Genomic DNA, 141,529 nt, shown 5'->3' on the forward strand with positions numbered 1-141,529 from the left:
TGAAGATGCTTGAATCAAACAAAATGTAAAGCAAAACTCTGGGGGGAAGTTCAGTTTATTTTTATTTAGTCATTAAGATCTAGACATCCTCATAACTTGACAAATTCTGACAAACAACTAAAGACAATACATTACATAATGACAATATATTACATAACATAATACATCACATAAACTAACATGACAGTAAAACAAAGATTGACTTTCTGAATCCCTTCCTTTGTTCAAAATTATGTTTTAAAGTAATTTTATATTTAAAAAATACTTTAAAAAAAGAATTCTCAACCAGAGAGCTACTTTGATGCCTCTGACCAAACTCTGAAAGCTTGCAATATGCATTTTGTGCATTTTGGTTGGTCCAATAAAAGTATCACTGTATGAGCTGATACTTGAATGTGTTTTCTGATGGGGACCTAATCGTGGAAACACAACACTCCACCCCACCAAAGAAAATGAATGTGTGGATATTTGTGATTGTGAGTGAATGTGTTGACTGTGTTTTGGAGAAGGAGCAAGGAGGAGAAAATGGCCTGTGTCCCATGCCAGGTGCCTGCTACATCACACCACTCCCAAATCTGAATGCCTTCTCATCTCTTGCCCCATTTGGAGGGCTGATTAAGAAGAGGCTCTCCTGCTCTTCAGTCCTGGTATCTCTGTAAGAGATCTGTTGAACAGCAGAGCTAATGGCTCAGAGCTTCCTGTGTGCTTGTGATGCTTTGGATCAGTGCCAGAGCGCATAATATCAGTTCCCAGGAGCTGGAGTGGCATGCCTTTGCAAGCAAATCTACAGATGGGAGTGCAAACAGTGCAGCAGATTACCAATTAAGGTCCTTTGGGGATCAGAGATTGTGAAATCTGGGGGCAAATACTGTAGTTTGTGAAGGAAACATATTTTCTGGAGACCCTTGGGTTCTTCCGAAGACAGGTAGTTATTTGTTTTGCTTGCATGGCTGTGGGTGCATGAGAGGCAGGGGGAGAATTGGCACAATATCAGGGAAGAGAAAAACCAAATTAGTACAAGGAGGCCTTTTACAAAATATGCACTTGTGCAGGACAGACATAAAATAGGCTTTTTAAAAAGCAACGATGTGGGCGAGTCATTTTTTCTGAAGGCTGTACTAGAGGCACATTGCAAGGTGTAGAGGGAGATGCAATCTGCTCTCTCAGCCCCATCTTCTCAGATGGACCTTTGTTTATGTGGGTCTCTCCACTTGTTCTCAGGGTAGCATGGCTCCATTTAAAGGCATTGCCCCCTCCCATTACTCATATTTACACATCATGCAAATGGCAGATCTCCAGAGCAGCCAGCTGTTAATTATGAGGTGTGCAGATGTGGCATTGGAATAAAGCACACAGGCAGAAGCATTTATGTGCACCTAGTAGTTTTCCAGAAGTAGTCGTGACAGTCTCTTGCAGCATAAAAAGGAAGAATGGGGGGGGGGGGGTGACAGTACCTTTAAGACTAACTGGTTTCTATTTTAGCATGAGTTTTCATCAATATTAACCCACATCACTCTGTACTGCATCTGAAGTGGGTTTATATCCACAAAAGCTTATGGTAAAATAAAACCCATTAACTTTAAAGGTGCTGCCACATTTTCCCCTTTTTACATTTGCTTAGGTGTGGTTGGGAGGAATTACTGAGGCAATAGCAGTCACCATAAGTTTTTAGAATCACTGACATCATTAGGCTGTTTAAAAAACTATACTGAAAATATATTTAAGAGCTAGAAAGATGGGGAGTCTGGTGTGTAGAAACCTCATGCCTTGCCCACCCTAGGTTCACAATTTCTCAATTATCTGGAGGGCTTGGCCTCATGACAACTTTTACTCTGAGCCAGACTAGATGAGATGCTGGAGGTTGTTGTAAGTTTCTGATAGTGTCCCCATCTCCCAGAAAGCAACTGCTCAAAACTGGTGTAGGCTCCCAACTCATGCACAAGTCTTTTCCCAGAACCTTAGGTTTACAGTAGATCAAGTGCCAAACAGTATTCCTAGAGAAGCCCTTTTGTACTCAATCCTATATTATAATAGAATGATACTTCTCTTGCTTTTAAATATCTTGTTTTTTTACACAACCACCTCTATATTGCATTGTGTCTTTCTATTTTCAGTGAGTTAATAAACAGGATTTCTGTCTCGGATGTTACTGTGTGTGTGAGAGAGAGAGAGTCAGACACATGGGGGGAGGGAGAGAGGGAGAGAGAGAATTTGGGTATATAGTAAACTCTTTAAAAAAACTTTGTTTCAAAGTTGTACCAGGGCAACTGTACCAAAACTGATTTAAGATGAAGGGTAAATAATGCATGAGAGAAGTTTGCATGAATGCTTAAATTTTTGCATTTTATTGAGTACCAGACACAAGCACAAATGATGCTGTAATCTTTTATGATGCTCTGATGGAACCAATAGTTTCAAGACCTTCAGTGCTTACAGTTTAAACACAAATAAAAATTTTAACTATCAGCTTATCAGATCTTTCCATTATTATGATTATTTCCCTATGTAAAGAGAGAAAGTGTACTCCAAGGCAAAGAGAATCCTGACATAGTTTAGGGTCGCCATAAGTCAAAACGACTTGATGACACACAACAGCAACAACAACAACAACAACAACAACAACAACGCCAGTTGCCAATGCAGTGGCACTGTGGCCCACAGCCTGCATCCAGCCCTTTGACCATTTATGTGGGCCCCATCTAACTCCTTCATACTACCAAAGTCTCAACAGTTCTGGGGAATATGTCCTGTGGGGAGTGCACACCTTCCTTCCCAGAATAACCATATTTAGGCTATTGGAACCATGAGTCTGTTGGAAAACAGGGTGTCCTTTTCCTCCATACCATGCTTTCTTATAGGATCACTGAGATTTTGGTAGCAGCAGTGGGATGTTTCTAGCAGAAACAGCATAAGAATCTGCCAACAATTTTTAGAAGGGTTTTTAGAAGGTCAATATGACACCCATTTGCAGGATGTTGCCTACTTTTGGTCTGGTACTCCAGGAACAAGTCTTAGCAGACCTCAAGCTTGTATGTTCACTCCTCCATTCTGTTGCTCTGGCCTGGCAACAATATAGCAATATCAGTAGCAAATACATTTCTATACCACTTATCAGTGCACTTAAGCACTCTCTAAGTGGTTTACAATTTGTAAGCTAATTGCCTCCAATAAGCTGGGTACTCATTTTAGCGACCTCGGAAGTATGCCAGGCTGAGTCGACCCTGAGCTCCTGGCTGGTATTAAACTCACAACCTTGTGGTTTATGAATGAGTGGCTGCAGTACAGGCATTTAACAACTGCACCACCATGGCTCTTAGCTTCCTTTTTTATCTTGATGTGGTTAGTATGGGCCTGAACAGACAGGCCGAAATAAAGCTGTTTGTGGTCACTTTGAAGGTATGCTGTTTAAATGACACATGCATCTTAAGAGGCCAGAAGCTGCGCCAAAGCTGCACTCCAGTCCTCAGGACTGGAGCTTGGCTTTGGCACAGCTTCTGGCCTCTTAGGATGCATGCATCATTTAAACAGCATACCTCCAAAGTGACCCAAAGCAGCTTTATTTTGGCCTGTCTGTTCAGGCCTTAAGTCTGGAGTTAAGGTCAGTGTTTATTAAGGCTTAAGTAAATGAGTCAAGATAGTTAATGGTGGTTTGACATTGGATTTACCTCTCCCAAACTGTAGTTAACACTATCCATAGTTTGTCAGTTTATGGCATAATAAAGAACTGGCTAATTTGCAGGTTTCCTTAGAAAGTTTAAATGCTGAAATACTTAAATAGCTAAATATTTATCTAGGAAAATATTGAGTACAGGAATTCCAAAATCTGAAATACTCCAAAATCCAAAATTGTCCACATGGGTGGCTGAGATAGTGACATCTTTGCTTTCTTATAGTTCAGTGTACACAAACTTTGTTTCATGCTCAAAGGTATTTAAAATATTATGTATAAAAATACCTTCAGACTATGTGTATAAGGTGTGTACAAAACATATAGGAATTTCATGTTTAGATTTGGATCCCATCTCTAAGTTATCTTGGGCGGGTTATAGACCGCCGCTTTGAGGCGGTCTGCCGCCGCCGCTGTTTGCTCCATAAGGGAGCCGTCGCAGCCAAACCGCGCGGCTCCGTTACGGAGCAAAAAAGAAGCTCCAAAATGGAGCTTCTTCTTGCGGCGCCCTAATGACGTCACGAGGTGCCAGGGGCGCATTCGCGACGTCATTAGCGCCGCGACACGTTCGGACGCACAGCGTCCGATACGTAAAGATGGCGGCACCCGTATGAACAGGGCGCCGCCATCTTGTATGTATTCTATACGTACTAGGGTTAGGGGGGTGCAGAAGCACCGCCCCTTCCTAACCCTAGTACGTATAGAATACGTACTAAATGGCGGTCTGTAACCCGCCTTGGAGTCATTACGTGTTTGCAAATACTCCAAAATCCGGGGGGAAATCTGAAATCCAAAACAGTTCTGGTCCCAAGCATTTCCGGTAATGGAGACTTAGCCTGTATACAATGTTTTCAGTAGGAGTTCTCTAGAGGTAGATCAAGGAGGGTGGTGTCCATTAGATTCCCAATATCGCCAAACCATTAAAAATAATCACAGCCCAGTACTTGTTGGTGGAGCAACTGTTTTGAGAGTGACTTTCTGCTTCCTTTTCACAGATGCGCACAACCCGCAAAGTATCTGTATGGCCTGTGGGGCTGGTGGGCGGACGACGCTATGAGCGCCCAATTGTGGAAAAAGGCAAGGTGGTTGGCTGGTACACTGGTTGGCGGGCAGGCAGGCCTTTTGCCATTGATATGGCAGGTGAGTAGCTATAGAACTTCATCTATAGACTCTGTTATGTGCACAGCCATGTTTAACATGGCCCAAGCTGTTTGCACTCCTGGAGAAGCCAGTTCAGGATATTTAAGGATAACCTCCTGCTTCTCTTTTGCTCTGGAGCACATTTTTAAAAAGCTACTCTTTTAACTTCTCAGATGTTCTTATGACCCAGAAAATCTCAACCTTTTAAAAATGTACATATTTTAAAAATACAACTGTCTGGTGCTCAAGAGATTTTAACAGAATTTGAAGATATGACGAGTTTGTGTTTTCATAAGTTGTGTTTAAGTTGTTATCTATATTTGACCTCTCCTGACATCATCATCATCCCACTGAAGATGACTTACAAATTTAAAGCAATAACCATACTGCTAAAAACATATGAGAACTTAACATTAAAATGGAATTACACTATTCACAATATTAAAACAATTTAAACATACACTTAAAAAGACAAAAACCTTTTAAAACAGTTCAATGTAAAACAACATAGCAGAAAATAACACTTACTAAGTCCTCCTTCTCATAAACCAGCAGTTCTCAGCCTGTACGTGTCTAGATTCTTGCTGATTACCAGAAGTTGGGCTACCAGAATTTCATAGTATTGAGCACTGAGCCAATTAAAGCGATGCCAAACTGGATTATTTCTGGAATGCAAATTTGACCACCTCTACTTCTATGCAAAGCTTGTTGTTATTCGGGGGGGGGGGGGGGGGAGGGGATAGTTAAAAGCTGTCGACTGCTCAGTCTTGGGAACCCACACTGCTTTTTTCCTAGCACTGTACCTCTGGTATTGGGTGCATGTTAACACTTGGAGTATCCCATCCTTCACACTTGAAGGACTTCACCAAAGAAGTCAGTCAGCTTCTTAACAGTGGAAGCAGGCTTGTTTGCAGTACCTGAATGCTTACAAGTCTTACTAGGGAGTGAAGTGGGCTTGCTCCCATTACCAGCAAATGTATTATTGTCAACTGTGATCAAGTCAGCTTTGAGAAACTTCCAAGATCCCTTTGATTTCCATGACTCAATGCTATGGAATTATGGGAACTGTAGTTTGTTATGACACCAGAGCTCTTTTACAGAGAAGTCTAAATGCCTCATGAAACCACAATTCTCAGAATTCCATAGTGTGGGCCATGACAGTTAAAGTGCTGTCAGCCTGGATTATTTCTGCAGTGTGGATGTAGCCCAACACTCTATCATCAACAGCCCAGCTCAGGTCTTGAAGACTCAGGACCATAGCTTCCTTGATGGAGTCTATGCATCTGGAATGAAGTCTTTCTCTTTTCCTACTGCCTTCTACTTTGCCAAGTATTACTGCCTTTTCTAGTGAGTCATGTCCAAAGTACGAGAGCAAATAAGATTTTTCTTTTTATTTCTACCACTGTAAAACCTCAGTTTAGGCAAGCAGGTTAGATTAAATGTTCTTTATCGCCTTTTCCCAAGCAGGTGAAGCACTGTGATTGGTATATAATGCATAATTCTTAATGACATGATCAGAGCCAACTCTAGATTGTAGGTTTTGGCACTGAAAACTCAGGGCCCAGACTGGATCAAGTTGATTGTTCAAGTTCCTATCTCATCCCACGTTGCAAGCTCCTCTGAGTTATTGATGGCTGCTTCTGCAGTGGCCAGTTAGGAGCACCAAGTATTCTGCAGTAATTTATTATCCACGGAAATTTCTTTGCTTTTCTCCTCCATACATACCCAGAAAACAGAGATGGGTAGAGGGAGTGATCAGGTTGACTGAAGGTATCTGGACATATGCATGGACACAGAAACATTAAAGGGAAGCAGGGAGTGTGGAGAAATAAAGGCATATGAATTTGTATAGTAATCAAAGACTGCAAGGATCATGAGAATGAGGAATTTTATGATATGTCAGTGACACCTGGCAAACAAAATGCATTACAATTTAATCTTGCATTCTTGATTGCTTTTAAAAATATGTGCAACAATTTGCAGTTGACTGCACGGTTGAAAATGGGCAAAGATTGGAAGCAATAAAAATTTTTTGTACAAACGTGACTTATCTTCATCCCCTTTATATGTAGTGAAGCTCTAGTAATTTAATTTGGTTTTTAATAACAGCAAAACCGCTCTCATTTATTTGAATGTTTTATGGCATTTCTGTTAGAATACCTGACTGCATTTCTTCTCTGCACCTTGGTTAATTACCACAGGCAACTCACATCTTTCATTGCCCGAACACTACCCTGTGCATGGGAAAGCAAGCCCTGTAGGATAGGTCAAAGGTAACAAAAAATGCTGCTTCATCATGAAAACAATCATTTTGCACAAACCAGTGGAAAGCGAAGACTGTGATAGCTTATAGATAGATCCAATGTGAATCCCCATGTTTAAATGGGAAGCTGATAACAGCCAGTAAAGCAGAAAAACTTCAAAAATTAATATCATCAATCTTCCAGCTGTACAGTTACTGAGGGCACAGCTCAGTCTAGCTGTTTGTGTACATGCATGGTCAGCCTTTTGTGTAGGCTGGACACACCTCAAGTGGTGTCAGAATTGCTTCAGATACAGTAGCAGCTATGGTGCTGCTCAGCCATGAGAGTCTGTATTTCAGAGGATGATGTTCACTGGTGTGTGTTCATGTATGTGCTTTGGGTGTGGGGAGTTTATTTACAACATTTCTGTACTATCCAGCATCTGAAGCTTTGTGGCCACTTTCAAAAACAAAGCTAGATGGCTATATATTTCATATCTGGAAGTTAGGAATGTTACTTCTTTGGACTACAGTTCCCAGAATCTCCCAGCCAGCATGCTGGCCATGCTGGCTGGGGATTCTGGTAGGTGTACTCCAAAATGTAATTTCCCACAGTTTTTCTTATATCTATACTGTATTGCTTTTCTTCTTTTATGTTATTTATACACATTACTGATTAAATGTTTAATAATTTAACATTTTGTGTAAAGTATGTTTCAGTTTAAAATGTGACTAGAAAACTCTGTGTGTGTGTGATGTGTTATCTCACAAACACTAATAATAATTAATTTGTTTTATTTATATACCGCTATTCCAAAGATCATAGCGGTGAACAGCAAGTAAGCTAATTAGCAAGTAAGCTAATTTTCCCCCAACAGTCTGGGTACTCATTTTAGCGACCTCGGAAGGATGCAAGCCTGAGTCGAGCTTGGGCCCTTTTGCTGGTCTTGAACTCGCAACCTTGTGGTTTTGAGTGAATGGCTGCAGTACAGGCATTTAACCACTGCGCCACCAGGACTAATAGGTAGTAGATGTCTGGGCTTCTCAATGAAGGCAGGTGAAAGTGAAATGTAAGATTGCAAATACAAATCCACAAATCCCTAAGTGGAAGGTGACATTGGCAAGGTTCAACTCAACCAGAACAAGTGCCCTGTTTCAGTCTGTTTCCCTTTCTTCTAGAGTAAAGAATTTATTTATTTTTAAAAGTTATGAAGTCAGTTTGATTATAATTATTTATTTATTTTAGAGATTACAGTCAGACAATATTTATCAAATCCTAATTCAGGCGACCCCTGGCAGCTTCATTGAGTTAGGACTCAATAACCCAGTATGCTGAAAGTCAACTCATAATATACACCTTATAAATACAGTTGTAGGAACACAGTTTGAGATTGATTCTGTATAGGAAGTATTATGCAACCTGAAGAAATATAAACAGTTACAAGAAGCAATCCTGCTTAGAGATTTTTCATTCTGTATGCAATGATAAACTGTGATTGATTGTGGAACCCCAGCATATGCACATTAATACACATGTAGCAAAAGCTATGCATGCTAGATTTACTGCATGCTACCATTTCTTGCCCATCTGGTAATTCACACAAAAAGACCAGATGTGTTCCTAAGTGAAGTAATACACTTTGTAACCAAGAGGAATCTTTGTTTAAAGTGTACCTGTGTTGCATAGTACATGAGCTGGATGGCTTGTGTCTTCATAGCATCCTTTGCTATGTCTTTATGGACAGTTCTGAGCTGTGTATTTTCCAGCCCAAGTTGGTATTTCTAAGTTATGGGTAATATTATGATTCTGAGCCCAAGGGCAGCTTTGCATCTAAAAGATGGATTGCAGCATTTAGGTTCAGAGGTATTCGTTGATACAACCCTCTGAATTTGGTTTGCAGTAATTCATTGGCCACAGTCAAAGGCAGTCTAACAGCTGAGGACAAAAGATTTTTCTCTGATCACTTGCTCATCTTAAATTGATGTGAATTCATGCACCAGACTTTGGCTACTTATGTGCTGCATAAACTGACATTGGCCCAATTTCCACCTAATGTGTTTAAAGTTTAAAGAATGAAGAGCCCTGCAAATAACATTTTTCTTTTTATTTCTACTACTGTAAAACATTAAGTAGAAATCTCTATATGTCCCATCCCTGGTGCCTGTATGGAGACAAGAGTTCATATCCTTTTTTGCCTTCACTTGATCAACTAATACCAAAACCCATTTTGTGACTAGTTCTGGCCTTTTAAGGTCCCCTTCATTTTTGTCTCTGATATCCTGATGTGCATAACAGTGGATCTCTTTGGAATATTTAGTAGCAAACTGAAGATGGTAGAAACCCATTAAAGAGCCAAGAAAATGGGTATGTACGGTATATCTTTAGCAGGGCTTATCCTGCTCTTTGTTTGGTGTTTTAACATCAGAAAGGTACTCTGGGAGGAGTCTGTGCTGTGTGCTTTAGTCATGCTTTGGATAGAGCAAATAATTCTGGCCATCTTCCTGTTCCCCTCTGCCTTGAAAGGGGGATATAGGATGATGGACTGCAACATAGAATGAAGGACTCAGCAGACTGGATGTGCCCATTTAGGGTACCACATTGCATTAATGAAAAGTACTCTAGAGAAATGCCTTCTAAAAGCATGATTCATGCCCACACATGACATTAAGAGTATCCATGGTACAGACAACAACCCATAAACTACAATTGTTTTTCTGCTGAAGGAATAAAAAATCCTTCTATATTCATTCTGAATGCATGATGTCTCGTTTTGTAGCCCACCCACTGTCCTATTTTATTTTCATTGCAGTATAGCATTGGGAGAACTAGCTGTGCAGTTTGACTTGGATTTGGTGGGAAAATGGTAATCACATTATCTCCAGGAGGACTGTATAATTAGACTTGAATTTAGTGATTTTCCCCTCTGGAGAGCAAAGTAATTGGATTATGGTAGCATTCTAAACTTAAATGCAACCCCAACTGTATACATACTTATTTTGAGTACGACCCTCCCTCAGTTTTCTAGTAATGCTGTTCTAAACAATTACACTTATATAATTGCTTAATTACTTATATAATGCTTATGTAATTGAAAAATATGTGCTAGGATAGCTAAAACAGAGTAGTGTGGCAGTCTCCATTTGCCACAGTAAGAACTCTTGTAATTTTATGACCTTGAAAGTTTCATGGGCAGTTCTCTCCTCTTTCAGTCTTTTTGGGGACTCCAGAGCTTGTGCGTGTGATAACTATCCCTTGTTAGCTGTAGTGCACAGGGATGACAAAGACATGTACTAGAGAAGAACCTGATCCATAGCAGCTGCTGCACCACTGCTGAGGTTTGGACTTGGTGATATCAAGATCAGCCTTTGTTGTTGTTGTGTGCCTTCACTTAATTTCCAGTCCTAAGGTGAGCCTATTGCAGGGTTTTCTTGGCAAGATTTGTTCAAAGAAGGTTTGACATTGCCTTCTCTTGAGGCCGAGACAGTGTGACTTGCCCAATGGGTTTCATGCCTTAGCAGGGATTTGAACCGTAGTCTCCAGAGTCATTGTCCAACACTCAAACTGCTGTGCCATGCTGGCTTTCCAGAGCAACCCTCACTAATATGAACTTACCTCAGTTGCCCTCACTGGGTGCCTACATGCCCTGTTCTTGCTCTCACTAGCTCAGAAACACCTTGTCATTTAGCAATGTAGAATCAAACCCATACAGTTCAAATGGAGTGCTTATTTTCAGAACCCAAACCGCAGACAGACAGAATCAGATATGCAGCAATGTGTGCAGAGGAGCACCTGCTGTTTCTTGGGGGTTTTTTGCACCGAAACCAAAGGTAGCCTCATGAGATGCTGTGGAAACAATAGGTTGGCACAATAGTATTGGCTCCCTAGCAGAAAAGCTCTTGTGTTTCTGAAAGTATGTGAGCTGTGCTGGAGGAAGGTGGTGGGACTTTTTGCTGGTTCCTCTATCTGCTTTCATCAACTATCATACTACTCTGCATGATGCATAGAGACAGTTTGGGAGACTGTAGGGGGAAAGGGGAATTGGTGTTTATGAAGTCCCTCCTCCTAGTCAGTAGTCATCCACTAAAGGTGATCAACACATACTATGTTCTGGAAGGTTTTTGGTATAGAATTCAGACATTATATTTGATTTTTTAAAAATTGTTCTTATTTTACTGTCACCCTAAAAACAATCCACACATATTTTTGATTTGAAGCTAGATACATAAAGCAGATTTTTTTTAAAGTAGAGATTGCCTTTAGAATACCATTAAATTTGTCTTGCAAAAATTACTAGTTTTGTAAAGCTTTCTTAGGTTTGTGACTTCTCCATATCTTAAATGATTGACGTTTCATCCTCCAGTTTTCACACTTCCTTCCTCCAGGTCTGATTCCACTTGTTATATAATATATAGTGTATAAATTAAACAGAGAGGGTTATCAAATGCCCCATTTTCTAACCTCCTTGAAAAAAATTCTGTGTCTCCATATTCTGTTCTGACAGTGGTCTTTTGCCCAGACTATAAATTACACAAAAGGATAGCTAATGTTGCACCACTCCTGCTTCTTTTTGTGATCTTCCCAATCTAAGGTTTTCCTATAATCTATACATTTGTAAAATCTTGTGTATCACTTTGATTACATGGGAGATTAGTGCAGTGGTCCAATGGTTACTACAATCCCTGGTGTCCTTTTTTATTGGAGACTGTAATTTAGTCTATGGGCTGTTGTTTTGTTTCCTATATTTCTTGGCAGAGTTTTGTTAGACTTTAGGTCAATTATCTTGATATACAGTCAGCCCTCCATATCCATGGATTCTTTATCCACAGCTTGAAAATATTCAAAAATATATAAAGTCCAAAAAGCAAATTCTGTCATTTTATATAAGGGATAACATTTTACATGTATTTAATGAGACTTCTATTTTACTTGTACTTAATAGGATTTGAGCATCCAGAGATTTTGGTATTCACAGGGGGTCCTGGAACCAAACCCCAGTGGATACCAAGGGCCCACTGTACCTTGACACAGCTATCTTGGTATGCCACTGCTCCTGATGATTCATTTCGCCTATATGCTTTGAGAACAGGTTCCAGATTACTTTTCCGAATTGTAGGGTGTTTTTGTCAGAAGGTTCTGCTTTGAAGGGATCTGTAATTCTTTCATTTCTTTTGTACAGTGGGTCTTTGGTATTCCTTGGGATTTGGTTCCAGAACCCCTCGTGGATACCAAAATTGATGGATGCTCATATCCCATTAAATATGATGGCATAGTAAAATGGTATGACTTATATACAGTGGCAAAATCAAGATTTGCTTTTTGTAATGTATATTTTAAAAAAATATTTTCAAGCCATGGATGGTTGAATCCATGGGTAAAGAATCTGTGAACAGAGTGCTGACTGTATAATTCCTGTGTATTGTTTTCATTATCTTTTAATGATCATTCAGCATCCCTATTCTTGGTTTAAATTACCTTTTGATTTCTTGAATCTTTTGAAGAAGTTTCTTGTTTTGTTGTCTTCTTCTCTTTCTTTGCACTATTTATAATAATAGTTCTCTTTATACCCAGCTTCAAGTGATCGAAAAATTGTATTCAGTATTCTGGCATTAGGTCTGTCACCTTTTACTTTTGTATCTCATCTGCCTTTAACAGTTTGAAAAATTTCATCAATCATCCAGTGATGCTTTTCTTACTTTCTGGCTAGAGATAGGAAAGCTGGAGTGGCAAAATACATCCCCCCCCCAGATGTTGCTGAATTGAAGCTGCCAGGTACTCGCCCGTGGTAATAAATACTGGCTGATAGAGTCAGCAACATCTGGTGAGATCATACTTGGTCCATCAGTGATCATGTAAGTGTACTTCAGTACTCTTGTAACAGAGATAAAGTTCCTCTTGAACCACAATGGGAGCTTCTCTCCCGTGGCCCATTGCAGCTAAAAGATCTCATCTTGAGAGAGGATACGCAACTGTAACCCATTGCAGGAAATGCTTTGTAAGCAATGAACAGCATCCTTTTTCAGAGTGACAAGACCCTGACCTGCAACACCTTGAAGATTATCACATTAATCAGGTGGGTGCAACTTAGAAATATTGGCCCTTAGATTAGGTTCTTTTAAAAAAAATCTGTTCCACTTTTCTCTATGGCAACAAACAATTCTCTTTTCTCCTTATTTCCCCTTTCCTAGTCTGCCATAAACACATCTTTTATAGTTGTCAGTTGTCATGTATAATTTAATACCAGTATAAGAAAAAAAATGGTTACTATACATGGTAAAACACTGTTGGCTGCTTTTTGGATCTGCTTTGCTTAATTAAGACATCACATTTGCCCTTTTCTAGTATTACTGCAGGTTCTTAACTATCACATCAATTGATTGATTCTTACCAAGAGCAATTTAGATCCCATGGTTTACCATATTAATGCTGGACATTTTCATCATTTAGGAAAATGTATAGAAATAAGTAAGGGACAAATGTGGACATATTCTCAGTCTGAAGTAGCTTGCTTGATTTATCTTTGTGGCAGTATCTTACCGAGTATCTCTGCTCTGAACTAAGGTGATTTATTTTTCCTCTCCAAGATAAAAAAAGTGCAACACTCTGGAGTTTTAGACAGAACTGAGGTTTTACTTGAATTTCATGTTTGCCTCTCTCTTTTTTTAAGATTAGAAGAAATGTGCACCATAGCTTCATCAATTTTGGAAAAGTGAAATTACAATGGTATCCCAAAGCCTCCATTCTGAAGCCTGATTATCAGGCAACTGTTAATATGGTGTTTCATCATCATCATCATCATCATCATCCATCTTTATTTATATCCCACTTTCCCCCCACAATTGGAACACAAAGTAGCTTACAAGCTGCATTATAAGAAAGCACAGTATTAATATCCAACACTGTATAGCAAGCTATATTGGTCATGATGTAGATAATGATCACAACTGCCATTGCAATTTAATAAAAGACCAGCCAGATATATCCGACTAGCATCCTGGCTACTACTGAAGCCAAATGCAATTCAGAAGTAGGTCTGAATTCTGAACACTGGGCTTGAAACAGATAGATCTAGGGTGCGATTTTACTGATTGGCTTAGACAAAAATGAACACCCAGCAGTCCAGGCTCAGTACATAACTTTCCAACTTTATACGCTAAATATGTGTTTACAATATATATTGAATCTTCAATAAAAATGCAGTTCTGAAAAAACTTTACACACACACACACACACACACACCTCCTAGGAGACAGTGAAAGAAACACAGAAGATTTGTTGCAGCGCCTTGTGCTAGCAAGCATTTTGAGACCTCACAAAGGAGACTGTCTCATGCAGGACTCCTGCAGTGTGAAAATAAAAATTTTCCTGCCTTGGAACTTCTCTATCTAGTCTTAAAAATGGGAAATGGGAGTTGGGACTTACCATGGCGCATCTCTTTTCTGCAATGCAGTGAATGGAGGATGCCCTTGGATGGATTGCTCCTCCTATTTACATTGTTTTTGTTTGCCTTCAGTTTGATTCTGGGGTATGGTGGCCTTATCCTAGGGTTATCTTGTGAAGATTTTTTCTGAGGAGGCTTGCCACTTCCTTCCTCTGATGCTGAGAGAGTGTGACTTGCATGATCTATGCTGACATCTCTTGACCCAAATACACTGCATCGTTGATTATCTACTTTCTGAAGCTGGCTTTGACCAAGGGAAAGGTTTCCAAATTCATAGTAGCGCATGAAAGATGGCACAGATTTTTATTTGGCACTCCTGCAAATAACTTCTGGAGAGGCACTGCTGCTGAAGGGGACAGAGTGGCAGGGCCCCCTTGATCTGGCAGATAGCCCTGCAGGCATAGTCGAAGGAAAAGCTCTTTAACTCAGTGAGATGCAGACATTGATCACCAGGGCCATCTGGAAGACCCTCTAGGCTATGATGTGAAAAAGAAAAAGAAAGAAAGAAGAAAAGAAAAGAAAAGAAAAGAAGAAAGAAAGAGGAAGAGATAACTTGGTGTGCTTGTGGTAAATTCTGATGGCAGACCTAACATGTTTGTGTTATTCCTTCTCAGTAGGGAGATTATTGGACAGGAGGGATATTGGGGAAGGCATATTCCTGGGATAATTGCACGATTGCGCTAAAGATTTTCAGACAATGGCGCATTCCCAACGGGCCCTATTGGGCGCCGTCATTACGCACGAAGGGCGGCACTTCCTGACGCACCTTGCCCCTCGCAAAAAGGCGGTGCCCTATACAGATGGGCGCCGCCATTTTGACGTGACGGACACCTAGAGTCTGCATGTCTCGGCACCCTTGTGACGTTGCAAGGGCGCCATTGGCGCCTTGCGACGTCACAACGGCGCCGCAAAAAGAACCCACTTTTTGCGGGTTCTTCTTGCTGCGCGAGGGAACCGCGCGGTTTGTCCGCTGCGGTTCCCTCGCGCAGCAAACACAGGCGCTGGCAGACTGCCCTTTTGGGTGGTCTGTAAAGTACCAATGTCATGCTTATCCAGGACTTAACCCAGGAAGACTCAGGAATTCTCCAGCAACAAATCATTTCTGGGATTTCTCCATGAATGGTTTGTTGCTGGAGCATTCCTGGATCTTCATGGGAAAAGTCCTGGATAAGCACAATGTGTCTGAAAGTCTTCAGCGTGATTGTGTGACTTGGCTGGGAGTATGCCTTTTACTCCCGGCTTTTTCTCCAGGTCTGAAAATCTGAATGTCTGAATGAGAACAAAAAAGACTATATCAGCTATTGCACCCTATGAAGCACTTAGAAATATAGATTGGCATGATCTATGCAACAGTATTAACTCTGGTTTAAAAAGCACACCTCTGCGGTCAGTCATATTCCTGGTTTTGATACGTCCTATACTGAATGGAAGAAAGGCATTGAAAATTACTTTGCAGTAAAGGAACTGAGAAACATTTGGTGCAGTGTCTCAAAAGCAGACTGGTCAAGCCCCTTAGGATTGCTTACATTCCAAATTGAGGAACATGAACAGAAGGCGATTTAAAAAGCTCTCTCTCTCTCTCTCTCAAGAGGGGTCTGATGTTGCCGATAGCCATACAGTGCCTGAATTCCTTGTAGGGCATGTGGAGAGATCTTGTAGCACATTTCAGACTAACTGAGCTTTGGTAGACTTAAGTCTACGAAAGCTCATGCTGCCAGCTTCTTTCAGTGAGTTTCAAAGGTGCTACAAGATCTCTCTACATACTGATTCCACAGACTAACATGGCTATATCTTTGTAGGGTCAATAGGAAATCTTAGCTTTTTCTTCTCAGAGATTTAGGGCACATGGATCTTCCAGCACACCCTCAAGGAAGACAAGAACTATTTTAATCTCTGGCTGCTGTACATCCACCCTTTACTTTGTCATTTAGTGAAGGCTGTCCATTACATAACCAATTCTGTTAAAGGAAGATGGATGACATTACTTCCATAGAGTCTTAACTACAGCTTCACTGTTTAGTAATCAGCTATGGAGCTGAAACCAGTCTGGGCTTCACACCTCCTCCTCCCTGGATGAGAACCCCCTTGTGTTGGATGGTGCTTGGAGATCCCAGCATCAGGATTTCCTTGACCAGGCCACGACTGGTATGATTGTCCATTGAAACCTTGCAAAGCACTCTTCACCAAGGATGAAGAGCATACAAGGCATGAAAAAATCTTATGTTAATAGCATTTACTTCCATGGGTGTTTTTGAAATTTCCGGACCCTTTGTCATAAGCCTGAACACAGGCATCTGCTCATCTTGTTTGTTGTGACAAAATGACGATTATGAATAGCAACTGAAGAAAAGAATGAAAACAGCACAGAGCACAGACGCCTTGTGTTCATAGCAATTACTTCCATAGGTGTTTCTGAATTATCTGTGGAATTTCTGGTATAGGAGAGCAAAATATATGCAAAGTTCCAATACAGGAAACTTGAAGAAACTTTTCCTCCTCAGTATCTTGAACACTTGACCCAAGAAAGGTTTCTCTCCCCAAGGAATTTACAGAACTGCAGCTCCTCTATTGCCCTAGGAATACCCTTTGCCTTTAACTTTAGAATAATTTAGTAAATATCTGAGGATTTCTCTTGGGAATGTATTTGGTCAGAAAATTGAAATGCAGAGTGGAAGAGCTTTAAAGTGGTTTTGCCTTGAACTTATACTGTGAAAGAAAGCTTGCATATATTAAACTATAGTGAATTTTTAAGTGCCTCAAAAATCGTCTGTGAAAAGAAACCTGGTCAGCTACTTGAAACATTTAACCCCTTTTTCTTAACTGGCAGGCCACTGTCAGCTTTTAGAAAGCTGAGGACATCCTATATTTATTTTGGTCTTTCCTTTTCCTGAAGTCAGAATCAGAAGTTGCTAATAAAGAGGTTGGAAGGCACCTGGTCTTATTTTGGGAATAGCAGAAGCTTTCCCTAAATATTAAGAGTTTTTAAAAAGCCTCCAAGGAATATTGACTAAAGTTATAAATACAGCTATATTGTCTGAAACTCTCAGGGAAATAAGTACTGCTAAAGGGCAAGGACCAGATGTTTGGAAGACTAGAAATGACATTTAAAGGCAGAACAACCATGTTGTCATAAAGGCCAAGATTGGGCCACATTTTTTTCACTGCTTTAATCACAGTGTGAGGAACCAGTGTAACTATGGGGTTATTCACTAGGCAGCCCTGCAGTCCTTAGTCTCATGAAGCAATCCTTATTTATTTATTTATTTATTTATTTATTTTCAGATTGTAATAATCTAGCAGAGCTAACAGGTCTGTCTCTTGTTCCCAGTGAAAATACCCCCCTCCCGAGCCCCTATAGATCTGGAGAGGGAAGGTATATGTGTGTTGTGTGTCTTAAAGTTGTTTCCGATTTATGGCAACCCTAAGGTGAACTGAACCTATCATGGGATTTTCTTGGCAAGGTTTATTCATAGGAGGTTTGCTGTTGCCTTCCTCTGAAGTTGAGAGCATGCGACTTGCCCAAGGTCACTCAGTGGATTCAATGGCCAAGCTGGGAATTGAACCCTGGTCTCCAGAGTTGTAGTCCAATATTCAAAAATCACTGTGCCATACTCGCATCTCCCTAAAAATTACAAAGAACTCCTCCTTTTCTAGTGGCTACAGAGGAGGAAAAGTAAAGAAATCTCAGCTGGGAGGGAATGTCCTTGTTTCTGTCCAGAGAGTATTCATTGCTCCTTCTGTTTTTGGAGGAAGGGTGAATAAAACTCTGTGTGGGGGAAAAGGTTCTGGAAATTGTTAATTTCCTCATTAGAGACCTTTGTTTTCTGGGGAATGAAGAGGGTCTATCTCCATCAAAATAAAGTAGTGGCATCCTTTGGGTTCTTTACCAGAAACTTAATTCCATTGAATTTCTGCTGAAAATGGAGCCTGGCAAGTTAAAAAAATTGATCTATTTAGGAACAGCCACTTCAAGTTAAACCAAGCATGGATTGTTAGCCTGATAAATTCTGAAGAGATTTCATTATACAGTACCTCCCCAATTTTGTGGGAATATTGTGAACTGCTAAGCTCAGAATGAGAAGATGGTAAAAGGAAGCTTTTCTCCTATTAGATCTGGAACGTAGACTTCGTAATACTCTCTGTTAGTGGTGATATACTACTTGCTTTTTGGCACTCCAGGGATGCCAATGTCCTGTCCCAGCCCCTTCAAGTCTTATTTTTCATAATCTGATATCTAAAGCCTCCATGTGTTTTCCCCCATTGATAATGGAGAGTGACCCATTCCTCCAAAATCTCCACATTCATTTCTGCCAGCTCAGCTGCTTATGCTTTCAGTACCAAATGGGGTAGATGGGCACTTATCTATAATGACCACCCACTCAGGCTATATTGTGTTAGGCTAGGACATCTTTCCTGTGAATTGATGGTGAGATAGTATTATTCAAAGCACTGGGCACTTCATGAACATAGAATCTGTAGAGAAACACATAACCCTTCCAAGTGGACCGGGCTCCAGATATAAGCCCATCCTCCAAAAGGCTCTGCCTTATCAGAAGGGTAGGAAAAGGGGCATTGTGTCCTCCCAAGACTATTCTCCACTTGACTTGTTCCCAACATCCCTTCTTGAAGAGGACCTTTTCTTTCATTTGACTCAGGGTGAGGAGGCTAGTCATTACATCTTCAACTCAGGTGCTATCAAAAATGTACCTCTCTTGGTTTCTGTGCCCCACATGGGGTCAAAAGCCATGTCTCTCTGCCATTACTACTGTACATTGATTCTTAGGACCCTAGTAACCCTCTCCTATGGCCCAGATGTTAAGGGTCCTTTTTCATCTGCATCTAAAACCCAAACAGGGCCAGTTACCATCTCCTTGTAAGGCCAGCCCTACTTCATTCAGAGCTGTTGGCAAATCATCATTATCTCGATTTTTCTGCCCTGAAGGCCTTGGCTGACCCCTTTTCTATGCCCAAAGGCAGGGTGTCATACATGCAGAAGAAAGTGGGTGAAAGCTAGTCTAGTGAAGTGGGGAAAAGCCTTTCCAGAGGCTGCTACATGAGAAGAAATACCCCCACCCCAAAATTAAGAAGAGAGAATTCCTGAGGAAGAAATGGAAAGCATGTCCTGAGCAGAGAGGCAGAAGAAAAGTACTGTAGGTTGATCCTCCACTATGGCACATGATGTCTGTTATTTGCATGTTTCTATTCATGAGAGTAAATGTGAAAAGCAACCCATCCAAGGTACCCACCAATAACTACTGCAGGAGCCCTGGTGGCGCAGTGGTTAAATGCCTGTACTGCAGCCACTCACTCAAAACCATAAGGTTGTGAGTTCAATACCAGCAAAAGGGCTGAAGCTCAACTCAGGCTTGCATCCTTCCAAGGTTGCTAAAATGAGTACCCAGATTGTTGGGGGCAATTAGCTTACAGTTGTAAACCGCTTAGACACTGCTAGTTCGGTATGAAGTGGTATATAAATGAAGCTGTTGTTTGTTTGTTTCTTATGCTGTTGATGTGGGAGACTAACATTTTCCCCTTTTCTGCTAAGGACCAGCACTATATTCATGTCCATTGGCTACAACTGTTTTTTCTTCCATGCAAACTCTCCAGAAACTGTCAGTTCATGGTTCGTGGACCACCAACAGTAGTCCATGGACCACCTATAGTGCACTTGTTAAAAGCTTGTGCTTGTTCCACTTTGCTTAGGAACTTGTTTTTAATGTCATGAAAGGGTAGAGGCTTTGTTGGTGTGTTACTTGATTTTTATATTTGAAATGAAAAAAAACTAGTTGGCATATGAATTCATGATGTCAGGTTTATTCTTCCCTGTAGTTAACAATTACAGTCACTTCAAACTTGAATCTCCAATTAATTACAGAAGTGGTGGCTGGGAAAGGAAAGATGGTCTAGTCCATTTAACATTCACCTTTTCCCACCAGGCAGGCTGTTTATCATACAGAAGTTCCAACTACTTACTTAAATGTCACTGTTTATATTCTAATGAAATGTAGAATGAGGTAAACAAATAAGAACAATGGATAGTAACTTTTTACAATAAGACATAACTGGCTTGTAGTATAACAGACTGCATAAATTATGTGTGGCACCCACATAAATGAAGTTGTATGTGACTGCATGACAGTGTAAACTTTACCTTGGGGGGGGGGGGGCATGAATAGAAGCTTAAAGCAAAAAGGAAAAGAGGGAAAAGAGGAAAACTTCCAAAGTTAAATGACAGATGTATGAAATGTATGAAATTTTGATTTTAATTATGTAACATTTGATTTATAAAGGATTTGCTGTAAGCCTTCAGGTGATTTTGTCCAACCCTAAAGCCGTATTCAGACGCCATGGATCACAGCCTGGGATGCAAGAATCTGATTTTCTGAGACAGATTACCACAATGGAAGAACTAGAGCCAAAAGCCAACAATTGCACAAAGGTATTAATTCCACTAATATCTACAGGAACCGTTCTTTTTCCAAGTTAATGTAGAATTAATGGCTTTCTTCATTTTACCCCACAGGTTCTTGTATGGCACACTAGAACAGAAAAGGTCAATCTAGCTAATGAGCCCAAGTATCATATGGACAGTGTCAAAATTGAAGTATGATGCCTAAGCGTAAAATGGAACATACCAAAATTAACAGATGCAATCCCAGACAGTCAGCCATTCAGACTGTACAGTTTGCCACTCAGCAACATCTTTTACTGCTCTAAGGAGACTTCTATCAAATGGCTCAAGATGTATGTAGTTTTGTCTCCACTTGTTTTGCATGTGTTTATCCAATCTGTTTTAGTACTTTAACTGATTAGATCGTTTTTATATAAGGCATTCAAATGCATTTCAGTTAAATGCTGAAAATATGCTGATTTTTAAAAAAATGTAAAACTTAATTGATCATTTAGAATGGCGGCTTTCAGATAATGGATGTTCGGCGTTTATTTGTTCTTTAATTAAAGAGTTTTGTTTTTAAGAACAGTACTCAAAGCTCTTATAGATTCAGATAATCACAGAATATTTATGGATTTCTTTAATATAGGGAAGCAACAGCTCATCAGTACGAGGCACCATAAAATGTAAACACAATTACTGGCATAAACCTGGATACAGTTGGAAAGACAAAACTGAAATATTTATTTGAGCAACTTACCCTGCATGTATGCTTGTGCAGCATACTTTAGATTTTCCTTCTGTACACACTGTTGTAGCCAAATTGTGTATTTTGATACAGGAAACCAAATAATTAACTGCTAAGGTAAAAGAAACTGATAGCGCAGAAGTGATATCCAGGTTTATCTCGTGTTCACTAACCACTTACTTTCCCCTTTTCATCACATCATTATAATATCACAGTGAAGTGAATAAAGAAACAAAATCATTATTACACAAGGAAAAACATTCTTCAGTGATACATATACACTCTTATTTATATGATTAACATTTGTTCATACAGTACCTTCTACAGGATTACTGGGTAATTTGCAGGGTGGTGTTTACATATTAGAGATAGTACTATCATGATATCTATTTCCTTTATATGGAAACATTGGCTCTATAACTGATAAAATAATTTGAATATGTTGTTGGTCAAACAGCTCTTTTGAAAGATATGCTTCATGAAATCAAATGTACTGTGGAATGAAAAAGCTGCCAATGATAGGTGTTCTCAACCTGCTTTTCACTACATCAAAATTTTTAATGTCAATACAGACCACAACACGGTCAGTTAAGATTACTTCTTAATATGAACAAGGGAAAATGTGCATGGACAGACCAGGAAAACTAGATGCATTTGAGTATGGAATGTCAGGTCTTGATCTAGATGAAATCTCTACTGCAGTTTTCATTTCCAGAGTTGTGTGCTGAGAGTTTGGCCTGAGGAACTTCCAGTCCAACCTGCCACTGTATTTGGGGGCTGGACGAAGCCCATCACATTGCTGGAACTACTAAGATTCATCCCAGCCATCTGCTGATTCATCTGTGAAATGTAGATGATTTTAATTAGTGTACAGGTATTCAAATTCTGTACTAAAGTCAAGGTTAATGTAAAACATAACACTTCTTTCTCAGTACAACATTTCATTATAAGATCTAGCATGATAGGAACAGATATATTTCAACTGTTAATGACTTACATGTACATTCATCACTTTAGAAAACAGCAACCCATTGGGAGTATATCACATACCTCCATCTCTCTAGCTATAACTCCTGATGCTGGTCCCCACCACCTCACCTGTTTTCTTTTAGTGGGACATGCCATGACAGATACCTGTTTATATCCCCCCTCCCTCCACACACACACCCCAACAACATGGAAATGGCTATGGGGGAGCTGTGCTGCTTACAAAGTGGGTCGGGATTTTGGTCATTGTGTGCTCAGAATTCTGACCTATGCAACCACAAAAAATAAGCTGCGATAAATCTGACTTATGCAATTACAATTCACTAACAGGATGCTAGCCAACCTGACATCAGTACCTTTAGGTATACTGTGATTTCTCTTAAGATAATGCCCAGTTCTTGCAACACTGAGTTGGAGTTGGCTCCAACTGGAATAGACTTGTGATAACTAACAAGTCCATTCCATTTCAGAGTGTCTACTCTAGTAGAGGGGGTCTAAATACCCTAAACGCACCAGATCCTATCTGATCTAGGAAATTACGCAGGGTCAACACACATACACACACACACACTCCAGTAGAGAATAATGTTGGGTTTAACCCATTGTTGTTTGCAAATTGCATAACATTTCAGTACTTAGTCTCCACTTTAAACACCTTGAGGTGACTGTGGTACTGTCAAAACTAAATTTATGGATGGATCAGGATTACTAGCTTCCTAGAGTTCAACTCTACATTATAAAATATTTTTTTAAACATTTCAAGTCCTATTTTTTATTAAACAAATCTGTAAAAGACATACATCCACAACAACACAAATAAAGATTACATTACAAATAATAATAATAATAATAATAATAATAATAATAATAAGTTTTATTTGTTAACCGCTTTTCCAAATGATCAAAGTGGTGTACAACATGAATTGCAATAACAAGAAAACATGGGAATAAAAATTGCAATACAAATATGACATATATACATATACTATTGTGTTGAAAACTAATATAATAAAGTTATATTAGTTGATCAGTTCTGAGATAACCTTAAGTGACCTGATTACCTAATTTACCAAGGTTCCTTCAAAGTGTCCTTGATACTTAAACTTCTAACGTTCAAATAATAACTTTACTAGTTTCCACGGATATATCAAAAATTAAAGTTACAAAAACGCTCTAAGCAAAACCAATCCTCTTTAGTTTTTTCAATTGCTTTATCCTTCATCATTGCAGTTAAAATATTCATTCTCCTTGCCTCTCTAAGTTTAATTATCCAATCCTCTTTTTGGGGATTTGTATATTTTTCCTGTACTGGGCATACAATATTCTTGCCAGAGTAACCATATACAATATTAATCTGGAATTTTTTTTAACAATTTCCTTTTCTAGTTTACAAGTCATGTTAAGCAAAAATATCAAGGGATCTAAAGGTATGTCGACCTGCAAAATTTCAGACATAGTTATTTTTATTGGTCTCCAATATTCTTTGGCCTTTTCACAATTCCACCAAAGGTGGAAAAAGGTCTCTTCCTGTTTCAGGCATTTCCAACACTTCCTGTCCCTGGTATTACAGATTTTATTTAATTTTATAGGGGTCATATACCACCTATGTAGCATCTTCACATAGTTCTCTTTATAACTTTGACATACCATAAATTTCTTTGTTTCTCTCCAAAAATGTTCCCAATTCTCCAATTCTATCACATTTCCCATAAAGTCCTATTTTCCAGGTTTAGATAATGTCAATACTAGTTAACACCAAGATTAAAATATCTGCTCACCTGAGAAAGATTCCACTGAGTTTGTTGATTTTGCTGCATACCAAATTTCTGTGGTGGGGTTACCTGCCCTGCCATCGTTCCTTGGGGTCCTCCAACATTTTGTGGAAGTCTCAAAGCAGCAGTTTGTGTAGGAACGGAAAAGCCATTAGGCATTCCCATGCCCACCATCATGCCTGTATTCTGTCCTATGACAGGTACTGACTGTCCCATCATGTTTCCCATCATTGCAGGGGCTGCAGGTACAGGTACAGGTACAGGCACAGGCACTCCCATGGCTGGAAATCCCTGAAAATGTGCTGCTGGTTGTGCAGTAAAGGGCAAAGGCTGTGGTCCCATGAATACACCTGGACAAAAGGAGAGAGGAGAAGATTTAATTAAATCATCGAAGGCTGATATAAAGCTGCTCTACTTTTTCAAAGTTTAGTGCACAGAACCGCAACTGCTTCTGTCAAACACTTGCTGTCCAAGTAAAAGAGGACTGGTAAGGTAGAATGCCCCATCCTAAAATCCTGATGTGGTTCTGTGAAGTTAGAAAGGAAACTCTGATAATGCTTCAACACTTGTAAATTAGGTGTGGATAGACTTATTATAAAAAGAATGCAGATAGTAGCCACTGGTGCTTCAACATCAATCCTGGCATCTCTTGCTAGTGATCTTACATCTGTTGCTGAAGAAGAGAGGAAACCTCTTACTCCTTTGACTTTTCTTTGATCCTTTCATACTTTGAGTCAGAACAGCCTTGTTCGTGGCAGTCAAAGAACCTCTTTTGATAGCAGACCTCAGGTCTGATACGTTACTGTAAAGTAGGTCTGCTAATAATGTAGCAACATGAAATGGTTGTCAGCATATGCACTGTTCTTGGCTCACAATACTGAATGATCCTAACCAGTAGCCTCTTCTCATTGGAGAAGAGCTACAACATCAGAAACTATAATTTTATCCAGGTTTCCTGACATCTTTCAATTAAATTCTGTCTGGAAATAAGGGAGCAGTGAGCGGAAGGAAAGAGCACCAAGGAAAGTAAGATTGTTCCTGTCACTGGCTTACTCTGAACTTCATTCCCACCATTCCTCCTTCCAAATTGGCTCCTAACTTTTTCTGCCCCAGCACCAAAAATAAAAGGTATTATTCCAACACTTTATCTGAACATTTGCCATCTTTAAATGACATTTGTCAGTCTTAAATGCTTTTTCTTTAGACTTTCTGCTTGATATTCAAAAGTAAAAGGAAAGAAAAATCCAGTTTTACATGAATCCATAGATCAGGGTGAGGAGCAACCATGTTTTATTAGAACAACTCTCAAGTCACTTTGGAAATAGATTTGAAAAGCAATTACCCGGAGCACTTTGCGATGGCATAGTCCCGGTGCCATACAGTGATAAAATGGAATCCTTGGAGAGCAGTTTCTTTGCTGACTCTTCTGCTTTTGTTTGTTCAGTGAACAGATCAAGATCTCCTGATGCAGCAGATAAAGTGGAAGCTACAGGGTTGGTGGAAGTACTCTAGAAAATAAAAGTAAAAGGATTTTTCTTTCCTAGTGGATGGTTAGGAAAAAAAGTATGTATTTTCAAATCAAACAAAAAGTAATTTAATAGAAAAACTGAAACAATCATTTCAGTGCTTACATACATTTAGAACACAGTAGTATTTATTAAATGTTTCCTTTCCTGATTGACAGAGGTATTTTATATATCCTATGAGAAAAATAATATGTCATGTAATTGGAGTGTAGCCAAATGAATGCGCAATATGTATTTCTTTCACATGTCTTTTTCAAGACTGGGCCAAGGTCAACAAATACATACACACAGGTGTTTATTCAAGATGCTAGTACACACTACTGGTATATCTTATATATTACATGTTTGCTTCAAGACTACCACAGAACACATGGCAGATACTTTTTGTTGCATAAACTGGAGCTGGCTCAGAATATCAGAAGATCAGAAGATATCCTTTATAATACAGTCTTTTCCACCATCACTACATGTATGCAGAACACCCATTATTGCAAAATTTAATTATCTGTTTGCCTGTTCTTTTTTTGAAAACCACAATGAACTGCATAAAAGATTGATTCTTGCAAAATTTCATTGGAATGATGCATGCATACTATGCAACTGCAGACAACTGTACATCTTTTGTGGCTTTATGTTTACTGTATTCTTTAACAGTCTTGTAAATTTGCAAGTGCTCTCTTTAGAATATGTACTGCAGTGCAAAACTTTTCCTAGGAACAAAACCCCTCATCATTGGTTGAAATTAATATTTGATTAATTTATTTTTTCTCTCTCTAGTAAAAAAAACACAATTGGAAGAAGGAATCTCTTAGGATAAGAAATACTGTAAAACAACACACACCCTACTTTCACAAATTTGCAGTTTTCAATTAATGTATGGCAGTATTAAATGAATTGTGAACAGGATTATATGGCTATAATATTGTAAATGTTTACTGTGATTTTCAGGTTTAAGATTAAGAACAAAATTTATGAAAAGCATCTCCAGAGTTCTGTAAAGCTTGGAATTTTGTGTTCGGCTTCTCATTGGTTCCAAATCTGTTTTGAAAACATTTTACAAGGAACAAAGCTGCCCTTTCTTGTGGAAAAGGCAATGAGCCAAATGGTTCCATGTTTTTTTGTTAGAAAGAACTGTATCCTCAGACGCTAGAAAACCGTACCTTTTAAATAAACCTAACAGAGCTTGAAGGGAAACATTGTGAAATACCTACAAGAATGCTAACTTAGAAAAGAAAAGAAACTACACAAGGATTCGGCAGATTTACTTGTTAACATGTCAAAAGAAATGCGGGTTCAAATCCCCACTTGGCCACAAAATTTACTGGATGACTTTGAAACAGTTACTCTACTTAAAGGTAACTCACTTCACAGGGTTGTTATGAAGACAATGGGAGGGAGAAGGGAGATCACATTCCCAACTTTGTGCTCCAAAGAGGAAGGGGCAGGATAGAAATAAAGCCCTATTAACACTTACTTGAATATATGTAACAATCTCTCTCCTTATGTGTGTACTTTAATAATATCAAAATACAAGCTGCATTCTAATACTCTGCATGCATTTATAATTTATTTAATAGGGGATTGATATCTAAAATCAAGTGCAAAATTAAGTTTTAAGTCCTGATAATGAGACAAGATTGTATTCTCTTTTAATTTTATATGTCTCATTAAGTCCATATGTTGTGCTGAGTTACAAAGGGGTTTTGGTATAACTGCCGAAGCAAACCTCGTTTTGGCTCAGGTTTTCCCCACCCCAGCCTAACAAGCAGGCACTCAGTATATCAGGTAGTTATTGGAAATGGGATGTCTGTTACACCCATATTTCCATCTGCTTGGGTCAATGAATACAACTTTGGCACAAGTGCCAAGGGAATGGGTAAAAGAGAAAGAAATTGATGTTCTGTGCCCCAGGAGAATGCTGCTGCACTCACATGGGGAAAAAAACTGTAATTAAAAACTGGTGGAAGGCTTCCAACAGCCAATACATTGTTCTGGCCATGAGCCAAGGGAAATACAGCTCAGCATTTTTGGAAAGTACCAGGTGAGGTGGTTGCCTTAGCATCTTTGTATCAACAAGAGGGCAATGGTAAGAGAGAACATAACAGCATACAATAGGGGTTTATTGCTCCTTTCTACAAAGGGGCAACTGGTAATGGTTTCCTTTTCAATTATTTCAGATTGGGTCTGGTTTATAAATAAGCCCCCCCCCCCAAAAAAAAAAAAAAGAATTGAGGAAAACCATTTAAAAGGAGAACTGCAGCAGCAGAAAGTATCTCCCTCAAACATGTGCAAACACACAATTAGAACAAGCAGAAGAAAAGCAATCAAATAATAGGAGGACAAGTGAAGATCATGGTAAAAGATCTTAGGTTTTACATCAAGAAGCTTACATATTTATCAAACAGCATAATCTAATAGAACATAATTTAATAGAACAGTTAAATAAAATGAGCTAGAATCTGTTGAAGAGTTATAAATATGTAACCACCATAATTACATGGCTATGCAGTGAATCCCCAGCCCACTCCCCCATCCCTACTTACCAAGAAGCACCTGCTGAAATCAATTGGTATTTCTTTCCCTATTGCTCGGGAAGTAGCTGACTGACATTCTCATCCCTCCTGTGAGTGTTCTCCATTGTGACAGATAGAAGCAGAGTCCCTGTCACAATCCCCCCTCTCACCAGAGACTGCTTGCATGAAAAGTGGTGCTGGTGGTAACATCACTCATCTGCTTCTCAAGTAACAGGGGAACAGACCCATGTCAATTGTGATAACTGCTTCCCAGTAAGTGGAACTGGGGACTTTCATGGCCCCTACATGTCACCTAAACCAGGAAATATGTGGGTTCATAAATACCAAAGAGTTTTGAATACACTTAGGACTCTAGATTATGGCTCTAGGTACACATTCATAACTCCCAAACAAGTTTCCAGCCAGGATAATTAAATCTTGAAGGAATTTAAGTAACAAAGGGGCTGAGGGAATAACCCTTCTACCCAAGACAATTTCTCTCAGATCAAATTATGCAAGATATATACATTTAGAGTAATATCAAAGTGGTTGTAACATCTCAAAATATATACCAAATTGTAGTTTCTGATCCTGAATACTGGCCAGAACCTATGAAATTTTTAGAAACACTAGTAAATAAATATTCACCTAGGCTAGCTTGGCCTCTGCAGCTTGAACAACCTAATGGGTAATCATTTTATTTTGTCAAAATACACCATACTGGACCATTCTACTAATTTTTTTACAAGTAAGCCTCTGCATCAAGTGCTTTGGCTATTACTACATTGGAAACCACTAAGAAATAACAGCCTTGGCAATGTGTATGCATGAACTAGAGGCAAGGACATGGATGCATATGTGAACCCTGCCTCCAGTCATTGCCAGGCATCCAACAGTTTTCTAGACCCTCAAGGGTTGAGTGTAAAGGTCTGTATAAGATTCCACTACCATTTTCAGATGAATAGCCAACTCAGTGAAATTCCAGTATTCCATGTGGAATTTTGTACTCGTGTAAAGGCATGGGAAGCTGCTGGATGCACCAGGACTTTCAAGGGATGGACTCATGCACACCTGTGTCTCCATAAAGTCCTCCACACAAGCGAAGACTTGATGATGTGCAATGCCATTCAGAAGTATTCACTCCCTTTGACTTTGTTGTGCTAAAGCCTGGAGGCCTCATCCTTACTTCTCTGGTTTGATGTCCTTTTTGCCAGTCACTGTGTTTTGGTGGACAGTCTTCTCTAGGCAGAGTCATGATTAATTTTCCTTCCACTTTGTAAGAATGGATTTAACAGTGCTCCAGGGAATATTTATAGTTTGCAAGATTTCTTTTTTTAATAATTTACTCTGCTAGTTCTGCACTTCTTCATAGACTTGTTTTGATAGCACCTCGGGCTTCAAGATGCTGTTTCGATATGCTATTCTAGAAACTCTGGGCCCACCTGGATACAGGTGTCTTTCATCTGAAATCATGTGGCACTGAAATTACACAAAGGCGGATGTGTTTCAACTATTTATGCAGCTTCAGGAAGCAGTGGGATGCACCACAGCTTATATAGAGGTGTCACAGCAAAGGAAGTGAATAATTCATAACCAACAGCTGCTAACTCGTTCCTGGTTATATCATGTTTGTGCCATAATAAAAGTATTTTTGCAGCTTCACAGTGTTGAGTATCTTGTGTACATCAAATGGTAACAGTGCCAATTAAATCCACTCCAGTTCTGAGCTGTAACATGACAACATGTGGAAAGGTCAAGAGGAGTGAATAGTGGTGCAGTGATTAAATGCCAGTGCTGCAGTACTGCATTGTGAGTTCAGTCCTGCAGGGCTCCATGTTGACTCTGCCTTCCATCCTTTCATAGGTCGGTAAAATGAGTACCCACCTTGTTGGGAGCAATTGGATAACACATTGTAAACTGCTTAGAGCAGGGGTCAGCAACCTACGGCCCGCGGGCCGGATCCGGCCCGGCAAGGCCTTGGGACCGGCCCCAGCCCGGTCCTACCGCCGATTGCTGCCCCGCCGCAGTTTCCATGCCGCTCCGGGTGCCATTTTGAGTTCAGCCCCCCAGTTGTCTGAGGGACAGCAACCCGGCCCCTGGCTCAAAAAGGTTGCCTACCCCTGGCTTACAGAGTGCTTATATACAGCGTTATAGAAATGTAAGAGCTACTGCTACTGGTATTCTCCAAGACATTGTATTGTGCCATTAAGTAGATTCTTCAGCCCACTGGTCAACTAGATCCCCTTCAGGGAAGTTCATAAGCATGCTAAGATGGTTATATCTACAATATCTGTCTATTAATCATGCTGAAATTATTTAGTGTTCCAAATACCACAATGGTCGCATAACATTGGGCATGCATTTCACTTCTAGTGTAAACATTTTAATTTTGCAAAATGTGGTAGCATACTAAATTCATATTTCATGCTCACCTGGGAAGGAGGAACAGAGGTGGCTGGCAAAGGATTAGAAATCATTGGGCCAAATATATCCAGGTCATCATTCAGTACTGAAGCAGGTATGACAGTGCTTCCATTTGTGATAGAGGAATCAGCAGGACCATCTTCAGATAAAGTGTTTTAAAATGAAAAGTGTTAAACCAGATTTTTACATCTGCAAAGTATGTACATAGTAAGTCAATTAAACTATCTCTGTTTAAAGGCAATCTGGCAGAAGTCTCCCAGTATTCAAAACATTGCATCTAGGCTCCTTGTATTCTGCCAGTTCCCTGTAATTTAAAAGCTACAAAATGCCAATAAAATTAGAAAGATTTGAACACATTAAAATACAGCCTAAGGCCAGCCTAATGGCATCTAAGCTGATTTAACAGAATTATACATTTCTAGAAGATTTCAACTGCCTTGTCGAACAGTTATCAGGATTACAGCTTTTACAACAGAAATTCTCTCCACAGGTAGCCTAAACCTTTTTTTTTTTAAAGAAAGCCTTATATTTGTTATAATTTGAGGTTGGATGAGTAACTACTAGCTACATATGTTGTCTGAAGAAACAGACTGCAAACTCCACATTTTATTAAACAATTTTGCCTTTCCAGTATGACTCTCCCCCTTTTCAAGAACAGTTATGTAAAGTTGGGGGTATGTTTGTCAGCGCTTTAGCCTCAGATCAGATTCAGTATTGATCCTACAAATGCAGATACTTTCAACCATTTGCAACCTTTACATGGTTCCTGTGCGGGGAAAAACTCTTGGAAATCTGCACGAGTCAAGCTTGTAAAGCACTCTTTGTTTGTAAACCATTCTAATAATCTGCTGTTAAACTGTAACAGAGAATGGGCTCTGCAGCCCCCTTAGCTATTTTTCTTTCAGCAAAACAAAACAAAATTTTGTAACACCTCTTATTAAAGACCATCTCAAACAGACCTTTTTCCATCCAACATTCTTCTGTGAACTTCAACAGAAAGTCTACACTTAATTAAATGTGTATGTGCATGTGTGGAAGGGTAAATTCAATAAAATGGAACGATTCAATCTCTTATTCTTGTCTTCCAAATCATCATGCTACCAATCTTATAATTCCAATACAGAACTATTTCTCATGATAACAGTGATTTATGAGCTATCATTATTGCCCCCTTCCCATATTTGAACTGAAAACTACAGAGAACTATCATTCGTGGTATGCTCACTTAAATGCTAAATTTCTGCAGTTATAATTAATTATAGTCAAAGCAATAAAAACTCTGTTGTTTAATTATTATAATTTGCCTTCCCCGTTAAAAGGGAATCTCCAAGTAGGGATACTGACAAAGAAAACTGCAGTTTTAAACCATGAATTTCTGTTTGCTGAATCTCTTGGAGGGCATTCTTCCCTTCAGGATAGTTCCTTCTAGACCTAGAGTGAGTAGGCAGGGTCTATTTTCTGGAGGACAAAATCACTGAGCTAGACAACAAGAGCAATAAATGAAATAGAAAGTACTCTTAACTTTTTTTTCTAGTATATAAACCAACAAGAAACGTCTGCCTCCCAACCCTTCATGTTAACTAATTGTGATCACAATATGCTTCTCAGGCTGGCTTGATGCTTGGGACCAATAACTCTTTTTCCTAATGTGTCAGAACTGGTACCCAAATTTGTTCCATTGCCACAACGGCCTAAAGATATGAGGAGAGAAACAGCTGTGGATGGTCCAAGGCTAGGACACTCATCTCCTTGTGCTAATGCTAATAATAAAACCTGAACAGAGCCTTTTCCTCAGCTGTTTCAATATTATTATTATTATTATCATTATTATTAACCTTTATCTATAAAGCGCTGTAAATTTACACAGTGCTGTACATACAATCTTTTAGTCAGACGGTTCCCTGCCCTCAGGCTTACAATCTAAAAAGACACGACACAAAAGGAGAAAGGAGTGGTGGTGGGGAATAGGATCAGGTCCAGCAGATCTTCTCCACCTCCGAGGCCTGGACCAAGGCAGATGGACTGGAGGAAGGGCTTGGCTTCTTAATGGATGGTTAAAAAGGGGCTTCCTGGGTCAGAGAGGGGCTCGCCTCTGGGAACGCTTCTCTAAACAATATAGTTTTTAACTGTTTTGAAACTGGGCAGAGAAGTGATGAGGTGTGCATGTGGGGGAAGAAGGTTCCAGGAGTAAGGGGCAGTAAGCGAGAAGGGACGAATTCGGGAGGGGCAGTGGTAGTCCTACACTGTGACAGGAGACCTTGACTACCAGAGCGGAGGGTGCGAGTAGGAATGTAAGGAGAAAGAAGGTCAGATAAGTAAGGAGGGGCCAATCCATAGAGGGCTTTGAAAGTCAATAACAAAAGCTTGTACTGGATGCGGAAGGGGAGCCAATGAAGGGAGGATAAAAGAGGAGAAACATGGTCAAAGCGGCGAGCTGATGTGACAATACGGGCAGCTGAATACTGAACAGAGATTAAAGGATGGAGGTGTGAAAGAGGAAGCCCTGTTAGAAGGAGGTTACAATAATCTAGTCACGAAACCACTAGGGCATGGACCAGAGTCTTGGCAGTAGTGATTGAGAGGAATGGATGGATCTTGGCAATGTTGTGGAGAAAGAATCTACAGGCCTTGGCGGTGGCCTGGATCTGGGGAATAAATGACAGAGAAGAGTCAAAAATGAAGCCAAGACTGCGGGCTTGATGAACCGGTTGAATAGAAGTGTCGTCAACAGAAACAGAAAAGGAATAATGAAGGGTAGGTTTAGGTGGAAAGACGAGAAGCCCAGTCTTAGACATGTTGAGCTTCAAGTGCCGAAGCTGCATCCACTGAGAGATGGCAGTCAGACAAGAAGAAACTTGCTGTTCAGGCCCCATCGAAAGGTCAGGGGTGGAGAGATACAGCTGAGTGTCATCGGCGTACAGATGATAGGAGAAACCAAAAGAACTGATGAGTTTACCTAGGGACAGTGTGTATAGAGAGAACAGAAGGGGACCCAAGACAGAGCCCTGGGGAACTCCAACAGATAGGGGAACAGAGGACGAAGTCTGACCACCCGTGACCACTGCAAAAGATCTATCTGACAAGTAAGATTTAAACCAGTCGAGAGCAGTCGGAGAACCCAAGGTCAGAAAGTAAATCAACCAGGAGACAGTGATCAACAGTGTCAAAGGCGGCAGACAAATCAAGAATGATAATAGAGTAGAGGCCGTTTGCCTTGGCCCGCAAGAGATCGTTTGAGATCTTGGTGAGGGCTGTCTCTGTAGAGTGCCGTGGGCGGAAGCCAGACTGGAAAGGGTCCAGGATGGAGTTGGTTTCAAGAAACTTAATACTGTTTCATGTCACTGTTAAAGAGATCCCAGTAGTTTTTTGTGAGTTTTTTGGGCTATGTGACCATGTTCTAGAAGAGTTTGTTTCTGATGTTTTGCCAGCATCTGTGGCTGTCATCTTCAGAGAATGCTGGCATGGAAATGAGTAGGGTATATTATACATATTGTGTTACCCTGGGTTGGGAGAAACATCAGAAACAAACTCTTCTAGAACATGGCCACATAGCCCGAAAAATCCACAAAAAACTATGGATGACAGCCATGAAAGCCTTCACCTTCACATCAGAACCCTGTAGGACACTGCAAGCCAAAGGCCAAAATATTTAACACAACATTTAACAGCACTGCCTTGAAGACCATCTACAGCAGAGATGGTCTCTGTGACCATCTATATCTGAAATTCTTGAGGCCCTCCAGATATTACTAGACTGTAATTCCCAGCATTCTTTACCACTGCCTGTGACAGCAGTGAGAGTTGTAGTCTCACAACCTATGGAGGGCTCCATGATTCCTATCTCCTAATCTACATAAAGGACCAGAACTATTATGAAACAGTGCCCTCAAAGCCTGTCCCAGCCAAACAATCAAAATTGATACCTTAGTTGATGGCAGAAAAACAGAAAGCTGCAAGAGAACCAAAAGGACACATTTCCCACATGTAATCCCCACACCTCCCAGGCTGTCACAAAGCCTACTCTAAAGTTAGAAAAATCTAGATACCCCATCCAAGAATGTGCCCTGGTAATGTTTTGGTTTTCTTTATGCTTAAAATTTATGACATTAAACAATAATAGAAAATCAATATACAGTCAGTCCTTCACTTTCACAGGTTTAACATTCGTGGATTTTATTATTTGTGAGTTTGTCTGCACACACATGCTCCTCCTCCTCCTCCTCATTCCCAGGCTTTTCCCTTTGAGAAAAAAACCCCAGGAGGGAAGGAGCAGCTGGGAAAGGGACGCATGCCCTTCTCTCTGTGGTTTAGCGAACTTACCTGAGGAAGGCAGGAGGGGCATGCGCATGCACTCCCCCCTGCATGCTTTAGTCAGCTCAGGCAAGCTGGCTAAAGTACGGGGGGAAGGGCATACACATGCTCCTCTTCCCTCCCTCCTCTATTCAGTTTTTTCCACTTTTGCAGAGATCTTGTACCCTAACCCCCACTAATGTGGAAGGCAGACTGCAACCAGAAAAGAAGAAGAAAAAGGGAAAAGACAAGAGCAAGAACTACATATAACAAAGTAAACCAAACATTACCAACACTGAATCACTGATTCTAAATCTGACTATCTCAAAAGTGCCCTGGTAATGGTAGAATATTAAGCAAAGCAAGGGTAAATTTTAGGTTTGGAAACTGGTGCACCTTCAAGATTTTTTTTTATGATTGGCAGTTTTAATTTGTAGCTTCAGAATACTTGTAAAACAAGATTAGCATAAATTTTGGAATACTGACATCGGATTTGAACAGTTGTTTCTGAATTCCTCATATTGGAATGAAAAGATTTCTAGCAGTTTTCTTTTCTCTCAACTATTGGGCTCAGTTGCCGTACACATTATCACTCTATGATTGAAGCATTTTACCATGTACATAAAAAACTTAAATGAGATGCTTTCTCTCTATGAATAATAAGTCCTTCAGTGGCACATGAACTGCATATTCCGAAAGTCACATGGGTATTTGTTCACAGTTTTGCTTACTTCGGTCCCCTCTTCTTATGGAAGTAAATGCAAGAGCACTACTGCAACAATACACCAGGGATTCTATCCTGAATTCGGGTAATCAAAATTGTGGTTCCCATAGCAACTGTAAATGTGCTAAGATTTAAAAATGTATTAACCCATGAAGATTAACATCCCCCTATAAAAAGAATTTTTGGATGGTGTTGAGGGAAAGATGCATCACAGTGCTACAATCCCTAACCATTTTCTAACACTTGTGCTGTTGACATTTTAAGTATAACTACCACCACAGCAGCCATTCTTCTAAATAAAAGTACTACAAGCAATCTCTGCCCTCATTGTTCAGAGGAAAATAAAGCTGCGGAGTGGAGTTTTCGTAAGACCTTCCCACTGGCCTTTGTAGTATATGGCTTGGTTTCACAATGAACAGAGGAAGAACAAGTGGCTACAGCTGTTAACTATAAATAACACTGATGCTCGGGTATTACTAAGCCAAGCCTTTGCGTTTGTAATGCAAATCACACAAGTCCAGTCAGCTCTGGAATAATATTGAAATATATCCCTTTTGTTTCTCAATTCTTATTTTATGGACAGAATATTCAACTGTTTTGTATTCCTAACTGATGATTCCTAATGAGAAGAAATTCCCTTCTTCTCAGAATGCTTTCTATTTTAGAACTGCAATAGCTAAAGGTAAAGAAGATAAACAGGACATGCAAAGAATTCTTATATTGTCATCACAATACAGCAGTGGCCTCAGAGAAGATGGGCTTAAAAAAAACTACAAGAGCAAAATGGGAAAATGCAGGGCACAAACAATGGGAAACAAGACTCTCCTTGGACAATGACTTAACATATTGAAAAGCAGCAAAATTTAAATTCCAACAAAAAACCCATATAAAAAACAGGTCAACAACATCTGTGTCTAAACTAAAGGGGTGGGAAACCATAGTTATATCTTTGTGGGAGTCTACTACAGGCCCCCACCCCCACCCCCAAGACTAAAGATTTGGATGATACAGTAGTGATGGGAGACTTCAACCACCCTGACATTTGTTGGAAGTCAAACTCTGCTAAGAATGGAAGGTTCAGCAAATTCCTCACTTACTTTGTACACAATTTCATTGTCCAGAAGCTGGAGGAGGCAACAAGGGAATCAACTATTTTGGATCTGTTTCTAACCAACAGAGATGAACTGGTCAATGGGGTGGAAGTAGTGGGTCCAGGTTATTTGAAGGACAGTTGCTACTCCCAAGCTTTGGAACTCCCTCCCTAGAGGCCAGGATGGCTCCATCCCTGCTGTCCTTTTGGCAGCAGATAAAGACATTCTTATGCTGTCAGGCCTTTTCAAGCTGATAAGAGCTGGGACTTAAATGTGTATTTTAAACTTAAAGTTTGTATTTATGACATGTTACATTTTAATTCAGAACTGTATTAACTTTTAAAATTGTTTGTTTTTGGAAATTTTATATGTTTATATATTTTAATGTTGTACTGTTTTAAATTGTATTGTTTTTAAATTTGCTGTTAGCCGCTTTGAGTCCCTATGTTGGGAGAAAGGCGGACGATATGAAAATAACATCATCATCATCATCATCATCATCACCACCACCACCACCACCATCATCATCATCATCATCTTTTGGTGGGAGTGAGTACGTTCTCCTAAACTTTATTATATGGAGAAAGCAGAAATGAAATATAATGAGACATTCTGAACCTTAAGAAAATTTCAGTAGGCTTAGAAGGCCATCTGCACTGCAGAAATAATCCAGTTTGGCACCACTTTAACTGCCATGGCTCAGTGCCATGGAATTCTGAGGATCGGAGTCTGTTGGGCACCAGAGCTCTCAGATTGAGAAGGCTAAATGTGTCACAAAGCTGCACTTCCAAGAATTCCACAGCACTGAACCATGGCAGTTAAAGTGGAGTCAGACTGGATTATTTGTACAGTATGGATGCAGCCTAGGTACAATAATACCTATGGTCAGAAATGCTCAAAGGGAAGGGAATTTGTGCTTCCAGGGAAGAAGAAAAGTGGGAGGTATCTAAATAAATCAGAGTAGATGTACAAAGAACTTTCAGATTAGCTGAATTTTAAAACAGATATGTACAAAAAATGGAAAAAGAGGGAAGCCATGAAAGAGGAATACAAATGAATAGCCAGTACATGTAAGAAAAAGTCTGTAAATCTAAAATGAGCTCAGGCACGCTTGAGAGGTTAAAAATAATTTAAAGGAGGTTTTTTTTTGTTATCCTCAGAACGAGAAAAAGAACAAGGAAAATGTAGAGCCGCTACATGGAAATTATGGTGAAATGCTAACAGGAGTCAGAGAAGGCAGAACAACTCAACACTTTCTTTGCCTCAGTCTTCTTCCCAAATCAGTGCTCTGCCTGTGGTAATGCAACAGATGATGTACTAAGGGGGCTGCAGCCCAGAACAGGTAAAAAGCTAGTAAAGGAATACCTAGCTAATCTAAGTGAATTCAAATCTTTATGGCCAGATGATTTGAATCAAAAAGTACTAAAGGAATCACCTTTCAGAATTCTTGGAGAACAAGAGAAGTACCAGAAGAAGATGGGAGTGAGCTTGTTTTCGTTTGGTTGTTTTGTTTTGTTTTGACTGCTCCAGACACTAAAGTGGATTCAAATTATAAGAAAAGAGATTCCTCCTAAGTAACAGGAAGAATGTTTTAGACTGCAAGAGCTGTTCAACAGTGGAACAAACTGCCTCAGAAGGTGGTGGACTCTCCTTCTTTGAAGGTTTTCAAACAGAGGTTGGACAGCCATCTCTCAGGAGAGTTTTAGTTGTATATTTCGGCATAGCAGGGTGGTTGACTAAATGGCCCTTCTGGTCCCTTCCAACACTATGATTTTATGATTCTATAAAAATGCATACAGATGTAAATAAATCCATATAAATCCATAAATATAAACAGTTAAATATATAAAAATGTAAATACATTGCAATAATGTTCTATTTAATGGACTGGATACAAATTTAGAGCACAACATTTGTGCTCTAGTGGTGAAAAGGGATGCCTAAGTGAATGCTAGCTCAGCTATCCAAGATGGTGAGTACTGGAAATTATTTAGGATTATCTTTACCTGGATTAATTTTGTACCAGGTACATTCTTGGTCTGGAGCATTCATTCAAGTTTTGTTAAAGCCTAATTTAGTGTGGGGATGATGTACTCAAAATGTTGCTAGAATGACTCTCCCAGTAAATCCTACCCAAGCCTTGATGAGGCTTACAAATGTCATCCTGCCCTGAATTTCCCATACCTAACTTGATAGTGGGAACATGCCCAGAACAATGATACTACATTGTCAGGGAAAGGAATTAAAACACAGAATAGGCATAGTAGTGTCTATTCTAACAACAGCTTCAGAGTAGAATCCTTTCCTGCTCATCAAAATTATTTGCTTTCTTATTTTAAAATTTACTTGTGCATTATAAAGGTTAATTTACTTTTTAATTCATCACTACTGAATATTCAGAATTCCAAAGGAGGCTTTAAATTGCAACAAAAGATTTTAAGGTACAGAACTGTTTCTAGAGAAAAACTGGTCTAGTTAAGGTATTGTTTCTGAGAGGAAAAAGACGATACTAAACATGACAGGTGGGTTCTGAAATGCACGGACTAGCCTGTTTGATTAGCAACCACAGTCTACTTTCTATTGTACTGTTTACTGCTCTTCTTTTAATTAAAGGTTAATAAGATTAAATATTCAGCTTGTTTTCAATGAGTACCTTCTTTACCTTTCATCAGCCTTACAATAAAACTGAAGGGAAGAAGCATGGCAATTTACTTATACCTGAGTGGAAAGACTGGGATTATCCATTTTTAATGCTAATATACTATGATGCTTACTTTAACATATGCAACCAGCCACATGAATTATGTTTCGGTATGAAGCATCAAATGGAAAACAGGTTCTGTTGCTTCTTGGAGATTCAACTTTTCAGCCTGATGGAAAAGGCAATGTTTCAACATTATGTCGTGTTGCAAGGCATTCCATAAAATGAGGGGTGCTATTTTTACAATGTGTCAAAGGCATATCTGCAAAATCAAAAACCCAAGTCATTTAGTCTTTATGACTTTAGATACATATTGTCATCCATTTTATACACACATCCTAGTGAAATGACAAATATTTGTAGCTGTAATAAAAAGGGATGCTGAGTTAGGGGGAAAATGAAACACCATATACACAGTGGTACATGATTTAGCTGTTGGCAAAGCCTGAAATGCTTGGCAGATAACATTGAATTTCCTTTGGCAAAGCACCTTAATGGTGAAGATATGAAGATATACAGTGCACATTTTAAGAAAGAAAGAATAAAGGTGACTGGGATGCATCCAACTGTGCTTGCCTGCCAAGAGAATAGCCACCACTGGCAAAAGCCATTCCTCATCCCCTCTGCAGAGTCCTAAATAGGTTTTGTGGTGGTTGGGGTCCATCAAGAATAGATTTGGCCGGGGGGGGGGGGCGCGTGAGGAAGAGGAATACGATTCATGTCATGTCAGACATCTTCCAAGATCCATCAGCACCTTTAAGGAAAATGACTTAGCTATAACTTTAGCTCACTGCAATGTCTATTTAATACCTGTGTAATAAAATCAACTCTTCTTGAGTTTTTGACCCACTGGTGTTTTTTCTACTACATCTTTTAACTGAAATTTTAATACTCATCTCCTGAGCATAACAATCTGTATGTAGGTGTAGGGATGCATCTGGTGGCAAGTGCTGCAGGTGAATAATATTTTGAATGCACTGTTTTAACCAGGCTTGGGAAGGACAGGTTGCTCACCTGTAACTGTCTTTCTTCGAGTGGTCATCTGCGAATTCACACAAATGGGTTATTCTGCGCCTGCGCAGCAATGCTTGGAAACTTCTGGAATCTCTGGGCAGAATGCAAAGTAACTTTCTGCAACTTTTTGGCGGTAACTCCGCCCATCCCTATATAAGGCCCCTAGCGGCCCGCTTTCCCTCAGTTCCGAATGAGCCGCCACAGCTAGACGGCAACGTCAGCAATAATATGAGCGGGACACTGAGGGGATGGATGGGCGGGATTTGTGTGAATTCGCAGATGACCACTCGAAGAAACACAGTTACAGGTGAGCAACCTGTCCTTCTTCTTCGTGGTCTCTGCGAATCACACAAATGGGTTAGACTGGCAAGCTTAAGTCAAAGGAGGAGGGAGTGTCCAAGCATTGTAACAACCAATTTTATTAACACCAATAAACAGTATAACCATAAGGAGTTGTTGTGTATTCAGTGCAAACCAGAGATCAACACCGCCCTCCCAAAGGCTGCACCTTGTCTATCCCTGGAATCCAGCCTGTAATGTCTAATGAATGTTAAAGGCTGGGACCAAGTAGAAGCCTTGCAGACATCCTCTAGGGGAATCCCCAACAAGAAGGCAGAGGATGCAGCTACCGCTCGAGTTGCATGGGCTCGAACCCGTGCTGGAGCGGGGGCACCGGCAAGCTCATAACAGAGATGGATAGTGTTAGTGACCCACTTAGAAAACCTCTGTGAGGAGACGGGCATTCCCTTTTTAGTCTCTGAATAGCAGACGAAGAGCCTGTTGGAAAGCCTCAAGCCCGAGGTTCTGTCCAGATAGAAGACCAGAGCTCTTCTAACGTCTAAGGAATGAATGCGACGCTCCTCGTCTGTGGTCGGGTTCGGAGCCAAAGTCGGAAGTATAATGTCCTGGTTTAAATGAAAGGCTGACACCACCTTAGGTAAGAAGGTGATATCAGTCCGGAGGACAACTTTGTCTTTGTGGAAGAGGAGGTAGGGCTGGTCAGCCCGCAGGGCACATAGTTCTCCAGCCCGATGAGCAGATGTTATAGACACCAAGAAGGCCGTTTTCCATGTAAGCAGTCTGAGATCCGTGGTGGCCATGGGCTCGAAGGGTTTAGATGTGAGCTTAGAAAGCACCAAGTCCAATCTCCAAGCCGGGCTAGGGGACAAACAAGGTGGGTGTAAGTTATTGAATCCCCGCAGAAATTTTTTAACCAGGGGATTCCTAAACAGAGACGGCTTATCACCAAAACTATAGTGAGAGGAAATAGCAGACAAATAGCCCTTGATAGAGCTGAGGGCTAGTCCAGAGTTAGTCAAGAACATAAGAAGGTCAAGAATCATGGAGACCGACACTTGAGATGGTGTAATGTTCCTGTCATCGAGGAAGGCTAAAAACTTTGTCCATTTGTAGCTGTAAGCTCTGCGCGTGGATGGTTTTTGAGCTGCCAATATGACCGCTCGAATTTCAGATGGCAGAGAAGTCAAAACTGTATCCTCCTCGCTGCCAATGGGAGAGACTCCATGTCGGGATGGAGGATCAGCCCGTTGTGGAGAGAGAGGAGGTCGGGACGGTACTCGATCCGGAGATAGCGTCCCTTGGAGAAACGTAGAAGGGGGGCGAACCAAGGTTGTCTTGGCCACCATGGGGTGATCAGGATAATGTCTGCCTGGTCCGTCATGATTTTTGACAATACCCTCGTTAATAGAGGAAAGGGAGGGAAGGCGTAAAGCAATCCCTGACTCCAGCGGAATTGAAAGGCGTCTCCCTCGGAACCGGGCACTCGCACCCGAGAGCAAAACGCCGGGACTTGAGCATTTTGAAGGGATGCAAAAAGGTCCAGCATCGGTAGGCCCCATCGGAGAAACAACCCGGCCGTCACCTCTGGATGGAGTCTCCATTCGTGGCAAGTCTTGGGAGATCTGCTGAGCTGATCCGCCTGGTCGTTCTGGTCACCTGGCAGGTGGATGCATTGCAGGAGGATGCCGTGGGCAATACACCAATCCCAGATGCGGAGGGTGATGTCCAGGAGCGTCTTTGATTTTGTGCCTCCCTGTTTGTTGAGGTAGTACATTGTGGTGGTACTGTCTGTAAGCAACAGTACTACCTTGTTGGCGAGGAGGCAACAGAAGGCTTTGAGGGCCTTTTCTACTGCAAGCATTTCTAGGGCGTTTATGTGGAGTGAAGCCTCTGCCAGTGACCATTTGTCTTTGATGGAGAGATCCATGACATGAGCGCCCCAGCCGAGCAGAGACGCATCCGTTGTGAGGGTGACTTCTGGCTGTGGGGGTACGAAGGCCATGCCCACGCAGACGTTGTCGGGTTCGAGCCAGCAAAGCAAGGATCTCTGAACCTTCCTCGGGATGGTGAGCAGCTTCATTGGAGAGTCGTGTACGGGATCGAACACGGACAGGAACCACGACTGAAGAGGTCTGAAGTGCAGTCTGGCCCAAGGGGTGACGAAGGTTGTAGAAGCCAGGTGACCCATGGCCACTTGGACCACATGGGCCCGGACCCTTCTTCGGGAAAGGCAATCCCTTAACGAGGAGACCAAGGCGCTGTGTCTGGGAAGGGGAAGGAAGGCTTTCATCTCCCTGGAGTCCAGCGTCGTCCTGATAAAGTCCAGTCTCCTTGTGGGTTGGAGGTGAGACTTTTGAAGGTTGACTTGAAGTCCAAGTGCATCCAGCAGGGACAGTGCAAATCGAACATCCCGCAGCAGCGAGTCACGGGATGGAGCGGTGAACAGCCAGTCGTCCAGGTAGGGAAAGACGGTTATCCCTTTCTGATGTAGGTACGCCTCGACTGGGGCCATAAACTTTGTGAAGACCCTCGGGGCCGTGGAAAGGCTGAACGGCAAGACCTTGTACTGAAAAATGTCGGTCCCGATGGCAAAGGCGAGGAACCGGCGATGACTCTCTCTGATGGATATATGAAAGTAAGTGTCCTTTAAATCTAAAGTGGCAAACCAGGAGTCCTTCTGTAACAATGGTAAAATAGAAGCAAGAGTTACCATTCTGAAGCGTTTGTAAACAATGTAAGAATTCAACTGGCGCAAGTCCAGGATAGGTCTAAGTCCAGAGTCCCTCTTCGGGACAGTAAAATATCTGGAGAAGAAGCAGTATCGGGCCCGAGCCAGATCCACGGGTTCAATAGCGCCTTTGTCTAGGAGGGAGCGCACTTCGTCAAGAAGGGCATCCGAGGGTAGGATGGAATTAAAGGCTCCGGTGGGAGGGAGCTCTAAAAATCAAGGGCATAACCTCGTCGGACGATATCTAAAACCCAAGAGTTGGACATGATTGAAGCCCAGGTGTTAAGGAAGGGCTCCAATCTATCAGAAAAGGAAGGGGCGAAGTGGGCTGGAAGACTTCAAAACCTTCGCTTGCCTTTACCGTCTTTCTTCTTGTAGCCTTGCTGGTATCTAGGCTGAGATGACTGGCGCCAATCCAGCTGAGCTGACGGGGATTGCGACGGACGATTCTGAGGCGGCCTGTCCTGGGCATGGTATTGACGGTCGTGCTGCTGGAACCGTTGCTGGGACTGAGGGTACCAGTGGCGCTGACTGCCATACCTCATTCTGGGGGATTTGGCAGAAGAGGACATCCCATGTTTCCATGCCGCTGTTTTCATTCGATAATGGAAACTTAACTTCTCATCAGTGTCCTTATTAAAAAGGCCTGAGTTATCGAAGGGCATGTCCTCTATTGCAGACCTGGCCTGTGGGGTCAAGTCCGAAGAACGTAACCAGGCGTCTCAGGGCTATCGAGCCCGACAGGATCTTGGAGGCACAGTCCGTAGAATGCCTGGCCGAGATGATCTGCTGACCTCCGATCAAGTGGACCTCGTTACGCAGGGCTGTCATGGTCCGTTTCTTGTCGTCGGGGAGCTCACTTATGATGGGATCCATCTTTTCCATGAGGAGCTGTACATAAGCCCCCATGCAGGCCGCATAATTGGCGAACTTTATGTCCAAGGCGGCAGACGCATAAAATTTCTTTGCCAGGCCGTCAATCTTTTTCCCTTCCTTGTCTACAGGAGAAGATGCTTGGCGGGGAGTGAAAGATGTTTGCAACCCCTCCACGATAGCCGAATTGGGCTTGGGGTGATTAAAGAGCCATGAGGGTCCTGATGGAGTGACCCTATAAAGGTTCTCGATCTTCCTTGAAGTGGAAGAAATGGTAGCTGGAATATCCCAAGACCTTTTGGCAATCTTGTCCAGGGACGGGAGGAAGGTCAGGGATGGAGGAGCAGGAGCACAGCCATGGATCCGTCTCTCCACCGGGTCAAGGGCATCGTCCTCTGGATGGGAAACCTCCAGTTTCAGCGCATCCGCCATACAGATGACTCTATCTGAACAGGATCTAACGTCGTCAGAAGGGGACGGTGCGTCTGGCACCCCAAAGGCAAGAGACTGGTCATCCTTGGGAAACAGAGACGGCGAACGAGACAGTGAGCGGGAGCGAGACCGAGATCTCGAAGGCGATCTGCTTGGCTGCTGGGTAGGTGGGGAGGGTTCCCTCTCAGAGGATGGTCGTCTCACAAAGATGTCATCCAACCTGTGAGTGGTGTCTTGGCGCAGTGGGTAACGCAGCCTTGTCCTGGTTGGGCCCGGAAGCCGTCTACGCAGATGAGAGGCATCCACAGGCAGGAAGTACTGACCCGAATGGTGGTCATATACCAAATCTGGGTAGGTATCAAAGAGGTCTTTGTCGAGGGGGTCTCGATCATCAAGATCCCGATCCAGAGCTTCGTCTGCCTCTGTGCCCAGAGCAGCCCTATCTCTACGTGGTGGAGATTGGGATCGGCGTGGGGGAGATCGGGGTCGGCGAGAGGGCGAACGAGACGTCTGCCAAGACCTCAGTCTGTGGGGAGAGGCCGGAGGATCCAAGTCAGGGGTCTCACCCTCAGATTCAGAGCTTGGGTCCAGCGTGACTATCTGGAGACTCTCATCCGGGATGGAAAGGTGAGGCGCAACAAGGATCCTCGGCTCCAGCGGTGGCAGGACCGAAGTTGAAACGGGCCTCGGAGTCGGAGTGGCCATTGCCCTACGGTCCGGAGGGGGAACGGAGACTGTGCTCGGTGGTCCTTTGCGCCGGGTCTTCGGTGCTGGCGAAGCCGACCTAGTCCACCTGGACCCCTCATCCTCCTTGGAGGCTTTTTGCTTGTCAGCAAGCCTCCTGTCCCCATCCTCCCTGGAGGATTTTTGCTTGTCGCCATGCCTCCTCTTTAGGGTCTTGGCTTTGTCCGGCTTGTCCGCATGGGAGGTGGACGAAGAGGCCTGGGTAGCCGGTTCTCCCGAAGAGGTTTTCAGCTGGAAGGCCTTTTCGTAAAGGGAGGCCTTCAACTTTTGGTCCCGATTCTTTAGGGTCTGGGATGTCATGGCCTTGCAATGGGTGCAAGCGCCCGGAATATGTGCCTCCCCCAAGCAAAGGACGCACTTGTCGTGGCCGTCTGAGATGGGAATCTTGACCCCACACTTGGAGCACCTCTTGAAGGGTGCCATAGGGGACTGGAAGGTCTGAAGGGGAGAGCACAAGCGTAGTCGTTACCGGTCCGAGTCAATCCGTACAGTGTCGTCTAAACAGTAGGGAAGTCCGTTGGAGTGGTCAGTAAGAGAGCCGATGGTCAAGCGTCCAGAGATTCAATCCGTGAAGTACTAGCCAAAGCTGAGAAGTTCCTCGAGCTGCTTGCGCGGCGGAATGAAGGAACTGAGGGAGAGCAGGCCGCTAGGGGTCTTATATAGGGATGGGCGGAGTTACCGCCAAAAAGTTGCAGAAAGTTACTCTGCATTCTGCCCAGAGATTCCAGAAGTTTCCGAGCATTGCTGCGCAGGCGCAGAATAACCCATTTGTGTGATTCGCAGAGACCACGAAGAAGAAAGTAAGCTTCTGCTCCTCCAATAAGGATGTTTTATACAGCTAATTAAAAAGCTGAGTATTGCTTCCCCATGTTTACAAAGTGGCTTATTTGTCAGCTGCTTAAACTCCACAATGGTAATTCTGAATTATCATATACCTCTGTAAATGCTGGGCTGTCCTGTTACTTAATATGTTATATTAAGAAGGAGAATGGGATAACCAATTAATTGATCAACCAAAATTCATAACAATGTTATCAGTTTTCATCTGTTGCTGAAATGGTTAGGAAGGCCCCCACACTAGCCATTTTATCTGAAGTTAGTCCATATTTGACAGAGGGACATCTTGCTTAATGAAGTCTCTGACAAAGAAACTCCTTTTTAAAAAGTTTTTTTATACTCAGCCCCCACTTTCCCTTCTCATCCTCTGTCTAGCTGGAAGCTTTTTTAAGCTGCATTGGCATTCAGAGCACAATATGGAAGGATTTGAGAAACACTTTTGTTACTGGGTTGCACCAGCATGCCTGCAGTAAATAATCATGTCTAGAATAAAATTTGAGCTGGGAAATAATGGAATTGGGCCCTAGTCAATCCACTATAGCTGTGTGCTAATGTTATAACTGCCAGGGGAAACGCAGCCATCTTCTGGATATCCTAGTGAGCATGCATGAAAAGCAAAACACAGAGAAAGAGGGAAGGCAGATGAGCCTGCCTCACCAGCTACTACCATGTTAAAAAGTCACAGATCTATAAGTTTGGCCCCCAAAATGAAAATGCAAATTCATGCTTCTTAGTGATGCTCAAGATGGAGAAAATTTGAAAATTCCTCCTGGCCAGAAGACTGAAGTGTAGGACATGTCCTGGAAAAGGCGGGCATATGGTCACTCTAATCTGGAACAGAACTGCTTTACCTCTACTAATTTTATTCAACAAAACAAAGAGGTTGCATCCATATACATATGCCCAACTACAATGACTTAATAAACCCATACTATACAATTATTTTCAGATTCTTCAAAGCTGTCCAGACAAAACTGTGTCAGAACAATGACCAGAATTCAAAGAATCCTGCACATACATCAACAAAGTGTTTCCACTCAACAAAAACTCAACAAGATTACTAATATATTCACCTCACTGCAATTCTTTGTGCCACACAAAGCAGCATACTAGAACATTCCCTCAATTTCTGTAAAAAAAAATTATTATTAAACATCTGGTTCTCCCAACAAACTAATCTGTATTCAATTTCTGGTCTTGTATGTTCTTTCCTATCTGCCTCTCCTTTTGGTTTGAGGCAAACTATGATTTCCAGGGAGCCAGCATGGCCCTGCTCAGTCATGGAAACTCGCTCTGTGTCCTTGGATAGTGACACTCTCTCAGCCTCAGAAGGAAACTTCAAATGACATGCATGTCTAGCACCCAAACATGGCAGGCAAGTGTGCCTCTGACCCCCCCCCCCCGAGGGAAGGGGAGGAACTGGGCTTTCCATGCCCAATCAAACATTGTTTCACTGTCTGCAGTCAACTGAAGAAAGTTTATTAACATTTGCAAATGAATACATGTAAGAAGGTTAACATCACCTCACCTAAAACAAAGGAGATTATCACACTAGGGCCAATACCACAACAATTGTACTGTTTGAAGATAATGGAAGCATAACGCAATAGTGATCTATAGTTCTACAGTTGCGCAATCGCACTATAACAATGAAATAAAAGCAAAACAAAAACGCGGTCATGTTCCACATACAAAAGCCGACTGCACTGCTGCATTGTTAGTGCATCATGATTGGATGTTTTGTGCATGAGTCACTATTGCGCTACTACGCATGTCCAAAAAATCTGGTTCAGTTCGAAACAGAACTAAATAACATTTCTATAGTTAACAACATGATATATATCCAGTTCAAATAAAACAGTGTCCTACATCATAAGAAATCTACTCTGAAAACAATCCTAGCAATCAGAGCAAATTTCATGTGCTGAAGTGCAGTCTGGGAAAAGCTCCCTGACAGTACTCCCTGATAGCATGAATGTATCATCATTAGCTTCTACGCCTTTGCAATAGCGCAAATGAAGCACTGTTGGCAAACCATTTGTGGACGTTCATAAGAAGTTATGGGACGATACCAGGTTATTCATGGGAGAAGTATTGGATGAGTGTGACGTCATGTGAAAATCTTCATGCAATTGCGCTATAATGACAGGAGTATTCCCCTTTTCTCTCATTTTATAACCCTGTGTGATAATCTCCAAACATAACAAGGTTTGTGTCTTTCTCTCTGAGGCTTGACTCTTCCTCCCAAACCTTCCTAAGCACATTTTGGGGACTTCTCCATTGCTTCCCACTCATACTTTGCCCCTCAGTCCATGGCCTCGAACCCTAGCCCACTAGGGCAAGGAACTGAGATTGCATCCTGAAGGACTTAGGACTCCTGAGCCAAGCCAGCCTTCAAGGTTTCCCTGTCCTTCTTCCCTTCCTTGACCCCACCAGGTCCCTTGGTCTTTTTGTCCTTTGTTGTTCTGCTCACTCTCTCTTCCAGGTGCCTCTCATCACACCACTGGCCCAGCTCTTTCGCCATTAATCCTATCTGTCTCTCTGTAGCAAACTCAAATTCAGCCCACCTGAATCTCTGCCTTCACGTTTGCATCTGCCCTTAGCACCCAAACTACCACAGTTTCCTCCTCGCTCTGAGTTTCTGCCGTTCCACTTTTTATCCTCCCCTCCCTCAGTCTATTTCTGCCTCCATCTGGCTCTGCACCTCTCCACATCCTGGTGGCGTTTCCTCCCCCTAGTCTCTCCAGGCTCCTCCTTCTCCACTGCCATTAGCCACTTGCCACTTAGCTTGCGTGGGTCTGGCTCCAGACTTCCCCGGCTTTGTGTTGCTCCCTAGGCTCTCCAGGTAAGGGCTCTCTCTGGGTCTATCTTGGGACCTTGGTTTGTAGTTGCTGTGTCTCCGTTCTGACCCAGAGTGAGGGTCTGGCTCGCAGTGAGAACCCCCCTCGCCGACTGCAGTGCTACAGCAGGAGATAATTCTGTCCACTTAATATCTACGTTGGCTGCAGAGGTCCTAGGGAATAACATGGCCTCTTCCAAAGCCAGCACAGAGCTAGTGGAAGGACAGAGCACTCTGTTCCTCTGCTGTTAGCTGCGTGTATTTCCATGTTGGCTGGAAAAGAAAAGAAGCCTTCCCTTCTGCAGCCAGTAGAAAAACCAAGCAGGCTGCAGGAGGAGGATCCAGAATGCCATCTAACTCTCTGGCCACTGGAGATTCTGCTCTTCTTTATTGGACCAGTGCCTTTGCACTTGTGCATACAGGTACTGGACAGAGAAGTGGACAGAGCTGCTACACAGAGAGATGGTGATTTGGACAGGAAGATGGTGACCTTTGTGGGAGAAGACCATGGCAGCTGACACATATCAGCACTTCAGAGAGTTTTAGACAGAGAATAAAGGATCGTTTCATCTACCACTAGCTCCAACTTCATCCACTATCAACATGTACCTCTCCCCGCAGCAAATTACTCACAGGAGAATGGGATCCTTAAAGGAAAAAAAAAGGATTTTCATTCCTGCCTTAATCACTCAAGCTATGGCAAGTCAACTGAAGTAATTCAGACTGCTTAACTTGCACCATTTTATTCTAAGAATGACACTTTCCACAAATATTGGATTTGTTGGAGAATGCTAGTAAATGCGTACTATTTAAGTGGCAATGCTTAATTACAACCCTAGTGCAGTGAAAGAAACTGGTTTTAGGTAATGTATACTGTCATGAATTGGATGACATATTCTTAAATTTAAGCATTCCAGCAGAAATGTTTCTTTTTGGGTTACAGGTTGCAGAATGATACAGTTCTGATTAGTACTAGGTTTTTGAAAATGCTGGCACAACATGCTCAGAAATTGAATGACCTGTTGTGAATGAGCTAATTATAAAATATTCTCAATGTGCTAAGTTTAAGAAAGCCTTCAGCATTTCATTACAACCGACACTCCATGCAGATATCCAGCCTGACATCCTAGGAAGGACTAGTCAAAAATACTTTTAATAATTATATCTACATCTACATCTACATCATCATCCTTGAAGGCATTTCCAAGAGCATGATTCCACAAAAGGTTTTTGCTTTATTTTTCTTCTCTGGTAAAGAGATCACATCTCATCTCACAACTGCCTTTGTAAACCTCTCAATAACTGGGGTAGAGGCTTCTCTTTGAAAAATCCAGTTCAAATGACAAAACTAGCTGCATTGTTATTTAGAATGTGGACTTTTAATAGAAACTGTGCGCATGAGTATTAGGAAACTATCTGCTCTAAGAAGTCAAATACCATTTAAAAAAAATTAAAGACACTAAGTGTCAAAGTCCACAATTCTTTGAAGATCACATTCATAGCTTCAACTTCCCTAAGGAGCTCATTCCTTGTATTTTAGTAGAGAGCATTGCTACATTTGCTTCAGTCTTTTTCTCTAGGTAAATCACAATACAGCACCATTTTACAATTTAGTAAATAATATATGACTATATGGAGATAAACAATCCAATAGATTATTGTAATATAGTTCATGCCACAACTGTTTCTTTACAAGGCAGAGAGAGCTAACTACTTACCAAGTCCCAAAAGATCAACAGTGGATTCTGGTACTTTCTTAGGACTGGCTTTGAGCTCCAGTTGTTGATCCTCTTTCTTCAAAGGCTTTATTTAAAAACAAATAAAAGTTCATATAGAATCAATATACAACATAACACAATAAACATATACATCTTCACTCTGTATCTGAAAGCATCCCAGTTTCTGGTCTAAGAAGTCAAATAGCGTTTTTTACCATAACCTGGTAAAAAGTGCTGCAAAATATGCTGATTTATATACTGTATAAGCAGTATTTAAACAAGTTATTTTAAAATGCTAGCTGCTATGCAAACTGTATTAGCTTAGATAACTTTAGAGACAAGACAGAGTGATGATCTAATGAAATGAATTTTACCTTGCATGACACTCAAATTACCTATAGTTACAAAAATGGCTACCATACGGTTTAAGGTAACATGCCAGTATACTGTGCAAAAGCAAATGAAGCACTGTTGTGTAGCATTTTCAACTATAATCCTATTAAACAGGCAATAATTATTGATTCACACATGCACACACAATGTTCTAAATCCAAATGGTAGAATCCAAAGATATAGCCCGGTTAGTTTTAAGTCTACAAAAGATCATGCTGCCAATATCTTTCTTTCCATTAGTCCCAAAGGTGCTACAAGATCTCTCTACATGCTAAATCCAAATATTAGTCCCAATTACAGTAGTCAAGATGACTCAATCCATTTATGTAAGTATTAATTTACCAAGTTTTCATTGCTTCAATGGGCCTCTTTTAGCTTGGAAACAATTGGGTTTAGGCAACTGTGTACTGACAACCACCACAGGTTGATGAGCAGAGCTAAATTAAGAAATCATCCCATTCTACCTGGCTACCTCCTTTTATGGTGTTGCCTGGTGAGAACCTCACCTCTCTAGTGGGCATTTTTCAAAGTACCTTTGAAAAGCATTAACTGGAGCTGTACTACAATACTGTAGTACAGCTGTAGCTGTACTGCAATACAGGCTGAGCCTCCCTTATTAGAAAAGTTTGGGAAGTGTTTTGGATTTTGGATATTTTTAGATTTGGGAATTATTTGCCAGCGGCCTACTTCTGCTTCGCTAACTAATAACCAGTAACTAATGACCAGGAGTGCTGCCACCTTGAAGGTGGATGTGGGCAGCTAGAGGGCTGCTTGAAAATCTCCTGCAGCACAGAAATGGAGATCCTTAAATAAAATAAATTGGTGTATTTGTGGGCTGCAGAGACAGACATAGATGTGATGTTGCAGAGAGGCATAGATGAGATTTAAAAAACCTACTTTTTTTAAAAAAAATGCATGAAAAATAAAGTGAACTTTCTGATGACTGTGGTGGCGGTGGTAAGAAAAATGGGTTGCAGGATGGCAGGAAGCAAGCAGCACAAGAAGCTGGCAGGTGATAGGACCCAGGATGTGCAGCCTTGGCAGCAACAGCAGCTTACCGGCTAATGGCCAGCCCGAAATCCAAGTTGCTCTGTCCAACTGTGTCTCTCTGCAGCCTGCAAATACTACACCATTTTATTTTATATAAAGGATTACTGTATAGGAGATCTCTGTGGAGTCCTCCAGCCACTCTCTTCCACTTTTGGGTGGTGGTGGAAATGTGCTCCTGGTTGTTTGTTCACAAGGCAGCAGTGGGTGTGTAGCAAATATTCCATAAACAGGTCCCTCAGTCAACAGTGATAGAACATGGTTTACACAATTTAAAGACAAAATATGGATACCCATTTCCACATCTGAATTCACTTTAAGCATTCTGTCTGTAATACAAACTATATACTATCATGTGCCACTTAAAAAAATCCTTTATTGAAAATATTTATGGCATTCTGGTTTCATCAAATGTAGTTGGCAATTAACTTTCTTCCATAATTACTGAACAAACCCTTCTTTTACTCTCATTATGAACAAACCAAGTTTAAATATAAACTAATTGGAGTGTTTTTTCTGCTAACTGTCTTGATGGCAATGAACATTTAAAGTGATTCCTTAAATATATAAAAACTCCCTTACGGCACGAAAGTAATGTAAGCAATTTTCTAAAAGTCTGCACAGGACTTGTAGATATTTTTGTGTGACTGTTCAGATGCCCTTTTCATATACTTCACTAACTATACATTAAAAAGCTATTACTCCCACTGAAGATTTCTTGTCTGAAAAACCATCCATATTTTTCAGCCCTGTTTTGTAATCAAATGATATAAATTTATAGTAGTATTGTAACTTATGTGATGACAATATTAAAATTGTAATTACACTAGTTATTTCAAAGTAACCCTCACTGAACCCCATGGGATTCATGTCTTAGAAGATATGCATAAGAACATTATATGAATTGCTTTGTTTTCTTACATAATTTTCCACATTTCATTTCAGAATGTCAATTGCTCTAGAATTCTATTTTTATATAAATATATTCACCCTTTTTCAAAAAATGGAATAAATACTGCCACTGATAAATGCTCTGTTAGGCTTGCCACAAAATTTAATATGTTCTCTAAGTTTTGTTTTCAGTTTTGTTCTTATGATGCCTTCAAGTCATTTCTGACTTATGGCGATTCTAAGGTGAACCTATCCTGGGGTATTCTTGGAAAGGTTTCTTCAGAGGAGGTTTGCCATAGCCATCCTCTGAGGCTGAGAGCGTGTGACTGGCCCAAGCGCATCCAGTGGGTTTACACGGCCGAGCCGGGATTCAAACCCTGGTCTCCAGAGTCCAGGGTCATATTCCAATGTTCAAACCACTACACAACGTCGGCTCTTAAGCTAAGGATACCAAAAAAACTAGCTTTTGGATTTTTCTTTCATCTGGATTTCAAACTAGCAGTAATATCACAGCTTTACAATTGTCAATTAGCAAAATAATTTCTCACACAGTATAGATTTTACAAGGTGCTTCACTTTAGAAGTATTCTCATTCTCATTTTCAATCATCCATCAATGATAACCAGATTGAACTGTGTCAAGGAATTTAAACACGTTCACATTCATTTTACAGAAAACCCTTTCTGGAAGTCCCATATAGAAGCTACTAGAGCAGTGACCTTGAGTTTTATTGGAACTATCCTTAGATTGTTCAGCATTGCAAAGAGTTGCCTGGTTGTTCCAGCACTGAAAACATTTCAGGGCAAAATCACTGCCCAGATTTTATATGGTGCTGCTACCAGGAGATGGGATGATTCTCAGATGGCTAACATAGAGGCCCTTCAGAAAACATTTCTTAAGAAATATTTAATTCTTCCACCTGGAACTTCTGCAGCTTTAATTTGGGCAGAGGTTGATTTTCCTTCCACAAGATTTCACATTCATTTTATTTTACTTAATTATTGGAGAACTTTAAAAGATTCCTGAGTCAGGGTTTTTCCCAAATTCTGTTTTGAACAGTTATTGAACTGCAAAAGTTGGAGTTGAAGGTTTCCTCAATTGCATCTTATTTGACAAGAAGCTCAGTGAGTACATTTTTTGGCTATAGGGTTCACCTAGATAGACAAGCTATTAATACCGCATATACTTATATATAGGTCAACCTTATATAGGCGTTGAGGGCAGGTGTGGGGGCCAAAATTATAGATTTTGATATGACCCTGGATTAGCTGTGGATAAAACTTATGACATTTAACAAAGGATGTAAAGGATGGAGCAAAGGAAAATGATGCCAATTCCAGCAGGTTTGTGCTCATCCTAAAGGTTGGATGGATGAGGAGGGAATTACAGTAAATTGTGGCTGTATGATATTTGGGAGAGACAACCAGGTGCAGATGGGGCTAAGAAAAAGTGCACAAGTTAAAAAGGATGTGATGGTCGGAACTAACTCTTATCAAAGAAGACCATAGAAGAACATAAAAGAAGCACCAACCCAGCCCCCTGCACCTTCTCTCGATGCCCCTTTGAGGAGAAGTGCCAAAGAGCCACTGCTGCTGCCATTTTCCCACCCAGGCATTCAAAAGGGCCAGAAGTGGTGGAGAGAGTAGAGGGGGGTTGGTCCTCCTGGGATGGACTAAGCTCTCACCTTTTGCCACTTTACTTAGAGAAGGGGATAGGTCCTTTTTTGAATAGAGTTAAGTTACATATTATATTGACCCAGGGATGTCAACCCATGTTTTTGGGTCAATTTTTTGATTAAAATTTCTCAACTTATACATGAGTATATATAATAATTTTAATTCTTCAAAATGGCATAAACTCTACAAATTTGACCATAAAAAGGCTGTTTGCTGACTTAGTAAAGCTTACATTTTCAAAACTTGGCTAGTTTTTACATCCCTTCGCTTTCAAACCATGCCTATAGCTATAATTGATGGCAGATATTCTCACACCACTTTGGCCCTCCATTTGTGTATTTGTGGGGCTCCAGAAATTAAGGATTTACCTCATTATTTGTTCTTTTGTTCTTTATATGCAGAAACATGATCTGATTTTGGGGGATGGATTTATTTTGCTTACACTCTTAATACTATTTCAGAAAAGAGTTTCTATCTCCTGTCTGATACCGACTTTATGGTAACTCACAATAGTAGCAATGAAAATTTTGGCAAGGTTTATCACCAACATTTCAGTTGATTTTTCTCTGTATGTTCTTATCTAATCATAGCACTGTTGTTTATATCCAAGTATTTTAATCTTTTTGAATTTTTTAAAAGCATTCTTGACCTACATGCTATTTATTCCATGCTGTACTTTTTAGCCATATATACTTGTTTTGCATGTGAATGGTCCAAACATGAATAAACTTACTAACACTTTAAACATTTTAGACAAAATAGACGTTTATACAGAAGTCTGTAGATGAAAGAAACATATGTTTTACAATACAGCTGTTCAATCTTGTCAATGGCAGCTCAGTTCTTTTCAGAAGAACTGATTAAAATTATGGAAAATGCTATTTTATCCTCGCTCCCTATTGGTTTGCCCAAGCATTAATTAGCTATATTCCAAGTTCTAATTTGCCCTATATTATCATACAACATGTACCTTGCTTTGATTCAGAAAGTATGTATCCCCTCTGAACAGATTAAAACTGCATTAACAGTTAGAGAGCACTGCACATTAATGAAGGTTTGTGATGAGGATTAAAGAGCATACGCTAACCAGTATACGAACAACCCCACTGTCTGACCTATTTCTATCTGCAGCAGCATACAGATAAACATTTTAAGATACATTAGCCTTCACACATGTCTACCTACAAGGGAAACCTCCCTATATAGGACAAAACTAGCAGCCATTTGCCCTAATTAAAGCTGTTGCTTAGTGTGGAAAAATATTCAGTCCTGGCATGTGACCAAATGTACTGATGATGAAATATGTGCCTGTATCTCTTCAACTCCATTTGCACACAGCACTGGAGATTCCTCATTTTTTGGTTGACTCGCCTAATACACAATTTTTGTAAAATATTAATAAAGCAGCATCCAGCAGTATCCAAAGGTGCACACATCCACTCATGCTGGGGTACTTGATGAATAAGACATAATTGAAAGAGGTCATCATACAATATACTATATTAATGAATACAGTGAGACATAGCAGCCTATAAAGTGCTACAGCACTTTACCCCTTTTGCTGCTGCAAATCTAACTTAATATATTCATTACAATAATGTTTATGAAATATTATTTTATTTGCAGTATTTATACCCCGTCCTTCAGCAAAAAAATGTTCCCAGAGCAGGTTATATATTATTAATTTGGCAGTTCCCTGCCTTCAGTCTCATCATCTAAATAAGAAAGGACACGCAAGGAAAAGGGCATGTGTGTGAAGAGAATTATGTCCAGCACATGCTGGCTGCTCTTTTTTCTCTCAAAGGCTAGTAAGACCAAGGCACAATGGAGCTGTGCATGGCTCCCTCAGAGGACAGCAGAATGGCAACTGGAATCTAGAGAGAGGGACTCGATACCAGGCTCAATTTTTATTTATTCATTGATTAATATCATGCAGGTGCTTGATAGAAATTGAATTCATAGGTGTCATATTTTGTTTTGTTCTGTTCACAAAACAAGTAAAGCAGGGCTTTGCTATCTGTGGACTTGCCATCTACGGATTTCAGCATCCGCAAATGGCAAGCCCGCATTGTCCCCAGTGACGGTGCGTGCATGTGGCCGCGCTGCCATTAGGGGCAGCCCTTGCTGTCCCCACTAGCACTGTGTGCACATGGCCAAGCTGCCATTAGGGACAATGGGACTTCAGGTAAGCCTCCATCCTGTTGTTCCTAATGGAGGCGTGGCCCCATGCATGCACTACCATTGGGAACACTGAGCAGCCACAGATTTTGGTATCCACAGGGGATTCCAGAAAGGATCCCCCGCAGATACCAAGGTCCCACTGTACTGTTAACGGCTAACCATTCCCCTCCCTCATTCTTCAGATACTCTTTTAGTACTGTATATACTCGTGTGTAAGTCAACCTCATGTACAGTTGGCTCTTCTCTTCTGCAGGCTTGCCATCTGTAGATTGGAGCATTCACAGATGGTCCCACCCTGTCCTCCCCAATGGTGATATGTGCACAAAGCTGCGCCAACATGGTCGAGTGCACATCACACATCCATTGAGAAGAGCAGGACTTGAGGTCCCACAGAACTTGCTATCCGTGGGGGAGGGGGCCCGAAACAGAACCCTTGTGGATATTAAGAGACAACTGTATAGGTGGTGGGCGGATCTGGGGGGCAAAGTTGCTAAATTGGATAAATTGTGGATAAAATGTAAGGGCGTATAATACAGGATTTAAAGGATGAAGCAAGCAAAAATTATGCACAAGAACTTACAAATTCTTTTAATGCCCATGCCCACCCTAAAGTCTAGCTATATGAGGAGGGAATGATGGTAAATTGTGGCTGTGCAACGTGTGGGGAGACATCCAGTAATAGTAAGTAAGTACTTGTCCAATATGGACCTTATGAGGTACATAAACTTGGATGTCCCACAGATAGATACAAGCCCTCCTTTGTTTTGGTTTAGGACTCAGAATTGCTGACATTGTAAAAAAAAAAAAATTAACAATTTATAGCACAGAAAAGTTAAAAGTAATTCCAATAACAAAAAAATTAAAACCAATTTAAAACATAAACCATTAAAGAAAAGAAAAGAAAAGAAAAGAAAAGAAAAGAAAAGAAAGAAAAGAAAACCCAGCATATTATACCAGGCTCATTTCTTCCTAAGTAATCAATTCTCAAATGCCTCCTGGAACAAAAAAGTCTTCACTTGTCTGCAAAAAGATAGCAATGAATCATAGAATTGTAGAGTTGGAAGAGACCACAAGGGCCATCCAGTCCAACCCCCTGCCATGCAGGAAATCTAAATCAAAGCATTACCGACAGATGGCCATCCAGCCTCTGTTTAAAGACCTCTAAGAAAGAAGACTCTACTACATTGCAAGGGAGTGTGTTCCACTGTTGAACAGCCCTTACTGTCAGGAAGTTCCTCCTAATGCTGAAGTGGAATCTCTTTTCCTGTAGCTTGCATCTTTGCTCCGGGTCCTGTTCTCTGGAGCAGCAGAAAACAAGCTTGCTCCCTCCTCAATATGACATCCCTTCAAATATTTAAACAGGGCTATCATATCACCTCTTAACCTTCTCTTCTCCAGGCTAAACATCCCCAGCTCCCTAAGTCGTTCCTCATAGGGCATGGTTTCCAGACCCTTCACCATTTTAGTCGCCCTCCTTTGGACACGTTCCAGTTTCTCAACTTCCTTTTAAAATTGTGGTGCCCAGAACTGGACACAATATTCCAGGTGGGGCTTGACCAGAGCAGAATAGAGTGGCACTATTACTTGATCTAGATACTATTCTTCTATTGATGCAGCCTAAAACCACATTGGCCTCGTTAGCTGCCGCATTGCACTGTTGACTCATGTTCAACTTGTGGTGTACTTGGACTCGCAGATCCCTTTCATATGTAGTCTCATTCAGCCAGGTGTCACCCATCCTATATCTGTTCATTTCATTTTTCCACTCTAAGTGCAGTACCTTACATTTCTCCGTGTTGAAATTCATTTTGTTAGCTTTGGCCCAGCTTTCTAGCCTGTTCAGGTCATTTTGAATTTTGATCCTGTCCTCTGGAGTATTAGCTACTCCTCCTAATCTGGTGTCATCTGCAAATTTGATAAGTATACCCCCAATTCTGTCATCCAAGTCATTGATAAAGATGTTGAATAGCACTGGCCCAGGACAGAGCCCTGTGGGACCCCACTGGTCACTTCTCTCCAGGATGAAAAAGAGCCATTGTTAAGCACCCTTTGGGTTCGGCCGGTCAACCAGTTACAAATCCATGTAACAGTTACACTGTCTAGCTCACATTTCACTAACTTGTTTGCAAGAATGTCATGGGGAACCCTGTCAAAAGCCTTACTGAAATCAAGATCAAACTCACAACCTTGTGGCTTGCAGTACAGGCATTTAACCACTGTGACACCAGCGCACCCTAATTTAAAATCAGAAAAGCTGACAAATACACACAAATATCTTAGATAGGGGGACTGAAATGGATCTTTTTGTGACCCATGACTTTTCATGACTGTGTTTTCACAACTATGGTCTTTTCACCAATGCTTGCTGTATTTTGAATACCAGGCATAAAAGTCACTGGGTTTATATCCATATTACTAATGTTAGCTATATAGATGTCATTCTTTTGTTTCTGCTTTAAAAACAAATCTATTGCATGAAATGATTCTTTCATCTAACACTTTAAAAAGCTTCTGTTTGCTTTGTTTGCTGGTGAAGGCAAAATCCATAGCATTTCCATTAAGCCAATGATTTGAAGTGTGCAATGTCTTTGGTTGCTGCTTTTGTCCTTTTGCCATCTGTGCCAGATTATGTGTTCCTATCTGAATGCTAGACTGAGTCAGAATGTAGCCATTTCGTCTCTGTTCTGTGACCTAGGCATTCAGATTCTTTTCTGTTTCATCAGTAGATGCAGATTTACAATGCAGCACTTTCATTGACTTCAGCATTTTTTGTAGTGCAGCCTCTTTTTTTCCTCCAGTCTCTTAGAATAAGTTGAAATTCTCTCACAGCTACAGAATTACTGGATCCCTTTGGAAGTTCAATAACCTTTAGCTTGAATGACACAATTTACAACATTCTCAGGTTCTTCTCAGAATTCATTTTGATATGGGAAACACTAATTTTTCTATTTTAAAGTACTATATTAACAACAGGATGAATCACAAGCTTACACTTGGATTTATTGCAATATTAAGCATATAAAAGTGAAGGTCTTCCTTTCTTGGGAAGTTATAACATCCAATAATGGAAGTAACACATGCAAACAAAATGGCTACCACTACATTGTGACTTGCTGTAGCATTTGGATAAGAGAGCTTCAGATGGCAAAAGAGAGAAACCTTTCAGCAACCAAAGATATTCTCTTACCACTCTACTCACAGAAAAGGATGGCTCTTTCTTTGATAAAAGTTAAGGTACAATATTAACTCTTAATTTTTTAAAAAAGAAAAATCTTCTTCACTGAACAGAGTGACAAGAGGCAAGAGCTTACCCCCCCCCCTCCCGGAGAACCTAAAAGAAGCACGAATCTCCTGTATTCTCTCAGTGCTGCTCGGCAAGCGCCCAAGAGCCTCTGCTGCCTTTTCCTGCCCAGGCATTCAACAAGGCCAGAAGTAACGTCTTGGTGGAGAGAGTAGACATGGTCAGTGCTTCTTTTAGGTTAGCCTGGGACAAACTAAGCTCTCATCTTTCACCACTCTACTCAGAGAAGTCGGTGATTCCTTTGTTGTTAAGAGTTAAGGTACAGTACTTACATTAACTCATGGATAAGTTGCCCCAGGTTTTTTTGGCTCAATTTTTTGACTACAAGTTTTCAACCTATACACAAGTATATAAAGTAAGTGCAAACAAGAAAAATGAATTGTAAAAGGCTTTCAGCATCATTTCCTCTCAACCATATACTGGTCTGAGACCATCCTGTTACACCGGGGCAATTCTAAAATATTTGTCAGTTCTAAACCTGGAAAACATACAGGTTTTAACCCAACTGTTAATTTCAACTAGAACAGACCCATAGGGATTAATGGAACATATACAGGTTTGATTTATTAAGGCCCACCACATAATTGGCCTAATATAGTTTGGACTGACAAGTGAATTTAGCCCACAGCCAGTGTACTGACTAAAGCACCTTGGAGAGTTTTAATTACCTACGGTTCATAATTTTAGTATACTCACAGGCATGTGTAATCTTAAAATTTCAAGTTGCTTACCACGTTTGTGCAGACCGTAGCTGATGGAAAAATTCAGAGGACAAAAAACTGCTCTCTTTGAAGGATAGCATCTATTGATTAGCCAATCTACCCTTCACCTGATCTGTTTGCTTGGTGCATTTTTTAAAAAATTACTAAACTAACTCCAATTAATTGTGACCATTCTTTTGCTACAAAGGGGAGGCTGAGCAGGCTCTTAGTCATGGGGACATTTCAAATCCTGCGCAGCATAAACAGTAAAATTTTTATAAAGAAAAGCCTTGCCCAACTTCATTAGAGGCTTTAACTCTATGATGTTTTACTTATTTTTAAAGATAAACCTGTACTTTTGGAGGCAGTGATGTATATTTTCATTGGAACCGTGTGTGTGTGTGTGTGTGTGTGTGTGTGTGTGTGTTTCACCCAATCCGTGTGTCCTCAAATACTGACCAAAAGTATGGGAAACCTTCTAAAACATAGTTTGGGGCAGTGGGGAAGGGGGAGATCCAGTTGCACTACCTGAATTCTGCTGGCATGATGTCTGATTTTACCCACACAGTTTAAATTACTAAAGGCTTAACACTGCTCAGTCTATTTATGTTTTTCTCTCATTTAACACGCTCCAAGTCTGGTTGTTTTATCATTATTTCTTTCAGACATCATCTGGGAGGAGGGAAAAACAGAAGAATTCAATTTGCTTTATTTCTCATTTATTTCTTTGCAGGCTAGTAGAAAAACAGGCAGTTGATCAATATAAGATGTGCCAAGCAGGCTTGAATGGTTATTTGTTTTGCAGTTTCCAACATGGGAATTAATGATTTTTCAGAACACTTTGGATACCACAAGCCATTCTCAATTCACATATATTGAGGAGCTTAGCAATGTGGCTTATGAATTTCAAATCAAAACATTTTTTGAACTATACAGCATTTTGAGAGTTAGAATGGTATAGTCATTTGAGTGTTAGATTAAGACCATGGTTTGAATCCCCATGAGCCATAGAAATGCAGTGGGTGACCCTAGGCAAGTCACACTCTCCCAGCAATGACAAATCTCTAAATAAATCTTGTCATGAAAACCTGTAACAGGGACGCCATTACTGGAGTATCTAGAAGGCATATAACAGCAATACAAATTTTAAAATAATAACAAAAACAATAAGTTTACAGAGAACCAAAAAGACACACCAGAGGCAGGAAACTTTTTCTTATCAAACCAACTTTGTGAGCATTATTCAGATAAATCTATTGAGGCTGAAAATATGGCTATATTAAGAAATATTTTTAGTCTTTAGCAGGAAGTGGAAAGGAATATTTGAAACACATATATTCACTCGAGCTGGAAAAGTCTTAGATTATGGTGGAATAAAGGGTAGCCTATTTATCTAGAACTGAGATTCTCAGATTAAATGTATGGTCATTGTATCCCTTCTTTTACTTCCAAATTTGCTTTCTTTGGTTTTTCTGTCATGAAGTCTCTTCAAGATGCTGATGAACTTTAGTACACCACTTTATTATCAGAGAAAAGATGGCCAATATTTTATGACTAGGAGACCATTTAAGAAGGCTGCAAGTGACATTATTATTATTATTATTATTATTATTATTATTTACGTTAGTTATATCCTACCCTTCAGCCCTAAAGGCTGTCAGAACAGCTTACAATTATTATTTTAATAAGACGGTTCCCTGCCCTCAGCCTTACAATCTAAAAAGACAAGACACAAAAGGAGAAGGGAATGGTGGTGGGGAAGGGGATCAGGTCCAGCAGTTTTTCTCTACCTCTGAGGCCTGAACCAAGGCAGATAGACTGGAGGGAGGGCTCTTCTTCTTAATCGAGGCCGGGCCGAATGGCGTTGGGCCTGTCCTTTCACTCCCACCAGGCCAGAAGATGACAGCTGGCAAGATTACAGTTGGCCCTTCTTATACACAGATTTTTTAATACATGGATTCAAGCATCTGCCATTTGAAATTGTTCAAAAAAAAGTATAAATTTCAAATATCAAACCTTGATTTCCCATTTTTTATAAGGGATGCCATTTTGGTATGTCATTATATTTAATGGGACTTGAACACCCATGGATTTTGTTATACACGTGGGATCTTGGAACCAAACCCCAGTGTATAACAAGGGTCCACTGTATTATCTTATTGCAGTTAATATAGATCACACATCATTTTCATGAATTTCATGGATAAGCAAATTGAATTGGCAAGTTTCACCAATTCTATAGTATTTTATTCAGTTTCACTCAAATTGCAATTGTGCACTTTGTAAAAATACTGTACATACAAGATTGAAACTCCCCCCCCCCCCTCATAAAAACATATCTCAGGAATTATAAGGCCAGAAGCACCAAATCTACAATTTGTATAATGACAAAGACTGGTTTGAAACATGTTCTAGGAGACTTATTTATGTACCCTCTCCTAATATGTATGGGAATTCTTTTGTTTCATCTCCATTGTTTCTTAGTAAATAATAAATATGCAAAAATGCAAACTAAATACTATTTAAAGTACTTAATGTGCTTGGATAAATAGAAACTTTTAAATACCAAACTTTCAATTCCCCCCTTCCCCATGCACATGTGTGTGCATGTGTGTGCGTATCTCAGCAGACTGTTGTTCTCTTTTAAAATATGTAGTTATGATAATTACTGTGAATTACTTCTTACTACTAGAATGCAGATTACTTTGCAGATCATATTAACAAAAAGCCTGTAACTAGTTTTGACCCCCACTGCCAGAAGCCAATACATGATACTATAATTATTGGTCATGTAAATTAATTCCATTTGCCTTTCAGCAAACTGTCATTTAATCTTTTAACATTCATAATTGCTACATGAACAAGAACTGCCACTCAGTAAGAGATGCAGAACACAATAATGTTAAGATAATGAACATTTATCTGGCCCTCAAATTGCAGGGGGGGGGGGGGGCACTGAATATTCTCCAGAAGAACCTGAATATTTTAATATATTAATTTTAGATAAGTTGCTTAGATGTAACTGTAGTTCTTCAACTAATATATTCATTTGCAGATATGGTTCTGCTTCTGTGCAGAGTTCTGTCCAAAACACACTGGAGCTGACAAGTTTTTTTGCAGGTAGTCAAAACCTTCCCTTATTCTGCACACTCAAGGTGTGTGATAGTCACCCTTCCCATTTCTGGAATTTAGGACAGGCGTGATGTTAAAAAAAACAGGAAGAAAAAGTAGAAAACTTCCTGTGGAAGGGAATGGAAAGTGGGTTATATGAATGTTGATGACTGTTCAAAGAACTACAATTACAAGTAAGCATTTAGCTTATTTCTTCATGGTCTCTGTGCATCACACACATGGTAGATTATTAAGCAGATCAGAGTGAGCAGTTAATACAAAATACCACAAAAGAGAGCACTGTTCATCAATACACAGCTTCATCTTGGCACATAGTGAAAAGCTGCTATCAGTTCCAAAAGTAGTACAACTTGAAGAAAAGAATTAGGAGGAAGCAAAAATACTGGAATAATGCTCATATAACATGGAAAAATCTGTAACTGAGCAATCTCATAGTATAATGGAATCATCACGATTACTCACATAGAAAAACATTGTGCTGATACTGGGAAACACTGCTTCAATACATGCTGTATAATAGCCATCTTTAGGGTCAAAAGTCTGAGGCTGCAGTTGACCAATAGCACAACTAAAACATTGGGTCACTGAGAAGCACATATTGAAACCAGATGAGATAGCCAAGGGCTCAGTTGTTTTTTTTTAATGAATTGTTTGATGACAGAACAAAACAATAAAATACCAAAATGATACTGAAAGGAAAGCTGTTTACTGAAACTGCAACCAAATAAATACTTATGGAGCAGCTGGGTAGGACTCCAGAGTATAAAGAATACATTAAATAAACCTGCAGTGCATCCTTGCAACAGGGAAGAAACCAGTCAAATGGTGCAAACTATAAATAAATTTAATGTTGGTTAAAGGATCAAGGAGACAGTTTCCTCACTGCCTCTGGTAGGTGCCATATTTCTGTGGCAAGTGTGAATAGGGTAAATTTATGACACTATGGCGGATAACAGACCACCACTTACGAAGCGCTCTGTGCGTGCTAGGGTTAGGAAGGGCCGTGCTAGGGTTAGGAAGAGTAGCCCCTTCCTAACTGGCCCCAGCCCCAACACGCGCGGAGCGCGTTGTAAATGGCGGCGCCCATCCACATGGGCGCCACCATTTTGACGTCTTGGACACATAGTGTCCAGACGTGACGCGGCGGAAGTGATGCCGCGAGGGCACGCTTCGCCCCTCGCAGCGCCACTTCTGCGTTTTGAAAAGGAGCGCCATTTTGGCGCTCCTTTTTCGCTGCAACCGGAAGCCTCGCGGTCTGGCCACTGGGGCTTCCCTCCACAGCGAATGGCGGCGGCGGGAGACCGGCCGCTTGAGGGCGGTCTGTAACCCGCCTAAGAGGCAAAGCAACTGTCCATATGGATAATACACTTGCCCCATTTCTTAGTACATCAGATCATAAGAGATGCATCACCCAAGCCATCGTTTAAGCCATAAAAAAACACAATGGAATGTGGCTGTGTGTCAGCAAAATAAATCTGCACTTTATCATTCTCATTTTGGCTATTTGTCTTGTCCACAGACAGGCTAGAGAAAAGGCACAAACATGATGCCCAGTTCAGGCACACAAGACTGAATGCCCAAACTGATGTCACTCCAACTCCACTGCAGAATTGGGCTGATGATTCCATCATGTATCAAAGAGCTTCAATCAGCAGTGGATAAGATTAAAGGATGGTGTGAAGTTGCAGCTGTCTGCAGAATTGTCTTGACACTTGATGAAATTCCAGAGCTGAAGTTTGGGGTGGGTGGTGAACAGTTAATAGAAAGTTAAAGTGACAGAAAAGAACTCTCCAAGCCCTGGGATGAAGGTATGTAGGTACCTGAAAACTAGGAAATGGAATGCCTGCAAGCCTGAAAATTCTCTGTTCAAAAAATAAGTTCTCCTGGCCTGTGTATTTAACCATTTGAGGAAATCCCACTAATCTAAGCCAGTCATGTTACCAAAAGGATACAAAGATTTGTCTGTTGCTTCATAAGGCAACAATCTTCATTATGAACAATCTTAGTCAACTTATCTTCTGTAAAATCACTGGAGAAAGTGGTCATCTTTCATAGAATAGCTGGTATCTCAACATGCACATTTAATAGCTTTCATGCAAGACAGGGTTTCTGTAGAATTGAATTGAAGGGAATTATATAAACATTTTGTCTAGACTTATTCTGCACTCCCTTCAGCAGTAATACAGTACTGGGCTGGAAAGTTAAACAAATGAAAAAAAAACACTCATCTCTTGAATCTGAATTGTGTGGATGTTCAAAGGACAGATGATGATCCCATGACTCCTTAGCTGCTTATAACCAGAAGCATAGGAACAACTAGTGCCACAGACCTATCAGAGAGTACCACCTGAAATCACTTTGCCAAGGCTGCCAAATCTGAAGTCAGATACTTGCTCATGACAACCAGGATATGGACTTCTATACTCTGATGGAACAGCAGGATCCTGATAGAATTAGGAAGATGAGAGGATAAGGACACCACCATGTTGCACAGTGATGCTGAACTGGACTCAGGATACTTCAGATTTGAAGGTGAATTTCCTTTTGTAGGCTCAATAATAAGCACGGTAGGTATATCTGATGTTGTTGAATATCTGATGTTGTTGAATACCAAAGTTGCACAGAATGCCTGTACCACTGGTACCAAAGCTAGATATGGTTGAAAAGAGATGTGTGTTGGTACCAAAGAGAATGTGGCTTACACCAATGCCTCACTTCGTGTAGAAACTGAAGTAGTTACTGAAGGTATGACAGTCAGTAGTAAAGATAAATAAGCAATGCCAATGATGTAATGATACTCAAGACCTAAATTAAGAACATGAAAAACAGATGCTCAAGTTATCCATACAGGTGCTTTACTAGCTTTGGTATGTGATACAAAATTTTTCAATGACTACAACAATTGTGACAGAAGTGAAAGAACTGGTCTAAAAATCTTAAATGAAAAAAAAGGCTACATACTGTAGTTCAGTCATAGAGAACAATCTGCCCTCCAGATGTCAATGATGAACTTTCATCAACTCCCTAGTCAATGCGATTTTGTTGGTGAGTAATGATGACAGTTGTAATTCAACATCTACAGGTTCCCTATTCATGCTCTAGGTGAATTAAGTGCCACAAAGCAAAACAAAAATAAAATTTAAAAACTATAAATTGAAGCAGGGATTCTATAGGAAGAGCTGGGACAAAAGGGTTAACTTTGGGTCCAAACAGACAGGCCAAAATAAAGCTGCTTCAGGTCACTTTGGAGGTATGCTGTTTAAATTCTGCATGCGTCCTACAAGGCCAGAAGCCACGCCAAATCCATGCTCCAGTCCTAAGGACTGTAGTGCAGCTTTGGCACAGTTTCTGGCATCTTAAGATGTGTGTGTCATTTAAACAGCATACCCCCAAAGTGACCCAAAGCAGCTTTATTTTGGCCTGTTTATTCAGGTCCTTTAATTACCTGTTTCAAATAATCCTCCTAGGCTTTGGTAGCAAGTCCTCAATACTAAGAGTTGAGGGTTTACCTTGGATACTTGAGGTCTAGTCCCTTGAGAATACTTTGGAAGTAAGTTGCCATTTTCAATAGTAAAAGCTGTCTATGTTGTCTTATATTTCACTGCTTAGGAAGGGAAATTAAACACTTGTTTAAAAATAAATTCTCTTGACAATCAATATATTAAGGAACAGTGTTTAGTCTTTTGGTTTACTTTTAAATTCCTTTTATTTATCAGTAGCATCAACATCAATAAAGAAAAAATGTTTACAACAATTCATTAAAGATTGCTCTATTAGATGTCATTGTATTCCTTTAAATTGAATTTAAATATATTCAAGATTATTCAAATCAAATCAATTCTCAACTCAGGTAACAAAATAGGGAAGCTTTCATTCCTTCACTATTTCCTAGTTTATTTCTTTATATAAGGCCACAGTTATAATGGACTCTAAAGAATTCACTGCTTTTAAACAAACTACAACACAGTTGGCAAAAGTTGGCTATATAGGACGTGCTTTAAAACAGTTTTGGAGCACTACTATAGTGTTACACAACACAATCCAAGTTCTTTCTTATTGAAAAGAACAACAACAAAAAAAAAATCACTCCACAGATCCACAAGCCTCTTTGTGCCACTAATATTTCCAGCTGACAGTTAGGTAGTACTGTCATCTTTTAAGCTTTCACAACTATTCAAACTATTATGTTATTCTTGTATTTATTTTAAACATTTGCAACGACAAATTGCAAACATAGGGAAAAACGTGTATGGTCAAACCCCATTAGTTTCAATGGGGGAGTGTTTCCGTGTTTAGCACGGTGTGCGTGCCATTCATTTTCTAGCGGCTTAAGCTTCCGCATAAGGTTAAAGCCATGTATAGCGCACCCGCATATGGCGCGGACATGCTGTATTAGTTAGGGAAAAGTAAATCTTACCTTGTCAACTCCCAAACATTTCAAGGGTTTTTCTGGTTCTCTGTCTTTCTTTTTCTCTTCCTTCTTTTTTTCCTTCTCCTTCTGTTGAAAAGATATTATATTAGCAGGTATTATATATAACATACATTTAAAATATCAATACCATATTTGCATCCAAACTTATTATTTAAATCACTATATCAGAAATGCACTTATCTCAGTGAGGTATGGAGAGTTATATTAAAAAATATATACAGTGGACCCTTGTTATACGCTGCGGTTTGTTTCCAAGATCCCCTGTGTATAACAAAATCCGTGGATGCTCAAATCCCATTAAATATAATGACATAGAAAAATGGTGTCCCTTATAAAAATGGAAAATCAAGGTTTGATATTTGAAATTTATACTTTTTTTGAACATTTTCAATACGTGGATGCTTGAACCCGTGTATAAAAAATCTGTGTATAAGAAGGGCCGACTGTATAGACTTATATGTTGCTATCATTGGGTTGTACTTTGAGTCTCATAGCTACTGTAATATCTGATAAATTGCCATAGCTTTTGCCCAGATACTTTCTTGGAAGTTCACAGAACTACAAAAATAGTGTTTGAGTAACTTTGGTCAGCTTTCACCATTGTGAAACGTTATTTCTATGCTGACACTAACAATGAATAGACTAAAGGAAGTCCCTCTTAACTATGATTAAAATTTTCACTTCAGACACAAGTACCTTACTGTGACAACCGGAGGGGATGGTCTTGCCTTTCCACTGCATTTTTGGGGGGTGGGGTGTGTGAATAACAACTCCAACATGACATTAGATTTAGGATACTGCACTTCTTACTTTAACTCCTCCTGCTGCAAATATAATATTTAAGCTGAGTTCAAGGAAGGCAAGTGAAAGTTGCCAAACTGCTCCTCATTGGAAACTATTTGTAGGGAAGAATTTATGACAGGAAATACCCTATTAAAGCTTAGTACAAAATACATTTGTTTAGGATTGGACACAGAATACAACAAAGAGAAGTAAAGTATGTAGTCTACTGCAATCACCAAAGACACACTAGTCACAGGTCCAGGAGTGGGTGACTGTTAACCTTTTCCAATATTTTGGGCTTCTCTTGGCCATTTTAGGCCCAAGAGAGTCTTTTTCCAAGACCTGGTGCCTGGGGTGAAACTGCCCCTCATACCCTCTAAGGAGCACTGGGTTTTCTTTTGTTTTGTTTTAAAAAGTTGCTCACATATATGGCCCTGGGGGCTGCAAGCAGCCAGTAGACCACATTTCCCCCACTCCTGTACTATTGAACTAGTTCCTTTTCAAAATTAATTTTAAAGACTTGGTGAATGTAGTTAGAATAGCACCACCTACACATATCAGACATGTGATGTTATTTAAATAAAGGTTAATAAATAAAGGTTAATAATAATAATTTAAGGGAAATTGAGGTACAGTTATGAAGTAATGCTTCTAAAACAAGACTCAAGAACATGCATAAAGACAAGGAGCAAGAAAAGACTCAAATGTTACTGCAAAATAGCAGTGCAAAGAGATGGAATACTGAAGCAACCAAAGCTAAGCTGTGAAAGTTTAGCTGATCCATTTTCTACAGATGAAATTAGAAAGAAAGATCCAATAGTACTTGTGTTATCATTTTAAATTCCACCTGTCTTCCTAATGACAAATCATGATACTGGCATAAAGCATTTACTGCATGTTAACATCCATGTAAACTATAGAAAGCATCTACATCATAAGACAACATGCATACAAGCAAGAGGAGATACCTCTATTTTGCTTTTCTCAGAAGCAGCTTGCAGAGAAGGAGAGGATGCCAGAGGCTGAGGAAGATCAGAGGAAGACATCTGTACAGATGAAAGATGAGAAAAGGTACCAAGGCAGCTTTAACTACCAAACATAGCCCATCTTCACATTTTATTGCTTCCTATTTACCTCAGAAAATGCAGATGAAATGTTGAAGAGACAGAAGAAGGGTAAACAAATAATTTTAAAATGACTGATGTAGGAGACTACATATTTAGGCTAATGTTGCTAATAACAACATAAATCATTTTTTTTTATTTTAAAGATCAGGCAGGACATCCTGAGTTCAACCTAAATAGTTAGATACACAGCAAATGCACAGATTATGCAGAAGAGTAATCTCTTCATCTTTTTTCATTTCACTACATCTTCTTCAAAAGGTGAAGAAATGATCAGGTAATAGTGCATGTTTCATAGATGAATTCACTAGAATATAAAGTATGAAATAAACTTAGATAAGATCATATCACAAGCACAAGGAGAAATAATTAAGTTTCATCTATTGTTCAATTTTATTCAGCATACTGTTGAAATATTAACATCCCGAAGCTGAAAAAGCTCACAGTCCCATGAGAACGTGGAAGGCAAAGGGGGCTTTGTTCTTGTTCATTCTAACAGAATTATTTATTTTCCAAATAAAATGAAGGAACTACTACATGTGTAACTTTCAAATAAAAGCTTCTATTTGAAAACAGAAAATGGTAGTTAATAAGGAATAGCCTTCTAACCATAAACCACTAAGCATATTATAATGCAGTTTGTAGAGCCTTTTCAACAGCTCTACATACAACTGCAATCAGCAGGATATTTAGAGTTTTACTCACAGTATTATTCAGTCAGTATGGAACAGATGTCATTATCACATGAAAATGTATTTTATTTAGAAGTATTTTCAGAAATTCCCATTCTTCCTAATGTGCAATGATGATCAAGAGACTTGAGAAAGCTCTTTGTTACTTGTGAGTAGCAATAAGCTCTTGGGTTTCTGTAAGAAGGAATTCAGGCGGCCAGAGATGATCCAAATTTAAACAAGAACCAGAAACCAGGTAGGTAAAACAGCTTCAGTATCATCCCTTCTTGACAGCCCTTCCCACAACACTCTGCCTTTGCGCAATCCTCACCATAGTTTCTATCTCTTGTCCTGTGCCATCCCTTCCTTGAACATGAGTGCTTCAGCCACACAAGATAAGTAAAGTAGGAACTTGTGTAAAATCTTGTAGCTCTTACAATTTTCCTTTACTGGTCAACATACTTTATTCCCTACTCCATACACAGTAATTCTGTTCTAATGACCAGTGATTCCCAAACTTTGGTTCTTCTTATGTTTTGGCTTCAGCTCCCAGAATTCATGCTGGCCAACCTAGCTAGGGCTTCTAGGAGTTGAAGTCCACTTGGGAGACCAAAGTTGGAAAACCACTGTAATTGACAGAAGGATGTACTTTATGATTTAAGCTGTAAATAGTTCTCTGTCTGTGTGTATTCAAATCTATGGCTTGCTTAATGATCCTCTTGTGAAATCTTACTCATAGCTGTGACTGTTTGGAGTTATATTTACAAATCCTGGTCTGTGTACATTCTCATGAGTTCCTATTTGGCTTATACCAAGTCCTTCGTCTTGTGAGTTTGGGGCCTTTGTCTTTTGAATTTTAATCCTCCTTGCATGGGACTGATTCTGAGCACACAAGTTTCTACAGGTATAAAAACACATTTGTATGCATGGCTGGGAGGGGATGTTGTACAGGCCCACCTTGCTCACAGTGTCTCATTCTAAGGAGGAGCCACTCACAAAACTTAACTGTTCTACCACCATATATGCAGCTGTACAAAAAGGCTAGAAGAGAGATGTGTCTTCCTACTACAGGCAGTGTAATGTCTTGTTCTAGCCCCCAATGGAACTTTGTACAGAAACACATGGTCTCAGATGTCAGAAAGAATGGCTCCCAGCAGCATTTGTAAAACCATATCTGACTTCAGATGCTTCTTAATATCAGAAGCTGGCTGTGATACAAGTTGGGGCTGCTGTTTCTCAGTGACACATTATACAAATTGGACATAATTTTTTGTGGGTTTTTCGGGCTATGTAGCCATGTTCTAGAAGAGTTTCTTCCTGACGTTTTGCCAGCATCTGTGGCTGGCATCTTGAAGATGCCAACCACAGATGCTGGCAAAACGTCAGGAAGAAACTCTTCTAGAACATGGCTACATAGCCCAAAAAACCCACAAAAAAACTATGGATGCCGACCATGAAAGCCTTCAACTTCACAAATTGGACACTTCCTATCCATGGAGATTAGGTTCCAGATTCCCCACAGATGGAACAAACACATACACTCAATATATTATTCAATGGTCGGTGATGTATGTGCATTGCCATTGAATAATATGGGCATGGTAGCCAGTCTGCTGATATGGTGGGCTTACTGTATTTTGCACACAGAGGCCTGAATTCTACTAGCAGTCCCAAATGCTGTAGATCCATTTAATCAATGGAATGTACATAAATGTTGTCTCATCATTCAGTAGTTGATTCAATGGTTTACTCTAATTGGGGCTAAGCAATAGAATTCTGTCCAGAAATGTTTCCATTTCAGTGACTGGAATCTCCAGCTCAAAGGATTTTTTATTAGCCTCACATCTTGGAGAGCCGCTGCTAGTCAAGGTAGACTCAGTATTGGGCTACGTGATCAGTAGTTTGATTGACTGTAGTGCAATTTTGTATATTTAGATTTGCAGTTGCAGAAACAGAGGCAAGGGGTGACACAATTGCACAGAATTGCTTCATACTCTTATTTTTCTAATACACTGGCCAGTCTCTGCATTAGGAAAAGTGAGCTTATGTTTAAATGCATTTTCCAACTACTGATATAAGGTGTGGGAGCAATAATGTGGTTAGTTTTCCAGTCCATGTACTAATATGAAAAAATATTTCCCCTCATGTAACCACAGCATCTCACTGGGGTCTACCATCCCCATTCTCCCTCTTCCCACATTGGCCACTGGCTTAACCAGAGCTCTTTGCTAAAGTCTTTTCACTCCTTGCAGTGAGTTTCCATACTCCAAAAGTATCACCATATAAAGGTGATGCCTATTTAGAGGGGACACCCCAACCCCCGGAAAACCACAGGTAGGACTAGAAATGAATTTTGCATGAAAGCTTAGAGAGATGCTGCCAGTCAAGAATAGACAGCATTGGGCTAGATTCAGTGCTCTTGTGTATTTTTGAAGACCTGATGCATTTTACAGGTCCTTTTCCCGCTCTGCACTCTTCTATTGTGTTTGGACTTAGGGAAAAATTAGTTTTGCCTCACTTGGTGGATGAAAGCTCAGCCACTTCATGCAGTCTTTTTTCTGATAATTCAAGGTGGGAAGCTCAGAATCCCATGTTCTTTTAATAAGCTCAGGTCCCTCCTGCTTTCCTGTCCATTCCTGTCTTGGTGTGCTCCTTTTAGAGAAGTAACCTGGTACAGAAGTGAAAGACAGAAGGAACCTAGATAACACCCAAGGTACTTAGCCCTAATGACTGAATGAATAAGAACGTGTGCTGGTTCACTTCCCTTCTGCTACTGTGAACAACCATGAGAATTAAGTTTCTGAAGTCCTTCTGCCCTCCAATCAACAACTTGAAGTCCCTTTTCTCTACCTGTCTCTGAATTGCTAATGTAATTCCTTCTCTTCCTTTTCCCCAAGAAGTCCCACAGTCTCACATTCAGTGAACTCTGGCCCATACAGCTTCCTGGAAATGAACACATATACACCCTCCCCAATAGCTTGGTCACGCTCTGGGTCACAGAAACTTTACATTTGCCACTATGCAGGAAATGTGGAATTTCAGCTAACTTTTGCCACTTTGGACGAAGCCTGGCTTATGGAATTGTACTTTATTCCTCTAGTCATTTAATTACTAATAATGCTTACTGTTATTCCCAACTAATGTAGCTCCACTTAATGGAAATATATTAAATCAGTACTTATGGGAGTTCCATTCATTCAATTCTAGCAGGGACTAATGACAAGAGTCGGGCCTTAATATGTACAGGACCGGGTCAAATATAATCTAATAGACTCTTTAATTATGACGTCTAAAATTATATTTGCTACCCCTAGTGTCATTATAGTGTACACGGTGTTTCTGGTTCATTTAATTTAAAATCCCTGAGAAATAGCTTTTTATGACTGTGTCACTGGAACCAAGAAGATATACAAAGAGATATGGTTAAAATTTCCCTTGTATGCATGAATTCTCAGAATGTGTGTGAGTTTATACATATGTCTTGAGGTCATGTCCAGTATGAAATCATGGGCTCCAGAGGGCACCTGTACTGCAGTCAGTTGGCAGCAATGAAGGAAAATGCTGTTTAAAGTAACTTTATTAAACACACTGCTTTCCTGGAGCCATTCAGCTGATCCCTACTTAATTCTATTCCTACTCTCAGGCTGTTGCTCTGTACATTCATTCTTTGATTATAAACTATTTTTAATATTTAAAACTCCCTTAGGCAGTATTTTATAAAGAAATATGATCAGTAAGTTGGTAGAAGTCTCTTCGCAGCAAAATCCCAAGCAGTAGTGGTTTAAAAGAGACAGGTGCCTGCTACACCTGTCATAAAACCTTTCAAATAGACAGGTGACAGCAGTTTTAGTTTATTCTATATTTCTAATTAATACTTTGTGGGATAAAACACTGAGGTTGAATAAGGACAGGTTGCTTACCTGTAACAGTATTTCTTCGAGTGGTCATCTGCGAATACATACAAATGGGTTTCACTGCGCCTGCGCAGTGCTGCTCGGAACCTACTGGAATCACTGGGCAGAGTTTTACTCTGCAACATATAGAAACTTTTTGGCGGTAACTCCGCCCACCCGTTATAAGGCCCCTGCCTTCCCGCTCTTTTCCCCAGTTCCGCAATTTTTCCGCCAAGCAGGCGATGGAGAGAGCCAATGAGAGCAGGACACTGAGGGGACGGACGGGTGGGATTTGTATGTATTCGCAGATGACCACTCGAAGAAATACTGTTACAGGTAAGCAACCTGTCCTTCTTCTTCGTGGTCTCTGCGAATCATACAAATGGGTTTAGACTGACAAGCTAAGGTCTGCGGCGGAGGGAGTGTCCTGAGACCAAAGCTATGGTAAACCAAAGGTATATTTATTACAAAAAAACATCCTGAACCATAAAGAGTCAGTCTTTTGTTCATGCACAGATAAATTAGCAACAACTTTGCTAAACCTGAGAAGGGAGCAGAGGTCATGCAAGACCGATCCCATAGAAGTTGTGCAAATCAACATTCAACAGTATAAACAGTGTAAACTGTATAACACAAATACATCAGTAGTGCAATCAATGCAACCCTGAGACCAACACAGCCCTCCCGAAAGCTGCGTCTCGGATGGCCCTGGTGTCCAACCTGTAATGTTTAATAAAAGTGAGAGGTTGGGACCAGACAGCAGCCTTACAGACATCCTCCAGAGGAATCCCAGACAGGAATGCTGAGGATGCCGCCACAGCTCTTGTGGAATGTGACCGAACCCTGCCAGGGAGAGGTTTGCCCAGCAGTTCATAGCAGAGGTGGATGGTACTGGCCACCCATTTGGAGAACCTCTGCGTAGACACGGGCAACCCCTTCTTCGGTTCCGAGTAGCATTGAAAGAGTCTCTCGGACCGGCTGGAGGCAGCAGTTCTGTCCAGGTAAAACGCCAGCGCTCTCCTGACATCAAGGGAGTGTAGGCGTCGCTCCTCATCCGATGTCGGATCGGATGCTAGAGTGGGCAACACAATGTCCTGGCACATGTGGAAAGCAGACACCACCTTTGGCAAGAAGGTGATGTCCATACGGAGGACTACCTTGTCCTTGTGGAACCTCAGGAATGGTTCGTCCCTCCTTAAGGCACAGAGTTCGCCCGCACGGCGGGCAGAGGTGATGGCCACAAGGAAAGCGGTTTTCCAAGTCAACAGTCTCAAGTCCGCTGAGGCCATGGGTTCAAAGGGCTTGGATTGGAGAGCGGACAATACCGACTCCAAACTCCAAGCCGGTGTTGGTACCGACACAGGAGGATATAGGTTGGCACAACCCTTCAGAAAGCCCTTCACCAAGGGATCCTTAAAGAAAGACACCCTCCCCCCGAACTGATATTTTGCACAAATGGCAGAAAGGTAGCCTTTGATGGATGTGAGGGACAGCCCTCCGTCCAAAAGCGCCATCAAAAACTCTAGCACCACTGGAGTGGAAACCTGTGTAGGAGACAAGCCCTTCTGGTCAAGGAAGAGGCAAAATCTCCTCCATTTCAGGGCATAAGAACGCTGGGTGGAAGGTTTTCTGGCAGCCAGGATCACCGTCCTAACCGATTCCGGCAAGGCGGTCAGGGCCGGATCTTCCAGGCCACCAGCGGCAGGCTCTCGATGTCCGGGTGGAGAATTCGTCCGTCCTGGATCGAGAGCAGGTCCGGACGCGGGTTGAGACGGAGGAAGCATCTCCCGGAGAGGTGGAGAAGGGATGCGAACCACGGTTGTCTCGGCCACCACGGGGTGATCAGGATCGCCTGCGAGCGGTCCGTTGCCATTTTGGACACCACCCTGACGATGAGAGGGAACGGAGGGAAGGCGTAGAGGAGCTCCCCCGTCCAGAGGAAAGCGAATGCGTCTCCAAGGGATCCGTCGAATCGCTTCCTGGAGCAGAACTGGGGACAGTGGCTGTTCCAGCTGGTCGCGAAGAGGTCGATCCGGGGGGTTCCCCACCGATCGAAGAGGTCGCTGACCGTCTCGGGATGGAGCCTCCACTCGTGGCACACCGATGGAGATCTGCTGAGGCGGTCTGCCAGCTCGTTGTCCTCTCCGGGAAGGTGAATCGCCTGGAGGAGGACACGTCTTTGGATACACCAGTTCCAGATGCGGAGGGTGAGGTCGAGCAGGGTCCTGGACTTGGTACCACCTTGCTTGTTGATGTAGTACATTACGGTGGTGTTGTCCGTTCTCAGGAGGACCACTCTTCCTAAGACAGCAAACTCGAATGCCCTCAAAGCCTTCTCCACTGCGAGCATCTCCAAAGCGTTGATGTGGAGGAGCTTGTCTTGTGCGGACCACCTGTCCTTGACGACAAGGTCGAGCAGGTGGGCGCCCCATCCCTCCAGGGATGCATCGGTTGTCAGCGTCAGCTGTGACTGAGGCTGATGGAAAGGCATCCCGGTGCAGACGTTGGAGCCGTCTAGCCACCATCTGAGGGAAGCGGCTATAGGTCTGGGTACCGTGAGCCACTTTGAAGGTGGGTCCGTGAACGGAGAGAAGACGGAGAGGAACCAGGATTGGAGAGGACGAAGACGCAGTCTTGCCCAGGGGGTGACGAATGTCGTCGATGCCATGTGGCCCAGGGCGACTTGGACGTCTCTGGCTCTTATCCTTCTGTGTAAGATGCACGGCCTGAGGGATGTAGCCAGGGCCTGAAACCGGTCCGGAGGGAGGAAGGCTAGGCAGCTCTCGGAGTCGAGGATGGCCCCGATGAACTTGACCTGTCTGGTCGGCGTGAAGTGGGACTTTTCCCTGTTGACAACCAGCCCAAGGGAGTCGAAGAGGTGTAAGGCGAATGAGACTGCCTCGTGCAGCTCTTCCTGGGATTCGGCTGCAAACAGCCAGTCGTCCAGGTAGGGAAAAACCATGAAGCCCTTCTGATGAAGGTATGCCACCACCGGCGCCATGCACTTCGTGAAGACTCGTGGGGCCGTGGCCAAGCCGAACGGGAGCACGTTGTAGTGGTACGAGTCGGAGCCGACAGCGAAGGCGAGGAATCTCCGGTGGGATTCTCGGATCCCGATGTGGAAATAGGCGTCCTTCAGGTCGACAGTCGGGAACCACAGGCCCTGGTGGAGGAGAGGCAGAATGGAGGCCAAGGTTACCATTCGGAAGCGACGGTAGTTCAAAAACAAGTTCACTTGTCTCAAGTCCAGGATGGGCCTAACGCCCCCATCAGCTTTAGGTACGGTGAAGTACCTGGAGAAAAAGGCCCGAGGATGTTGGTCGGGCGGTAAAGGGGAGATTGCCCCCTTACAAAGCAAGGTGCGCACTTCGTCGAGAAGGGTGTCCGAGGGGGGAGTGGACATGAAGGCTCCAGTTGGAGGGAGCTCTTGGAACTCGAGGGCATAACCCCTACGGACGATGTTAAGAACCCACGAGTCCGATGTTATAGATGCCCAGGTGTTAAAATAGGGCCTCAAGATGTCCAAAAAGAAGAGGGGTGAAGGGGAGACGAAGCGCGCTGCGTCCTTTCAGGCTCTCTTCTTCCCCTGGTCGGTATCCTGCCGGCGGGACTTGCGGTACCGAGGCGGGAAGGTGCGACGGCCAGAGGAGGAGGAAGACTGCGAAGGGAAGCGCTGTCTCTGAGAGCCTTGGTGCTGGGGCTGTCGGTCCCGGGAGAAGATCCCTTGTGACTGACCTTGCGGCTGCCACGGGCGCTGTCGCTTCCGGAACGGAGAAGCCGGTGCTGAGGACATGCCGTGCTTCTTCGCCGCCGCCTTCATCCTGAACTTGCGGTTCAGGCGGTCGTCGGTCTCGGCGTGGAAGAGGCCGGTCCCGTCAAGCGGCATGTCCTCAATGGCCGCTCTAACCGTCGGGTTGAGGTCAGAGGCCCTGAGCCACGCGTGGCGCCGAAGAGCCATGGCAGCTGACATGGACCTCCCGGAGCAGTCCGCCATGTTCCTGGAAGTGGTGATTAGCCAGCTTCCGATGGAGTGCGCCTCGTCTCTGATCTCCACCAGCTGCCTCTGGATGTCATCTGGGACGTCCGGAACCATGGGAGAGATCCGTTCCATGAGGGTTTGAATGTAGGCCCCCATGCAGGCGGTGTAGTTGGCGGCCTTGACCCCAAGAGCCGAAGCCGAATAAGCCTTTTTTGCCAGTCCATCGATCTTCTTTGCCTCTTTGTCGACAGGGGAAGTAGCCTGCTTCGGAACGAAGCTGTGCTGGGCCCCCTCCACAATGGCCGAGTTTGGTCTGGGATGTTCTGCCAACCAGGAGCAACTCGCCGGGGCGACCCTATAGAGGGATTGGACCTTGCGGGAGGGTGCCGATAGGGCGGCCGGAGCATCCCAGGACCTTTTTACGATGGTCTGGAGAGAGGGGAGGAGAGGAAGGCATGGCGGAGTGGGGACCCGTCCATGCACCCTACGCTCGACCGGGTCCTCTGCGTCGTCCTCCGCGGCTGCGAGCTCGATGTCGAGGGCCCGTGACATCCTGACCACGTGCTCTGTGAAGGCCCTGACGTCGTCAGACGGCGAAGACGGCCCTGGGTTGTGCATCCTCTGAGGGGAGGCCGAACCCGAGAGGACATCCTCGTCCGAGGGTGCCTCCGAAGGTGGCAGCGGTTCGTCCTCAGAATCCAGGTCGGAGGAGAGGGGGTCCGTCACCCTGACATGGGATCTCGGGCGGACGAAGTCCAGTGACGATCGGGAGCGTCTGCGGGTTGAGGACGGCGACCTCTCACGAGTACGGAGTGGAGACGGCGACCTCTCGCGTCTACGGGGCGGCGATGATGTCCTCTCGTAGACCGACACGGTGGGAACCGATCTGGCCGGGTCGGCTCGGTCTACGGGGTGGGGGTTCAGTCTGGTGAACTCCCTCAGGGCTCTGTCCTCCGGCACCGACATGTAGTAGCGGCGCGACTGCACGTCGTAGAAGAGGTCCGGGATCCCCTGTATGTGAGCCGAGTGACCTTCATCATCGGTCACCGGATGGGAAGGAGACCGATGATCAGGAGAGCGAGGGGCGTCATCCGTCCCGTGGATGAAGTCTAAGGCCGGGGGAGGCAGGGATGTAACAGGGGTCCCCTGGTCTACCGGCGTCGGCTCCTGGTATGGAGCTGGCAAGGCGGAGGCGCGGGCCTGTCTGGAGTGGGAGCGCTCCTTGTCCTTTGCCCTCGGCGGGTCGGTGGTGGGCCGATCCTTGGAGGGCTTGGCCTTTTTAGGGGCCGGATCACGGTCAGCCTTGTCATGGTGCCTCTTCTTCCCAGGCTTGGGAGTCTCCTCCGATGGGAAGAAAGGGTTGTCCGGGAGGTCCAGGAGGACAGCAGTCGGTGTCGATGACGAAGGCCTCGGGGACCTTGTTCCTTGCACCGGTTTGGTATGCTCGGTAGGCATCGGATGCCGTGATCCCTTGGATGCCTTGGAGGACGAAGGCGAGGCGAGATGGACCTCCGGTTTGGGAGCCTCCTTGGAACGGGGGCCCTCCGATCCCTCCTTTGGCTTGGAGGCCCGTTCGGTACCCTCAGTCCCCGATGGCTTATGGGGGCGCTTGGAGGGTTTGTCGGTGGCACTGGGCGGTTTGGAGCCACGGGCCACATCGGCGGTGGTGGAAGGAGTCCCGGCCGGGACGCACACCACGCTGGGGACGGCGGTTCTCCCCGATCCCACGCTGGAGACACTTGCCCGAGAAGATGAAGCGGGGGGCGGCAGAGGCGGGACAGAAGAAGACTGCGGACCCCTTTCTTGCAATTTCCCCAGGGCAATCGCCGAAGTAAGCCGGGACTCACGGTTTTTCCGGGCCTGGGAAGAGAGGGATCTGCAGAGTGCGCAGGCCTTGGGATCGTGGCTTGGACCAAGGCAAAGCAAGCAGGTGGAGTGCGGGTCCTGAACGGGCATCTTGCCCTTGCAAATGTCGCACTTCTTGAAAGCCGCAGGCATTTCAAAGTCGCCAAGTCGATGGGAGATCCGAAAACGAAGTCAGCAGTCCGAAGGTCCGAAGTTACCAGGGGCGGGAGACAAAGAATGGTCAAAAACGAAAGTGATTCCAAGCAAGCAAAGCAAGCGAAAGTTCCTCTGAAGCAGCTAGCACGGCGGAAAAAAGGAACTGGGGAAAAGAGCGGGAAGGCAGGGGCCTTATAACGGGTGGGCGGAGTTACCGCCAAAAAGTTTCTATATGTTGCAGAGTAAAACTCTGCCCAGTGATTCCAGTAGGTTCCGAGCAGCACTGCGCAGGCGCAGTGAAACCCATTTGTATGATTCGCAGAGACCACGAAGAAGAAATATGGTTAACATGGTAAGCACAATGAAACACAAAGTTAACTTACAGAATTCACTACAATGAGAGTAGCCATGTCTATTAGGTCAAACAATTTTTAAAAAATTAGGCACATTTGTGGAAAATACACTTAGCAATGTCATTAGCAATAACATTAGTTACAACATCGATAGTGTCATGCCTCCAGAACATCTTTGATGCCCTTGAGACATATATTTAGTTGAGATTATATTAGACTTTCTATATATTAGTTTAGGAGGGGAAATAGAGATTTACAGCTTTAAGAAAGACAAGGATTGTTGGAAATCCCAGGGTCTTATACTCTCTCCCTCTAGCTAGTTTCAGTTGTGTAGTAAGATTTCAGCCAAGTCAGACCTGGAGACAGTATTTTTCTTTGACAAAGATAAGTCCACAAAAGAAGAAAGATAAGTTCACACAAGAAGAAAGATAAAACCCACCAAGAAGAAAGAGCAAGGTATTTAAGAAAGACTATTGATAAAAAGATCAGTTTCATGTTTTTGTGTTTATAACCAGTAAAGCTTTGAAAACTTAAGAAATTTGTGGACAAGTCTTCTGTTCAGGCTGTGTTCCTAGGAGCCAGAGGCCTTACTACACCCAAAGTCCATAGCATTGCTCTTGGGACAAAACAGATAGGTAGTTACAACATTGACAAGGTGGCTCACCAATGCACTTAGAGGTGGTGGCTGACACTAGATTTACTTTGGCTTTGATTCAAAACAATTCTTATATTATAGCCAATGGTGATACTGTCAATTATTTTACATGCCCAAGTTGATATAAGCCACAGTTCTGATGAGATCTGAACAAGCACCTCAAGCATGGCACACCTCCCTTGAAAATCACCAGTCTTCACAAGGTTACTTCAGAAAGGCCACTATCCTATTCATTCTCCCTAACAAATCATTTGCTTTACAAAATCTCAGTGTACTTGTCCAAACATCCCATTACCTTTGCTTCAGGAAAAAAGCAAAACTGATTCTTTTATGGTCTTGAATTTATGCTTTCATTCTCAATCTCACCATATGCTTGAGATCATCTGGACAAATATGACTACCAATGGACTTCAATTTTGGGTTAAAAGCAATAGCTTCTTTCTGAGCCAGAGCTGGAACCCTGTCTCAGACTTGTTTCTGCATTAACAAGGACCAGCTTGCAGTTTTAAGGAATGAAAGTCATTAGAGAAAATAATGACTGCCTAATCATCACATTATCAATTAACATTCAAGATGCATTGTTTGCCAAGCAAGTGATTAGCCCTGATTCCATAATTAGTGATAAGCTTTATTCATGCTTCTGTTAGGAATGTCATTTGCTGCTAAAATAATTTTCATTTCATTCAGTACTCCTACATATAATATTTAAAGCCACTGTATAATGTGTATAATGTAATTATACTCCCATATTCATTTTAAAACAAAAATAGAGACTAATTGTGCTTACACTGGTGACTTGAATTGCATTTTTGTCATAATATTTTTTCTTCTCGTATTTATCCCTGATAAAAAATTCCACAGCTCTGAAATCAGGTAACTTAAGGGAAAAAAGCTTCAGAAAACAGAATGAAATACAGATGGTTTACAGTGCAGAACATTTAATTTTCAGTTTACATTCTAGGTAAGAACTCTAAAGCTAGAACTGAACTATTTTAAGTATTAGCCTACACATTCAAATTTAATTAGCATTTAGCAAGGTATTATTCAAAGATTCACTTCATAACTGCCATGGTCTGCTGAGGAATCATTTTCACATTTACTCTTATCAATCGGGGCTACAAAGATGCTCAGAAGCCTTTGTTTTAAACAAACTTTGAGGAAGAGTCCTCAAGCATTAGACATCCCACTAGCTACCATTTAAGGGTGAAGGGGAAAATAAGCAACAGAAAGGAATGTAATAAACCTACTACAAAACCAAGCTGAACTCTGGTCACTTGTGACTAAGGTTACAATGGTCCATGCATACTCTGCAATGGGAGTGTTAGTTTTAAATCCTCAGTATCCACAATTCATTACCATTACAAGTCTAATGCTATATTAATGTAATAATATCATATTCATAATCAAGGACCTTGAAGTTGTGGTACTTGCACTGGTAATCTCTCACCTTGATTTCTGTAAAGCGCTCTACATGGGGCTACCCTTGTACTAAGTTCGGAAGCTTCAATTAGTACAAAACAGAACAGTCAGATTGGTCACTGGTTCTTCAAAATTTGACCATATAATACCTATTTTGAAAGATCTTCATTGGCTACCTATTAGCTTCCGGGTGCAATATAAGGTGTTGGTTATCACCTATAAAGCCGTACATGGCTCAGGCCCATGTTAGTTAAAGGAACGCCTCTCCCTGTATAATCCACCCCACACTCTCAGAACTTCCAGGAAAAATCTGTTGGAAGTACATCCAACCAGACTGGCTTCAACTTCTCAAAGAACCTTTTCTTCAGTGGCTCCTAAACTATGGAACAACCTCCTGGAAGAGATCCGTCTTATTACCTCCTTGGAGGGTTTCAAGAGGGCAGTTAAGACGGATCTCTTCCGGCAAGCCTATCCACCCAATCTTCTGTAAAGACATCATTCACTCTTGTATTCAGGATCAGAATATTATATCTTATAATTCTCTGACTGTACTGTTTTTAACTGTTTTAATGCTTAAAAAGTATATGTTTTATTCTTGTATCTTATTGTTATTGTTGGGTTGTAATCCCGCCTCAATCCACCTGGGAGAGGTGGGAAAATATAAATAAATTTTATTATATTTATTTATTTATTTATTTATTTATTTATTTATTTAGCACTAGTTCTGTGACAGACACATCACAGGAGTGGTTTGGCTCTTTCTGCAGAGACAAATGTTACAGTGATAGGAATATGAAAGATGTCAGTGATTATCCCTTCAGTAGTAGGGAAAACGTTTCTTGTTTGCAATTTCTCTCAATACAACTAGCATGTTTACTTCAGTTATCTGAATACTCTTCTCAACACTATTGAGCCAATTGTTACTTTTTAATGTGTTTTTTTTAATTGATGAAAATTGTCTCCTAGGTAATTGGAAGCCAAATGTTCAGAACTTATTCTGTTACAGTTCTTAACTTTTAGGCGTACATCTCTTCCACAATTATAACACTTTAATACTACTTAAGCTGCCAAGGTTCTGTCCTATGCAGTCTAGGAAAGTATTCAGAATTCTCACCCAAAGAGCTCAGCTCTTCACCAGACAACAAACCACAAGATTCTGCAGGATGTAGCCATGAGTTAATCATCTTGCTATAACTATGCAGTGTGAAAGAGACCATAGTCACTGCATAACATTTATCCATTAAAAAATACAATAACATAAATTGAAAACACTGCATAACATCATAGGCATTCCATATTTCACCCATTATACACAAAGGATGTTATGCACAAAGGATACTGGTCTGTTTGAGGTCTTCGAAAGTTCTCTGGTAGATTAGCTTCATAAAGTAACCGTGCCTTTGTATTTCCCATCTCCTGCATGCACTGAAAACATAAAGGGAGGGGGGAGGGGAAAAAAGAGATTTACAGTTTTTGCTCTTAAATGAACGTATTTTAATACTTTCCATCTGCAATCCTGATCATTTGTACATAAAAGTAACACTTCTCAAGATCAAAGGTACTTAGTTCAGAGTAACCACAGCCAGCAGTAAGAATCTCTAAGTGTCTAAAAATGTGTAAGCATACAAGTGACTACATTTGCCATCATAATAATGCCTACAAATTGATAGTGTTATTCTTGTTGGACTTAAACTCATGGAATACTTAGGGGTGAAACAGACGGGTGGCTTAGAGTGGCCTTTGGCTTCTCCAGATGCGATTGGACCCTGATTGGCCCAGGACCATGGCAACCAGACAGCCTGCTACCACAGTGCCAAACAAGCTGCTACCAAGAGCGTTATTTTTACTGCTTCTTTTGCCGGCAGTTTCAGTGCAGATTCTAGCAGCTCTGGGGACATACGTCATCTGCACGCCATATCCCCCAAGTGGCCGGAAGCCACTCCTTTTGGCCTGTCTGCTTCAGGCCCTAGTTTCAGTTGCAGCTGAAATTATCAAATGCAAAAATTTTAACTTAATGACAGCTATTTTATTTGCATCTGCCACCCATTTTATCACTTCCCTCTTTCACTGCTATATCCTTTTAAAATACATAACTATTTCAGGCACAAACAAAACGAATATTACACCAACTGACTGAGGTTAAAACAGTGCCTCCAGAAGAAAATGAAGTATTTCCAACTACAGCACTTTTGGCATGCACACATCAGTGCATACACTTAGTTTTGTTAGCTGGAGTTATGCATTATGGCAAAGAGAATGAGAAATGTTAAGGTATAATTCAGAGTCTTCTGCTACTGTAATTGATAGGGCTGGTTTGTGGTTAATCATATTTTAGTGTTAGGCGAAAACAGTACATGAAACACAAGTAAAAACCCTTAACTGATCTTCCTCTCACATGTATACCAATATGGCACTAACTCTATTCAGATTCTAAATAAGCAATGTCATAACCCATGGTATGAAGCCGGGTTATTTACAAACAGACTAATACAAAATGGCCACTCTCTCTGGTCATATGTAACAGCAAGCCAGGATTTGTGAAAAAGGAAAGTACACTTTACTTAAATCCTCTTCCCATCAGGAAGAGAGGACAGATGAAGCTGAAGCTTCACTCAGGCTCATTCCATATCATCTATACAGTGAGTATGAGTTCCTAATTCTATTACTGGCATATAAAAAAAAAGGTAAAGGCAGTCCCTTGACATGAATGTCTAGTCGTAACTGACTGTAGGGGATGGTGTTCATCTCCGTTACTAAGCCAAAAAGCCAGCATTGTCTGAGGACTGCTCTGATGGTCTTGTGGCCAGCATGACTGAACCGAACGCTGTTACCTTCCACCAGAGTGGTACCTATTTATCTACTTGCATTTGCATGCTTTCAAACTGCTAGGTTGGCAGAAGCTGGGCCTAGTGGCAGAAGCTCACCCCATCATGCAGCACTTGGGCCTCAAACTGCCAACCTTCTGATCTTCCAATCATCAGAACTAGCATCTGAACCACTAAGCCACCACATCCCTTCTTTACCGGCATATAAACTGGCATATTTTTACTGGCATATAAACTGAGTTGATATTGATAAAATATTGTCTCTATAATTTGCATTTGTACTTGTGTTTGTTTCATTGTGATTGAAAATTGGTTAGCCACTATATTATATAAGCAATTTTATTTTGTTAATGGCCTTTGACTAATCAATTGTGTGTGTTAAAACGTCGTTTAACATTATGTAAGAATCATTCCATAGTTTGCTGATTTTACAAAACAACTTTCATTGTTTCCATATACTGAATGCTGTAAGTACCATCTTTCAGATTGTTTTTCTTAAACCACATTTTGCTAAGTTTGATACTTAATAAAAATCAGCACAATTCTATTTTATAGTGTCTCAATAATCCTAGGTGCAACAATGGGTGACAGGAATCAGTCTTGTGTGGTGAAATTATTTATGTTGGAAAGATAGTTAATGGGATGCAAGTAAATTGGTTCTATACACTAGATTTTTTAAAAAGACACATGTTCAAATAACTAGCTAAATACAATAACACAAATATGTAGGAACATATTCTATTTTTTTATTGTTGTAAGCCATTTGAATGACATGAGGGAAAAAGTATAAATATTTTAAATAAATCATAACCTTATAGGCGAGATAAAGCAGGGAAGATCACATCCCTTTGGCACACCCTTCCCATTCTAAAAATGTTCAGAAGCAAAACTTTAGTGTTTCGTTAGGTTTATCTGCTAGGAAGTATTTTACATATTGATGGACAGCACCACACGACACCAACAATGTTTGACAGTGGGGAAGTAAGAAAAGCAATTCATTTGTCAGTTCAGTACACAGGAAATGGATTGTTGCAAGAAGCTACTGCAATGTGAAAATACCTTTTCAAGCAGTTCACGTGGTCATACTATGGCACACAGACATATGAAGTACTGAATCCATGAAGGTGACAGATACGCTCTGTCTGTAAAACATGCTACAAACCAGAAAGCATGTAGCTAGTTAAATAGTTAAATTTTGGGTTTTCTTTCTTTTTTATGATGAACAAAAATAATTCATATTATCTATTAAGTTCCTGAAATTAACATTCATGAGGGGTTTTCTTCACTAAAAGACAACTATAGTTTTTTTGGGGGGGTTACCTGTATTTGTTCTGGTGTCCATTGGTCCAAGTTGACAGACTTGACTCTGGATATATGAACCCCCAAATTTCGATGTATTCCAGCACACCTGATACAAATAAAGACACCTGTATTCCAAGAAGCCCATCGTGGACCTAAGAAAAACAAACAAAGATTAAACCACTTCAAAAACTACCATGAGTTTTTAGAATAAATTTTGTTTGCTTCCACCTTCATGATTACAAACTATCACAAACAGTCTATTTGTTCATGGTCACCTTGCTTATATTTGCATTAGTCCTTTGCCTTTAGTCTTCAGGCAGTTACCTATTTGTATGGAATTGTGTTGACATACAAAGTCCAAGGAAACACCCTACAATCTTCATATTCATGGGGGATCCGTTCCGGATTCCACCCCTATGGAAAACAAAAAATGCGGGACCTCAAGTCCTATTATTTTTCATGGCAGTGCAGGATGCACATAGCCACTCGTGTGGCTGTGTTCACACAGCTCCATTACAAACAACAGGGCTTGCTGTTCGCAGAAAGTCAAATCCGTGGATGGCAAGCCCATAGATAAGAAGAGCCCACTGTACTAATAAGAATGGTGGTGCTATTAAATTGAGAATTAGCAGTATAACAGATCATTATATCATTATTGATCAGTCCTACATCTCTAATAATCAAGGATTGAATACATATTATTCTAACCCTCCCTCACATACAGTATATGCAGAACAGCAAAGTTAATGTTAATGTGTGAGTTAGGAGATTGTTGTTCATTCCCAATCTTATGCCAGTCTGTTTTGGAATTTTGTTTGTTTGTTTGTTTGTTTGTTTGTTCCAAAGAGGATGATACAGCTAATTCCCATGGGTCTCTCTTCCTTTCCAAGTTCTGCATACAGGGAGTACTTGAAACATCTGCTTGTCTCTTCACCTCCTTCCCCAAAGTAATCATATATGTAATTATGGGGAACATACCAGCAAGGAAGAAAGAAAGGTAAGACTTGGTCTTGTTTTGATACAAAATCACAGCCAGCCCTCGGTGAATGTCTCCAAAAAGATATGCAGTTGGAAAACAGTATAACAAAAGCTAAATTCAGTCCTTCCAAAAATGACAATCCTGCCCTTGCATATATCCTACTTTATATTATATAAGATCAATTGCTATTGATCAATCATGGGGCATATCCAGTCTATAAAGTAGGGTGTTGTCTTTGTTCTAGTAGTTCAATAAAAACAACAGGCGATGAACAGGTCAACTATTAGTTGGAATATGTTCCCTTCCTTGGAGTATCACTTTGGAAAGGCATTGATAATTGGTTTGGTAACAGAAAGAAAGGTTTGTCTTTGAGCCACACTAAGAACTGAAAAAGAAAGTGTGAGCCAAAGGTTCCCTTCCACATGCCGAAGAAAACATCCACTCATAAAAGAATTATTCTGCGCATCCACACTAGAGCTTCTTTGAGGAATGAAACTAAACTAAACTATATTATTCTGCATGCACAGCTTGGCATGGCCTCCTGCACAAAAGAGAAAGTTGAAGCCTGTTACAGAACATCACTACATGAACCAAGTGCTCATAGAGAAGTTTTCTTTCTCTTTTATGGCTCTTTAGATCCAGCCCAGTAAGATCAGCTACACAAAAGGCTACAAATTGGACTTTTCCCCTTAATTTTACAATGTTATATTCATGATAATTTAAACAAAAGAAAGCAATATATCATGGTTTTCTATGACAGAAACGTTGAAGCTGTTGTATATTTTCATTGCCAAAAATTAAACAGATATTAAAACAGAACAATGAATTAATGCAAGAAGGCATTATTTGTATATTATTTTTATTTTTCAAGCAGGCAACATTTCTGGTTGCTACCCCAAATCTGCCCTTCCCTGATCTAAGGATTGCCCAGTGAGGGTCTACAGGAAATGGTGTCACAGAACTACAACTGAATTGGAAAACTGAGAGACTACAATAGCAAGCAAGAATGACTATGACAGAGAATACTCGTGGCATTTAATAGTGCTTGTTTTAAATTAGATTTTCTTACAGTTAAAACTATTCATCTATGTATTTATTTTTATTTCTATTTTATTTCTTTTCTATGACACCTTGCTACCGGACAGGGACCCAAGGCAGCTCACAAATAAAAATGTGGTCTTGCGGGAATGCCTCTCCTTACATAACCTGCCCTGCAGTCTCAGAATATCTGGGAAGAATTTATTGGAATATTAAAAAACTAGACTAACAACGACTTCCCAATGAGCCTTCACTGTCGCTGCTCCAAAACTATGGAATGGCCTACCGGAAGAGATCCATCTTATTGCCACCTTGGATGCCTTTAAAAAGGCAGTCAAGACAGATCTCTTCCAGCAGGCTTATCCACCCGATCCTGAATAAGAAATTATGATATCAAAGCTCCATTCCTGTTATCAGAAAACTCTGTCATCTATGCTCGCTGCTACTATTGTATGATGGCCTTTGTTAATTTTAATCAAAGTATTATTCTTATTGATTGTGTTTTTATAGTTGTACTTTGAATGCATTTTATTGGTTGTAATCCCACCTCAATCTGCAGGGAGAGGCGGGAAATATAAATACATTATTATTATTATTATTATTATTATTATTACTCTTCTTTGGGGGAGAACTTCCAAATTTAGGCAAACTAAGTACAGGTATATTAACACATCTAAGTCTCTGTTCTTTCACTCCTGAGTTCCAATTCCCATAACAGTGACATTTATATCAGGCAGGGTAGGCAGCTTTGGCAAGCATGGGTCCAATATTCTGCAATGGGACCTTTGGAAACCTATCAAAAACAAACAAACATTAAAAAAACCAAAAGCCTTGAAGTGACCAAAGGTTCACTTATGATTTTTAAAAACTTTTTTACAATGGTTAAACAGTCCATGGAAAGCTGCAAGCAAAGTAATTTAAATGGTAAATCACGTATCCTGGGATCCTTTATGATTATGGTACATGTACAAGTAAGCAGTCACAAAACATCTCATCTATGAAAAACATATGATAAATACATGCAGACATCTTTGATAAGGTGCACACAGATCAAATGATAAAATTAAGAACACTGTACAATACTATTTATATTATCTTCCTTATATTTTAACATACTGTTTTGTCCATATGATGGAAATATAGTAAAGTGCCTCTTTCATTCCTTACTACATCTCTCCCAATAAATGCAGGAGATAAATAGCTTTTATTATATTAGTTGTTCCACAGATTACAGCAAACTGGCCATTTGTGTGTGTATGTGCTTTCAAGTGCCTGTCGCGTTATGGCGACCCAATAAATGTCATTTACTGACACGTTTTATTCACTTGGATTAATGGCTCCATCTAGTGGCATGCTGAATTTGTGCAAACAGAAACCAAGCAAGTTTGCCTTTTTCACAGCTAATAAATTATTTCTGGAAAACATGAATTAGTTATTTTACTTACTCGATTACAATACAGAACATTATCTAGCCTTTAAATAAAAACCATGCCCCCACTTCCAGATGCACAGAAGTATCAAGTTCCCATGTAACAAATATCTTATTTGTTCCCTATCATTTCTGTAGGACTTTGATTCAGTTTTCTCATCTTGTCTCTGCTGTTGTTAGGAGTATGATACAATCTCATGAGGTTTCCTATAATCACAGACTTGCGAAGGTATGGCTACCTGCCAGCCAAAACAATGAATTTTTCCAGACAATAAACCAAATGTATTCACACACACAAACACACACACAATCAATAACTGCACTGTCAGAGATGATTTAACCAATATCAAAAGGCCAAACGGTATGCCTTCAGTACCACTATCAACAGCACCATGCAGCAATGCATCCTCTTTTTCAGGAACACAACTTCATAATGCCAGCCTAAATTCAGTCAAATGGCTCTGCTTCATCCTCCAGAGTGAAAATGTTTGTTCCTTTTGCATTACCTGCACCTTGATGCAGTTTTCAGTGTCTACTCCTAGCCCACATCTTGGATCAAATATATATTGCCAGGCTTAGAGCTTTCCTCCTTTTGCTCATACTGTTGTATACCATGACTGCGCTTCACACTCTACGATGCACGAACTGCTGAATTGTGACTTCATTCATTTTAAAAGGATTGCCCAATAAGAATGCTTATAAGGAGCTAATGAGGGGACTACCAGCACGTGGGCCTGAATATTTTGGTGGTCACCTCTTAGACCTACGGGACAACAGTGTCTTGTGACAATGGATACTGCTATGGTTTCAAACTTTGGCTGGTAGAGGGTGCCCCCATCTACCAGCCAAACCAAGAGCAAAAGGCATTGTGCTGAAATAGGAACCAACAAAACCAAGTTACTTTCCCTTCCTTGCTTAAATGGCTTTGTTTTTCTTCAAATTTATTATTATTTTGTTAAGGTGAGTCAGAGTCCAACAAAGAATGGGGCTCTTCATTTCAAAATCTGTTTTTGAACTGCATTCTGCATTGCATCAGCTTCAGGATTTCTAATAATGGCTAACCAAGTGGTCTTCCCAAATTTGTCCAACAGCCTGATCTGCATCAAACTGGTGTTGATATATGAGGCAATTACCTCACTGTGTGGTCTAAAGGATGATTAGCACCAATGAAGCCTGGGCCAACTGTGTGTTTCTAAGTCAACTCCATTCCATCTACAAACAAAGCACTTCATGCTTTCTTTACCATGAAAAAGGTAAATATTCCTAAATTGACTTTACTTCCTCTCTCCATTTAGAATACACCATTCATCAAACATCCACCACTAAAGACAATAAAGACAGTACTATTACCCCTGCCCACCCCAACCAAACAGCAACCCCCCAAAAATAACAGACCATCCAAACCAAACAAGCAGCAATAAACTAAAAGAGAATGAAATAGAAAAATAAAAAATAAAGACCACGACAACAATAATGACCAATCAAACCTGATACAGTAGCTTCTAATTTAGATTAAAAACTCTATTACTTATCCCACTCGTTATCTTCATTCTTCCCCATCTTCATTCACCCTGTTGACTTCCTTCCTCTATGTTTAGCGAATTCCTTGTGCATCTCTATTTCCCATCACATACCATATATAATAACACATGTTATATTGTATCTATATTAAGTTCTTCATTACGAAGGCAACGCTTATTCAGCGTATGACTATCTCTCCTTGAATTCTTATATATTCGCAACAAATCAGTTCAACCCGGCTTACATTTCATACATACTTATTTCTCAATTAGATCATCTCCCCATTGCTTCCTCATATAGTCCAACACCAATTTCCATTCATCATTAACTTTCACTGTTACGTTCCCCATCTTTTCATCTCTTAATAACTGTGTCATTTTGTCCATTTCTATTATTTCCATTAATTTCATTAACCATTGTTCTACCTTTGGGGCCTCCTTCGATTTCCAAGCTTGTGCTATTACTATTCTTGCCATTGATGTCATATAAAATAATATTTTCCCATATTTTGTTTCCATATCTTTCTCAAATATACTCAATAAAAAGCTCTCTGGTCTTAAATCCAATTTGATATGTAAAATTTCTTCAATTAAATTTCTGATTTGTTTCCAAAATTTCTTTATGATTTTGCAATTCCACCAACAGTGTATAAAAGTGCCTACAGTCTCCCCACATTTCCAACATTTGTTGTTTTTATTTTTATAAATTGTAGCCAATCGCTCCGGCGTCAGATACCATCTGTAAAACATTTTGTACCAATTTTCCTTTACATTTTGTGAAGCTGTATATTTTAATCCCTTTGTCCAAACAAATTCCCATTGGTCAAATTGTATATTATGTCCAATGTATTTAGCCCATTTAACCATAATATCCTTCAGCCTTTCACTCTCCATTTCTAATTCTAAGAGTTTTTTATAAATTTTCCCAATTAATTTCTCCTGGTCCTCAGTTAACAATTTTTCCAAATCTGTCCTGTTTTCTTCCTCTCCAAATTCTTTTAAGTCATCCTTTGTCCTTTCGTATATACGCCTATATGCAAACCAGCCTGGGTCGAATCCTATTTGTTCTAACTCACCTTGTGACTTTATTTTTATTCTACCCTGTTCTATTTTTGTTAATTCCCTATACTTAAACCAATCTTCTCTTCTTATCATTTCTATCCTGTATATAGCCTCATGTGGAGACAACCACATAGGGAATTTATTTATTATATTTCTTTTGTATTTATTCCATACTTTCAGTAGGTTCCTTCTTATACAATGGTTATTTATTACCTGGTTAACTTTTTCTTTGTTATAGACCAAAAAGGCATGAAACCCATAACTTAAACCTTCTCCCTCCAATTCCAATAATCTTCTCTCCCTCAAGTTTATCCAGTCCCTTATCCACATAAGACTACAAGCATCTGCGTAGAGATGTAGATTTGGTAATGCCAGACCTCCTCTTTCTCTTGCATCTTGTAATAGTTTTAATCTTATTCTCAGTCTTTTGTTTTGCCAAATAAACATCGAAATATCTTTTCCCCAGGTTTTAAAAGGTTTGTTTGAAATTACTATAGGGATCATTTGAAACAGGAAAAGGAGTCTCGGGAGTACTGACATTTTTATCGCCGCAATTCTTCCCAAAAAAGATAATTGTAGTTTTTTTCCAATTCACCAGATCTTTCTTCACCTCCGCCCAGAGTTTTACATAATTATTTTCAAACAATTCATTTGATTTTTTTGAAATCCAAATACCCAAATATTTTACTTTTTTATTTATTTTAATCTCTGATTTTTCTTGTACCTCCTTCTCCTCTTCCTTATTCAAATTTTTTGTTATCAATGCCGATTTATTTTTATTAATTTTACATCCCGTATATTCACCAAATTCTTCAATTACTTTCATTACCTTTGTTATATTATTTAGTGGGTCTTCCACATTTATTACATCGTCTGCAAATGCTCGTATCTTATAATGATATTGTTTTATTTTCACTCCTTGTATTGTTTCCGAATTTTTAATTTTATTTATCAGAGTGTCCATTATCAATATGAATAGAAGAGGGGATAGAGGGCAACCTTGCCTAGTCCCTCTTTCAATATAAACTGATTCCGTTAATTCTCCATTTACATTAATTTTTGCTTTCTGACTCGTATAAATTTGTGAGATCCATTTTCTATATTTTGGTCCAATATTTATATTCTCCATGATTTCCAACAATGCTGTCCAATCCACTGTATCAAAGGCCTTTTCCATATCTACAAATAACAATCCCAATTTTTTATCGTTATGCCTTTCGTAATATTCCAATATATTTAATACATATCTCATGTTGTTTTTCATATATCTTTTTGGAAGAAAGCCACATTGATCCTGATCAATTAATTGCTCGAAACATTTCTTAAGTCTTTGGGCCATAATTGTTGCAAAAATTTTGTAATCCAAGTTTAATAGCGATATTGGTCTATAATTAGAAGCCTCTAATATATCTTTGCCCTCTTTAGGTATTAATATTATCTCGGATTCCCTCCATGTCTCCGGCATTTTCCCGTTAATAATTTCATTCATTACCAATCTCAGAGGTTCTTTCAGTTCCTCCTTAAATAATTTGTAAAATTCAATCAGGAAACCATCCGGTCCCGGAGCTTTACCATTTTTGTTTCTTCCTATCGCCCACTCCACTTCTTCTTTTGTTATTTCCGCATCTAATTCAGCTTTTTGTATTTCGTTGATTTGGAACAATTTTCTTTCCCCCATAAATTCTTTTAAAGTGTATTCGTGATCTTGTTTCTTTGTGTACAATTTATTATAAAATTCTCTAAAATGTTCCCTTATTTCCTCTTGCTTATTTATCAACTCACCCTCCCTTTTTATTTTCGCAATTAATCTCATTTCTTTTCTTCTCTTCATTCTTATTGCTAGCCATTTCCCTGGCTTATTTGCGTACTCAAAGTGTTGCTGTTTGGCTTTTTTCAATTCCTTACCTAAGTCCTCCATCATTTCCATCGTGATTTGTTCTTGCAGAATTTTACTTTCAATCAATAATCTTGAGTCCCCCGGTTTTTCATTCAATAGCTTTTCCTTCTCCTTCAATTTCCTATTCAACTGGTCTACTTTTTTGGCCTTCTCTTTCTTTTTAATTGAATTTTGTTGAATTAAAAAGCCCCTAATTACCGCTTTTGCCGCTTCCCAAACCACATCAATCCTCGTTCCCTTATCTAGATTCTCCTTAAAGTAATCCTCTATAACTATTTTTGTCTTTTTTACTAACTCATCGTCTCTTAATATATCCACATTCAGTCTCCATTTAAAACTATTTTTCCCCTTTACAGCCTCTTCCAACTTCAGAATTTGTGGATTATGGTCTGATAAATGTCTTGGTAGTATCTCCATTTCCTTCAATAGCTTTACTAAGGGGCGTATAACTAATATTAAATCTATCCTGGCCATTGAGTTATGTCTGGAGGAAAAGTGAGTAAACTCCCTAGCGTTGCCGTACAGCTGTCTCCATGAATCCACTAAACTTAAATTTCCCATCAATTTAAAAAAAGATTTTGGCAATTTCCCTTGTTTTTCTTTTATCCCCTTGTTTGAATTTCTATCCATCTCTGCTTTGATCACACCATTACAGTCTCCTAGTATAATTACTTCTTCGTAATTTAAATCAAATAATATATTTTGCAGATCTTCAAAAAACTTTGCTTTTTTTTCCTGAGGAGTATAAAGTCCTATTAATAGTATCTTTTTCCCAATCATATTAATTTCGACCCCTAGAATGTAGCCTTTATTATCATTATAAACTTCTTTAGGTTCCCATCTCTCTTTAACATATATTACCGTTCCCTTTTTCCTTTTCTTGTTTGCTGAAATAAAGCTTTTACCTAATTTTTTATTTTCAATATATTTGCCTTCACCTTGTTTAATGTGCGTTTCTTGCAGACATATTATGTCACATCTTTGTTTTATTAGGAAGTGGAATGTTGTTTTTCTTTTATGGGGTGAGTTCAATCCATTTATGTTCCAACTCAATATCTTCATTTTTTATTTTTTTTTTTACTCCTACAAATTCAAAATTTTATTTATTCCACCACTATATGAGGAAGCAATCAGAAATAAAAATTCCCAACAATACAATACAATATATATAAAAAGAAAAAGAGGAAAGGCACACAGAAGAAGAGGAACACCCTCTATACACTTAATTCTAATCTTCTAATCAATTGTCCCTCCTCCCCCTGCTCCCTCTAAATTGTCACTCTCCCCAGGCTTGCACACATCATCTTTCTTTCTTTGATCTTTCTCCTGCTCCTTTGCATTCATCCCTCTGGTTCTCACTCCATATCTTTCACCTGAATGTCCTTGATCTTTTAGTTTCTCAATTTCTTTACGATTTCTCTTCCAAAAATCTGCTGCTCTTTCCACAGTATCAATTTTGTACCTTTTCTGTTTCCACGTCAAGGTTAAACCCTCCGCTTCATCCCATCTAAAGGGGATACCATAAATTTTTAGTTGATCCGATAGAAAATTGTACTCTTTTCTTGATTTGAGCACATTCGTTGGGATATCTTTAAAAATTTTAATTAGGCGTCCATCGATAATTAGTTCTTTTTTAAAACTTTGTTGGATTATCAGATCTTTTGTTTGTTTCCGCACACAATACACAACTATGTCCCTCGGCAAGTTCTTTTGTCTGGCCAATTTAGAATTAATGCGATATAAAGTGTCTATTTCCCACAGGAATTGTTCCACCGGTTCTTCCACGAATTCAGCTATTGCAGGAATCAGAGATTTATATAAATTTTCTCCTTCCTGCTCAGGCACTCCTCTAAGTTTAATACAGTTCTGTCTTAATTTAGTCTCCAGTCTTGTTATTGTTTGTTTGTCAATTCTTCTTTCTTCCTCCAATTTGTTAATCTTTGATTCCACCTGTATAGCATTATTCTCCAAATGGTTCACAGTGCTTTCCAAATTGTCCACTTTATTAGTTATCTTCTCCAAATCCTTATTTGTTTTCACCAAAGATCCTTTTATCTCTCCCATTTCTTTTTGAATTTCAGATCTAATTTCCAACTTTAAATCCTCTCTTAGTCGTGCATTGTCCTCTTTAAGTTCTTCTTTCATCCGTCTTATCTCATCCAACATCGTCAGCTCGCCATATTCATTAGGTTTCAATGTCGTATCTACTGATATTTTTTTTGGGAGGGGGTGTGTGGGGATAGATGATACTTTCTTGTTTACAGACATTTCCTTCAATACACTTGGCCAGATAAATAATAATTCTGTAGATATGCACCCAAACATACAATTGTTATGACCATACAACTGTTGCCCCTTTTCCCTATGCCAAATTCAGTACTACTTCAATCTTATCAGAATTCCTCCCTTTATCACATCCACATTCACCCTGAATCAGATCTGCCTCTCCTATTCTTCCCTACAATTTCTCCACTTCCTATTGTTATACCCTTTATATCAAATCAGCTATTATCCCCAGTATACAATTTACAAGTCTATACCTGGTCTACACTTTATTCTATATTGGCTAGTTAAGCTTACTTTTAATCACCAGCAGGCGGCACTCTTACCCTGTCCTTATTCAGACTACAGCTATTCTGTATTTATGAGTATAGATCTCTTCCTTATCTATCCAGATAATACTATCTGGTTTCAGTTGTTATTTCTCCAGGCGGCCAGGTGTTCTCAAGGACAAATACTACCCTCTTCAATTTGTTCTTTCTTAACCCACAATTTCTCTAAAACATGTATCTACTTACTAAAGAGAAGTTACAAAGATAGGAAACAGTCAAAGATATTCCAGATTCCAGTAACAATCAGTAAAGGAATAGTCAAGTAACAAACTTTCTTATTTCCCCAGTATCCACTTTAAATATATCTAATATGTAACAGGCATATTACAAAGCAGACCTTAAAATCAATGAATCCCCCCTATAAATTGGAATCACAATATTCTTCTCCTTGCCCTCTTCAGTAATAGTTCTATAATGTCCTTTATTTCCTTAAGTTAGATTGTTGCTGTTGTTGAAACTTTCTTTTTATTTAGTCCTTTAAGGGCAATTCCACGCTAAGTCCTTTATAAAGATTCCTACACCAGTCAGATATTAGCACAAACCAGTGCTGTGGATAAGCTTATGAGGAGTTCAATTACTTTCCCCCTAAGCCACAAAAAAAACGGAGAGATTTTAAAGTATTTAGTCCAATCTGATCTTTCGTGGGTCTTGCTTTGTAAAAAACAGGGTTACTCTCTTTCTTTTTTATTTTCTCCCCTTTATAATGTTCCTTCTATGACAATCCGGTTATTCTTTCTGTTTTATATCCAACCTGGAAGAAGCAGGTAATTGAGATCACTTCAAAAGGAAAGGAGTCCTATTTCTTCCTTTGTCAACTCCCCCCCCCCCGGGGGTTTCGCAAGCCGTTCCCAAGCACAACAGGGAGCTGGGTTTCTTTACTCTTTTAAAGATGTACACACATTGGTGGCAGCAAAATACAAAAGCCGCAATGAAGAATTATGCAGAGATTGTCTTTAGAGGAATGCGTTCTTCTTAGATTTTAAAACTGCAGCTTCGTAAAAGAAAAGTGGTAGGCTCGCTTATGCCGCTAAGGCTTCCGCCAGCTTCAAGCTCACCCGCGCACCTCCGGGCTCCTTGCCGCTCCGATTCACTGCCTCTCCTCCGTTTGCTTCATCTTTCAGGCTGCTTCTGAATCGGGCTCTGGGGAGTACCCAGCGGGTGCAAAGTGGGCGCCTCTGGTTCCCCCTTATCGAGGGGGATACTTCGACTCCGTCGGATGTCCCTCGCGGAGCCTGGTTGCTGGCGGTTGACGCCCCAAGGGAGAGCCTCTCTTAGATGTGACCGCCGCGATCCTCCATACCACCGGAAGTCCCAGCTTCAGGATTTCTAATAATGGCTAACCAAGTGGTCTTCCCAAATTTGTCCAACAGCCTGATCTGCATCAAACTGGTGTTGATATATGAGGCAATTACCTCACTGTGTGGTCTAAAGGATGATTAGCACCAATGAAGCCTGGGCCAACTGTGTGTTTCTAAGTCAACTCCATTCCATCTACAAACAAAGCACTTCATGCTTTCTTTACCATGAAAAAGGTAAATATTCCTAAATTGACTTTACTTCCTCTCTCATTGCTGTTATCAGTCTAAATCTATCCACCCTGTACTTCAGGTGTCCTAGCCCCCACAGTCCATGCTAATGAATTGTGCAAGGCCTGTTGACTTTTAAAACCCCAAAGACCACACTGTCATCTCCCTAGAGTCCTCCTTTCTTGGCAAGCATTAACTCAATACTCCTGTCTTCTCTTGTTCTATTATTAATAAAACAGTTGAGTGTGAGAAACTGATCTCTTCTATAAAAATATATATCATAGTGTTGACCCTTGTTATACGCTGGAGTTTGGTTCCAAGATCCCCTGTGGATAACAAAATCCGTGACTGCTCAAGTCCCATTAAATATAATGACATAGCAAAATGGTGTCCTTTATAAAAATGGAAAATCAAGGTTTGACATTTGAAATTTATACTTTTTTTTTAACATTTTCAAACTGTGGATGCTTGAATCTATGTATAAAAAATCTGTGTATAAGAAGGGCCGACTGTATGAAAAAAAACTTGTATTATTCATTCCAAACATTCATTGATGTGCCAACTTCTTCATGTTAGCCTGGCACATCATATAACAGGCATGACCAACTTCATCACATATGTATGCCAGATGTATTTTGAGCCATTATCACATAATAAATTAACTATGAAGTAGCACAGATTTGAAAAATGGGATGAAGTCTTTTATGTGGAAGGTTTAAGCTGAGTTGATTTTACTCAGAATCAACTGACTGGTTCTCACAATAAATTTCTCAAATTTATAAGATGAAGGGCTAGATCTGCCAACATCTGCAGAATGGCAGCATCTCCAGTCATGGCTCGCTGGTATTTTGGTATTGCCCTAGCATTTTGAGCACATATGTCTTCTCCAACTTTGGAAACGTTCACTGAATATATATGCAAGAAAATACATCCATTATTTCTTCATAAATATTTATTGTCAGTCAACAGTTATGATATTCAGAGTTTCAGGAAGGAGTGGAATTATGAATTAGACAGGCCTATTTTGCCTAATGAATGGATAGTGGCTCTGATCTCCACACCTGCTATATTTCTGGATTTTAAACTGCAGTTTATTATCAGGAAAAAAAACCACTTGTTTTCTGTATACTGGAATTTATAATGCTTATTCAGTATAAGTTAATATGCTGTCTAACTGCTATAGCATTAATTTTCGTCATACTTCTTTTATAAGACGATTTTGGCTATGCAAAGTTCTTGTTTCTTTTTGGAGAGAGAACATTCATCAAATTCTTTTTGGATAAATCTTTTGAACGTTCAGATTTTCATCTATCACTCTGGTTAGTAGCAAAGGATCCCCATTTTCCATGCCTTTATGGTGGGTAAAAGATTTATATTACAGTCATCCCTTCCAGCCCGCCCTCTGCAGATAACAAAAAAGTGGGACCTCTGGCAGCGCGTTGTGTGCATGGACACTAGTGCAGCCACATGCATGCACTTCCATTAAAAACAACAAGGCTTGCTCAAATCTGCGGATGGCAAGCCCATGGATAACAAGAGCCAACTGTACGATTTTGGAAAGACAAAAGCTCACCTTCTATTATTCAATGGACTTGGGACAACAAAACTCTTTCACATTTGAATATGTGACATACAGGTGTCAACCCTACATGAATATTTATTTGGATAGGTGTTCATCTTTTCTGAAATATATGCATTGAAACAACTATATTAGTTAAATCCAACAATATATTGTATACACTCAAATATAAGTCTAGAAATTTTAGTCAAAAAATTGACCCAAAAAATCTGGGTCGACTTATCCACAGGTAACTACTATACTTTAACTCTCACCAAAAAAGGAACCATGCCCTGGTGAAAGGTCAGAGTTTAATCTTTTCTCAGAGCACCTAAAAAAAACCTCCACTCTTTCATCCATCAAGCCTTTAGGGTGAGCACAAACAGTTACGCCTGTCAAAAGTTTAGAGATCTTTAGCATCATTTTCCTTTGCTTCATCCCTTACATCCTTTGTTACATGCTGTTAGGTTTTACCCTCAACTTATCCACAGGTCATATCAAAGTCCAAAATTTTGGCCCCAAAACCTACCCTTGACTTATACATGAGGTCGAGTCAAGAACATACGGTAGGTCACAACAAAACACACATTTCAAAAAATATACAAGCAGGAAAACATATTTATAAATACATAGATGGCAATCTAATTATGTAACACTAGCTACCTAAATACCCTAAAGGCACCAGATACCGTCTAATCTTAGAAGTTTAGTAGGATCTGCCCTGGTTAGTACTTGGATGGGAAAGTACCAATGAATACTAGGTGTCATAGACCCGCCATTAAGGCCAGCCTGGGGGCAGAGTCAGGGTGGGGCGTCCACACAACCTGACTCCACCCCCAGGCCAGCGTGACACCGCAGGCTTCACGGGGCTCCTCTGGTGTTGTGTCTATATGATGCAGTGCCAAAGGAGCAGCAAAAAGCCGTGGCGCCAGCAGCTATGGTGCCCTTTTCAGGAAAGGCGAGATTGAGGCTGCGGTCTGTACAGCCCCTGTATTTCAGAGGAAGGCACTGGCAAAACCATCTCTGAGTATTCCTTGCCTAAGAAAACCCTGTGTAATTCATGGGGTCACCATAAGTAAACAGACAACCTGAAGACATATGCACACACAGCTGTGTATCTAGTGCTCCCTGTTCCATATCTAATATACCAAAAGAGATCCATATGGCCTCCTTTTTTCTTGCCCTCCCCCTTTTATAGGTCAAGAATCATACCAACAGGACTTCAGAGAGATCTCTTTTGTTTTTCCACTATTTTTTTACCCTCAGTAACTGCAGCTGTACTGCTGTAGCACTCTGCTATTTCTCCACTTTTTCCTTCTACCTCATCCTTAGCAGCAGTGTCTTCTAGAGACCTCTCCTGATTCTGAAACTTATTTCCTAATAAAGTATAACAGATACTCCCTCCCCCCCACCAAAGTCCCCTTCTTCAGTATGGAATTTAACCTTGAAACTTGGCACTGTAACTTGCTATTGCTGATGTTCTTTACTTTCTGGTCAGCTTTGACTTATGGCAACCTTAATGAAGGAAGGCAAATGAATTGCCCTTTCAAAAAACACACACACACACACACACAATAAACATACATTCTCTAGTTTGAGTGATATTTTTTAAATGGATAGAAGAAGGAATTAAACATTTGTTTAACTGTTTAAATCCAGTCACTTAAAGTAAAGATAATTCTTTCTTTAAGTAATTGTTTAGCACTACTGGAGGCAAAAGCGGGCAAAGATTTAATGTCAATCTCTTAAATGTGTAAAATGTGTAAAATTGAATGCGTCTTATATTCTTGGATAAAATCTTACATTCTTCTTGGAAATGTCCTTTATGGAAATGGGAATCACTCCAACAAACCAATTTCAACAAATACAAATGATGATCATATGTTTCAATACGAAACCCAGATGGGCCAACAGGAGAGGTTTAATTTCTGGGAGCACAGTCCTCACTTTTTAAATGAAGGTCTACTGATTACAGATGAGCTGTTCATCATGAAGACTTGGAAAAATGTCATTGGCAAAAGCATGACAAGTATGACCAAGAGGGCTTTTAAACTAAATCTTTGGGAGTTGGAAATGACTGCTCAAACATTTGTCCAAAAACCAAGCTCTAAACATAAGGATGTGAATTCCAGAAGAAATGCTGAGGGAGAGAAAGGGAATCACAGTAAAACTCACAGTAAAATAAAAGATGTGAACAAACAAGGCTTTAGATATTTATACAGAAATGCACAGTCTGGGAAACAAAGATAAGCTTGAAGTCCTAGTGAAGGAAGGCAAATATGACTTTATAGTATAACAGAGACCTAGTGGGATGACTCCCTTGATTGGAATGTGATAACTGAAGGCTATAATCTATTCTAAAAGAATCGATATGGAAGAAAAGGAAACATAGTAGCATTATATATCAAAGACAAATTCAAAAGCCATGTGAGTGATCAGGCTAGATCAGTTGAGAGCATATGGGTAAAGATAAATGGAGAAAGAAATAAAAATAGCATTATGTTGAGAGTTTACTACAGCCCACCAAACCAAAATGAGGTGAATGAGGTGATGGATGATGCTTTTCAGAAACGGATCTCAGACATCAGACATCTCCAAGATGCATGAAGTGGCATTTATGGGAGACTTCAACTCTCCTGATATCGTAAGACCAACCCTGCTAAGCATAGGCTCTCCGGCAAATTCTGATGTGCCTTTCAGATAATTTTCTTTCAAAATGTGGAGGAAAGAGCAAGGGGATCATCACTCCTGGACTTGATCCTAACTAACAGGAAGGAGTTGGTCACTGACAACAAAGCAGTTGTCACTTTATGGGACCTATTCAATGCACAGAATACACTGTGGATCTTTACTCCAGATACATACTGTGTTTCCCCTATAAGCACCACAAAGATCAGTTTCTCAATTTCATGAGAACATGTCTCACAGATTATTGCTAAACTCAATTACATAACACATAAAGATAAATATACTCTCTTGCCTGAGGAAAAGGTGAATACTGAGTAAAGATGGAAGCCTCAGAATATCTTTATAGAAGTAATAGTGACCTTGTATCTAATACATGTTTATTCAGGGTTCCAGTTTAATGCTCAATGGAATTATCCACAGTTTGGGTTTCCCAACCAGATTGGATTCATAGCACAGCACTTACAGGCACTTGGTAAAATCCTTGCTTGAATCATAAAGAAACTAAGGCATGTCGGAAAGTCGTGAGAAACTAATCATTCTTGAATTTTATGTCCTTCTTCTCTAATCATTTGGAAAACCAATCTATTAGGTTATGGAGCTAAACCTAGCACTTCTACTTTTAACTATAGAGAATCTATCTATTTTGGGGCTATAATAAATGTCGAGAAGCCTTTCAAATTGTAATTAGAATTTTTTACCAGAGGAGGGCATAAGAGAAGTGTTTTGTTTCCCTTAACATATCAGATGCTTAAGTGAGCAAAACTTGAACGTCATCATGGTTTTATATTAGATATTCTGAACAAGTGATTTGTTTTAACCATTTGTATAATTTGTTCCAGATTATTGTTAACTCTCACCCCCAGAGACCAAGAGAGGCAAAGAGAAGAATGCTGTTGTTCTTTAACTCTCATCACCTTCCTCATCTGATTCAATTGGTCAACATGCAGTACTCATTACTTATTAGTATAAACCACTGATTTAAACAGGATACACATCAGTGTACAATCATGTAAGACTTTTTTACTTACATCTCATTTTGAATTACGAAGGCAGCGTACATAGGCTTAAATCTAATGTAACTGTTACAAACACCAGGATTTTGGGCATATAACCTGTCCTCCCAAGCTTTCTCTGGTGCTAAAAACCAACTGTAGAGTTTTCCAGTACTCTGGAGATTTTTAGATTTTTTAAAAGATCAATGGCTGTAGAAAGGGAGATAATTTGTACCACTACTGCTTGTGTTCTGGTCATAAAGTATTAATATACCATCACTAAAAGCAAAGACTTTTTATTCTGCAAGATTGTGAGAAATGAAGGTTTTCAAAGAAAGGGCTTTTAAGAGGGTGCTATACTGTTCTAATTGAACTTTTATCATTTTAATTTTAATCACATGTTTTAAAATGTTTTTTAAATGTTTTTAATCACATGTTTTAAAATGTTTTTGGAGTTGTCAATAGTTCGATTCCATTTTAATGTTTATCTTTTGTATGTTTTAAATATATTGTATTTATTATCATTTGTTAGCCACCTTGAATCCCTGTTTTGTGGAAAAGGCAAGACTATAAACAGAGGTGGTAGCAACAGCAGAAGAACTCTGATGGCCAAATTTCTTCACCAACTGCATTTCAACTGTCTTTAAATGTAGCCCAATGTCAGTGGAACAAAAGTAAAGCCGACCTGCTTCTTCCAGGTAGGAATGTAGTTGTTGAACCAGCCAGAGATTCTAAAGGGACATCCTAATCACAGATGTCGCCTGAGCATACAGAAACTTCATTTGATCCAGTTCTCCAAACTACATGCTTGATCATTTACAGGAGAGTAATGCTTTCTAAAGATAGACTGTGCATCCCCATCCAGGTATGTAAAACCCATGTGTTGTTGTTGTTAGCTGCCCTCAAGTCGACCTCAACTCATGGTGACCCTATGTATGATGAGACATCTCCAAGCCCCCCCTGACCTCCACTGCTCCACTCAGGTCCTGCAGATTAAGGCACGTGACCTCTCTGATTAAGTCCATCTACATGGTCAGTGGTCTTCTTCCCTTTCTACTGCCTTCTACATTTCCTAGCATTACTGTCTTTTCTACTGAGTCATGCCTTCTCATGATATAGCCAAAGTATGACAGCCTCAATTTAGTCATCTTGGCTTCCAGGGAGAGTTCAGACTTGATGTGTTCTAACACCCATCTATTTGTCTTTTTTGGCTCTCTGTAGTATTCTCAGCACTCTTCTCCAGCACATTTCAAATGAATTGATTTTCTTTTTAGCTGCTTTCTTCACTGTTCAGCCCTCACATCCATGGTGATGGGGAATACGATACAATGGACTGGACGATTCTAACTTCACTGCTCAATTGTATATCTTTACTCTTTAGGATCTCGTCTAGTTCTTTCATTGCTGCCATTTCCACATTCCTAGTCTTCCAATTATCCCTTGACTGCAGTTTCCATTCTGATCAATGTTTGATCTAAGGTATGGGAAATCTTTTAACTATTTCAATTTCCTTGTTATCTAGGTTGAATGTTATGTAGATTCTCCCTGGCCTTAATTTTCATTTTCTTTATGTTCAGCCACAAGCCCGCCTTTGGCTTTCTTCCTTGACCTTCCTTAGTAGTAAATGTTCTAAGTCCATGATGTTTTCTGCTAGTTGCATGGTGTCATCTGCATATCCTAAATTGTTAATGTTCCTTCCTCCTATCTTTACTCCTCCTTCATTTAAGTCTAAACCTGATCATCGTATGACATTTTCTGCATACAAAGTTGAACAAATAGGTGATAGTATGCAGCCTTGTCTGACCCCTTTGCTAACTAGGAACCATTCTGTTCTCCATATTCTGTTCTAACAATTGCCTCTTGTCTTAGAATATATTAACAGGGAAATTGTCTTGCTTCTTTAAATCAAACGACCCATGCAGCCAATTGCCCAGTGTCTGAAATAAATATATTCCAGGGAACGCAACAACACAGTATAGTGCAAACAATAGGAGTCACTATCAAATAGAGGAACAATGCTCCAGTTTTTTTCCTGAAATGTTTCCTGAAGATTGCTAAACTGTTGGAAGTCTTATATTGTCCGTTTTTTAAAGCAACTGTTCCAGAGCCACATGGAACAGTAGGATCATCATTATGTGCACTGGCACTTTGTTCTAGGTTTTGGTAAAGAATCAACTAATTTGCTGGGCAAACCAGAAGATGATCTTTTACATCTTTCTCTGGAAAACTGTGGGAATCAAACCAATTCCTTGAATCTGTTTCAAAAATAAAAAGCCTAGAGACTCATAAAGATACAAAAAACTTTGATTAGGATGCACAAAATTTTAATTTGACAAATACTGCCTGAATTGACTGTGCATAGGACAAGTCCCTTCACCACCTTTACCCACTTCCATCTGCCCCCAAAGGCAACCAGCAGAGGCTGGTGATCCAACTCTGGAAGGAGAACTGTGGCACAGCCATATCACCAATGTATATTTCTGGGCAAGGGTGGTCTGTCTGCTTCCTGGACTACATCTGCCCCCCAGGGTGTTTTTGCAACCCAGAAGCCCTTATAACCTGAATGTCATCCTGAAATGGCCAATAGCACCCCCAGTTCCATTCGCTGGAACTGAGGCAAAGAGACTCACCTTCCTAAGGCATGTATAGATTTTTTTTTTCTTGTACAATTGTCTCCTTTTTCCAAAGAAGCCCTGCAAAGTCCTAAAGAAGGTGAGTGAATCTCCTGAAATGCTGCAATTGCAGCAAAATGGCCAGTGGCACCCCTGAAGGTTTTGTGGGGGTGTTATTGGCCAAACTGGGCCAAAAACATTTTCAGACACCCCCAATATTTCAGGGATGGGGGGCATGTGAATTGCATTAGGGAGCCAATGAAGCCCCCAACCACTGGTAGTTTCCCACTGTTGGTCATAGATAGGAAAATGGTAGAAAAAGATTAATGAGCTTAGTTAATAAGTCTTTTTAAAAAATCTAATTCAGTTACATTTATGTTAGAAGGGGGAAATCACTATTAAGTTTATGTTAAATTGCCATTTAATTTACGCCAAATGCCTGCATTAAAAACCTTACCAGAGTGAAGCCAAAAAAAAATGTTATCCACGATTTTAGTCCCACCCCCTTCCTCTGACTTTGCTTTAAGCTTAGGAGAGAAGGAAGCAGATACATGGAAATCAGAAAACCCTTTCTTTTCCTTTCCCTTTCTTCGTCCTTTCTAATCTCATTTTCTTATCCCCCTTTTCCCATTTAATTTGCTGATTCCCATGTGGAAAGGACCAGATGGGGGAAATGTTAAATTTGTTAGCTCATTAGTACTGTCTCTTACTTAATTAATTAATAACTGAATTGTGGGATTATACTAATGCTGAAATTCCAGCTTAAGTCAATAAATATAGTTTTAAGTAAAATTAATCAAAGTGGCCTTTTAACTTTTTTAAAAAATCCAACTTAACTCATTTTAATTGGCTAGTTCTCATCTCTATTGTTAGCTTAGAGACTGGGATGAGTCAATCATGCTTCCTATTTACAACCAACTAAATTCCCATTTGTTGTCTCAGAGAAAACTCACTGGCTTCCATCCCAAAGCAAACAGAATGGGCTCTGGCATACTCTGCCCTGCTACCATATCTAGCCACCCATCAATAAAGGTAAACAGAAAGTTGGGATGAGAAGAGCAGCAGACCCTTCTGTGAGACTGGTCCTTGTTGTGAATGCCAAAGCGGGTTCACAATTCAATCATCTGCTCCTGTGCCCCCCATAAAAGTTGTCTTTTTAAAAAAAAATACAAATCTCTGCCCCAAAGAGCTTACGAAATAAACTAATATGCAATTAGAACACAGACTATGGAACCATTGATGTTCCTCCTCTATTAACTCACATGTGACCTTTAATGATAGCTACACAATTCTTTCATTCTGAGTTCTGTGGTTTTCTCATAGTACCCAATGGCACATCCGGCCTCATTCTTTGCAAATGACCCAAATATTTCCATCATTTTACTGGAGGACTTTGAAGATTAAAACTTGGTAGGCTTCTGGTGAGACACAAAACAAGCTTTTCCTACAATAACTTCCCAGAGTACATTTGCAAAGGGATTTTGAAGTCTTCTGTATCATCAGCCAATTCACAGCCTTTCCTTCTTCAAGCGGAACGTTGAAGGAACTGTAAGCTTTTCACCCGCTATTTAAAAATTACCACTTCTCTTTAAACCACCTCAACAGTATACAGAAGTGATTTTTTTTCCTGTTTATATACATTAGGTGTATGCTAGTGCTGATGTATAATTATACTAGTGGTGATGAATTTTGAAAAGATGTATCCCTATTTTGAGATATTTTACCCAGCTGGAGTCAGATACATAGGCAAACACTTTATCTTTCCTATTACTCCTACAGTCCTGAAATTTTTTTTAACATTTGCTAATTTCTAATCTATATTAAATTATAGTTTACAGTACATACTATATTTATATTACTAAAGTTTACTTTATATGTCATACTTTTAACAAAGATAACTGTAAATCTATTGTATTTTCTTTGTCAAAAGAAACATCAAGGGTGAAAATGCAGATTTTTCCAGAGGCATTAAAACGCTCAAGGACACTTTTTAAGGCTAAATCAAAGAAAACAATAGCAACTCAACTATACACATATTTACTCAAAATAAAGATAAAGTCACAATGTAAAGTCCTAATGATGCATCAAGCTGTGACCAAAAGGTTGCATCAGATTTCATACAATCCAAACAGGTCCTACTTACTGTAAGTGCTATAACAAAATTGAGAAATCAATTTTATCTGTGAAACAACTGCTAAATCACTGCACTGAATGCCAACTGCAATAAAAGAAACAGTGCTTACTGAAAGAGATTCCACTGGTTACCCACTGAGAGCTAGGATGACTGAATAACTTTCAGTAAAATTGCAGATTACATTGTAGAGTCTGAGCAATCACATTACAATTGTACAGAACAACTGGTCCTATTTTGTTACCAATAAATAAATTATACGGAAGACAATTGAAATCCTTTCCCAGTTTTGAGCAACATATCAGCATCATGAGATGTTTCTCCTCATGCTGTTGCAGACAGACAGATAGGTAAACAGACATCGATTCAGAACAAACTGAGAAAATCTTTTCTTCTTCAGCTGGTAAAAGAAAAGTTTCAGCAACCCAACGCTTCAACTACCTCTAGAAAAACACTATAGAAATTTGAATAATCTCTGCCTTCTAATTTTGTGTTCACTTAACACTTTTCTGCTTGCATACAGTGGAGAGAAAAATGTGAACAACATAACTATTGAAATAAATTACACTACAAATTATTGTAGCACATAAGACTGATAATTAGGATAAACTTTGATAGACATGATCCCACTTCATCAAATGCAATGAAAGCTTATGTCTAATAACATTTATTAGTCTTTAAGGGTATCAGGGGTCCCTATGGTTTCTACTAAAACAGACTACTGTATATATAAGTCTAGAAATGTAAGTCAAAAAATTGACCTGGGTTGACTTATCCATGGGTCAATGTAAGTACTGAATCTTAATTCTTATTTAAAAGAAGGAACCATCCCTGGTGAAAAGCAAGAGTATAATCTGTCCTGGAAGCACTGACCCCCTCTACTCTCATCCATCCAGCCTTAAGAGTGAGCACAAAGAGTTATGTCTGCTGGAATTTTGTAAGTTCTTTGACATTATTTTTGCTTTGCTTCATCCTTTAGATCCTTTGCTGCATGCCCCAATGTTTTACCCTTGACTTATCAACGAGTCATACAAAAATCCATAATTTTGGCCCCAAACCTTGCCCTCAATTTATACATGTCAACTTATAATTGAGTATATACGGTAACATGGGCGGTATCCAGACCGGCGCAAAGCACTGGCCTGGATACATACTAGGGTTGCCTCAGGGCATCCTTTACAGACACCCCGCAACCTTAGGACATATTCTGTATGTCAAAATGGCAGCGCCCTGTCTACATGGGCACCGGCATTTTGACGTGACAGAGGCGCCGTGTCCAAACGGTGTGGTGTGGGCGTCACATCATGGCACTGCTGTAGGGCGCTTGTGGAGTCCTTTCAGCGGCGCCGAAAGGAGCTCCATTTCGGAGCTCCTTCCGCCGTGCGTATCGCTGGTGCGGCCTTTAAACAGCCGCGCCAGCAATACAGAGAGAAAGGGAACAAGTGGCTCCTTTCTCCCTTCCCCTGCCACTGTCGGGTTGTCCTTGGGGCATGAAGCCTGAGGTTCCCCGAGACCTGGAAAAGCGGCAGATCAGGGACTCTGGGGCTGCCACTGTGGCAGCTCAGGCCCTGATCCTTCGGGGAAAGGGGCAATCTGTATCCCGCCCTGGTTAACCCTGCCTCAAATAAACCTCTTACAGAAATGATTTATGACACTAGGGTATGAGGAAATTGGTAGTGTTCCCATTAATTTTACTACAGTCACAGTAACTAGAATGGGTTCAATTTTCAATGCACCACAAGTGATCACAAATTTTGTAATTCTTAGCAAGTTTATGCCAAACAGCTGTAAAGGATGTCATGTTTCACAGTGGTAAAGAATTTCTCATTTGGGGCAAATGGACTGAATTACCAAGGCTACTGGCATGTTTGTAAACAATGAACCTCACTGTGACAGGTACTTCCCAAACAGTTTATAAATATCCCTTCTTGGGAGTAAAGTGTCCATTCATTTAACTTTAATTGCACACTCTCAATGACTAAAACAGGCAGAAGACAAGGTCTACCTAGGAGATAACACGTGGTCCAGTTGTAACAGAATCTTACATTTTCTTTACAAATTGAGGATTAGCTCAATTCACACTTATTGCTTCACTCATACACACATTTCTTTAAAAGTGACCATTTTCTCGTCTTTTGTTGCATTCCTCTTGATAAGGATGCAATCCAAAGTAATTGAGGGGGGGGGGGCTTTTATGAGATGTTTTATCTTTCATAATGAGTAAAAAAAATTTTAAAAGAAGCTGTTAATCAAAATTGGCAGTAGGATTTTTATACAAAACATGCTCGGTATAAGAGAATGGGTTTTCCATTTTAGAAGCCCAAGTTAAAAACAAATCCCAAATGTGTCTAAGGTACAAACAATTGCTCAGGATTACTCCCTTATTAATTCGGCTACTTTGTTACCCAAGGTTCCAAATGTAAATGCTAATTATTACTTCTCCCACTAGAGTACAAACCATTATTTTAAATTTCTGGACCAAAGAGAACTTGCTTTCTTTTCAGCAAATCTTCAAACCATTTGGAAAATGAGATGAAAACAGCATACTGGATTTGAGAAGTCAAATAATGAAACCTCAGCTGTTTTACTATATGAGTCACTGCAATATTCAGTGCTTCTAGGGGCATGTCTGTTAAATTACTTCTGAACGCAGGATTCCCTGTTAATTCTTTGTGTTTCAACATTCGGTACAAGCAGCTCAGTATTTGTTAGGAAGGCAACTTCCTGATGCGTGTTCTGGCAAAGCAAGCTTCGGCCCACTGGTATGAGTCATTTCTTTCCTTGCTTGTGTGTAGAGGGGGAGGGCAACACAATGCAACATCGAGGAAGTTCTAGGTCAAACCCTGCATGTTACCACAAAGCCTGTTTCCCTGACTCTGACATAAGGTTATGAGCTAATCCATTCAAAGGTGTATGGGCTAGTTCACAGTTAAAATACTATCTAACATCACTCCCTGGTAATTACTACTATATATATATTCAACTTCTGGAATGTGCACTGATCACTTTACAATAAACACAATTAAAAAAAAACCAATCAAAACACAGTTAAAACAACAGAGCACCAAAGCAAATCAGGAGGATAAAATCAGTCTTGCAATGCAATCGAAAGGCCTAGATTAAAAAAAAACTTCACCTAGCACTGGGGCAGATTCCAGGGTGAAGAAATATAAAATGTTGGAAATGTTTGGGTAAATAAGAAGGTAAATAAGAAGGCTCCTGGTGCTGAAAGGAGTGTAGTGACAGAAACAGGTATACTTCCCTCAGGGGGGAGTTTCAAAGCCAGGGTATCAGCACCGGGAAAGCTCTATGTTTTGTGCATACTGTATATACTTGTGTACAAGTCGACACATATAAATTGAAGGAAGGTTTGGGGGCCAAAATCATGACTTCTGATATGACCCATGGATAAAAGTCAAGGGTAAAACTTAGGGGCATGTAACAAAGGACATGAAGGGGAAGATACCACTTCCCTCCCTCCTTCTCCCTCTCTAGACTACCGTTCTGGTAGTCAAGGGTTCCTGTCTCAGCCCAGGATTTCCTCTGCCCCATCTCGGATTCGCCCCTTTTCACTTGCTGCCCCTCACTCCTGGAACCTTCTTCCTCCACAAGCAAGAGCCATCACTTCTTTAACCAGCTTCAAAACGGAGCTGAAAACCATCCTGTTCAGAGAAGCCTTCCCAGGCATCGCATAATTGTCGCTTACTATCTGATGTTCTGTTGTTGGCTGTTTATCGATCCATTTCCTGTATTGCTATGTACTGTATATGTATTATCCTACTTGTGAGTATGTATTTTCCCTGGATAATGATTAACCTTCCATTTTGGAGCCAAGCCCTCCCTCCAGTCCATCTGCCTTGGTCCAGGCCTCGGAGGTAGAGAGGAACTGCTGGACCTCTTACCCTTTCCCGTCACCACTCCCTTCTCCTTCTGTGTCATGTCTTTTTAGATTGTAAGCCTGAGGGCAGGGAACCGTCTAACTAAAAAGATTGCATGTACAGCGCTGTGTAAATTTACAGCGCTTCATAAATAAAGGTTAATAATAATAATAAAATAATAGACTTCTCCCAGCTACCTAACACCACTTCCCTGGTGCTGAAGGAGAAGGTTTTAGTCAGCTTGAGAAAGGAAGGAAATGGAGTTAAATGGGGTGTTTGTTTGATGGGGAGAAAAGGTTTTAGCATCGGAAAGGGAATCACCTCTTTCACACACAGACACACATTCCCTGTCCTTTCAGAGATCACTGCCAAGGCATGGAGAATGTGGCATGGGACAAAGTGTCTATCAAGACCTTTCTAAGCAGTGTTACTCTACTGACCCATATATAAGTTGACCCATGATTTTAGAGTCAACTTTTGGGCATAAAATAGTTGACCTATACAGTGAGGCCACACCATATGTGGGCTTGTTATAAGCAGCTTCCAGCTTACACAGAGAATGGGAGCACACACATAGCTGCGCATCGAGCAAGAGCCCCATTATATCTAATGGGGCTTGAGCATAAGCGCTTTTTGCCTTACGCAAGGGGGGGGGGGGGTCCGGAACAGATCCCCCATGTAAGGCGAGGGCGGACTGTAGTCAAGTATATAAACAGTATACACCTTTCTTATAGATGAAACATGATGCTTATAGTGCAATGGCATATTGATTTGGAAATAGGTGCTCTTTCAGTCATTTGGGCTCCAAGCCATTTCAAGCTTTACAGTTGAACACCATTTTGAATTGGCCACAGAAGTGAAAAAACAGCCAATGTTTTCCTTTCAGAATTGACATAACATGGTCTCATCTAAATAAATCATGCATCATTCTTGCAGATGAATTCTGTACTTTCTGAAGCTTTGAACCATTTGCAGTACTAGGCTCCTTACACAGTCCACCCCAGAGGTTACCAGAGCATGGATCCACATGCTCAGACTAACAGCTGAAACTATCCCACAAAGTTGGACCAGATGATGTTCTCGACATGCTTTTTGGAACTGTTTCACTGATGGCATCTAGATCAGATTGAATGCAACTGATCTAGCAAACCAGCCACAGGGAAGCCTTCTTCTGTTCAGATGGGTAGAAGAGGAGGAAATAAAACTGGAATAGCAACAAAAAATGATCTGACACTGATGACACATAATTGTGGATTTCATAAGTGATTGAAGGCAATGCAGAGGTGCATAATTATTGTATCTATAACGAGGAACATCTGTACAAAAAGGAATTTGAGACAGCACAATGGGAGGGTCAATAGTTTAGAATTAGAGTTTAATCAGTTTTGCTAGTTATGAGGAAAAAAGACAGTGGTTCTCAATTAACAGCCCCAGTTTACATGTAAGGATATCAGAACTGAAGTTTTGTCCAAGGTTTCTCTTAACCATCATTTTGTTAATCCACTGAGAACTCTTGGCTTCTTTCAGGGCTATTAATCATGGCATCTACCTGAGCCATCTCTTTGGGATAAAGCGGTGATTTTGTGTACTTGGTTCACTAGGTCAGAAGGCAGTGTTCTAATTTGTGTCTCATCCTGTCTAGTATCTGAAAATCCCAGTTGAGGTTATTCAGAGATCTGGAATGAAGCGCCATCAGCATGCTGATAACATGTAAATCTACCTATCCTTTTTGTCAGATTTAGGTGAGATAGCAGAAATACCTGGTATCTGGGATGAATGATGTGCTGAATGAGCACCACGAATCTGAGGTTTAAACCAGATATTATGGAGATAAAATCAGTGAGTGGTTCATTTGTCCTGGGAGTGGTTTCATCTGTTCTTGATGGAGTTTCAACCCCCTTAAAACAGGAGTGGAAATGCTGTGCCTTCTGATGTTGGAAGCCACAAGACTTACCACTGGCTTTTCTGGCTATGGCTGCTGGAACATGCAGTCAAACAACATCTGGGGTGCTGCATCACCTTAAAAAGCCCAGTCTTGCAGTTTGAGGGTGATTTTTGGTTCAGACTCACCTCTGAATCATATTCCATTGAGTAAGCCATGTACCAGCTGTGTGATCCATCACAGAAAGAGTGAGCCTAATTGCTGTTGTTGCAATGTTCAAACCACACCTTTGCAATGTGTTCAGTGTGGGGCTGCCTCTGAAGATGTCTGAAACTGTGGTTGGATTAAAACCCAATTTCAAGATGGCTGATGCAAATGAAACTTTATCCAGTTCTTAATTTACAGTGCTGCTAGTACGTTTCTAAGGATAGTTCTATAATTATCAAGCTGTGGATATTTAGAAATGTCTATAGAACTGCCTACACTATCAGAATCTACCCAAGTGCATTTTTGAGGCCTCTACCTTTTGGGAGAAAGGAACTTCTTTGGATTCCTGAGTGTGTAATGTCCCTTGCATGGAAGATAGTCTTTGGTCAAACACTATGTCTTTTTTGTATGTAGGCATGAAATATAATTTTTAAAATAAATAAAACAAAATAAAAGATGTATACATATGGTTCTTGCCCAAGAAAGAGTGGAGCTTAAACATACATTTGACGAGTCTTTAATACAGTGCTCGCTTTTTGTGGAAAAGGGTTTATAGCACCCACCACTTCTACTGCAGAAGCCCACTATCCTACTTCCAAAACAAATGTCTGCTAGTTTTGCTTCTTAAACTGCCACATATCATTGGGGAGGGGAGGGAAGAGAATCCTTTGAATTTTGAAAAGTAAAACACACTGAATTCAATGGGGTGTGTTTCTAGGTGTTAATGTTAAACTGCCAATGATATTTATTCTTAGTGAAGTATGCTTCAAACTCTAGCTGTGGTTGTGAACAGCAGAGAATATATGCTAATCCTCATCATCTATAGGGGGATACAGACAGGCGGCTCCATGTCGCCTGTTTTTGCCCCTCGTCGGCACTGCACCAACTGCACAGTGTGGCACCGACGCACTCTCTAAAAAGAAGCCACCTAGAGCTTCTGGCGAACGTCATTTGGGTGCGCAGATGCCTGCGTGTCACTGTTGTGTGCCCTATGTGGGCAGGGCCACGGCAACATGGTGCAAAGGCACCGCTATGAGGGCTGGGTGCATATGGACACCCAGCTCTAACGAGCCCTAAAATAATCCCCATGATGGTGTTCATACACCAAGTCACAGACTTGTCATCAGAGTTTACAAAAGACTGCACATTTTCCCCCCAGCATTACTCCAAATCAACTTTCCTCAATCTGGTGGCCTCCAGCTGTGTTGGACTACAGGCCATAGTGGCTGGGTATGAAGGAAGTAGTATTCTGACACATCTGGGGTGCACAAGGTTGGGCAAGGCTGCTCCAAATAACCATCAAAATCTAAAGGACTATGCAGCTGGTTCCATATACTGAGGTGGGCCCTTGGCTTGCAAATATAAAACAGCTCATTTGTGTCATATAGCATATGCCTTTCAAAGCAGATGAGTTTCAAAAGTAATTTGCCATAGAGTATATGAGTGTGTTGTTCAAAGAAGAAAAAATGACAAAAATGCTGCTGGCCATTCCTAAGCCCTTGAGCATCTAAAGTACTCATATATTCACCCATATAATTGCTGATTTGGGGGATGAGTCCTAGCACTGAAAGCGAGGGTGAGGAATGCTTTGGGGCCTACCTCCTGGCAATTCTGGCTCAAGTGATGCCCTGTTTTCAAAGAAAAAGGGGGAGTCCATCCTTAATTAGATCAGGAAGCAGGTACACCCAAAGGCAGTCATGAAAACTGAAAATAACTTTAAACCATTTTATGAGAACAGAGAGAGAATCAAAAGGACCATGAAAGCCACTTTCAGGAAGCAGCAGTTTAAGAGGCACAATGATTCAAAGGTATGTGATAACACAGCAAGTCACTACAGACTGAAAACAACAATCTTTTAAAGTCCCTCAAAGCTACTTGACCTTTCCACAGCTACTGTCACCACCCCTTTCCATACCCACTGACCACTAGCACCCCCACCACTAAAGGAAACAGGAATGACACCGAGAGAGTGTGAGACATGAAGGAGTTGCTGTATTGAAAGCTAGAGATGACTCTTGTGCCTTTAATGCTTGCATTTTGTTGCTTATTGTGTGCCTTCAAGTCACTTCCAACTTATGATAAACCTATCACAGGGTTTTCCTAGCAAGCCTTTGCTTCCTCCTGGGATTGAGAGAGTAGTGTGATGTACTGGTTTGAGTGTTGGATTATAACCCTGGAAAACAGGGTTCAAATCCTCGTTCAGCCATAAAACCCACTGGATGACCTTGGACAAGTCACATCCTCTCAGCCTCTGGGAAAGGCAATGGCAAACCTCCTCTGAACAAATCTATCCAAGAAAACTCAATGACAGGGTCGCCTGAGGGTCGCCCTAAGTCCCAAACGGCTTGAAGGCACACACCAACCAACAACTCCCCTCAGACCACTACTCTTAATGGCTCTCTTAATGGTTGTGTAGCAGAAGGCTTTTCCGCAGACACAGGGGCGACCTCATGAATTTCACATTGTTTACTTAAACAAGGAATACTCAGAGGTGGTTTTGCCAGTTCTTATTCTACAGCACCATTATGGAATACTGCAAAAGCCTTACTGATAATGTATTGACACGAGCTCTTACAACAGAACCTTTCAAGATATTCCTGACCAGCTGGACTTTGGCAGACTGTTCCTGGCAGACTGTTCCTGTAACAGCTACAGGTCAACCATTTAGTTTATATATAATAAACTCACAAGCTGACATTCTTGGCTGCTGCTATAGTGCAGAAATAAAGCAGTTTAACACCACTTTAACTGCCATGACTCAATACCAGAATTTCATTGAGACATGCCAATTAAAGCAGTGTCAAGCTGCTTTATTTCTGCAATGTGGCAGCAGCACTTGATGTCCTGTTTTAAGATGTTTTCAATACATATAAAACTGTTGAGGGGCAGAGGAAAAAGGACACAAGAGCCCTCTCCAGCTTTCCCTCTGGCGACCATAGGCAAGAGGTTTGTTGTTGCAAGGGTCTCTGAGTCAATATCGACTCATGGTGACCCTGTGAATGAGATATTTCCAAGACCCTCTATCCTCTGTTCTCCCTATTCTAAATAACAAACAATCGGAGAGATACTAAGCAAATAAAATAAGTAACAAAATGAATAAAATATAAATGGGCACTGTTAGAGGCAGGGAAATTAATGAAAGGAGCAGACCCATTCTGAAAGTTGAGGCCGTGAGGTTTCTATGTAAGAACCAAGTTGCAATTACAGAACCAGTGGGTTGAATTTCTGATATAGGACATTGTAGGGCTGGGCAGTGTAGCTATGAAAGAGCGAGACAAGATCCTAAAGTGCAAAGATATAACACTGAATACAAAAATGAAGGTAGTCCAAGCCACTGTATTCCCCATCAACATGTATGGATGTGAAAGCTGGACAATGAAGAAAACGGATAAAGAGAACATCAATTCATTTGAGATGTGGTGCTGGGGAAGAGTGGGAGCCAGCCTGGCGTAGTGGTTTGAGTGTTTGACTATGACTCTGGAGACCAGGGTTTAATTTCTAGCTTGGCCTATAAACCCACTGGCTGACCTTGGGCAAGTCTCTCAGCCTCAGTGTGGGTTTATTATTTCTATGATCATGTTTAGCTTTTATTTTGTAACGTCCCACATTTTTTCTTGAACGTCCTACATTTTGCAGTGCTTTGTCCTTTGAGGTGAGGACACTGGAAGCTGCTATGGAGATGAGTGCTGAGGATGCCGCAGACAGCCAAGAATATGGGCTCTAGAACAGCTAAAGGTCAAAGTCTCCCTGCACTCCCTGGAGGCCGAGACGATGAAACTGAAACTGTCGTACTTGGGCCACATCATGAGAAGAGATGACTCATTAGAAAAAGCAATGATGCCAGGAAAGGGAGAAGATAGTAGAAAGAGAGGAAGAGCACATGCCAGATGGACAGACTCAATCAGGGAGGCCATGGGCCTGAGCAGAGATGTAAAGGACAGAGGGTCTGTTCTTGCTGTTAACTGTCCTTGAATTGACCCTCATGGCATCCCTGTGGATGAGACATCTCCATCATTCTCCAACCTCAAGCTCTCTGCTCAGGTCCTGCAGTAGGCCCAGGCCTGAGGCATCATCCCTGACTGAGTCCATCCATCTGGCCTGGGGTCTCCCTCTCTCTCTGCTATCTTCTATCTTCCCCAGCATCATTGCTTTTCCCAAAGTAGCAATGCCACGGTTTCACCATCTTGGCTTCCAGGGAGAGTTAATCTGTTAACACATTAATCTGTTCAAGGACCCATTTGTTTGTCTTTTTGGCTGCCCATGGTATCCTCAGCACTCCAGCACCACAGTTCAAACGAGTTGATCTTCTTTTCATCTGCTTTCTTTGCTGTTCAGCTCTCACATCTGTACATGGTGACAGGGAATGCAAAGGATCGGTCAGTTCAAATAAACTTGTGACAGGGGCAGGGTTTACCCGACGTCCTCAAAATGTAGGACAGTCAAGAAAAAATGTGGGACATTACGAAATAAAAGCTAAAAATACTGATAGAAATAATAAACCCACGCTTCTTAGCCAGTCTCAAAATGGAGGCTGTTCTGGAAATTCCTCCTGGACAGAAGGCTGACATGGAGGACACAGCCTAGAAAAGGAGGACATTTGGTCACCCAGAACAAGGACTGCTTGCTGCTGTGTGCCTTCAAGCTGTTTTCGATTTAGGGTGACTCTAAGGAACTATGGCCACCCTGAGACACACTCTCTCAGCCTCAGGGAGCAGTAAGGGCAAAAACCCTCGGCCAAGAAAACACCATTAATTCTGTTTCAGGCTTTTATTTTTTTACTGTAGTTTTTAAAAAATGTTTTCATTTTGTGAGCCGCCTTGGGTCCTTTTTTTGTGGAGAAAGGCAGCATAACAATGAAATTAATGAACGTATATAATAGGTTCTGTCATGGGGTTTTCTTGGCAAGGTTTGTTCAGAGGCTGGTGTTTTGTTTTTTGTTTTTGCCATGGCTATTCTCTGAGGCTGAGAGAGTGTGACTTAAGAGTGGCCATAAATCCTTAGGCTCTCTAAAAGGTCACACTCTCTAAAAGGTCCTTTAAGGTCACTCTTAAGTCACTCTCTCTCAGCCTCAGAGAATAGCCATGGCAGAAGCCCTTTCTGTATACATATCTTGCCAAGAAAACTCCATAATAGTTTATTAATTATATATAGTTTGTTTATTTATAATAAATATTTATTTATTATTGTTATTTACATCAGGGTTTTATTTTGTTCCTTTTATTTCTGGCCATGGCTATTCTCTGAGGCTGAGAGAGAGTGACTCGCCCAAGGTCACCCAAGTGGCCCCAAGTGGGACTCGAACCCCTGTCCCCCAGGGCCTTAAGCCCAGCGCTGGATCCACTGCGCCACGCTGGCTCTCTCCCTCTGACCGGACTCCCCCTCCCTCCCTCCCTCCCCCAACTGTCACCTTCCAGAGGCCACGCCCCCCGCCCACGTACCCTTGGCCTCGCAGTCGGCGCAGTACTTGTTGTCCTCCTCGCGCAGGAGCTTGGCCAGGATGGCCTGGTGCTGCTCGTTCTGCTTCTGCGCCTTCTCCCGGCACGAGCGGGTGGACATGGCGGAGGGAGGGGGACGGGAAGGAGGGAGGGAGAAGGGGGCACAGGGAATGCGCGCGCGGCAGGCGTCGAGACCCTCGCGCCCGGCGGCGGCGGCGGCGACCAGCAGGCTTTCAAACAAAAAAAATGAGGCGGGCGGGCGCAGGGAAAACGAAGAACTCCGCTCCTGCCGAAGCCGGCAAGCCAACAGCGCTGGGGTGGCTTCCTCTTCCTCCCTCAGGCCAGCTCAGCCAACCAGCGGCGGCAGGAGGGAGGAGGGGCGCCTCCCTCTCAACCGGAACTACTCCCATCCCGACTCCTGGCCTCCTGCGCCCGCGGAAGCACCGCCCCCTTGCTCTTCGTCTTCGTGGTCGTCACCGCCCAGTCCGGCGGTGCTCGAGTGACGCGTCCCTCGTAGGGTCAAAAAAAGTAGTTCCCAGAGGGTTAAAGAGAACGAGAGGGAGATTTCTGCGCATGCGCAGAGCTTAGTGCAAAAGGTTGCTGGATGGAGTGGGGTCTTAACATTGAAAGAGCAGGAAGGAGGAGGAGGAGGAGGAGGAGCAGGGGGAACGGCTTCTTAAGAGTTCAGCCGATGGGAGCTTTAGGGCACTAACCCCCCCCCCGCGAAGGGGTTAAGAATGGGCAGTGATTATATACACACACACACAAACATACACTCCTGACAAGTCACTGCCATATATATATATATATATATATTTAAAAAAACAAAAATATATATTTCAGACAAGTCACTGCCCTATACATACTGTATATATAAACACATCCCTAACAAGGCTGCTCATATATATATATATATATATATATATATATAACAAAATAGTTATCCCTGACAAGTCACTGCCCTATATATATATATATATACACACACACACACTCCTGACAAGTCAATATACACGCACACACATCCCTGACAAGTTTTTAAAACCTTTTAAAAAGTACAAAGCGTGGGATGAGTCCTTCCTGAATCTTCGTTCGCGAAGCAAAGCCAGAGAGAGAGAGAGAGAGAGACCCAAAATCACTACTCATATATATGTATATATGTATATAGAAAACATTTTAAAAACACAAACATACACATCCCTGACACTGCCCATATAATTATGTGTGAGTGTGTGTGGTATGTCCAAGTCAACCCCACAGTGAACCTATAATGGGGGTTTCTGAGGCTGAGAGTGTGTGACCCACCCAAGGCCACATGGTGGGTATCCATGGCTGAGCGGGGATTCGGACCCTGGTCTCCAGAGTTTTAGTCTAAAGCTCAAACCACTACATGATAGTGGCTTAGTGGCACACAATATATATACACACACACACACACACACACACAGTTGGCCCTTCTTATACACTGATTTTTTTGTACACGGATTCAAGCATACACGGTTTGAAAATGTTCCAAAAAAAAAGTATAAATTTCTAATATCAAACCTTGATTTTCCACTTTTTATAAGGGACACCATTTTGCTATGTCATTATATTTAATGGGACTGAAGCATACACGGATTTTGTTATCTCTGGGGGATCTTGGAACCAAACCCCAGCCTATAACAAGGGTCCACTGTATATATATCAAGGGAAGGCAATGGCAAACCTCCTCTGAAGAAATCTTGCCAAGAAATCTTGTCATGATAGTTTCGCCTTAGGGTCGCCATAAATAGGATATGACTTCAAGGCCTGCAACAACAACAATATGTATTTAGAGAGAAAGTGTGTGTGTGTACGTGAATGCATACACACACACAACACACCATAGATAGACAGTATGTGTGTACGTATGTATATTTGTTCAGTATCCAAAGGGATCTTGCAGCACCTTTGAAACTAACTGAAAGATGTTGTGTGCCTTTAAGTCATTTCTGACTTAGGGCAACCCTAAGGTGAACCTATCACAGGGTTTCTGGGGCTGGTGACTCACCCAAAGTCATTGAATGGGTGTCCATGGCTGAGCAGGAAACCAAATCCTGATATCCAGAAACGGAAACCACTACGCCACACTGGCTCTCACAGTGTGTGTGTATATAATATTTACTCTGTGTGTGTATATATAGCAATATATATATACACACACATACACATATTCCAACATCCTGTAAAAGATCTGGAGGAACAGACGTGAGGGAAGGCATTGATTCTTTCTCGGCTTCCCGACATCATATTATTATTATTATTATTATTATGTTTATTTGTATAGCACCATAGGCTTTACATAGCGCTTTACAAAGGAGAGAAAACAACAATCCAAAATAGAAACAAAAGCCTGCCTACGACGCACAATGTAAAACCACAAGATTATAAAATTAATAAAATGTTACTATAACAAAGTTAAAATAATACTATAAAAGTGTAAATTAGTACAAAAAATATGTCATGAGCTATACAGTCATAAAATCAAGACAAAAGTTGGAAGGCATCGCCTCCCACACCGTCCAGCTCCAAATCAGTGCAAGGAGCAGCCCATGTTCTTTCTTTCCAGTTTATTTCTGATTTACTTGTCATACTGTCCTGCTAAGTTCTGGACTAGAAGAAGGTGAAAGAGCCAGATCGCTTGGAACAGAAATCCAAAGAATTTGCAACTCCAGGCATGCAGAGAGGTGAAACACGCAGGCTAATTAAATTCCAAACTCCAAATTGCCATCAGGCCAGTCAAAAAGGCACAAAAATCTGAACTTTCCAGACCTCAAAGGATTTTGAGGGATAATGTTACTAACCTTCCTGGTGAAGCTGCTGCAAGTAAATGCACTCTAGGTTTATTGCTTCATTGTTGTGCGTGAGACACTTGAGAGCATTTGCAAGAGCTGTTCTTCCAAAAGGGACAACAGATGCAAAGCTGCTGTTGGAGAAAATCTAATACAGACATTATTTTGGGGCTAGGGAACCTATGACCCTCCAAATGTTGTTGATTTTCAGTCCAGCACCATGTTGTCTGGCCCAATGCTGCTCAAAGTGGTGGTCCATCAACCAATGCTGAATAAGTAGGTTTCCAGAACAGGAACAAAAAGATGTAGTTAACAGTCACAAATGTGGTACTGGTCCCTAGCACATCAGGATTAACTTAAGTTATCTTAAGAAACACTAGTTAGCCAGTTATGTGGATGATGGGAGTAGTAGTTCCTCAACATTCAAGGTCCACAAATTTCCCATCCCTGTTGTGTTCTGAAACCTTGGGGAAGATGCTGCATTGTGGTGTTTTCTTTTACTTTAAATGACATTATCCTCACATTCTGGAACGATATTAAGATATTATTATTATACAGTAGGCCCTTGGTATCCACTGTGGTTTGGTTCCAGGACCTGCTGTGGATAACAAAATCCGTGGGTGCTCATGCCCCATGTTATATTTTATTGTTATAAGCCGCCTCGATCCTGTGGGAGAGGTGGGATAAAATTATTATTATTATTATTATTATTATTATTATTATTATTATTATTATTACTGTATTATTAAATACAATGGCATAATAAAATGGTGTCCCTTATATAAAATGACAAAATCATGGCTTGCTTTGTAAAATTAATATCTTTTTAGAATATTTTCAAACTGTGGATGCTTGAATCAGTGGCTAAAAACAATCATGGATATGAAGGCCTGACTGTATTTATTTATTTCTAGCCTGCCTTTTCCCCAGTTCAAGACTCAAAGTGGCTTACTACTTTAAAACATAACCACATCATTGAAAATTCACAGGATACAAAAGTTGAAACAGGATTAAACAATAAAAAAGCCAGATTAAAACACATACCATTAGATATACAGACACACCCCAGCACAACAATTAGTAGGATCCTGCACATTAGGTGAGATTGGGTTTATGGAGTCACTCATAAAACGCTTGTCAAAACAAAACTTTGCTTGCCTGCAAAAAGAAAGTAGAGATGGCGCCAGTCTAACTTCTCTCCCAGATCTACTTGTGAAGACACTTGTGTGGAACGAAAGTAGGGCCTCTGACAGTAGATCTCAAAGCACGGGCAGGTTCAAAAGATATTAGCAAGGTGCTATGTAATTTGATGAAAAGAAAAGGGGTACTAAAGAATAAGAACCCCACAGCTATCTACTCTGAATGCAGACTCCACTTATAAAGCAAGGAACAGATGTTTTTCTGCCCAACAGTCCATTGGGTGAGGCTGGACAGGGATATACCATTAACAGCATGAAAAGTATTCCCCAGTAGTAGATTGGTTGAGACCTACAGCTTGGAGGGACATTAGAGTGGCAGCATGGTATAGCAGTCTGAGCATGGGACTATGACTCTGGAGATCAGGGTTCGATTTCCGCTCAAACATAAAAACCCACTAAGTGACCTTGAACAAGTCACACTCTCTCAGCCTTAGAGGATGGCAATAGCAAACCCCCTCTGAAGAAACTGGCCAAGAAAACCCCAATGGATTCACTTTGGGGGTGCGATAAGTAAAAAATGACTTGGAGGTACACAACACCACCACAAATGACAGATTAGCAACAATCCCTAGCAGTAGGCTTCCCATATTCCGCCTGGGGGCGGGACTTTCCCGATTTGGGGCGGGTCCGCACGGTCCCGCCCCGGTTTGGCCCCGCCCCTGGGACTCCCCCCCCCAGCGAGTCCTGCAGGCTTGGCTGGGGCTTGGAGGACGGCTGTCTTCCAAGCCCTAGCCATGCCCTGGGGGCTCCTCCGCGATCGCGGAGTCCTCCAGGCTTGGCTGGGGCTTGGAGGACGGCTGAAGCCAAGCCCCAAACCTCTGCCTGGCTGCCTCCGTCTCTGGGGGGGGAAATCCCGGGGGTGGGGGCAAAACGGCGACGGAGGCAGCCAGGCAGGGGTTTGGGGCTTGGCTTCAGCGAGGCCCCATTCCCTTGCCTGGCTTCCTCCGTTGGCGACGGAGGCAGCCAGGCAGGGGAAAGAGCCTTTCCTCTTTCTCCTCCTCCTCTTCTTCTGCCTCCTTTTCTTCCTCCCCTTCTTCCTCCTCCTCTTCTTCTTCTTTCTCCTCCTCTTCCTCCCCTTCTTCCTCTTCCTTCTTCCTCCTTTTCCTCCTCTTCTTCATCTTCTTCCTCCTCCTCTTCTTCTCCATCTCTTCTTCTCCTCCTCCTCTTCCTCCCCTTCTTCCTCTTCCTTCTTCCTCCCTTTCCTCCTCTTCTTCATCTTCTTTCTCCTCCTCTTCTTCTCCATCTCTTCTTCTCTTCCTCCTCTTCCTCCCCTTCTTCCTCTTCCTTCTTCCTCCCTTTCCTCCTCTTCTTCATCTTCTTCCTCCTCCTCTTCTTCTCCATCTCTTCTTCTCCTCCTCCTCTTCCTCCCTTTCTTCCTCCCCTTCTTCCTCCTCCTCTTCTTCTTCTTTCTCCTCCTCTTCCTCCCCTTCTTCTTCATCTTTTTCTTCCTCTTCTTCTTCCTCCTCTCCTCCTCCTCCTCCTCCTCCTCTTCTTCCTCCCCTTCTTCCTCTTCCTTCTTCCTCCTTTTCCTCCTCTTCTTCATCTTCTTCCTCCTCCTCTTCTTCTCCATCTCTTCTTCTCCTCCTCCTCTTCCTCCCCTTCTTCCTCCCCCTCTTCTTCTTCTCCTCTTCCTCCTCCTCTGCCTTTTCCACTCTTCCTCCTCTTCAATGCCCAAATATGCTGTTTGGAATTGGGGGGGAGGTTAGCCAGAAAGGGAAGTACATTTCTGGCATCTGTCTAGGAACAATGCCAAAATGTCCTCCATTTTGATCATGCCTAAGAAACATGCATTTATATTAACATTTTTTAAAAAATCATCAATTTTTTTTGCGTGTCCTCCATTTTTAAAAAATGTGTCCTACATTTGAAAATTTTGTCCTACTTTTGTCCTACATTTGTCCCAGTTTGGAGGTCCAGAATTATGGCAACCCTACCTAGCAGGGAAATGGGAAACAACATATTGAAATTAACATACAGTTGAAGCAATTCAAACTGAGTATATACTGTACCAACTTCCTGTTCTTTAATGAGCAGTGAAGCCTCATGCAGCATTTCCCATATGAACTCATGTAGCTTCCAGTGAGATCAGAAACTGTCATATGTAAATACCACAAAGAGATAGCCATTAATCTGTAAAAAATGCACTAGGCAGCATTAATACATATTGATCCATTGTAAACTCACCAAAAAACCCAACTGCTTCTGGACCCCCAAAGGGATGGATAGTGTACTGTATATATTATTACATATTATATAATATTACTCATAAATTGACAGTGCCCATATACAGTGTGTATGAACAGTGTCAATTTAGAAATAAATGTACTGTAATACCAATAGTGTCTTTCAAGCTGATATAAAGCATGTAGATGAAGAAGCAACAGAAAGAACAATACTGTAAGTTGCATGTTGAGTGATATCATAGCTGTTAGCAAATCACATCCATGTATGCCATCTTTTAGACAGCATACACCCAACATCTTTTTAGACAGCATATACCCAACAAGTCAACTGGCTGATAATTAATAATCATAGCAATGAAAAAGCATGAAGAAATGAATGTTGCACACCTCTATAGTGGAAACAAAAATGATGACCATTACAGAATCTAAACTGCCCTTACTTTTTGGAGTATTTATTCACCTCTATGACATGAATAATTCCCATAAGAATTCCTATATTGTATCAATGAATTGTTCAAATGTGCAGAAGTCTTAGGATGATACATGAATCACAGAGAGCCCTACCCTGCCCTCCACCTATTTCCACAAGGCGTAAAGTCTTCATTATGCTGATGTTCTTAATCTAGTAGTTACATCATGGGGCGGTTTGTTGTGACAGCTAACAATCCTGAAGCATGACTCCTAAACATACGTGTAAGGGCAGTTTCCCATATGACTAAGCTGTAAGTCAAAGCAAGCACAAAATGCATAAGGCACAAGCAATACTAATTATTAATTAAATACAGTACAATAGGTGAAACATGATGGACTAGACAAAGTCTTGATAAACACACAGAAAGGAGGGTCTCTAGTTATAACACTGAAAATTCTTCTCTGTATGCATTTCCACACAAATCTGGCTCATGGAGGGTTTTGTTAGGATTAGCTAACATAATCCTGAAAGAGAGCTGGGCAACTGTCCCCCTCTAGATGTTGTTGGACTTCAACTCCCATCAGCCATAGCCAGCATGGACAACACTGAAGAACTGTGGGAATATATTCACAGCCTGAACTGCATTTTTTTTTGTATTGTTATAGAAAGGTATTTTTCTTAACAGCTGCTTGTTATTGTTGTTTTCACTTTACATGAAGAAAAGCAATTTGACATCGTCTTAAATGTATTTCATCCTTTAGAAAACAGTTGGAAGGAGCTTGTTGAGTCACATATCGACAGTTCTAAGTATATACAGAAAATTATGCAAGAATCTTGATATCCAGTCACGAAATACAGCTAAAACCAGATGACAGATTATAACCTGAATTTCAGGGAAACTGTAAAGAAGGAAGTATCTACTGTCTTTAAGAGTTCATTTTCTTTTTATAGGTTGTAAGATCAGGAATAACAAACATAGATTTTCTGTTCTGATCTCTTGTTAAGCAAGAACTTATTCTACTATACATATAATCAACTAGCTAAATAGTTTGAATGATATTGGTATTAACATGACTCAGGGCTGAAATAGATGGCCCAGATGGGGTGGCGTGAAGCCACCCCACCTGAAGATGGATTGGGTTCATGGACGCCACATGCCACAGCCCCAATCAGCTGCAGCACCAGCCAAAAAAGGAGTGGTATTCAACTGCATCTTTTCCAGTCGTGGAAAAGCTGCCTTTAGTGGCTCTTCTGCATACCTGTGGTTGCTTCCTTTCATGTTGGGGGTTTGGAGCATGTAACTGCCATGCTCCAAGTTGCCCAGAAGCTGCCCCACATGTTGGCAGCTGGAAGCCAGCTTCCGGGCAGCTTCAGAGCATACGGCATCAAAATGCCACACTCTGAAGCCGCCCAAATGGTGCCACAAAGGGTCGGTCTGTTCGCCCCAATAGATCAAGCTCCTGCTATACATCATTTCTCCCTATGACAGGAAATGAAAGATAAATTAATAGCAAACATCTAACCATAATAATTATTATAGTATTGGAGCCATTTGGTTGGTTGGTTGGTTGGTTGGTTGGTTGGTTGGTTGGTTGGTTGGCTGGCTGGCTGGCTGGCTGGCTGGCTGGCTGTATTTTAGTATTGCCTTCCAGCCCACAAGGGCTCCCAAGGTGATGAACAAAGAAAAACCAATTAAAACAATATAGCATTTTAAAACATCTTTAAAACACATTAAAATACTTGTTTAAAACTGCTAAATAATAAAAATTCTACAATTCAGTTTTGAACCAGTTAAAATAGCAATGGAAGTTACAGTACCAGACTGGGGAGAATCAGGGAAGCAAAAGGCATACTCCCAGCAAAGTTATGCAATCGTGCTGAAGATTTTCAGATGACATCTGAAATTTCACTGAAAATTTATGGAAGTCGCATGAATGGTTTGTTGCTGGAGCATTCCTGGATCTTCATGGGTTAAATCATGGATAAGCATGATATGTCTGAAAATCTTCAGCACAATTGTGCAAGTTTGCCAGGAGTATTATTACTATTTTATTTTCTTATATCCTGCCTGTCTTACATAATAATAATAATCCTGCATATCTTGCCACCATTTGAGAATCACTGATCTAACAGAGAAGTGGCTGTCCTCACTTCTCCAAGCAACTTGTCTACATCATCATGCCCAAAAACCGAAATTCATCCAGCAAAACTGGACAAGTACATCCCTCAGTTACCTTCACAGGCCCTACCTGGACTCCAAGTCAGAATGAATCCAAGCAATGTTCTTCACAAGGTATTTAGCAAATCCATTGTAGCACATTTCTGAGGGCTCCTGGTCAACAGTCTGGAGTCTAGGATGTAATAGCTCTTCATCTACCTGGAACAGCTGCACTGGACAAGACTGAGCTGATGTAAAAGAGGCAGCAAAAATCATTTCTTTGCTGCCCTCATTGCTCCAAAGTAGGCTCTAAAATGGGCCTTAACCTGTGCTCACGGATTCATCCTGAGTCTTTCTCCACCATCGATCTAGTCATCTACAGACCAAAAGACCTTATTGGTTTTGTTTAAAACTCACAGGTCTTATTTGTCTCTCATATGTTTAATATGTTTGCATTAGTACCTAGCCATGGTTGATAATTTTAGCTCTCTCATCCCACAGCTACTGCATGTAGTTCTTCTAAAATGCTACCTTGTCATTGACAGCATATTAAAGGTGGTGTTTGCTTCATTATACCATTCTGTATGAACATACAGTGTTGCTTCCATGCAGTCTCAGTGTTTACCTCAACCTATTAACAAAACCTCTGTTGGCAAAATAATGTATCAGGACTCTTACTTTTTTGTTATTCATTCTTTGGAATCCTGGGTACCTTTTCATTTCTCGCAGGCACAACAAATTAACTGTACAGTTTATTTCTTGCCTAAAACAGACAACACAGAAAATGGGAACATTCCTTTCTGGTTCTGATACAGATGGAGGAAAGGGAATCCAAATCCACTGAAGGGCCTAAATAATAACTAATCCTTCAGACTAAAGAAAGATAATAGCTGGCAATGATGTGTAAGCAGATATCCAAGCACTGCTCATGATCTTCTCTGTATTTAACAAGCAAAATGTGTGTGTATGTTATTTTCCCAAAACAGGATTTCTGGAAGGTTTCTCTCATTTGTAAGATGTGCTGAATCAGCAGGAAAACAAAATCCTAGTGAGTGCTTCTGAGTGAGGGGCAGCTCTGCTCTGTCTCCAGCTCTGATTTCTATAATTCCTTCCCTCTCCGTCTTTTGAGGCTTTTGGACTAAAGGCAAAGTTTAATGGGAATAGCTTTCTAGGTCAACATGGCACTTCTTTATGCAGATTATGTATTAGCACACAAAGAGTGCCTGAAGCTCAAGAAAATGCCTTTACTACTACTCATCGTTTAGAAATGGGGAAGTTAGACTGAGAAACAACTTTATGTACACCAGCAACCAACACACACCTACACACATACACACGAGCAAGAATTATAACCCACTGTAAACCTATTGAGTATCACCTGGTTTTGGGAGTGATGGAAAAATAAATTTCTACGTATATTTAGTGGGAAGCAAATCCAAATAGCACTGAGCCTGAAGTCTTCTTCTTTCCCAAAATCTTACAGGACTATTATTGCATACACACACACACACACACACACACACACACACACACACACACACCTTTCAGTGGCAGATGTGTGTGACTAGTAACTATATTATACCTCAACCAAAGCTTGATAATCCTTATTTCATGTCCTACATCTACACATCATCCTATATTAGCATAAATAAAGGCAGCAGAGGAAGTTTTAAAAAAGAACACTTGACAACATGCAGCATTCTCCTATGTACTCCTCCTCCTGCAACAAACGCATGACAAACTTATAAATATATTCCTCAAGTCCTGTCCAAAGCCAATCGCTATAGCAATGAGAATAATTTTATCACCAATATTTTGGTCTGTATGAAAGAAATAAATAGAAGAGAGACAGCAATGTGTCATTTCTTTGCTGTGGGATATAATAATCCATTGTCATGATGAGTATAATCAGCCCGATGTTCAGTGTTCTGGCAAATCTCATCAGTTCCTGGCATATTCACATTCCTCTGAGGCAGACAGTTTCTTTATTTAGATCTGACATTTCTGTAGGGAGCCATATTTTCTGTCTTGTCCAATAGTACATCAAAACAATATATTATTTCTCACCACCGGATTTATACAATCCCATTTTATTTCTCCTCCTCCTCCTCCTCCTCCTCCTCCTCCTAACGTACTCTTGAGATCCTATCTGCCAGGAATAAAAACCATGCCTAATTTTGATCTTAATTTTAATTTAATTTTAATTTAATTTTAATCTCCCCATCACCCTAAAGACTTCTCTAGGGCCACCCTTCCCCACCACCTTCTTCTTTTGTGTTGTGTCTTTTTAGATTGTAAGCCTGAGGGCAGGGAACTTTCTAATTAATAATAATAATAATGGTAAGCCTCTCTGAGAGCCTTTAGGTCTGAAGGGCGGGGTATAAATACCTTAAATAATAAATCAATAAATCTGGTTTCCAAATTTTGAGGTTTCCTGGCCAATTATAGATTTTTTTACTCAGCTTCTTGACTATATCCTCCTTGTCTCATTGCTCCTTTTCACCACTTTCTCCTGCCACAATATGATAGCACAGCTACTGCCTATCTGTCATATGTTTTCAGATCACAAGGAGAGAAAGTCTTCATGTAGCTGGTAACCACACTGGCCTATACTTAACCAGAAGAGATCACCTACTTTAAATGCTTCACAAACCAGCACTTGTTAGGTTTACATGGAAGCTGGTACCTTGCAATCAGCTTCAGTTTATTCAGAAAATTACATATCTGGCAGACTGAAAAGGATGGAGTCTACTGAATATGGTTACATGACTAAAACGGCTGAATAGGAGGGGTCATAGGAAATGAAATCAAAGCCATAAATATCTGTCTATAGTCAAATACACATAGTCTAAAGTCAAATACACAAGACAAGACAAAAAGGGAATACATACTCCAGGGAATTAATTATGCATCTCTACCTCTATTGTATCCTATAGGCACATTGTTGTTTGTTTAAGGAGAATTGCACTTCTCATCTTCCAGCATGGTAGCAGAGGATAATAAAAATAAGACAACTGAATTCTGTGTAGAATAATGCAACACAGCAAAGAAGTCTTGACTGAACATTTTCAGACTGATAACCAGCCCCTGGTACAAAGATAGACATAATAGTACACTTTATATTTAACATAATGAACACTTAGAATTGTTGGTGAATCAACCAATAATGCACAGTAGCTCACTTATTCCTCTAATCCCATGCCCACCTTCTAAAAGGTGACTGAAATCTGAAGATTTAGAAGACCCAAATACAGATGACGGCTTACAAGATTTTCTACTGAACCTTGAATTTCCCCTTTGAAGTACAGAGTATGGCCAGTACTGCTGCGTACATGATGAAATAATGCTGTTCTCATTGCCTTCCATGGTTTCTTGGTCAGTGCTTTTGCTATTGTCCTCATGATTGACCAAGTGTTATCACGTTTGGATTTTAATAAAATTTTGAAATAAGTGGACTTCATTATGGCCCCAAAAGCAAGGACACGTAGTCAGCCTGCATGGGAAGAAGCAGGATTCCTAGAAAATAGACTTGGAAAATCCCCACAGGAAGTATGGGAGCTGTCAAACAAGAATGGCCACTGCTTCCAAAGATAAGACAATAACCTTGGCCTCACATCTAATGGACCGGTGATCAGCTTAACAACCCAGCCATTGATCTGTTTGCCCACCTGATTGTGTCCAGACCTAGTCGCATTGTTATAACTTCTCCTCTCCTTGGCTTAACAATAGCCCAGGTAAACAAGCCTTTGTCTTGCGCTTTATTTCATCGCTACAGGATAGAGTCAGCCTATAAAAACCTAGGGTTTTGGGACCCTCAGTGTGCTATTACCAGATTACAGAGTGGTCCACACCAGTCTGATCTTAGCTCCAACGGCCATCTTTGCCCAAGTTCCAGTGGCCATGAATCTCTATTCATCCAAACCTGCATCGGACTTCCCCGGAGAAGACTTCTATGGTAACGTATCTGCTGTAGTTGTGCCTCTTTCTCAACCTATCTCCCGAATGTACCCCTTTGCTTTCCGCCAGTATTGAATGTGTGTGTGTGTGTGTGTGTCCCATTGCTGTATGTGTGTTTTTACTTTAATAAACTTTAGACATTTAATTGGACATAGTTGGTATCCACGTCACCTCTCTAGGGATTCCCTGGTGGTTTTTGGTATACACCACAGGACACGGTCTTGGCGAAGGGCGTTGTTAGGGCCCCCTCTCAGCAATTTGAGTTAATTAAAATTCTGCTAATTGAGAGGCTTCCTAACACAAGTTACCGTAGACACCACTATGGCAACATTAAGATGATTATTATGGCCATCATCATCTCTTAGCATGGGATTCTGAGTTTCAGCTGAGCAGTGGTGTTGAGGGAAAGATGTTCCACTATTAAAACAACTGGGTGGGAGGGCTCTGAATTTGTTTGGGACGATGGAAATGGAATAAGGGCTTTTTAAAATTCATCGTTGTTTTCCTAATCTGAATTGCCATCTGTGACACGATCTCCTTTCTCTGCCTTGAGGTTACCTTTTCCCTTTTCACTGATAGAAGACCCCTTGTCAATGACATCTGCCCAGCGTCCACCTTTTATATACTTTCCCAAAATGTATAAGGGCTAGGGTCCCAAGTGTTTTCCTCTTATAAATTTAATATGTATGTATGTGCCTATATGGATTAGAATTCATTCCAGCAGAGGCTTCTGTTATAACAAAGAAATATTGACTTTATTGAATAACTTTTAGCAATAATGTAGCTCAGGTAGAATAGTACCAACTGGTATGGTTACATTAATATAACAGTTGCAGGCTTTTCAGAGTTTCCTCTTTCCAATCTCCAATACATTTTCTCTCCTAGTCAGTATCCTTTTCTCAACTCAGTTCCCTTCAAATCGTTTCAGCTCTCTTAAACTCCCCCTCAACTGACACTCAACTAAACTCAACTGACCTCAATACACTCAGTCCTGCCTTTTTATATCTATTCCTTCCCCTGTGGCTGTCAGGAAACCATGTCTGCCCAGTGATTCCATCATCTCTTCTGAAGTTGCTGTTATCAGAACTACAGATATCTATCTTTGTTCTTCAGAACTATATTCCTACAGAAATCACTGGACTCACAACAATTGCCAAGGGATCCTGTAGCACCTTTCAGACGAAATGAGTTAAATATATTTCTACTTCTTCAAATGCATGGAATGAACTGGTGCCCAGTGTTCATAGTCTAATACAGGGGTCGGCAATCTACGGCCCACGGGCCGCATCCGGCCCGGCGAGACAGCAGGACCGGCCCCAGCCCATTCCTACCGCCGATTGCCGCCCCCGCCGGCTTTTCCCGGCCTCTGAAGGGGCTTGGGCGGGCTCTCCTACCGCCATACCTCCCCCTGCCCCAAACTACTCCAATAGGAGCCCCGCTCGTACCAAGAGTATTACCCTCTACCTCCCCAGCCAAAACACTCCCCACATCCACAACCCCCCTCCCCCCGGTGCAGAAGCAGTGGCAGAGAGAAGATACTTCAATCATTCTCTGCCGCTAATTGCTAGCAGGGGTTCGCCTCTCTCGACCTCCGCAGAGACTACACAAGTGCGCAGTTGCGCACCGTCAATGCTGCAGATGATGTCACAGCGCCCTCTGGCTGCACAATTGCGCAGGTTTATCAATAACAGCCAAGCCCCAGAGGAGCAACAAACAAGGCAGCAAAGTCCACGGGCCTCCGTTGGGGGGGCGGAGCAGGGAGGGTGCCAGCGAGCCGGCTTTATAGTGTGCCGCTCTCACCGGAGCACACACACCCCTGACTTTCCCCCAGGTGTTGCCGGGGTCCCTCGACGAGGCAGCAGATGGTGTCACAGCGCCCTCTGGCTGCGCAATTGCGCAGGTTTATCAATAACAGCCAAGCCCCAGAGGAGCAACAAAGAAGGCAGCAAAGTCCACGGGCCTCCGTTGGGGGGACGGAGCTATTATTACAGTCTGATCCTACAACCTGCTGTGCTGGCAAAGGAGATCTGAAGAAATGGCATGGTAAGAGTTGTATCAGTACAATTGGTGATGAGCTTGACTTTTGATGTTGTACAAGGATTATGACATGGTTTGGGACTTCACACTTACCAAATAATGGTGCAGTACACACAGCGTTAATGCGCCGTGCTAGGGTTACGGGACCGTGCGGTAACTGTGCAGTCCCTAACCATAGCATATACTGGCAGCGCAATAATGGCAGTGCCCCATGTACACGGGTGCCACCATTATGACATAATGGATGCATAGCATCTGCATGTCGTGCCTCAGTTACATCACGAGTGCGCCATTGGCGCACTCTCAATGCAACTGGCGGGGGGCAGAACCTGCTTTTTGTGGGTTCTTTTTCCTCCACAGGGAAGCAGCATGATTTGGCATCTGTGGCTTCCCTGTGGAGGAAAAAAAAGCTGTCGCCGCTCTGGACTTACCAAGAGGTATGTACCGGGCCAATGGTACCAAATACTGTTGTCATCATCCATAGCCTGCTGCACATGTGCTATGCACAGCTGCTCTATGACTTCAAAATGGTACCTTAGGTCAACTTGGCTAGGGTGTCTGGGAGCTGAAGTCCAAAACATCTGGAAGAACAAGGATTAGGAATCACTGTTGACTGGCTACGTCTCTGAACAATTTCTATGATATACAGGATTTGTCTGATGTGAATACCCTTAATGGACATTAATATTAATTGACATTCTATTTTGCTCAGCTCCATCCAAAGAGCAAAGGATGAGTACATGCATGTGCATTATTCAGTCCTATCCTTCCCATATCCTTGGCTCCTACAAACCCATCTGAGTAATAATAATAATGCTTGCCCTATTTCCAGGTAATAACCAGCTTCAGACCTTGTTGACTATCCTGGAGAGCTTAGAAAACTGCTTTTAAGAAAAATGAGTATAATGACAAACTGAAATCACTCATAATTGAGCTATGGCACAATGATGTTCTCAGTTTCAGAGCATCATCCCCATGCTGCTCAGTTATTCAGCATGCAATTATATTCATTCTCCATCAAAACAAATTTCTGTTCTCTGATCTCCGATAAAGATATTTGTTTCCAAACATTATGTGTTTGGGAAGCAGCCCTTCCATCTATCCTTTCACTTCTACTTGATGAACAGAAGTGAAAGAAACAAACAAATAACAGAAAGATTATAGTAAAGTTCTCCTTACTGGAATGATGTAGGGCCAGGAATGAGTGAAATCAGTTAGTTTCCTGCATCTTTCATCATAGAATCAGGGAGGCATTACAAACCGCCGCTTTGCAGCGGTCTCCCAGCGCTGCTGTTTGCTCCGTGAGGGAGCCGCCGCAGCCAAACCACGCAGCTCTCTTACGGAGCAAAAAAGAAGCTCCAAAATGGAGCTTCTTCTGGCAGCGCGCTCATGACGCCGCAAAGGCGCCAATGGTGCACTCGCGATGTCATTTGCGACGTGCGGACGCACAGCGTCCGTTACGTCAAGATGGCAGCGGCCGTGTGGAACGGCCACCGCTATTTGTTACGGACAGAGTCCGTAACAGGAATAGGGGCGTCTGGAAGAGACGCCCCTTTTTTAAACTGGGACGTCCTGAGTGGCAGTTTGTAACCTGCCATAGAATCATGTTTGCAAATTACTGCTTGATAAATTGTTGCAGCTATAAATGTTAACTAAAAGACAGAACTGGAAGGTAGATGCATCCTGCTTGCGGTTGGTAGTTATTGCCTTCCATAACACAGGTGGTGAATCCATACTGGGATTCAGTTCTAAATTTTGCAAAAGCTAGCCAGTACACTGATTCAACTTGGGGGAATGGAGTTCAATGCCTCAAATAGTTCCATTAACACGGAGATGAAAACCAAGAGCAGATCCTCTGCTGTACTGACACACAAGCTACCAGTCACTACTATGGCTTGCTTTCTGCAGGAGGAAGATATTATCGCTGCGTTGGTGCAACATGCCCTTTGCACTGAGATACTCAAAACTATTTTCAGTATATGCCTAGGTCCAAAACACACTGCAGAAATAATTGTTTGAGACCGCTTTAAATGCCTTGGCTCAGTGCTAGGGAATTCTGGGAATTGTAGTTTATGTGGCATGAGAGCTCTCTAACAAGGCTAAATGTCACAAAATCCAGTTTCCCAAAATAAATCCGAGAAACAAAAAATGCACCCTCCCTCTCTTCTTCTTTCCTTTCTTACAGGTACAATGGCCTTACATGTATACTGAGTACCTTTGATTGCAGTGCAACAGTAGGTCAGAGAGAATTTGCAGAGCTTCCACTATGCCATTTAGAGTAATGATTTAGTAGTTCATATCATAACAAGAGCTGTAAAGGTGATAAGAGTTTTGTCACAGTTCATAATTTTAGCAAATAACAATCCCCTCGTTAACACTGGGCTGCTGCTATAAATGCTATATCAACAATAAGATGAAGAAAGTGTTTCTAATATAAACACGAATTACTTTTAAAACATTTATGTGTCAACCAGGAGATAAAATGTTGCAATAAAATGTTCATTTCAATCTTTTTTTTTTGTTACTGGGGTATTTTATTTCCATAATATATATTTACAAAGGTGAAGCCTTGTTTAAGATGCTACAAGATTCTTTGTTGTTTTTATTGAAACAAAGTACCTTGGCTACCCCTCTGAAAATTAAACTGGCACCAGATTTAGCTATATAAAACTATGCACACACCAACGCAGGCAGTCTTTTCAGTCATGTGCCCACAGCAGGGTATCATATCTAAGGAGCTAAACATTGTTTAAAAAAATAAAAATAAAATCTATATACAACATGACAATGAAGGGCTAGAAGCTTCCATGTCACCAAGGCACTAAATAATCTCCACATTTTATTGGGATTAGGGTGGAAAATGAAGAAACAAGATAGGAAGAAAATAAATTCATTCAAGATGTGGTGCTGGAGAAGAGTGCTGATGATACAGTGGACAGCCAAAAGGACAAACAAATGGATCCTACAGCAGATCAAGCTAGAAATGCCAAGATGACAAAACTGAGGCTGTCGTACGTCAAACACATCATGAGGAGGCAGGATTCATTGGAAAAAACAATAATGCTGGGAAAAGATGGAGGGAAGCAGAAAGAGAGGAAGGTGGCATGCTAGATCGATGGATTCTGTACAGAGATCATGGGTATGAATCAGGAATTGAGCAGAGCAGTGGAGGAGAGAGAGTCTTGGAGATGTCTCATCTACAGGGTGACCATGATCAAGATCAACTCAAGGGCGATTAACAACAAACAGCAAAAGGGTTTAAGACCTCGGACAGCTCCTTTAAAGTTCAAATTAAAACCCAGAGTGGATTCACCAACCCAATGACACAGAGATTTCACAACCAAAATCTGAATTGGGGTAAGGTTTATGAAATATCACAGGAGCACAGGGTCAGGCAAACAAGATCCTGGGTACAAGTCTTGCCTTATTTGGTTTTTTTTATAACCACATGAAGTAAAAAACAAAAAACTAACAACAAATAAACAAGATAAGACTTGTACCCAGGAGTAATCTATTACAGAACAGACTGAGGATAGAAAATGACAGAACCCCACTAGTGATGACATACAGCTCCCAACTGAGACCACTCAGGCATATCATCAGTGAACTATTCTGGACAAGAATGCCTCGCTGTCAAGGACTCATGGTGACAGGCCTTTATTCACCTACCGACAGCCCCTAAACCTCAAACAGTTACTTACCTACAGAAGAATACACAACACAGATGTGGATACAGGTACAAAGCCTTGCCACAAACCCAGATGCCAACTCTGCCCACACATCTGTTCAGGAAATGTCATCACAGGATGTAATAACATCACCCACAATATTAGAGGGACTTTCACTTGCTCATCCTCCAATATGATTTCTGCCATACGATGTCAGCAATGCCCTTCAGTACTCTACATTGGGCAAACAGTCCTTGCACCAATTGATAAATGGACATTAAACTAAACATTAGGGATTGAAATATCCAAAAACCTGTTGCAGAACACTTGAATCTTCCTAGGCATTCCATTTTGGACCTCTGAACAAAAAGTCTACAAAGGAAGATTGGAAAGAGAAATGGCAGAATTGGAGAATCAATAAACTGCAGTTCATCAGCAGTGGATTGAATAAAGGCAATGGTTTCCTGGCACACTACACACATTATAACACTAGCTAACTCCCCAGCATCATGGGAGCTCTGTTGGCCAGTTCATCACATTTTCTTTTTGGCAACCACACTACATCCCAATACTCATTCATGTGGTCATCTACTAACCTTGGCTTTAGGCAACATCCTTGGCTTGTCCCTCCCAAAGACCATCGGCCATCATTAAAACTGAACTTGTCATTTCATCTGTACACCCTCAACGTTTTGCATTCTTATGGACATCCTCACATACAGACTGCTATACAGGTCCCTGGGCTTTCCACTCCACGAAATGCATCTGAGGAAGAAGGCTCAAGTCTAGGAAAACTCACGCTACCAACTTTTTTCTTTCAGTTAGTCTCAAAGGTGTTGCAAGATCTTTTTGCATATTGCTTTTTAAGACTACAGCGCACCCGCACCATACGCGGGCGCACCATACGCGGCCTTGAGCATACGCGCTCAAGCCGCGGGGTGCGCGCGGGGCGGAAGGGGTGGTGCGTCCCATTCAATTGAATGGGCGCGTGCGCCCGTTGCGCCCTGCGCGCTCTCGCACCGCCGCGCCGCCGCGCACGAGCTCCATTGTTTCCAATGGGGCTCGAGCATAGGCGGAATTTGCCTTACGCGGCGGGATCCGGAACGGATCCCCTGCGTAAGGTGAGGACGGACTGTAATATGGCTATGGCTTTGAATTCTAACAATTACACTCTTTTCTTTAGTTAGATTAGCAATTCACTGTTAGTTCTTTATATTCTTTTAAATACTGATTTTTATAATTTCATCATTTTTAATATGAATGTGAAATTTAATATGAATATGAAATTTTACAATTTTGCCATTAGGTCATATGAAAACTGCTTAGATAAGGCCGATGGCCTGAAATCTGGGCTTTTAAATTTATTCATTTGACTGTCATCCAGTCTTTCTCCTGTGGTTGGGGGTACAAGCACTATAGACTGCTTTTAAGTGATCATCATGTCATTATTCAAAAAAATATGTGTCTCATCTTTTGGCAATGAAAGTGGTTAAGGATCCCGCTACAGTCTAAAGGTCAATAGTACCTTTCTGATGACTGAAGTAGCCTCCAAAACTCATACTATGTGAGATGTGGAATGGAGGCTACAGCAGAAAAGGGAAATATGTTGAGCCATCTGTTACTATGTTTTTATCCTTGCTGTGGTTATTTTAGGACAGCAATTATGTCCAAAAGAAGAACAGCAATGTGTAGTTCTGCCAAAGAAAGAAACAGCTATGTACAGCAGTGCTTTAATGTGATGCAGAACCTAATTGCCT

At 41.0% G+C, this 141,529-nt stretch overlaps 1 protein-coding gene across 2 annotated transcripts; it reads right to left on the reverse strand.

Moving 5' to 3' along the window:
• Positions 1–21,506: 21,506 nt before the first annotated feature.
• On the reverse strand, positions 21,507–121,696 carry SMAP1 (small ArfGAP 1). Of its 2 annotated transcripts, XM_089530979.1 has the most exons (11): positions 121,349–121,696; positions 87,918–88,051; positions 85,112–85,197; positions 83,141–83,216; positions 70,646–70,723; positions 68,880–68,960; positions 51,141–51,225; positions 30,858–30,988; positions 25,729–25,894; positions 24,393–24,736; positions 21,507–22,467 (listed from the first exon to the last, which is right to left on the reverse strand). In XM_089530979.1, the coding sequence occupies exons 1-11, from the start codon at positions 121,464–121,466 to the stop codon at positions 22,333–22,335; spliced, it is 1,434 nt and encodes a 477-aa protein (XP_089387105.1). In that variant the 5' UTR covers positions 121,467–121,696; the 3' UTR covers positions 21,507–22,332. The 2 variants fall into 2 exon arrangements, with proteins under 2 accessions (XP_089387105.1, XP_089387106.1); XM_089530980.1 differs by lacking the exon at positions 70,646–70,723.
• Between the last annotated feature and the right edge of the window lie 19,833 nt (positions 121,697–141,529).

Source organism: Sceloporus occidentalis, unplaced genomic scaffold, assembly GCF_023333645.1.
Source record: "Sceloporus occidentalis isolate IW3139 unplaced genomic scaffold, rSceOcc1.0.p SCAF_6, whole genome shotgun sequence".
NCBI classification, from domain to species: Eukaryota; Metazoa; Chordata; class Lepidosauria; order Squamata; family Phrynosomatidae; genus Sceloporus; species Sceloporus occidentalis.

Excerpts from the sequence above, each read along its gene's own strand:
- SMAP1 (XM_089530979.1), bottom strand. The coding sequence starts at position 121,466 with ATGTCCACCCGCTCGTGCCGGGAGAAGGCGCAGAAGCAGAACGAGCAG. Across the intron at positions 30,989-51,140 it reads TGTTGATCTTTTGGGACTTG|ATGGTCCTGCTGATTCCTCT; the intron begins GTAAGTAGTTAG and ends CTTTATCTGAAG. Across the intron at positions 25,895-30,857 it reads CCTCTGTTCCTCCTTCCCAG|AGTACTTCCACCAACCCTGT; the intron begins GTGAGCATGAAA and ends TTTATTTTCTAG.